Source organism: Rhinolophus sinicus, linkage group LG06 (genome assembly GCF_036562045.2).
Source record: "Rhinolophus sinicus isolate RSC01 linkage group LG06, ASM3656204v1, whole genome shotgun sequence".
NCBI lineage: Eukaryota > Metazoa > Chordata > Mammalia > Chiroptera > Rhinolophidae > Rhinolophus > Rhinolophus sinicus.
In genome coordinates, this window is record NC_133756.1 from 129841886 (window position 1) to 129986064 (window position 144179).

At 44.1% G+C, this 144179-nt stretch overlaps 1 protein-coding gene across 4 annotated transcripts; it reads left to right on the forward strand.

The window, feature by feature from the left end:
• The first annotated feature begins 1279 nt into the window (after positions 1 to 1279).
• INSC (INSC spindle orientation adaptor protein) lies at positions 1280 to 119334 on the forward strand. 4 transcript variants are annotated; one of them, XM_074336040.1, is made up of 13 exons: positions 1280 to 1421; positions 31080 to 31180; positions 56314 to 56659; positions 57645 to 57697; positions 58827 to 58950; positions 71128 to 71241; positions 78854 to 78979; positions 94671 to 94875; positions 98934 to 99112; positions 107690 to 107756; positions 111603 to 111758; positions 113238 to 113314; positions 118698 to 119334. In XM_074336040.1, exons 1-13 carry the CDS (start codon positions 1326 to 1328, stop codon positions 118824 to 118826), a joined length of 1773 nt encoding a protein of 590 aa, XP_074192141.1. In that variant the 5' UTR covers positions 1280 to 1325; the 3' UTR covers positions 118827 to 119334. The 4 variants fall into 4 exon arrangements, with proteins under 4 accessions (XP_074192141.1, XP_074192142.1, XP_074192143.1 ...); XM_074336041.1 differs by having other exon boundaries at positions 1282 to 1421; positions 94704 to 94875; positions 118698 to 119333; XM_074336042.1 differs by lacking the exon at positions 1280 to 1421 and adding an exon at positions 3280 to 3406.
• The last annotated feature ends 24845 nt before the right edge of the window (positions 119335 to 144179 follow it).

The window sequence follows — 144179 nt, forward strand, 5'->3', positions numbered from 1 at the left end:
CGTGCTGTGCCTTGCCTTCTGGGTCTTGTCCAGCTTTTTCTGGGCCTGGAGTCCACGCCCTTCTTGGCCAGCCCCTCGACAATGCCCAGAGTCTCCGAGGAGCCCCCTACGTGATCCCTTCAGAAGGGTGCACCTGTGTCTTCTTCATTGACCATGTAGGGTCTGCTGGGCAAATTGGATTTGGAGCTGAGGCTGGGGGTTGACTATTGACCTGGCTGGCTGAATTAGAAATCTGAAATCTTCCCTCCAATTAGATCTGAACGTGTCCTTCCTGAAGTGATGTGTTAAGCTGGGTGGAGGTGGGATCAGATGTTGGGAGGAAAAAAAACACATGAAATCAGGCTAAAGGGGGCCTTTTCCTGGTGCAGCTCTAGACCATTCCTGAGGCGTCTCCTTTGGTAGAACAAACCATCTGTGGTTGTGCCACTGAGTGTCTGTGTGCGTGTATCTCTCTAGCTGTGTGTCTGTTTATCTATGAGGGTTCCCATGCAGAGCTGTGTGGAGTCTCCCTTCATCTCACAAGCTACAAGTCCACTGAGGCAGGTGATTTACACCATTCAACCTCCATTTTCTTTGCCTGTGTAATGGCAATAATTATAACTTCTACGGATGACTATGGTGGTGAAATGAAACAATGCACATAAGCTCCTTAGCACAGTTCCTGATGCTCACGTGTTAGGCTGTTATTACTAGAGGCCTTACACAAGTTACTTAGCCTCTCTTTGCCTCAGTTTCCTCACGCATAAATTGGGTATAATACTGGAACCCAGTGTCGTTGCAAGGATTAGGGACGTTGATATCTGTAAAAGCACTGAGTACAGTGCAATAAATATTAGTGATGATAATGCTTGTTATCTTTCTGTGTATGATGTGTCTGGGTGAGAATGTCTGAGTTTGTGAATGTCTCAGCGCAATTCTCTCTGTTTGTGTGTGTGTGACTGTACATGCGTGTGTATGTGTGCATCTGTGTTTATGCGGCCAGCCACGCCTCCTGTCTCTGGGTGCAGTTTGCTGTTGGCCCAAGCCTGGACTCCCTGAGCCAGCCAGGGCCAGCGCTGGGGATGGAATTTCCATTAAGAATTAAGCAGGACAGCACTGTGAATCCAGGCAGGCCATGAGGAGGGGTCGAGGGGGATGATGCTCCAACTCGGAGCTCCCTCGAGTGGCCTCAGTTCTGGACTACATCGGAGAAGGCCTCTGCCACCTTTGCCTTGAGTTGCAGGCCTTGCTGGGGCCATGGCCCAGAAGGATGGGCAAGGGGAGAGGAGTTGCCCCTATGGGCCTCGGTAGGGACATTTGGAGTTGCTGCAGCCACGACTGGAGCCATGCGGCGGCCTCCCGAGAATGGAGAGGCGGCCAGCGAGGGTATAAGCGGTTGGGGCCTGTGGGGCCGACAGGAGCCGAGGAGGCTGGGCTGTGCAGTACGTATCTGGGAAAGTGGATGTGTGTGTATGTGTGTGTGCTTATGTATTGGGGAATGCAGGGGGGGACATTCACACCAAGTGTCCTAAGGGAACGTCTAGCAAACCAAGTCTGTTCCTCTCTTGCTATGAAAACCAGGCACAGAATTTTGTCCTGGAAATAAAAGATCTCTGAGGCTTTTTGTGAGTATTTATCCTGTGTATGATCTAAGCCTTATTCCATTTCTAGCATACTAAAAAAATATCTTAGCTTTCTAGGTACTTTTACATTCCTGATCTCATCTCATACTTTCAACAACCCATGAGCTAGACAGAGACTATTATGATTGCCAATGTAAATATGGGAAAACTGAGTCCCAGAGAGGTTAAGTGATTTGTCCAAGGACACACAGCTAGAAAGAGGAAGCAAAGTCAGGTCTCTTTGAGGACAAACTCCAGACTATTTTTATTACATTACCTGGCCTACCAGAATTGGACTCAGAGAAAAGATTCTGCAAACTTTGCCCATTTGAGGAAGGCTGTGCTCCAGTGCTAATGCCCAGCCATGTGGGTTTCTAGGGCCCAAATGCTGTCCCTGGGCCCTGAGACAGCCTTTGCTGAGACAGGAACTGAAGCTCCTCTTAAGGGACTGGGGAGTAGAATCAGGCTGTCCCTGGATGGATGGAGTACACGCTGGCTTCTCTGAGGGGAATGACTTGGGCACCTACAGAGCCTGCGGTCCCCAGAGAGGTGAGGCAGTTGAGTTAATGTTGGGAGCTGTATTGTGTCCAGGCCCAGGGAGCAGCAGTCATTTTTAGCCAAGGCCTGAAACAGGGAACAGGAATATTAGCCTCAGGAAAGAGAAGGCTGAGATTGGACCTTGGAGTGGTCATTGTGTCATGGAGATGGAGCTGGCCTCTCTGTCCTTGAACGTGTACTACGAGCATATTGACATAATTTGCACACAAGGGATGCAGGTTAGATGCTAAGGAGAACTTCCTGCCAATTAGAGGGTTCAAACTTGGGAACAGGGCCCAAGGGAGGCTAAGGGCTGCCTGTCCTATGTGATCCCCAAGAGTGAGTAGAGGCCCTCCAGCCTCTCCTCCTTCCCCACCTCCCATTCATGGCAGGGAGGAGGGAGTTTGATGGAATGATCTTGAAGCTTCCTTCCAGTTCAAAAATGTACGGACCATTCCTGAGCTTTTGGGTAGAACTTAGGCTTCTGCTCTAGCCTTTGCCATCTGACACAAACTTCCCCAAAGGGGAAGTTTGATGTGCCCCTAGTTTGGAGGTGACTCTCAGCTACCACACTCTGCCATTTTTGACAGGTCTGTGATGTGGAGGTCTGTGAACTTATTTGGGGACTTAGGTTCCAAAGGGAAGCACCTGTGGTGAATAAACCAAGTCGCATTCCAGGCATTTGGGGGCTGCTCAAAGTTTGGCGGCTCTCTCCACTGAACATGTGAACCGCACCCAAACCCCTCCTTGTTTTGTTTCAGCTCCAAGGGAAACGATCACAGCGCATTCCCTTCTCCTCTCCAGATGTTGGCATGCGGGGCGCATGTGGGCATCCCGCTGGGACTGCTCTGAGACTCCCGGGTGCTTACCCGCGGTGACTCGCGCCCAGCCAGGGGTGAGGCAGGTCTCTAATTAGACTTGACCGCGTCCCCATTCCAGTACTCCCTACAGAGTGCGACGTTTCCACTGCCGGGGGGCACCAAAATAGCTTCTCGGCGGGGCTGAGACTCCAGGCAGCAGAGGCTGACGCGGGACAGAGGCTTGGCAGGGAGCGCGCTGTTGTTGAAGGTCCTGCAGCGGCCCGGGAGCGGGCGGGCGGGGGCAGAGCGGGGCGGGGGCACGGGGCAGCAGGCGGACCCTCGGGCTGGGCCGTCCCAAGTTCAGCCACTTGCGCACGGCCTCTGGAGCCCCAGCTGCGCCCTGCCACCTCTGGCCGCTGCCTGCCACCTCTCTAGCCTGCCACCCTCTAGCCCACCCGCTTCCTCAGAGTAAGTAGACTCTGCTGGCTGGATTCAGGGGCCGGTGCTGGACTTGCCAGCCTGCCGGGGAATAGAGCATGTTTGGGGCGATTTGGATAGGAGATGTAAGTGTGTCAGTGTGAATGCCAGGGCCAATGTATTAGCATGTGGAACTTTCTAGCATGTGTCAAAGGGTGTGAGTGAGGGTAGGGGAATGTGTCAATGTGTGTAGGGACTAAGGTGTAGGTAGGCGTGGAGTGTTCCTATAGACGGCATGTGTGTCTTTGTGGCCTGGACAGCTCTGTGTGGACCTTGTCTTGTCCCTTGTAAGTACACTCGTGTGGAGTAGGAAGGCTCCATGTGGGCTGAGTGCATGTGTAGATGGATAGATGCGTGTGAGTGAGCCGATGAGGGCAGAAACTGGGGCATAAGGAGTGTTATCTGAACTCAGACTTTGAGGGTGACCTGACTTGTCCCCAGCTGGGGTGTCTTCTCTGTAGGTCATGCGACTTTGGTTTCTCAGGACTGTAAACAGGGCAGGAGCTCTGAACCTTTGCCTAACGCTGGAGTGAACGGGGCTCTGAGTGACTCCAGCTGGCTGGCCAGGGTGGGGAGACAGTTTGGGGGGACCTCGCTGTCACATCAGAAGAGGCAGGAGGACCATGAGAAGGACGAGCAGACCACACACCCACAGACACTCACAGGGCACCCATACCCACACATTCACAGCTGCTCATGTGTATACATATTCTTGCCCACACAAGCCAGTCTCGAATGCATTTCCTCACATACTTTTCAACATGCACACCTGTGGACAATGACATGTATGCAACAGGCACCTACATGTATAAAATATGCATATGCGCAAACACGCATACCTGGCTTGACCCACTCTCAGCCTCCAGCCCCCATTTTAGGTCCCCTTTAGCCCACATATGGCACCTTGGATAAAGTGTCCAAAACTGTCTTTGGTAGGGAATATCTTGCATCAGAGGTTTTGGCTGAGGGGTCAGGGTAGAGGGTGATACAGTGCCTTCGAGGTGTCCCATTTGATCTGAAACAGAGGCTCATGGACCCTGCGGCCTTAGTGTCTGGGCCTTAGAGGCATCTTATGCCTCTTGCAAGTGAAAAGGCCAGGCTGAGGCAGAGCTCACACCTGTGATTTGCCCAAGCCTCTAGCTTATGCTCTGGATTTCCTCTGCAGCAGAAAAGCAGCGGGCCTTCTGTGAGCGGGCCCTCACAGTCGTGTGACAGGGAGGAGCAGTGAGTTGTACTGGGCCGATTCCTTCTCTTCTTTGGTTTTAATCAATCCTATTTTGAGTCTCCCATCTGTAGGCAAAGCTGGAAGAGATGGCCTTTGCTTGCTCCTCTACCCTCTCCCAGTGGTTACCTCTTTTCTTGACAGAATGTTGTTGTCCCTGACTCCCTTCCCCTGGGGACTACTAGGGACACTCTAAATAGTGCTTGGAAGAGTAGGTGCCCCAAAATATCAGCTGGTGGTGGTTGTTATTATTATTATTATTACTTCTAAATCTCTCCCATCCTGGTTATTCTCCTCTGGACAGGCTTTAATAAGGTGCCCAGACTCAATGTGCTCCTTCAGTTGGGAAGTTAGGAAGATACTTATTCTTCCTCGGTGTTTATGGTTTGGTCTGAGGGGTGCCTGAGCTGCCACCCCACCACCTCCCTAATGCAGCGGAGCAGATGGGCTTTAGCCATTTTCTGAGGGGCTGGGGGCCGGGATCTACCTTCCCCTGGCCTAGTCCCCGGCCTGATTCTTGGGGACAGTTAAATAAGAACAGGCAGTGGTCACCCTGGCAGCCTTCTTGCAGAGCAAAGGAGGCAGGGGAAGGAAATCTGCATGCCTTCTGTAATCTTGTCTTTTGTGGGGACCCCCAGCCACCTTAGGATTCAAGAAAGGCTCTGGAAAACTGGAGGAGTCATGATTACTCAGTCCCATTTTTTTTTAATCAATCAAATGTATATACTTGCCAATCAGAATTTCACAGCAACAATGAAGAATCATAGAGCATCAAGGGCAGCCCCACTAAGTTAACATAGTTCCAGTTTAAAGAAGAGAAATCAGACAACAGAAGAATGATAAAAGAATAATCACCATTTATTGAATCTTTAATATATGCTTTTTTTCATTTACTTTTCACAACTTTGTTATGTTAATAGCCCCCGCCCCAGCACATTTTTTTGTTTCTGACAAGGAAATTGTGGCTTAGAGTGCTCAAGGGATTTCTATAAGTCTGTGTGACTCCTGAGCATTTTACATAATCTTTGTGTTTCCCTTTTTACTCTGGCTGCTAGGAAGCTCTCAGTCTATCATATTACTCCATTCTAGTAACTATGTTAATTAGAACGCTGACTTTGACTTTTTTGATTTCTGCTTTAACAGCTTTATAGTGTACACATCTATAACTGTAAACTCCCACATCTTTTGTAGAAAGAGATCAGAATAAGTGAATGAGCAACCAACAATTGAGCATTCTATTGGTCTCTGAGGATGAGAACTATATTGCATGGATTTTTTGGGGGACATCTCCAATTTCAAATATTTTATCTGGTTTTCAAACTATATGTCTCAATTTTGGCATCTGTATCTTTGGACTCTGATTTGTGACCATGTCTTGGGCTTTTCTTTCTAGCGGCTCTGGGAGATAATGCCCATCTCTGTGCTGGCTGAGACAATGGGGATTGTTGAGAATGAATCAGGCCATTGATAAATGCCCCCTGCTCTGAGTTCTTCAGCTGCCAACTCTTCCCTCTCTCAAAAGCGTGAGTGTCTGGGTGTCTGAAGGAGTTTGACCCTTGCCTTAAGCCTGGCCCTTGCCCCATGGCCACCCCTTCCGCATGTGACCCCGCCTAGGCCCAGGGCTCTGCTGGGAGGTCTGTGTCTTTTGGACTTTAGCTCTGCCTCCGCCAGCCTGGACCACGTGGTCTCTGATCAGGGATGGCCCTTCTGGAGCAGAAGCTTAGGACAGGAAGTGGGGGCTTTGGAATGTGGAGGAACACACGAGGGGGCTTGTTTGCCCCATGCCCAGATCAGAAAGGCCATAGGCTAGTCCTCTCCTTTCTCCTTCCTGATGAGGGGGTCTCAAGTCTGCCAAGTGAGTCCTTTGTCTCCTCTTACCTGCAAGAGATGTGGGCTACCAGGGGCATCTGAATGTAGGGCAGGACTCTAGCCACACTGCACAGTTGGTGAAACTTCTAATTCACTCCAAGACGGCCTTACCCTGCCCAAGGCTAGTCCTGTTTGGAAAGGGGAGCAGTGGGGGCCAATGCTTGGCTCTAAAGAGTACTTAGAAGGACTCTGATGGTGGCATGGTGTTATGATCCTGCTCCTCAGTATGCAGTAGGTCACCCCATGCTGCTGGCTGTTGCCCATGACCAAGATCAGTCCTTCCAGTGTGTTTGGTTACAAAGTGAGAAGGAGGATTCATGGGCCTGAGGCCCCAGGAAAAGCCTGGCATTGAGTGATGTGCTGGTGGGTTGGTGCAGGTGAGGGCTTTGTTCTTTCCCAGGTGAATATGATCTCAAAAAAGGTAAAACTAAGACTTGATCACATCTCTGCTGAGGATTCTGGTTGTTCCTTGGACTTGAAGTTCAACCAAGTAAAAACAAGTTTAAAATCCAACGAGAGCATATTGTGTAGGACTGTCAGAACTTCTGTGGGGCAAGGCTTACTAACAGTTACTCACATTTATTTGGTATCTGTTATGGCCAATCTTTTTGTTAGGTTCTTTGCACCCTTTGTTTCATAAAACCTCTGGAACAACCCTGCGAGTCAGGTACTGCTTTTAAAGACAGAGAACCTGAAGCACACAAGGTTGAATGATTTGCTCGAGGTCAGAGCCAGCAACGATTCCCTCCCAGGTCTGATGCCAGAGTCTATCGTAAATGTCCACTGATCAATTCCCCAGTTCAAAGGCTTTGAAAACAGGAGAATTCACCGCTTTGTGCCTCCTGGGTAAGGGCTAGGAGCCCAGCTTCTCTGACCCCAGGACCTGGCGTACTGGGTTAGGGCTAAGAGCCCGGCTTCTCTGGCCCCAGGACCTGAGCGTTATCAGCATCATTGGCCTTTCTAGCCTGAGGCAGAGACTGCTGCTCTGTGGGAAGCAGGGGTGGGGTGGGGAAGGCCTCCTAGGCCAGGTAGGGATCCCCCCTGCCCCCTTGGGGTGGGTAGCACTGGGCTTCTGTGGCTTCACTTCTCCCCTGGAACAATGTCTGTCCTGGGAATGGAGCCTTCATCCAGACTCTGTGATCCAGCCAGCCTGGTCTCCCCTCCTTCGGCTCTAGGGTCCCCTCAGTGCCAAGCCCTGGGGGAGTCCTGGATCCTCTGAGGAAGTCTCTGGGCAGGCCAGACCCCATTTGGCGTTGATGCAGTGTCTGTAAGAGTCAGCAATTTGGCTGGGTAATTGTGTATAGTGTTCTCTTTCTGCTGGAGACATGGAGGTTTTGTCTTACAACCCAAATATCCTGGGTTTGGAAACCATATGAAATGAAGCCTGTGGTCTAGGGGTGTGGGCTGCGTTGTGGGCCTGTGTGTGGTACTGGTTTAAAAGACACCGATGAGGGACACGATAATTGACTCAGGCCTTCTCATGGAGGATCAGAACTGGCCTACATATGGCAATGGACGGAGAAAAGAACATGGGCTTTGCAGTCAGATCTGACTTGGAACCTCAGTTTCCTTGTCTGCAAAATGGGGTTCCTTATAATGCAATGGTGATGATAGAACCAGCACGTTTATTCGAAGTGTAGTGTCTGGCATACAATAGGCCAACCACAAGTGGCATATCCTTCCTTCTTGTCCTATCTACCTTCTGGGCTGATTGGCAAAAGGTCTGGATTCCAGTTCTAGCTCAGCCTCGGGGTACATGGTTATCTTACCCTCTCTGGGCCTCACTTTCCTTGTGTGTAAAATAAGGGAAGAACTAATTTCCCTCACTCTTCTGTACTTTTTGAGGATAATGAAAAAGACTCAAGTCAGGGGCTCTCTTGGAAGATGTAGAAAGTTCAGAGACTATTATTCAATTATTCATGCCACCAATATTAATTGAGGTCCTGTGATATGCCAGGCCCCCTGCAAAGCACAGGCATACAGGTGAGTAAGGAACATCCCTGTCCTCAAGCAGAAATCAGATCATGTGGAAGGCAGGCTTGTAAACAAAGAGTGACAGGCCTGTCTGAGGGGCTGGATTATGGCAGGTACTGCATGTATTGGTGCATCAGAAGAGGAAGTGTCATCTCCAACTGGGACGATCAGAGAGGCCTTCCCAGAAGTGAAAATTCTTGGTCTGGATCTTGAAAGATAGCAGGAAGTTTCCAGGAGGATAAAAGAAGGTCATTGTAGGTTGAGAGAGCTGTACGTGCTGCTAAGGCACAGAAGCGTTGCCTAACGTGGTACGCTTGAGGGACCTTGAGCAGTTAGTCTGACTGGAGCGTGTAGTGTGAGTGGTCAGTAGTGATGAGAAACGACGGATGGGGGACATGACAAAGAGCTATTGGTGGATGTCAGGCCTTGAGGGCTGTGCTGACGTGTTTGGACTTTTATCGTGATAGTTCTGGGCAGGCACTGAGGTATTTTAAGCAGGAGAGGGTCACATGGTTAGATGTGGACTCATTCATTCAACAAACAGGAAAACAAACAATTTTTATGTCACTTTTAATTTTGATATCATATCAAATTAATGAAAATTCACGACTGGTAAAAAAAAAAAATCCCTCTTTATCCATATTCCTTAATTGTTTATAAGACACTCATTTACTTCATTGCATTCATTGATTTTTTTTCTCCAATAATATAAAAATACATTGTTTTTATTACGTATATTTTAATTGTCTGTATAATTTATATTTTATTGTTCATTTATTGTTATAGTTACTGTTTTATTATGTTTGTATATATAAATTCATATAAAATAGTCACATTTCTGATCAATTTAAGAGTAAGTTAGTGATGTAATGCCTCTTCACCCCTAAACACTGCAATGTATACTTCCTTAAAAGTGAATATTCTTACCACAGTACAATTCTGCCCAGTAATGTCTTTATAGCTCCCGTCTCCCTCACCCCATTCAGGACCCAATCTACATATTGCATTTAGTTGTCATGTCTCTTCAGTCCTTTAATCCAGAGCAATTCCTCTGCTTTAGGTTTCATGACCTTTATGTTTTTGAATAGTACCAGCCAGGTATTAGGTTTAGAATCCCACAATTTGGCTTTATCTGATGGTTCTGCGTGATTAGATTCAAGCTATGCCTTTTGAGCAGAAATACCACTGAAGGGAGGCTATCACATCAGCAAGCACAGGATGTGGGAATTGTCCCCGTGTGGGTGACAGACGTCTTCCTCACTTGCTGAAGGTGATGTTCACCAGTTTCTCCACTGTGAAATTGCTATTTTTCCATTTCTAATCAATAAGTAATTTGTGGAATGATACCTTATGTAAAGTTCCTCATCAAACTTTCACTCACTAATTTTATCATCATTGATACTTTAAATCCATCATTTCTTCTATATTTATTAGCTGGCATTCTACTGTAAGAAAGATCTTTTCTTTCTTTTTTCTCTCTCTTTTTGCCTTCTTCCCTCCTTCCCTTCCCTTCCCTTTTCCATTATGAACTCATGGATTCTTAGTTTATTCAATGGGTTATAATCAATTAGTACATTTTATTTTAATGTTCAATTGTTCCAGATTTGTAAACTGACTCCTGTTTTTTCTGACTTGTCTCCATGATTCTCTGGGCATTTGCTTACGCTCTGCTGTAGCAAGATGTTCCAGTCTCACTTCATTCTTTTCTTGCTCCAGACCTGGAATTAGCCATTTCTCCAAGGAGCCCTGGATCCTTTTAGTGGAGAATGGTACTTAGAAACTGAGATCTGGGCTACATGTGCTCCTTGCTTTTGGTGTGTCATTGCTTATATGCCCTCTTAGTAAACAAAGCTGGACATATATGTATATATTCGTATTTATTTCTAGAATAAAACATAACGAATTATTATGTTTTTATAACATACAAACCCCAAGTGACTGAAATAGAGAGTAATGGGGTCAGGGTACTTTAGATTGGGTGGTCAAGGAGGGCCTTTTTGAAGAGGCAATATTTAGAAAGATCTACAGTGTAGAATGGATGGATTGGACGGAGAGAGAGCCTGGAGATTGTTTTAATTATCCAAGATATAATTACAAGGACCTGAATTAAGACAGGATGGAGAGGAGGTAGAATCAGGTGACTGAATGCAGAAAATCTGGGAGACAATGGAGTCAAAAGGACTCTCAAAGGGCTCTCAAACTCAGCATGTCCAAATCAGAATTTCTGCATTCTTCCTTGGCACTGTCCTATTCATATGTGGCCCTTTCAGGTGTTTTGTTTTTCACTGACTGGCTCCTTCATCTATGCAGTTACACAAGTGAGAGAGAGCTGACAACCATCCTCAACACCTCTCTTGCTCAAAGCCCATGTCCAATCCATCACTAAGTCTGGTTGATGTTCTCTTGTAAATCTCTCTCAAATTCACCACCATCTCCACCAGCATCACTCTAGTTCAAGGCACCATTTGCGTCTTCCTGGGGTACCACAGGAGCCTCTTAACTGGCCCATCTGTATCCATACTGGTTCCCTCCAATCTATTCTCCACAGAACTGCCAGCGTGCATTTCAAAACACCACCTAATTGATCATGTGATTTCTCGCCTTAAAAATACTTCAGTTGCTTCTTACTGACCTTAAGATAAAGACCAACTTTTTAATAAGTCCGGCAAGGTCTTGTTTGAGCCCTGCTGCCATCTCCTACTTCCCCAGCCTAGCTCTCCCCTGGCTCTCTCCTCTTGCACATTAGCCCTGTCTCCGTCCCTCGGGCTTGTCAGGCTCCCTCCTGCGCCAGGCTCTTGCATCTGCTGTCTCTTTGCCTGTAGCACTCGTCCTCCATGTCTTCGCCTATAGAATTCCTATTTATCTCTCAGTTCAAAGCTCAACTGTCACATCCATAACCTCCATGATTAGGTCAGATCGTGTTTTAGAAGGCTTTAATACACCACATACCTCCTTCAAGGTTTTAGCATAGCTGCAATTTTACATTTATTCATAATTATTATGTGATAATTAGTTCTTGTTTTTCCTATTTGATGATTAACTCAAGGAGGGCTGGGACCATATCTGGTTTTGCTCATTACTTTATCCTAGCAGGTAGCATATTACTGATACATGCCACAAATACTTGTAGGATGAATGAATGAATGAATGAATGAAGTTTTATCAGCTAAGCAACAAGATAGATGGTGGTAACTTTCAGTAGAATAAAAATTTTAAAGAAGTAGTAGATTTGGAGAGGAAGATAATAATTCATTTTAGGAAACGCTGCATTTGACTTGCCTGTAGGCTACATGTCCCCAAGGATTTTATCATCTTCTAGGCAAACAAATTAGATGGTCATTCAGGAGCTTTGGGGGAACTAGTGATAGGTGACATCTAATTCCTGGGTGATTCTAAGTAGCTCCCTGGAGGAGATAGCAAAGTTACATGGCATCCCTGAGCTGTGGCTTCTTTATTTACTGCCCTGTCTGGTTCGTGGATACAGGAGATCACAGGGGCCTTCAGGTGGTCCTGCCTTGGCTCCTTCACTGCTTGTATGAAGGGTCTTTACAAACCCTTATGAAGGCTCTTTGGATCTTGAGAGTTACTTACATGATTCATATCGCTCAGGAGTTTCAAACCACCTTCCCACCTCTCCTCCACCCCACCCAACCTTCATCACTAGATGAAGGCCTAAAAGAGAATTCAGAGAGAAAACCTTACTGAGCTCAGAAAGCCATCCTTGCAAAGATGCTATGAGCACTGGACAGAAAGTCCATTCTGTCACTCGGGCTCACTCACTCTTGCATTCCTCACTCACTCATTCAACTATCTATTTTGCTTTCACTCAGTCACTTATCACCCATCCATCTAACACCCACCTGTCCATCTACAAACAGCAATTTACAGTGGACATATAGCAGGACTCAAGGTATCTTTCCTTCATCCTTCTTTCATATGGTCCTCACAGCCCAGAAGCCCAGGTGAGGAGACTATGGGGTGGGGAGGTGTCGCTGTGCTGGTTGAGTGCTGGGCCTTGTGTGATGGCAGGGTGTTAGCAGGAGGACAGGGAGACCGGCTCTGCCATACTGATTACTCCTCTTATCTCACCTTCTGCCTTTCTAGCATCCCATCCCTCTTTCCGTGGTGATGAGAGCTTAGGAATTAGGCTTCTTGATCAGATAGATAGAAGGTGGTCGCTGGGCTCTGCAGAGGTGCTTGTGGCTGAGGCCTGAAGGGGAAAGAGAAACACAGCTCTCTATGAGCCCTACTATGGAAAAGAGGATGTTTTCATTTTCCTCGTTTTCTCCCAGGATTGCATTTTTAATCCTGTGGAATTTGCAGAGAGGCTGGGGGTAGGGCAGGAAGAGTAGAGTTTAAAAATGTGGCATTTAGAAACCAGGCGGCAGACTAATCCTGACCCCACTCCTCCAGAAGGTTTGTCATTTACATAAAGCCCCCCAGCATGTGTGCTGTCCATCTGCCACGGCATGGGACAGGGCTGGCACTGAGCAGACAAAGGACAATGGCAGACACATCAGATAAGAGCATCTTGGAGAAATGCCCGAAGGTGCTAAGGATCTAAATTACAGGCTCATCCACTTGTTCCCTCCCTCCCTCATACATCCAACCACTATCTGCTTAGCACCTACTCTGCACCACGCATTGTCCTAGGCACTGCAGATACAACAGTGAGCAAAACATGTACCCTTGTAGAATTTGCTTTCTGGTATGGGAAGACAGCCAGTAAATACATTGATCAACAGTATGGTACTGAGTGCTATGGAGAAATATAAAGAATGGTGAGGGAGTTCCAAGAGTGGGAGAAGGGTTGTACCAGGTCAGGAGGTTCTCTCTGATATAGAGGTATTTAAACAGAAGTCAGGAGGAAGTGAAAGGACAGGCTATGTGGATATTTGGGGAAAGAGCAGTCAAATAGGGGAATAAAGGCAAAAGCTTTGAGGAGGTTTGAGGAAGAGTATGAGGGTCAATATGGCTGCAATGCAACGAGAGTCCAAGGAGTTGAGGTCAATGCAGTAATGGGGACCAGATCATGAGGGCTCTTATAGGTTATTGGGAGAATTTGGCTTTTAATTTGAGTAATGTGAGTGGAAACTGGAAGGTTCTACTTAATGTAGTTTCTTTTTTGCTTAAGCATTTGCATAACTATTAGTGCTTGGAAGTTAATTTAAAAAAATGCACAATTTATAAATACAGAAGAAAGAGCAACTTACCAAACTTAACCTAAAAGGACTCCTGAAAGTTTTCCTAAGCCTGTATATAGATTTCATTTCTGCCTTTCCTGTAAGTTGATCCAACTATCTGGAAGAAAATGACTAAAACTGTTTGCATCTTTGTATGTATTTATTACTGGATGTGATAAAGCTTATTTTCATGGACAAAATGCTCTGGCGGCTATGAAGATAATAGATTGTTGAGGGGAAGGGGAGAAAGATAAGTGAGGAACCTATTATAGTCATGTAGGTGAGAGGTGGTAGTGATAGACCCAGGTTCACTTATTTATTCATTTATCCATCCATTTCACTTTTTATTCTACCTATGTGTGTACAACACTGCCCATGGAGGATGCCATTTACCATTATTCATCCATTCTTCTGTCCTTCAGTAATCTGTCCAGTTATCATCAGTGCTTTGCAACAAGTCTTTATCTGCTACATGTAGAGCGTTATGCCAGATGCCGGTTGCTAGGGGCACATTCTTCTGGGACTTTGGCCCTAGCAGGGTAGATGAGATGCACTCACAGGGGATCACCAGTCAGTTATAAAACCCAGCAGACCCTGGCAAGCCCAAGATGAATGGTGTCAGCACCTCAGGATTCCAGCTGCCCTGTGGTCTGGGGGTCAGAGTAAACGTGCAAGAAGGGGCCACATTTAAGATGAATCTTGATGGGTGGGGACAGCAAGTCAGTCCTGAAGAAGAGCAGGGAACTTGTCTTGAAGCTTGAACCAAAGGGACATATTTGGCAGTACAGATTGCTAATGCCAAAAGAGGTGGGGTGGGCTGGAAACTGGGTCTAAAGAGTGAGGAGCGCCGGGCTAAGGACGTCAGACCTGTGTTGAGAGACACTGGGAGACATAATTGATTTTCAACATGTTACAATGAAAGCTGTGTTTTAAGAGGCAGAAACTAACATTAACATTAGGAGGGCTAGGCTGGGGATTGGGAGGCCAGCAAGAAGACAATTGCCTGTGTAAGCTCCTTGGCCTTACGGCCAACATCAGCCCTGAGGTTGGGGCAACTATTGGGGTCGCCCCCAGATGAACAGTGGGCAGGGATGCAATGATGTGGGAGCGCTAATAGCTAACTCAAGCAGCAGGTGACATGAAAGGCTGTCACTTCAACAAGTCCCAGATGTCTTCTGTAACTCGAAGCCGTCTTTGAGCAAAGAACACAGAGCAGCCTGGGTACTGGGCAGAGCAGAAAAAGAGTCAGAGCTGGCCTCTGGCCATGAATGACTGTTTTAGAAGCTTCTGGGGAGGGGGTCATTGGATTGTAGGAACATTAGGTTCAAAGTAGGAGCTCATCTAATCCAGCGTCTCCTCTTACGGAGGGGAGATTGGAAGCCCGGAAAAGGGCATAAATTGTCCAAGCCCATAGAGAGCACTTGTGGCAGAGAAAGGTCAAGCCCCTCATTTGCACTCATGCTGGAGGAATTACTATAATATGTTTTATTTAATTATGCATTTATGTATCTCTTTCAATGGCAGAGGATGTTCTAAGAAAAACATTGTTTTATTCATCTACTTCTCTATCATCTAGCTGGGGTCTGATGCAGAGCAGACGCCCTCTTGACCCAGACCAAGGCTGATGTTAGATTGGTCTCTGAGGGGACCGAGGTGGAGCAGACAGAGCTGCTTGTGGATGGGGGTAGAGCTGGCTCGGATCCCTCGTGCACTTCCATGGCCTGGCCTGTGACTATTTCTATCTCAATTATACTCACAGACCTTGGCAAAGGCTTAGTAGGGGCCATGAATGTGAGTGAGTAAAGGGGAATGCTGCCAGGAAGGGGCCTGCTGAGAGGGAGAGGACACGGGCGTGGCTGAGGGGCTGGCGTGTCCTCTGCCTGAGGCCACTGCAAGCTAGTCGTTGCCCAGCTCGAGAGAGAAGAGCAGCAGCCCACAGGGTGTTTCACAGCCTCCACTGGGCACCTGGCATGCGTATTAGGGTTTAAGTCTAGTGCCTGGTCAGACCTTTGCCTGGGCCCTCAGGCACTTTACAAAACCCCCTTATTTACTCCCCTGCTGTTCCAAGGAGCTGACGGCTGTTTCTTTAAGGATAAGTCCTGTTCTCTTCCCACACAGTTTGCAATGGTCTATGACTTAACAGCAGGATTTCAGATGGAATTGTCCTTTGACACGACTCCATCCCCTCCATCCCCGCAGTCAGGATCCTAGTGGGGAGGGCTGAGCTGGAGACAGTTTCCTGAACAGTCAGAGGGATTTGCAACTCCTGCCAGCTCAGGCCCCCTGGGTCTGCATCAGGGCTGGATGGGTAATTGGTTCTTAAGCTCTTCATCAACACGTTCTGTTTGTCTTGTGCGTTGGACTTGGCAGAGGGATTTCCACATGGAGGAGAGTGAGCAAAGCAAACTGAACATATAGACAGGAAAATAAGTGCCCCCAAGTCAGCATCCCTCAGTGAATGCCCTGGGGAAGGCAGTGGTGTTTTCCAAAGTAGCATTATGGACTAGGCCAGGTTTTGGACAGAACCTGAGCGAGAGCAAAGGAAGAACTTGGGTTCTAGTCTGGGTTTAGCCACACATTTGCTCTGTGACTTGGGCAAGTCATTTGCCCTCTCGGGGCTTCAGTTTCCTTTGTCATAAACTACAGGTTTGGAAAAGACAATTCATGAGGACCTGGGCTCCTATAACATTCCGGGTTTCTTGCTTACATTATGCCAACAGGAATTTTGGTTAAGACCTTAACTTCCAGATTTCTATCTTGGCTAGGGCTCATTTTTCACTTTGATTGAAATTCCACCTTTATAGATTCATTTCTTTGTTTTTTTGTGTGTGTGTGTGTTTTTTTTTAGGAGATTCTTATTTCCACAGACCACGTTGCCTAACAAAAATCCCTCTTATTTTTATGACCTCATATAGGAATACGAAGCAGTGTCATCTCCATTATTATATTTCAGTCTTTATAACAACTGTGTCAGGTCCTCAAAGATGTATTATCTCTACTTTGCATACGAACCATCTTTGCATCCAAGGGACAAGTTTCACTTGATCATTCGAACTGAATTCAAAGGAGCACATTAAAAGGATGATATACCAGATCTTTTTAGTTAACCTTCCCTTTCTCATTTTCAGAGACTTTTCATCTGCTTATGCTGGAGATGGGCTGGACTTCTCTGTCTGCAGAAGGGAACTCTTAGAGCACCTCTCTGCTGTTTCTCTCTAGCTCAGACCAACTAGATCTTTGCTTTGGGGCAACAGGGAGCCTGAGGGGCAGGAACACGTGGGCAAGAAGGAGCTTTCCCCTCATATACGAAGCAGGGACAACAGTGGGCATCACCTCCCCCTTCACCCAATGCACTTTCTGCTTCTGGTTTGAGGTGTGTGTGTGTGCTCTGTCTCTGTCTCCCTCAGTTTCCCCACCCCTGTCTTTAATCAAGTATCCCCATTTCCTTTGGTCTATTTTGGAGCTCGCTATTCAATTCTCTAAGTTTATTCCAGCATCACTATCATACTGTATTTACTATTTGAAAATAAGACTTATTATCTAGCAGAAAAGGCCCCCTCATTTCTTTTTCTTTTTCAGAAATATTCTTGGTCGTACATTTCAGATTCATCTCATCAAAGTCTAGGGAAAAAATCTCATGGGGATTTGATTGGGATTGCATTGAATCTATAGATCACTTTGTGTGAATTGACATTTTCCTTTCTAAATAAATGAAATACCTCTTCATTTATTTTGGCCTTTTGAAATATCTTTTCATAATATTTCATAATTTTCTCAATAAAGGACTTGTGCATTTTAAGATTCATTTTTATATACCTAATATATTGTCACTGCTCTTGTGAATGTCTTCTTTCTAAATTTCACTTTATATTTTTGTTCTGGTATCTAGGATTATACAGTACTTGACTTTTGTATATTCATTCCTAGCCAACTCTCTAAGCCCTTTTATGAATTACAATAATTTATTTGTAAATACTTTTGGGTTTTTTACATTGACAGTGAGGGTGACTTGCTAGTTCATGCTACATTTTTATAAGAATTAGGGAAAGAAGCCATTTGCGGGGAGACGGAGACCCATGGAGACTTGGCTTACCGGCTTACCAAGTGGGCTGCAGGTCTGTGTCTGCTGGACTCAGCCCTGTGGAGGGCGTGGGGCTGGGTGGGCACAGCTGAGGCCCATTTCAGCCTCCACACACTTCCTGGGCTGTGCGCTGCTCTGCATAGACAGATGTGGCAGCCCTGTGGACTGTCACATCAACTGCAAATAATGACAGTTTTGTTTCTTTCCACTCTTATACATTGTCTTTCCTTCTACACTAGATAAGATCTATAACACAATAATGAATAGAAGTTGGTGGGAGCTAGGCATTTTAATTTTATTTCTGATCTCACAGGAAATGCTTTCAACATGTCATCATTATGTATGTCCTTTCTGGTTTTTTTTTTTTTTTTTTGAAATGCTATTTAGTCAGTTTAAGGAAGGTCTCTTGTATTTATAGTTTGCTAAAAGGTTTTGTTATGAATGGCTGTTGAATTTTGTAAAATTATTTTTTTTCATCTATTGAGATGATCATAAGTTTTTTCTTCTTTTGCCTATTAATGCGGTGAGTTTCATTAATCTGTTATCTAATGTTAAAACAGTCATGTATTTTGAGGCTAAACCCAATGTATGATGTATTATCTTTTTCATTTAAAGCTGGATTCTGTTTACTAACATTTTGTTTAGTGTGAGAGTGGCCTATACATTTCCTTTCTTGTGTTCCAGTTTAGTTTCAGTATCAAAATTATGTCAGTCTCAAAAATGAATTGAAGTGGTTTTCTCTTATTCTTTGGAAGAGTTTGGGTAAGTTTATCTTTCCTTTGAATGATAGAAATTCACCTGTGAATCTCTGCATGGTATTTTCCTCATGGGAAGATTTTTAAAGTATTGATTAATTTATTTACTGGTTATAGATCTATTTCTTCTTGAGTCAATTCTGGCAAATTGTCTTTTTCTAGGAATTTATCTAGTTTATTTATGATTTCAGTGCAATTGCAATCTTTTATCTCTGCTGCTTCTGTAGTAATAAACTCCCTCTTATTGCTAATATTGATTATTTATGTTTCCTTTCTTTTATTTTTCTGATCTTACCAGAAGCTTGTCTGTTTTATTTGTGTTTTCAAAAACTAACTTTTACTTTATTGATTATTTTGTTTATGTTTACATTTTGTTTTGTGCTTTTATTGTGCTTTGCTTAATGTTTGCTACTGTGTTGATATTTTTCTTCTGCTATTTTCTTTGGAATTATTCTCCTCTTCTTTTTAACATTTCTTATGTTGTTAGAAGTTAGACATTTTTCTAATTTTCAGATTTTCTCATTTAAAACTGTAATTTTTGCTCTTAATTCTATTTATCTGTATACTATATGATTTTTATATGTGTATTTTCATAATTATTCAGGTTTGTTTTCTAATTTCTGTTATAATTTCTTCTTTGACCAATTATTTTTATGTTTAAAATGTCCAATTGTATGGGGATATTTATATTGGGGTAGAAACTGCAATCCGTAGGAAACCAATCATTTGAAATTTGCTGAGGCTTGCTTTAAGATCTAGACACTAGTCATTAAAAAAATGATTCATGAATCCTTGTAAAGGATGTGTATTCTCGATAAGTTGATGCAGTGTTCTATTCATAAACATTAAATCTAACTTAATTATGCCATAAAAATCGCCTATATTTTTACTGATAATTTTTTGGCTTGACCTATTAATTAATGACAGAATTGTGTTGGAATATCCATCTGTGATTCCATACTTGTTCATTTCTCCTTGAAATTTTTTATCAGTTTTTACTCTGTATGATTTAAGACAGTATTATTGTCATTAGGTGCATCCTCATTATTAAATCTTCTTGATGGGCTGAACTTTTAATTTTTATGTAGTGAATCTCTTTATAATGCTTATTGTCTCAAAGTTTGTTTTGTATTATATGAATACATTAGCATCAGAATTCTTTAGGTAAATATTTACATGGTATATCTTTTTTAACCTTTAAGTTGTTTGGGGTCTTTTGTTTTAGGGATATTTCTTGTAGCCAGGACACTTTCTCTCTCTCTTTCTCTCTTGTTTTCTCCTGTATTCCCCCCACCCCTTAATGCATTGCATTATAATCTTTGCTTACAAGTGGCTAGTTTAGTTCATCTCTCCTCATTGTGATTGCTGTTATACATTGATTCTCCCTCCTACACATTTCTGTCTTCTTTTGTTTTTCTTTCTTTATTGCCCATTTATTTTCCCTCCTCTACATGTTTGAAGAGTAATGTCTATTTCTTTCTCTATGTATATCATTTTAGTTGGTTACCCTAGATATTACAGCATTAATAATAACCTAATGAAGCTAAAATTAATTTGCATCTCTATTTCCTCCTCTCAAAATAAAAGCACCTTAGAACACTTTACCTTTCTTTAGTCATTCCCTGCTGAGTTTACTTACAATATTTTAGATGCTTTTTCCTTATCCCACAAATGAGGTATTCTGATTGTTTCTTGTAGTCCAAGTTTGTTTGAATTTACTCATATAGTTACATGTAAGTTTGCTCATCATTCTTTCTTATATCTCAAACCTTTCATCTGGTGTTACATTTTTTCTGCTTGAAGTAAATCTTTTAGAATTTCCTTTAGTGTGGGATTTTTACTTCTTTGAAGATACACTTATTTGTTCCTTATTCTTCACAGAGAGTTTCTCTGGGTATAGAATTTTAGGACAATTGTTATCTGTAATTAAATCTTTTCTTATTGTCTGCTGACTTTCATCATTGGTATTAAGTGGTCACCTGTTGATCTGCTTTCTCTCTTTGGTGTTCTTTAGTCTGGTGAATTGTCTAAGGTGTGTTTCTTTTGTATTTTTCCAGCTTAGGATTCGTTGGGATTCTGGATTTGAAAGTTATTTTGTCTTTCAAAAATTCTAGGAAAATTTTCAGTCACTATTTCTTTGAATATCACTTTTTTTAACCTATTTTTATCTCTTATCTCTCTTTGAAAATCTGATTAGATACTTGTTAGACTACTTTATTCTCTATTCTTGAGCTTTAGTTTCTCTCATATTTTCTCTCTTTTGTCTCTCAGGGCTGCATTTTGGATAATTTCTTTTGTTCTATCTTTTAATACACCAGTCTATTCTTTAGCTGTGATTAATTTGTCCAATGAGTTTTTCATTTTAATTATTACGTTCTTAATTTATAGAATTTAATTTGGTTCATTCTCAAATCTGCTTGGCTATATTTCATAGACTTTGTTCCTTGAAAATGTTTCCAAGATTCTCTTTTATTTCTTGAAACTAAAGTCTTTAATTGAGTTTTTATTCCTCCTCACAGATAATGTGTGTTTAGGTCACAAACCTATGTGAAGGTCATATTGTGATCATTAATTCTTAAGAGAGATTTTAGTTCCTTTTACTCAGCACCAAAGCTGGGACAGACAACTTTTCTCGTACTTATTGTGTAAAATATTTATTTCTAATTTATCCTTATACTGAAATTCTGGCCCCGATTTTAATCTCTCCCTAGTCCCCGGCTTTGTCCCTAGACTTCACTGTCCCATACACACATGAAGCAGAAGCTTAGGTAATACAACATTCAGCAGATGTTCTCCGGGCAAAACTTTCTTCAACTCGTGCTTATTATATCCTTGGTTCCCGCTTTTGCTTTTCTTTTGGGCTCTCCTCATGTCATTTGGACCAGCTCAGTGGTGCATTTAAAGACATTAAGAACATCTTTATCAATCCTTTAAAATGCTTATTATGGAAAACTATTTTCAAATAATGGTCTACCATATTGCTGAACATAGAATTTCTGGGGAACCTTTTCCTGTAAGAAGAATCCATTGTTAAGTAAAAAACAGGTGCTAAAAATAGTGGCATGGTATGGAGTTCCTTAAACAGAGGGTATAGTTTTTATCCTCACTCAACTGACGAGCTGTATACCTTAGCAAATTATTGACTCTCTCTAAATCTTTATTTCAACCTCTCTCAAATGGGGATAATAATAGTAGTAATTATTTTGGACTTTTTGAGCTATGGATTAATTTATTTATGTGAAGAATATAGAAGCGTGCTTGGCACATAGTGCCCAATGCCACATTTCATTGAACTTAAGATGTCATAGGTTGTAAGATGTTCTGTTACTTCATAAAAAAGAAAATATGCTTCCAATTAAACTATGAAACAATGCCAAGATGCCATTGACTGAAACATACATCTCAATTTCAGATGTTAAAAAGTGAAAAAAAAAAGCATCTTAGAACCACCTGATTGTAGTAAATTTTAGCTGTTATTATAAATGATACATATGAGCTGAGGAAGCATTGGTGGAAAAACAGAATCTTAGTCTCAGAACTGATAGGACTTTAAATGTTTGTAGGTATTTGTTTCATCTCACCCTCACCTCATCCACTTCTGGACCCCGACTGTATAGTCTTTATCCTCACTCAACTTAACTAGCTCTGTACCTTAGCAAATTATTGAATCTCTCTAGAGCTTCGTAGTATAGTACAGTGTGAGAACTAGACTCAGTTTCTAGAGGGTTAACTGTCAGTAGACAAACACAAGACTGAAGAAGTAGAGAAAAGGATCTTATGTTTATTAAGAGACTTCAGTGTCTAGCATACCTATAGGTGCCTTAAATACAGCATTTACTTTAAGTTTTACAATTAATCAGGTTAAGTAAGATTAGTTGCAGTAACAAACAACCCCCCAGTTCGTGGCTTAGCACATTATATTCATTTCTTGCTTGCCCCACAGACTGCGGTGGCTTAGGTGGCTCTATTCCAAACTGTGATTTAGGACTCATCTTCTTCCACCTATTGGCCTTGCCGTATTGGGGCTTTCTGATTTCTCTGGCATCATTCAGTAGGTGGAGAGGGGAAGAGAGAGGGACCAGGGAGAAAGCATACCTTCTATTACAATATAATTTAAAGTTGTTTAAGACCTCACAGTTTTATTTATTCCTTGGTAACTGTTTGGAAGGAGGAATTACTATAGGTTAGGGTGGTTGGAGAAGGCCTCCCAGATGAGGTGAGGTTAGACTGAGTCCTAAAACACTGGTATTACCTGGAGATAGAAAAAGAGAATCGAGGAGATTTCAGCCTGGATGTGCTGGGGTGCCATGACCAATGCACAGAATTATGGAAGAGAACAATGTTTTTGGAGAACCATGGAACACTCTGTTGGGGAATGACTATAATTTATTGCACTCCTAATTTATTGTACTGGACACCATGCAATGCGCTGTTTGGATGCTACTCTGATGGCATACTAATCATTAATAAGACAGTATTCTGTGAAAGGGCTGCTTTTTCATGTTTGACCTGTTCTGTGCCCCCCTGAATTAACTCAAATGGTTAAATGTTGACCAGATGGTCCATGAACCCCAACATAAAAGATTATTTATCTAAGGATGTGATGACAATGACAGTAGGATTTGTTGAGATTGATGATGTTGTGTTCACACTCTGGGTTGTTTCATTGACATACAGTGACCCTAGAGGGGGTTCTGGTTCTCTGTCTTTGGTTCCTTTTCATTAATGAACTGGTGAGAACCCTTCGTCATTGTGGCTGAAGCAAGGTTCTGGTTTGGTCTGGATTCCCCTTTGAATGTCCCATACTCCTTAGGTCATACAGAGTATGAGTAGGATGTTAATTATTTCTTCAGGGCCAACGTTACTAACCACAGAAAATATCTTAGTGTTGCTGTTTGTGCTTATTCAAAGCATAGTCTTTATGTACTAGCTCTTTATCAAATCTCTTCTATGGAAGGTTTTTATTCTTCCCAATATATTTAATGTATTCTGCTTTTAAATCCCTGTTAGTGGGAAGCAGCTCTTTGGGCCTGAGGTCTGTGTAGGAAATGGATCTTTCATTGGGCACAAAGATTGATATCATAAGACTTCCTGTGTAGCACCATTAAATAGCCCCCTGGGTCAAAACAGCTTATTGTATTGTTATTGCACTTGGTCTTATAAGTATCATGCAAGATACATGAGCTTATTGATTTTAACAACAACCCTGAGAAGAGATCCTTTTCCCATTTTACAGATGAAGATGCTAAAGGTCAGAGAGGTTCAGGAAGAGGCAGAACTGGGATGGGAACCCCAAGCCTGAACTTTGGATGTCCATGCAATCATCATGTTGCTTTCCAAATGTTATTGAGCAAACTCCAGTTTGCGGGATTTGGGAAGGAAATCAAATCAGAGACGAAGGTTGGATTATTGTGGTTGTTGAGGAAGCACTATCATCTGCTCATGGCTTTAGAAATAAGAGAAAATTATACTTGTGAAACTACAAAACATTGTACAGTTCTCTCTCCTGCGTCCGCTTTCCCAAGGGTATGTAGACTCCCTCAACCTGGGTCCTCATGATGACCCAGAGAGGGAAATAGCTTGCCCAGTATGATCTCTGACTGTGATTTATGAAACAGGATATATCCAAATTTTCACCACGTTGGAGCTATTCAATTTTCTCTAATGGCCCTTATCTGAGAATTATGTCTATTCATGGCAGCCACAACCAGTAAGTCATTAGCTTAAAGTATACTTATTGTTAATTTTAGCACCCTGGGACCGGGGCCCAGGGAGAGAGGGCTCTCACTTTTGCAAATCAGAGCTGAGGAGCATTGGAGCAGTTGGCTAACATTCACATCAGGAAAAGTTGGAAAGTAAAATGGGATGATTAAACAGTTAAAAGAGTAAAATGCAGTTGACTAGCTGGACATAGTTCAGGAGGTGGCAGAATGGCCTCCGTCTGGCTGCCTCCTTATTGCTAGGCTCTGTCCTCACCAGAAGAGAAATGGAACCAATCTTTATATGGAACACCCCTCTGTGCCAGGTACTTCATTTATGTAATCTCACTGATCCATACAGAGTGCCCTATGGAAGGCATCATTATTTCCATTTTATCCTTTATCAATCCTTTAAACTTCCTCTTGAACCTGAGCGGGGCTGAGGTCTGGGTGGGCCCCTCTACCTTATGCACAGTCCTTCTGGGCTGTCCAACCCTGTTCTTCAGGGCCTGAGGGGACAAGGGCCAGCTTTGTGAGCCTTGAGGTCTGCTCTGCCTACTTGCTGGGAACTGTCGCCTGGCAGCTGTGAGGGGCCATTGGGGCTTCCTCCAGGGAGCCAGAGCTCTCTATATTTCATGAGGCTCAGTTCATTCAGCAGGGCCGGGTGACAGCTTGCTTGGGTTCTTGCACCTCCCCTGGGAATGAGCGTTCTTAAAGTATCTGATTGCTGCACGATGCTGGCCACCACAGCTAGCAATACTGAAATATCGCTGATGACTGTTGCCACCCTCCTACAGGTCAAACACAGGCCCAAAGTGGGCACGAGGAGCCAGGCTCATTGTTGTTACTTCCCAAAGCTCATTGAAACCCTCCTTTCCATCCCCAGCGCCCCACCTCTCCAGCTACAGGTTTTCGTGGTCCCCCTGGGAGCTTGCTTCTTTCTCTTAAATGAACCCTTGCTGCTGGTCTCACTCCCTCAAGGGCATCCACTCCACTGGTCACTATGGGAGCTGAAGTTCCCCTCTGATAACTTCACTGCCCTGTTCAAACACTGTCAACGGCTTCCTACCACCCACAGCACAGAGCCAAAAACCAATTCCTTTTATATGCAGGGTCATAAAGGCACCTTCTCTCCATCCCCCTGGGAGATATCTGGGTCCCTGAATACCTGCTGCATTTTCTGGTCTCCTTGCCGTGGCTCACACTGCTATCCTGGCACTTAATGTCCTTGTCCCATCTTTACGTGGCAGAATCCCACCTTGCATTTAAGACCGAGTTCAGGTGTCCGCTCCTCTAAGAAGTCTCTCCTACTCTCCCAGCAGGTAGTGCTACTCCTTTTTCTGCAATCCCATGCCAAGGGATAGTTCCCTCTGAACTCCACCACCGGCCCAGCATGCTCCAGCCTTTTAGGAACACTTCCGTGCTCATGATTCTGTTCTTTTCATGTGCTCTTCCCTTTGCCTGCATTCTCTTCCTTCCAGCCCCTTCTCCTTCCTCTATTTCCACATTCCTTCCAATGCCAGCTTTGGGGTCATGTCTTGAAAAACTTTCCCTGACCCCTTCTTCCCATGTTCCCTTCTCACCTAGTACTGCTTGGAAGCCCTCTGGACCTCATAGAGCATCCCCTTGGTTACCTGTTATTGCAGTTTTCATACAGCATTGGGATTGGCTGTTGGCCCATCTGTCTGTCTCTCTGGAAAACCTAATGAGCACAGAGCTGGGGGTAGGACGGAGGCTGCCCAGCTGGGTATAAGCAGACAGTGAGGACTACAGGAACTCAGGAGGGACAGGCAGCTGTGTCTCAATGAACGTGAAGGTGCAGAGCCCCTTCCAGGCAGCATGTATGTGAGTTGTTGCATAAGGCCCTCACACAATCGTCTCCCTGAGCACTCATAACACCTGATGAAATAGGTGCCTTTGTCCCCCATGACCAGTGAGGACGCTGAGGTTCCTTCAACAAGAACCTACCCAGTCAGTCAGCAAGTGTTGATTGATCTGATGGTTCAGGCACTGTGTCAGCAAGGAGGGATGGGGGATATAGCAGTAAGCAGGACAGACCTCTAGTCCCTGACCCGGTGACACTCAGGGGATAAAGACGTTAAGCTACTAATTTTCCAGTTAATTGTTTAATTACAATTGTGATCAATTCTATGGGAGGAGAAATAAAGAGGGGGTAGGGGATCATATAATGAGGGACTTGACTAACTCCCCAGGTCTCATTCCTCTCCTAACACCCTCACCCCCACCGCCAAGCTGCCTCCTCCTGTCTAGCGCTTTGGTGAGAGCTTAACTGCTTTCCACAATATTTACTGTCCTGCCCCTGTTGACAGTCCTAATGGATTCTGCAGATTAAACAATCCTAGCCCTGCCTTCAGCTCTACTCGGATTGGCCCATTAGACAACGGCAGAAACCGCCCTTGCTCCTGGTTCTAATTGAATAATTTACTGTAAATAGCCTCCATTTCCTCCAGAGCCCAGGCTGGCTTGTTAGCCAAATGGAGGTGAGCAAGGGTTGCCTCTAATGGGATGCAAGAGAGAAATGAGCTGTCCAAATGAGCGGCTGTCCCAGCAGGCATTGAATTAAATCAGAGACACTTAGGGCTTCAAGTTTTTCTTGTAAACTAGCCCCTCCTCGTGGGGGAGGCACAGCCAAGAGCCCTGCAGAACCAAAGCTGCAGGTTCTATTGTGGGATTGCCAATGAATTAGGAAGGCCCTTGGGGTGGCGGGGACGTGATGGAGTTTCCTGTTTCTCACTCCTACGTGTGTCCTTCTCATCTTTCATGGGCAAGGTAGAATCTCTGCCCTGAGACATGTGTCTCAACTCCTTCTGTGAGGAAGGACATGACCTCTTTAAGGCTACTACCACGTGTCAAGCATATGATATATTATCTATTAGGCACTTTTGTGCGTCATCTCATTTTAATCCTTATGAAGTTCCTGGGAGGCAGGTATAATTGAGGAAAGCACATTTATGGGGGTTGATGATTTTCCCAAGGCCGCGTACTAATGAACCACAGAGTCAGGATTTGAATCCAGATCTGTCAGACTTCAAAATTTAAATTTCTTTTGCAACACCAGTGAGGACAGATTGCGTGGGGCCAAGGAAATACCTTGAATCCATTCTTGGCTTCCGGACATGCTGTGTAGCTTTGGAGGGGTTCTACTCTGAGTCTCTGCTTCATAGGATGAGACCAGCTTAGGGCAGTGGGAGGGGATGGCTGCAAGGGCAGCAGGCCATGGGGGCTCCCCGGAGGGCTGCATGATTGAAACAGGTTTCTCTATAAAGCTAATGACACCTTAGGCTTTAGCTGGGACTGTGGTGTCCCCTTCCCTGATCCTTTTAGAGCACATAACTCTGTCCAGATAACTTTCACCAAAGGAACCAACAAACGAGGAACAGAAGGGATGTCCTCACTGTCTGTGCCCTTCTTTCTCCCACCATTTGGGTGCAGTTTTTGTGATTTGTTTCATTTTTCTGAGGATTTGTCTTCTGTCCTCTGGCTGTGTCACTGAGGGCTGGCCTTAGATGAAGCTGAAGGACTCACAGTCTGGGAGGTGGGAGCAGTGGGAGGTGCTGGTAAGAACGCCGAGGGCTCGGCGGCTGTCTGTGAAGGGTGGCAACTGGGTGTTGCCACCATAATGTGGAGTCAGGCTGCCTGTTAGCAAATGCTGGGCATGTGTCACTTGTTTATTGCTCTCGTCATCTTCATCTGCTCCAGCACCTCCCCTCCAATCATAAAACTTGGATACTAGTCCTGTCCCCTGCTAGTGGTGTGATGTTGGGCTACGGGCATATTTCTCTGCATTTCAGAGGTCTCATCTGTAGCAAGGGGATGATGATAGTATTAAATGAGCTAATGCTACACGAAGGATGCAGCACAGGGCTGGGCACTCAATAAATATTAGCTACTATTATTAGGGGCACTTTATGAACATCAGCGGGGTTAAACTCTTGATCTTCCCGCTCTCATCTTACTGATATTCTCTCTTACCTGTTTCTCATTCCCAGTGAATATGAGTTCTCATCCAAGAGCTAATCCGATTCACAATTCCAGCTTTGGCTATGATTTGAGCAAGATGTGATTTCAGACATAGAGGAGTCTTGTCCCATTGGGGAAAAGAGGCAGGCGTAAGTAATACGTGTACAGTCTGTGAATAGGAGAGTAAGTCATATATGGCCCAGATGTCCCCAAAAGGCCTCTCCAGTCTCTGGGGACACATGTGATCCCATGAAGCAAGTTTTCGTCAGCTGGCAGCCTCCACTGGCATAACCGCTGGGAAGCTATGGATGAAATGGATGGACAAGGACAACTCACGAGGTTGTGTTAACAAAATCAAGACATATTAGGTTTATTGCATTTCGCTCAGCTAAGAGCCCTGTGGTTGTTAACGAAGAAGAAATAGGTTGTTTGGGCAGGACTTGTTCCTACTGTGCTCTAGCTGGCTTCTTGTGCTTACTGCTCCTATCCAAGGGGCTCACAGATGGGTATTAGGAATCTGTTCTAAACTGTCGTGGTCATCAAGTTGTGTTTCTGGAATCTACCCCTTCAAAATTCAGATCTGCTTGCATCCAGGCGTCTGCTCACGACAGCTCTCCCTTTCTGTGTGGGTCCCTCAGCTACGACTCAATCAGTTCCAGAGGTTCCTCTAATATTCTAGGGTACGCTTCATCTTGTCACAGGGTCCTAACGGGTTCACACTTTAAAGGACCTTGGACTTCCTTCTTCTCTCTGTCTCCTCACCTACCTTAAGCGTTCAGTTTTTCTCTTCTCCCTTTTCCTCTCTGTGATAAAGACGGAGGTAAAATAAGATCTGCTTGTTTACTGCTCTCTGATCACATCATAGCGTTCACTCAGAGAAGTTAGTCAAATATATTACAAAGAGAACAGATACCTCATTTTGTTATTTCTAGCTTTTTCTTTTGTGCCATACTTTTCAGGCTGCTGACTCACTGGGTTCCCAAAATATACTTTCTCAATAATGGTAATAATGAGAGAAATAACAATGCTACGACTTCTGACGCATGCTGTCATTGTGATCGGTGTTTCATACGCCTTATCTTATTTTCTGCATCTCCTTTATCTGATCGCGGGGCACATACAGCAGACTCTGAGGACATAATAATAATAATAACAGCTTTTATTTATTTAGCTCTCATCCTGGCCTGACACTTCCATATTCCTTATCTCATGTCATTGTTACAAAGTTCTGTAAAGTAGTTATTAGTCTCAGTTACAGATGAAAAGTTAAGGTGCAACATAAAGGTATTAAAAATTCATTCCACTTATCTTTTCAACAGGCACATAGAGTGCTTGCTAAGTGTCCGGCTCTTCACTCAGTGCCAGGAACACAAGTGGTTCTTGCCCTCAAGGGACTCACAGTCTAGAGGGGCCCACAGACAATGAAAGTGGCAATGAGTCTCTGGTATTATCTAAAGCCATAGTTTATTCTGGGCTCCTGCCTCCCCATACTTTTCAGATTGACGCATTAATTTTTCATTCCAAGCATCATAAGGGGTACTTTATGTCCAGCCACATCACTATTAATTAAAGTCCTCCTACGTTCTTTTCTCATAAGGGTCACTTGTAATCACAGAGTAAGAGTTTAATTTTATTAGGCTTATCTCATCCTGCTCTGCTGTATCTTTCCACAAGTTCATACTGGTGTTTTCTCTGAATGTCTTGAAATCTGCTGTCCTCAAGCTCAGAGCATGCCAGGTGACAGCCAACCCTGTCTTTTATTACTTTACCCAGGCAATGGTGACAGAATCTCTATTTTCCTCAGGGAGGGCTTCTTTATTGGCTTGAAGAAGGAGTTGGCCTAGAGAAATGGGGAAGGGGCAAGACAGGCAGGAGGAGACAAACAGGTGGGCTGCTGGTTTTGTGGAGGAGGAAGGATGCTATTGTCTTGATCCAACCCGTGAAACACAGGCAAGCCAGGTCGGTCCTCAGTGCTGGGATTGGAGCCCCTGCAACCTGGTTCTCCTTTACCAGTGAGGCTGCTTTTGTCTGTGCAGAACCCAAATCCTCACGTTAACAACAAGAACTTCATTATCTTACATAATAGGAAGCCAACAGGTGGGCCCCTCCGTGGTTGGTTGATTCAGTGGTTCAGTGATCAAGGACCCAGTTTTCTTTTCTCCAGCTCGTTCCTTGCCTGATTGCAAGATCGTTTCTAGCAGTAATGAAGTGATGAGTGTCCTTGTTCAGGTCCAATGGGAGACATACTGTCTCACCTTGTGGCTCACAGGAGAAACCACATTTTTTCTGGAAGCAATTCTGTCATGGCTCATTGGTACGAATTGAGTCACCTGCCTATTCCTGAACTAATTACTGGCAGTTTGGGTGAATTTACATCATTTGAAGTGGAATGGCTTTGGGGAAGCAACCACCATGTCCATGACAGAGTCACATTCTCCAAGCTTAATCAAAGTGAACAACCCAGGGCTGCAATGGTATATAGGGACGGAACTAGCAGGTAGAGTAGCCAGATTTAGCAAACAATGTAGGATGTTCCGTAAAATGTGAATTTCAGATAAACCATAGACACTTTTTAAGTATACATTTTTCCCATGTCATATTTGCTGGTCTGTGTGTTCCAATATTGGTTACAAAGCAAAAAGGGTCAGGCAAATATTTGATAATGGGAGATAAAAGATTGTACAGTTTGTAGTGGACGAGGGACTTAGAACCGAGATCACAGCTGAGTCCTGCATCACTTGTGTGAGTACAGTGGGATGTAAACTGGTCCAAAAAGCAGAGAAGGGCGAGGGGGTCTTTCCTCCGCACCTGCCTCGTGGCCAGGACCCAGGAGAGAAAGTGAATGTGCCTGCTTTCTCTGGGCCCTCCCTCATTGGTCCCATCCTGCCCTCTCTTTCCAGGGCCCCGACCGCTGTGGGCAGGCTTTGCTACAGATTGGGATCAACATGATGGCGCTGCCTGGAGGTCGCCACCTGGATGCCATCCCCCTGCCTGGTCAGCGGTAAGTCACACAGCTGTCCCTCAGGGCCAGACCTGTGAATCAGGCACATCCTACCTCCCAAGGAGCTGCAGTCTAAGATCCAGGCAGACAATGAAGACAATGATCGAGTGGGGTGTGCTGCTAAGATAGGGGACCCCAGAGGAGCTTCCTGATTCCTCCTAGGCCAGGAAGTTGGGGTCACTGGAGAAGGAGGGCACTTGGGGTTAGTGAATTTTCCCTTTGAGCCTCTTGGGTCAGTCTACGCTTAGGTGTCTTCTCTTTCCCCCAGGGAGGGAGCTGAGCACAGAGAGGATCCTTGGGAAATACTTGTTGCCCTGAGTTGGGCAGTAGGGGGCTGGAAGGGTAAGGAAAGGATACACTGAGCGGAAGGTGAAGGGCAGATGATGAGATAAGAAAAAGGAGAGACTTGGGGGCCCCAGAGTCTCCTTTACGCAGCTGAAAGGTATGGAGACCTGGCTGGTCCTGGAAGTCAGAACAAGAACCAAAGGTAAAAGTACCAGGGCACCAAATCTCTGGTGACCAAACGTCCTCATTTACCCAGGACTGTCCTGATTTTGGCATTGAAAGTTCTGTATCCTTGGAAACTCCTCCATCCTGGGCAAACTGGGGAGGTGGCCATACTAATGCAGGTTTGTTCTTCGGAGGAACTTTGCAACCTGAGTGCTCAGGGCTTCTGCCTAGGCTTTTTTTTTTTTTTTTCCCCCAACACATTATAATGGGGCAACAGAATCCAAGTAGCCTTTTTGCAAGACTGTTAAGCCTTTGTTGCTTTGTTTTGTTTTATATATTACATGTATTACTGACAGCTTACTTTTGCTCTATCCTTAACTTTCCACCTGAATTACAGGGGATTTCTACTTATTATATCATTTCTTTTTATATTGTGTGTTTGGTTTTTGATTACTTTTTTTTTTAAAAAAATTGAATATGTGTTGCTTTCAAAATCAGAAAAAAATTATTAAATATTTGCTAAAAGTCTACTAGAACTAGGTTAACGTCTATGAGGGCATCAATCTCTTCCCCCCAAAGTCATCGTTACGAAAAAGAGTTAAGGGTATGAAACCTGCTCGTGCGTATTACTGAGGGCTGAGAACACTGTTAGAAATATAGAGTTTCCTGTGCAGCCTGAAGCTGAGAATAAGGGGTCCTATCTGGGCCCAAACATCTTCCCACGAGTGTGTCTAAGGTAGAGCTGAGAGGTTGTGAGAGGCACACCTGTCAGGACCCATGTGAGTTCTCAGAGTCGGGAACTTGGCTTGGAATGGCTGATGGCCTTTTAGGAGGTGAGCATCCTCAGCTTTGACATGCCTGCCTGCCTTCGAAGCCAGGCTCTCCCTCTCACTAGCTGTGTGACCTTGTGCACGTTCTCCAACCCCATCAGCTGCTTGGTTCCCTCATGTACAAAATGGGGGTGATAATGGTACCTACTTCATAATGTTGATGTACGGATTAAATGAGTCAATATGTGCAAAGTGTCTGTCATGCAGTGAGAGCTGCACAGGGGGAGCTATTGTTTATCAAGTTCCCCTGTGACTCTTCATGTAGGTGACCCTAGCGAATTCGTCTAGGAATCCCTCCTCCGACCTCTCTTGGCAAGTGGCTTCACTGAGAAAATAAGAAATCACAGACAGACGCGCACAGCAACCTAATATTTTAAACCAGGAGAAAGTGGAACTGGTTCAGATAAAGTGAGATCGTAGTCTTCCCAGCTCCTGTCCCAACCAGGCCGTAAGTCGGTACCTATGTAGCTACATGGGCAGTGGCAGCTCCGGCAATTGTGTGTTGGGACATCTCCACAGAACCTCATGGGTCCTGGGACGGCCAGATCAGATTCTGTGCTGAGGGTGGGGAAGCTGTCATCACAGGGCTGTTTAAGACTGGTTAGGAGCTGGGACTGCCTCAACTTGATTCTTGGTTCTGTTACTTATTAGCTGTATCTTTGGGCTTTTGTTTCTTTAGCTATCCAGTGGGGATATGTATACTTACGTCACTGGGTTGTTGTGAGAATTTAAGGTGATGTGTATACAACACCTGCCTGCACACAGGAAATGCTGCATCAATGTTAAGGTCTTCTTCAGGGGAAGAGTAGGTCCCAGAGTAGAAACTATGGGGCTAAGGTAGATCAGATCCTGGCACCCTTTCAACCTCTGGGAAACACCTCTCTCTCTCTCTCTCTCTCTCTTTCTCTCTCTCTCTCTCTCTCTCTCGCCCATTCCCAACTTCCTCAGAAGTTAGGATAAAAGAAAATTAAATTACACAAAAATGATTTAGAAATTAGATTTCAGTTATCCATGGTCATCCAAGGTCTGAAAATATTAAATGGAAAATTCCAGAAATAAACAATTCATAAGTTTTAAATTGTGTGCTGTTCTGAGTCTCATGATTAAATCTTATGCCGCCTTGCTCTGTCTCGCCTGGGACATGAGTCATCCTTTTGTCCAGAACTTCCACGCTGTAGACACTACCTGCCCATTAGTCACTTAGTAGCCGCCTCCGTTATCAGATTGACTGTCACAGTGCTTGTGTACAAGTAACTTTTGTGTTATTTAATAAGGGCCCCAAAGCACAAGAGTGGTTATGCTGGCAATTCCAATATGCCAAAGAGAAGCCTGTAAAGTGCTTGTTATATATTGTTAGAAGGTCAACAGTAGCCTAACGCTGTCACAATGCCTACGTCATTCACCTCACTTCATCTCATCACATAGACATTTTATCATCTCACAGCATCACAAAAAGAAGGGTGAATACAGTGCAATAAGGTATTTCCAGGGTGATATTTCACATGACTTTTATTACAGTATATTGCTATGATTGTCCTAATTTATTATTAATCACTTACGGTGCCTAATTTAGAAATTAAACTTTATCATAAGCCTGTATGTATAGGGAAAAAACATAGTTATGTCTAGGGTTTGGTGCTATCCGTGGTTTCAGGCATCCACAGGGAGTCTTGGAATGTATCCCTGCAGATAAGGGGAAACTACTATGGTTTTCTTTGAAGGTAGGATAGGGTTTCTAATTGATATTATGCAGCAAATACCTTGAGAGGAAAACCCTGAACTAACATGACTCCAGGAGTTCTGGCTGGCCACAAATACTGCAGCCTGAGAAAATGTTTGTTTAGAATTGTCTTCATCCTTCCATTTCTTATAGGGCAGAGTGAGCTGCAAACAGAAGGGGGTATTTCCTTTCATATATTCACAGCCTAGCATTGCAGGCCCTCCCCAGAACATTGGAGGAATACAACCCTGTGCCTACCTATTAATCGTCTGTGTTCTGGGGCCAGTGCATGGGCCACATCCACACATAAGGCTCATGTGTATTTACAGGATGTCAGTGGGATTAATTTATCCAATCTGATGATGTATTACAGGCAGACAATAGCAGCCACCTCTTCTTCCCCCTTGTTCCAAGCTGCAGAGGCTTCTCTCATGGGGAATAACACCATGGTTATTGTCCCCAGATAAATAATTAATGCTGGATAATTGACTTCTTTCTGTCGTATTCCACTGAAACTCAATTTCACTCTGTAGTGCCATTGTTCACATCAATGTACAAAACAAATAAATACTGTCAAGTTGTGTGGGATCATCCAACAGCCTGGGTGAATCAGATGGGTTAGGCATTTGGCATCTGAGACCCTGAGGAGTAAATAGCACCCAAAGGTTTTCTAGGTGCAGGCTCCTGGGCGAGAGTAGTGGTGGGGGAGAAACAGGGTCCCAGGCCAGGGCTTGAGATCCCACGCTGAACTGGCCTGGGCATTAGGACAGGGTGTGATAGGGCTCTCAATTCTGATTGCATCTGAATTTTCTGGGAAATTTTCATATTTAAAACTAATAAAATAAGCCGAAGTACAAAACCCTACTCTTGGAAACTTTAATGTGGGCCTAAGTGGTTGAAAGCTTATAGGCCTTGGATTGGACTTGGGCTCCAATTCCATCTCCACTTCCTACCAGCCATGTGCTCTTGGCTGCTCCTTTGCCTCGCTGAGCACCAGTTTTATTTTCTGTAACAGGGAGGCAGTGATCATTGCTTTAAAGGGTTATGTAAGTGCTGAAATTCAGAAAGCAAGGTCTAGGGCCCAGGGTACTGGGCAGTGCACAATCCACACTTTACCAGGCCATCCCGGTGACAGTAACCAACCCTCTCTCCATCTTGCAGTTGTGGAAACACTTGCAAGCTCAGCTCCAAATACCTCCCTGGGTTCAAGGATTTATTGGCTTGAGTGAAAAGGGCAGGAGATCAGCCCTCTGGAGAGCAGGAGGCTGGGACTGCTATGCCCCTGGCTGATCTTTGTTTTCGTCTTGGGCCTCTGGGCTCCCATCTTTGCATCCAGCGCATCGATCCTCCTGTTGGCTCTGGGCATGGAGGTGCTGGTGCTCTAGCCGAGACATGGTGGTCAGCCGTGGTGGTCAGCATGTAGCACCTATCTGCATGCTCTCTCTGCCATCACACAGAGCTCTCATTTTTCTGCGGGGGCCCTGATGGACCAATCCTGTCCTTTAACTATGGTATCTCTATGTATAGGTTCCTACTGGGTGGGTTTCAGTCCAGTCTGAGGGGCATACAGTGCTGTTCCAGATGTCCCCTCCCTCCCTCTCTCTTTCCCTCCCACCCTTTCCTTTCTTTTTCCTTCCTTCCTTCCTTCCTTCCTTCCTTCCTTCCTTCCTTCCTTCCTTCCTTCCTTCCTTCCTTCCTTCCTTCCTTCCTTCCTTCCTTCCTTCCACTACTTTTCTGAACCACAGATCATGCTGGTGCACCTTGATATTTTCTCTCTGGGTTCCGGCCAGTGAGGGTAGGGATACTGATTAAAGGACTGGCCTTTCCTAACCTCCATAACAAAGTTGGCTCACTCTTGCTATAGCTGAGTGCTTTTACACACACAGAAGCTTATTTAGTCCTCAGGTGGCCCATATGTGTACTTAATATCTCTAGTTTGCAAATGAGGGGGTCACAGGTTGGATTCTCTGGGAAACAGCCTTTGGGATGGAGTTTAGAGTTCAAGTTGGTTATTAGGGAGTGCCTTTGTGGTCAACACCTGTGGAAGGGAGGAAGGAAGCAGGCCTGGGCCGAGAGAGAAGGTGAGCTGCAATGCAGACTGGATGACCTCATGGCAGCTTTGGAATCAGAGTTGTTGTTCATTGGCCAGTGGCCAGGGCCTTCATACCCCACCTTGATTTGTCATTGGAGTGGGCTCTAGGCTGGGCATGACATGAGGTGAGGTGGCCCTGAGACAGTATCTGGAGGGCCTGACAGCTGGAAGCTGTTAGCTAATGATACTCCCAACAGCTGAAGGCAACAAGTCCTTCCTTAAAAGGGAACTTGAGCGGCACATACAGTGCTCATCCCAGGAGGAAACTGAGCCTGGAGGAGGTTAAGGGACTTGCCAAGGACGGACCTGATAAGGAGCAGAGGTCTGCACACATTCCCAGCTGCTGCCTGAGCCCGAGTGCTGGCCAGGACTCTATCCAGTCGGTCTTTTCCACAATATTCTTGGGGGCATGACTCCAACAAATCATCCACTCATTTATTCAAGTAGTCATTTATTCATTAGCTTTCAACAAATGTGTATTGAGTGCAGATCATGTACGATGTATGTTACCTAAGGATACTTTGATGAATAAATTGGGCACGTTCCCTTCCCTCGCCAGCTTATTTCTTGACCTGATCAGGCCTGGATCTGTAGCAAGTATACAACTTGGGTCTTTCATTTGGGGCCTCTCACTGTGAGTGAATCATATGGTCACATGGTTTCTGTTCAGCCTGGAGTCTGAGATGAGCCCGGGCTGAGTGTAGCTGCCGGTAGTGGCAGGCGGCCCCTGGCCTGACGGTGAGGAGGCATCCAGCTTTCTTTCCTAAGCCAGCAGGGACTGTCGCAGGCTAGCCTGTCTCCAAGTGGATAATGGTTTGCATGTGTGCACCCTTGGTGTGTGGCTGTTTTTCTGCTGCTGGGCTGATGTCTGTGCCAGTGGTGAAATGTGCAGGCTGTAATTGTCAATGGGATAATTGGATATTTTCCTCTTGTTTAAACCAAAAGGAAGATCAGTCAAAGTTAGAATCAAATTCCCTCCCTTCTCCCATCTCCCAAGAGAAATCCACAGAAACACAGGGTGTGACCTTGTGAAGACAGAGGGACAATGATTTAACAAGTTATTTTTAAGAACAGGGATTGGGTTTAAATTCTCATACAGTGTTGGGACCTGGGGTCATAGAAGCATAGAATGTTGTTAGTGGATGTTTCCTCAGAGGTCATCTGTGTCACCCTGTCATGATAAGATGGGGAAACGGAGGCCTAGAGAAGTGACTAGAGCTGTCAAAATGCTTTTCAGGGCCCCTCTCACCCATTGTGGAGTCCTGCCTTCTCTGGGCCATGTTTCTTAAGCCCCTTCTTCCACCCAGCCTCCAATAAGCCCTAGAAGCTCTGTGTCCTGGCCCCAGGGGAATTCTCATTAGCAGTGATCTGTAATAGATATCAATTTCATTCATTCACTCATTCATTCGCATAAGATTTACTTTGGACTAAGAACTTACTTTGGGCCAGGTGCTGGGTAGTACAATAGTCATTTATGTAAATATCATCTTTCCTGCTCAATGATAAATGTCCTGAGGGCCAAATTCATTTGATTCATCTTTGGACTCCTGTGACTAGAAAGCACACAGTGGGAGCTCAACAAGTGGTGTTGGATGAAGAAATGTTTCATAAATGTCTGACGAATGAGTGAATGACAAATGGCTGAGGACTCTCAGGTGACTGTGAGAAATTAAATATCTGGGATTTTGTTCCTTTCTCCAAAACGCTGTTTCCAGCAAGCTATTCTCATTCTTTTTGGTAGAAAACTGCTGCTTGGAGGGAAAGGATAAGCTAGAGTTTTGTCTTCATTAATTTAAATACTCTTTCTGAGTGGAAGCCAAAGATTTAATTGGTTGATGGAGTCAGAGAGCTGGAGAGACATTTTTTTTTTCTCATCTAAAGCACAGTAATTCAGAAACATTTTGAGTCTTTGTTTTTAAATTCACCGGAAAAAAAAGTCTGCAATTTCATCATTGGAGAACAGAGTTCAGTGAGGAGCAGGGACTAGGAGCCAAAGGCCAGCCTTCCTTCCTTCCTTCCTTCCTTCCTTCCTTCCTTCCTTCCTTCCTTCCTTCCTTCTCTTTCCTTCCCAGCCTTGGCTGTGCACTAGCCTGCTATGTGTTGTTGGATATTTTTTTCCCGTTTCTGAGCTTTAGTTTCTTCATATGAGGACTAGGAGGAGAAAAGTTTCCCCAGGAACCTTGCAGCTCTAATATCCTAGGTATCTGTGAGTGAGTCTTGGATAGTCGGTTCTTCTTTCTGGTGAAAATATCCCATTTCAGTGCCTCAGGGCTGGGAAAGCAATCCCACTGACCAAAGCAAAGTCTTCTCATTCCTGCCTATGACATGCACAGAGGTCTAGTGTTTGCCTTGCCGCTGGGATGGAAATTGCAACACATACTAGCTTGAGAGCCCCTTCCAGCATCCGAGGCCATGCCCTGTTCAGGTTTTATGGAAGCCCCTTGCTATATCCAGGAGAAGTGTTCTATCGGGAGCATAAGGTGCCCTGCTTTGATGGACTAGAATACAGACCAATCCATAAAACTCAGCCTTCCAACATGCGTCATGATTTGAAGTCCTTTCTTTTGACTTCATCTCTACCCCACTGACTATACTTAGCAACTTGCCATTTTCTCAACAGTTTCATGCTTTCACTCCTTTGCACGTGTTCTTTCCTCTATCTGAAAGCCTCTGTTTCTTCTGCTGGAGAACTTGAAGGCATCCTTTCAGTGGTGGCCTGCAGAGCTTTCTCAGATTGCTTAACTTGGGCTAAGCCTCCTTTTTCTGTGCCCCCACAGTTCTTTCTACTTACCTCCAAATGACGTATGAAGCACACACAGTGAGCTATAATTGCTTATTTACAATCACTCATCTATTCATTCAGTAAATGTTTATCGAATGCCTATAATATGCCTGGTGCTGGGCCAGGTGGATGGAATATGTCACTACATTAGAACGCCCTGCCCTCTTAGAGATCATATCCTCCCCACATCCCCTCGGTATTCCCAGCACCTAGCCCAGTACCTGACACATTGGGGCATCCAGTAAAGTTTAGGGGCCAATTCTAAGTGTTTTTAGTATAGTAAAGTGTTTCTTGACAGCGAACTCTCCACTTCACATAGCAGGTGGAATAGGGTAAGGCAGAGATATCCAAATTCTGAACTTTGAAGGAATAAAGTTCATCCTAAGGGAAAAGAGATTAAAATGAGCCAACAAGAGTGTAGACATAGATTTCCACAGACTATTGACCCCCCATGTTTTCAGAAACACTGGCTGCCAGGCCAGCAGGATCAGTTGGGGATGAGGAATTGGTCTAAGCAGCTAGGGGCCGGGACATGGGTCTGCTGGGCTGGAAAACTTACTTCTCTTTGGCATCTGAAGGGTCAGGCATAGGTACCCTCCCCCAGTGATGGGCTTTGATGAAACAAGGGGGCAATCTAGGAGCAGAAGCAGAGGCAGGGCAAGGCCAGTGAGGGAGTGGGGAGCCCCCTTTGCAGCTGGAGTCCTGAGAGGGGTCACTTCCCACCCTGTTTGTGTGGTCTTCCTGGCTTCCCTGCTCTGACAGTACTTCTGGTACAAACTCGTCAGATGTCTGTGGTGATGGGGCCAGTGGGTCAGCAGTTCTGTTTTGACTTTAAACAACATATAACCAGTTCTCTCCCAGAAAGAAATGAGGCCAGGGTTTGAACGATGACTAGACATGCCGCAGTCTACATGAACATAAGGACAGAGGAGAAAGAACCCTGACGGTGGATTGAGGGTTTGAATATCAGCTGAAGTGCTGAGGACATCAAAGAGCCTGGCGTACTGGTCAGGAGCAAGGCTCTGGTCTCAGACTGCCTAGATTCTTCTTTTCACTTATCCACTGAGTGTCCTTGGCCAAGTAACTTAACCTACTAAATCTCAGTTATGTGAGCCTCATGGAATTACATTGAAGGTTAAGTCAGCAGTTAAGATTGACTCAAGCCCTTAACACAGTGCCTAGAATGTAATAAGCACTAAATAATTTTAGCTTTATTATCACTATTAGTAGTGAGGTTTTGGACAAGTTATGTAATGCCTATAAGCCTCAGTTTCTACAACTGTAAAATGGGTTGGTAATCTCTAACCATCAAACCACTACAACGGCTGATGGACAGAGCGCTTGGTACACAGAGGTGCTCTATTGTTGATAACCCTCCTTGCTTCCTGCGTGGGCAGTTAATTCCTTCTGACTTTAGAAATATTTTAGGAAGGCCGTTGTTTCATACTGCAATTCTTTGGTCTGAGACTATGCTACTCCCTTCTCCTACACCAACTCCACCCTAGATAATTCCAGCTTTAAAAAAAATCATCCAACCAGTAGCCTGGTAGGAGATGATTGTGGTTACATCTGGCTTTGTGTTTGGAATCTGCCAGACTCCAGAAAGCCCGGATTTTGTGGTTTGGTCACCTCCTTCCAGATGTCCAGGAAAGCTGCCATCAGAGAGGAAGGAATGGGGTTACTTGGGGAGTAGGTATCTGCTTCTCATAGGGGCTCTGCTGAGAACTGGCAGGGCTCCTGTGAGCCCTGCTCACTGTCTGGGATATCCTTCCTGCTCGCCAGGCATGGGGGCAGTCTTTACAGCGTCAGGCTCAGATTCCAGTTCACTGTGGAGACAGAGGAAATCCAACTCTGGTCCTGGCCCCTGACCCCTTCAGCTCCTTGGCTGCAGACCATACCGGCTCCTGACTCTCGTGGTTTTCTACCCTGAAGGGAATGTGATTCACTGCCAGTCCGTCTGCTTTGACCCCAATTTTCAATTCCCTTCCTCCGTGTGAGTAATCAGACCGGTCGTCTGTACTTGTAAAGGAAATATTTCATGTGTAATGGGATGGCAGCTTGAAGTTCACGGCTAAGGATGGTTGAACCACTGGGAGTTGCGAGGTGCAGGGGCAGCAGACAGCCCCCACCACACAGCAAGAGCCGTCCTGCTTCACAATCAGAAAATCCAATAGAAGAGGTGGAGCCCAGAGAACCAGAGAGCTAATGACAGAGAGTCAGGCAAGCTATGCAATTATGGGATGCTAGCGCCAACACAGGCCAAACCTTAATGAGCCACAGTCCATAGACTCCAAAATTGAGAAGAGCAGCTCATTATGTGGCGGCAGCGTGACCATAGCTGGCTTGTGGCGGGGGCACGCGGGGTTCACCAGGCCTTGTTCCCTCCCTGAGAAAGCTTGGGACCTATTTATTGAACCTCTCTAAGGGGCCTGGCCCCTACTTCTGCTATGGCCTTGTGTACCCTACTTGTCACAGTGCCTCACCCTGAAACCAAGCAAAACGAAAACTAACTCCTCCCTCGATGGGTTTCCTATCTCAGCCAGGGCAGCGCCCATCACCCAGACCAGAAATCCAGGGGTCAGCTTGATCTCTTCCTCTCCTTCTCTCTCATCTCCTTTCAGCTCCCTCCCAGGTCACTGCGTCTTCCTACCCTGCATCACTGCCTTAGTTCAGGCTTCTGTCCTCTCTTTGTTTTATAACCATCACCTTCCAACAGGTCACCCTCCTATCTAGCATTTAACCCTGCCCTGGTTCATTTTCTAGTAACTCTCTGCACAGTTATGTGACTTCTTGGCTCTGAAATATTTTCAGGATTAAATTCAAATTTCTGATCATGTCAGGTTGTTTGATCCACGGTCCCTGTCACTCTCTTTAGGCCCCTCCCTGGCCACGCCCTCCTAGGCTCTCAATGCTTGAGTCCAATGAAACTTCTTGTCATATTACTATTTTTAGGCCTCAAGGCCTTTTCACGTTCATGTGGAAGTCCTTTTGCCCTTGTCATTCGGGCCAGTTCCTCTCCTCTAAGAACCAGGGCAAATGTCATTTCCTTTGTGTACATATTCCCAGGCAAAGTCAGGCCCCCCCCATCTCCTGTGAGCCTAGACTCTCCTGCTCACAGCTACTTGATGGCTGTGCGGTGTTCAGTTGATAAGAACAAGGACTCTGCGCTCTAGAGATTGGGTTCGAGTCATGGCTCCACCGCTTACTCACCAGGCGACCTCTCCCAACAGAAATCTCATCTATAAATGAGGATAACAATAGTCTCTCTCACAGGGTTGTCAGGAACACTAAAGGCGATAATATAGAGAGGGGGCTTAGAACACTGCTTGGCTCATTGCTGGAACGCAACACATTAGCAACTGTTATAATTATCACCAGATTGGAATCCTGGTGCTTTCTTCCCTCTTCGGGGTCTTGGCTGAGCTCTGGGATTTTCTTCTAGTTAGCTCTGTCCTCAGTGACTAGAACAGGCTGACAAGCAGGTACGCAGAAAACACGGGGACAGGGCTCCAGGCCTGGCCCCACAACCCACTGGCTGTGGGACTTGGTGGCCAGGCAACCCCTCCAGGCCTCTGGGCTGGGCCCCCTTTCAGAGGGCAGCCCAGCAGTGGAGCCCAGCATGTAGGAATCTGTCCCCAGAATCTCTCCACAACTGGGGATAGATAACCCTTAGTCAGAGCCTGAGGCTTGAGGGGTAGAGCAAGGGTGTGGTGAGGTACAGGGATCCCAGGGGCTCGGGCTGGAGGCTGATGCAGAGTCTGTGCCGTCTCTCCGATGGGGCAGCTCATCTCTTGGCAACCCTCTAGTGGCGACTTCTGTACTCTCACCTGCATTTTTCCAGAACCCCACAGAGGTACCAGGTTGGTAACTGACATAGTAGATCTGGGAATTCTCCTAAGTGTTCCACTTTGGCAAGTGAAAAAACTCTCCTCCAAGTAAGGAGGAGAACAGAACAGGGAACACAAAGCTAAACACTTTTTCGTCTACACGTCAGATCCCATGTGTAGCCATGAATGTTTAGGACAAGCGAAAGCTGAGTTCGTGCCTGTGAGGAGACATTTGTAATTCTACCTGACAGCACTAACATGTTGTTTGGACAGAGCACAGCCTTTTATAAAGCAGTTTGAAGTGGCGTCAAGAACATGGGGTCTAGAGTGTGATGGGCTGAGTTCAAAGCCAAACTTTGCCACTTACAAGCTCGGTGATCTCAGATACTTCACTCAACCTCTCTAAGGTTTTGCTTCCTCATCTGCAGAAATAAAATAATAAGAGGACCCTCCTCACAGGTCATTGTGAGAACCAAATGAGGTAACACACGCAAAGCTGACCCCGTGGTGTTTGGCACAGGGCCCAGCCTTAGTAAGTGTTACCAATAATGATTATGGATTTTTATCCCCCTCGAACCTCACAACACCCCAACGAGTCAGACAGTGTAACAGTACAGGTGATTGTTATTCCCATGTAGTACTTAGTTCAGTTCCATAAATACACACTGAGCATCTTCAGTGTATCAGGTCCAGTGCGAGGGGTGGCAGGTAGGAGGACCCGCAGACCCCAGCCCTGCTCTGCTTATAGTCTAGTGGATGAAGCAGGTAGTGATCAAGTGGTTAAACATTTGAGACGGGTGTCATGATGTGGGAAACACGGGACAGGAGCTCATCTAGGAGTTAGAGAAACTCCTTCCGAAGAAACATTATGGCTGAGATTTCAAAGAGGCATAGGCGTCAGCAAGGTGAGGAGGAGATGGGGAGAGAGGGGTCAGCAAGTGCAAAGTCCGGGAGGCTGGAAATCACAGCAGGACTGAAAGAGCTCAGTGTGGCTGGGGCAGTGGTCGGAAATTGAAGGAGCCCAAGTCAGGGACTGCGGCTCAGAGAGGACAAGTATCCTGTGCAAGGAGGCACAGTTATTAAGGGGTACAGTGGGAGGAGGACACAGATGGCGCTTCCTCAACAGGTGTCCTTGCTGTTAATATCATCATGCTGGTTCCCATACGTATATTGGCAATGCATAGACACACGCGTGTTCTTTTTAGAGGTTAAAAATGAGTCGTTCTTGAGCTAATAAAGGCCCCGAAATGTTAACAGTGCCCCCACTCTCTCTGAGGGCATCTAAAATGTCAGCATGTGACAGTTAAGAAGATGAGCTCTGAGTCAGAGAGAGGAGGCAGTTGTCAAATGCACACGCTGGCTCATTGGACTGGAAACAGTTACCTGGAGCCAAATTCATGTTCCTTGGCTTTTTGAAACAAATAACAACACGCTCTATTAGGGATCTGGACAGACTAAGGAGGGGACGAGGGCTTTGGAGTTAGGCAAACCTGGATCAAAGTCTAGGTTCTGCCATTGACTAACTATAGGAACCTATCTGAGCCTCAGTTTTTCCTCTTCTGTAAAATGGGGATAATAAACAGTGTTGCTGTGAACACAAGATAGATATTGCATATGAAAGCATTTGTTATGGCACACAGAAGGTACTCAATAAAGTTTTCTTTATAGCATGCTTGGAAATATGCTAGATATTTTTTAATTGATTTTTTAGAGTGGTCAAACCTCTTCCCTATGTTCAAATCCTCCTACAGATTGACGGAATGCCACACCCTGGATAAATGGATGGGGCAAAGTGACTGTAGTTCCTTGATCCATGCCCCTTCACACATTACTCCCAGTTATTAGCTCTGAGGTGTGTGGTGGACCCCATTCCCGCCCCCCAGCATTCCTGGGACATCTGAAATGTAGAAATGTAGGATCAACTCTCTTACAATGTCACACTGAATAGTTTAATAGAAATGTTATGGAACATATATCAATGTGGGTAGGACAAATAATGAAAAAGGGGTAACAAACGCATTTTTTTCTAGCGCTACAGCTTGGAGCAGAGGGTCAGTGTAGGAGATGGCAAAGAACAATGGATCACAGAAGGAAAGAGGTCAACCCCAGTGCATTTTGCAGAGTCCATTGAAGGGGAGAAAGCCTCTTTCCTGTTTCCGGTATTGCACAGACGGGTCCGCTGCTTGTTAGGAACAGGATGACTGTGAACTGTCCAACATCACAACTGTGAAGGCTTTACACTCACAGTGTGAACTCGGAGCAGTTATGGATGGAGAGCTGGAGAGAGAGTTGTCTGCCCCTGACACAAAAGCCTGGGCACACAGAAAGGCCTGTGCTGATACAGCTCAGCATGGGACTCAGAAGTGGGTAGGAAGCAGGGCAAAGGAAACACCGAAAGATTTGAACAAGGTCAGAGAAGGAACATTTTCTTTAGTCATAACTGACTGAGGCTTCACCAGTGCCTTAGTAAGGAGGGCTTGGAAGTTAATACCCTAACCGCACTGTAAATTATTTATGGCTTGTTGCATAAATAATTATGCGTACATTAACTGTTTAATAAACAGTTTATAATTCACTGCATAGCAGAGGTTAAGGCATTCTAAATGAACCTACGTGTTGTTTTTATAAAGCCCTTAGTGAGAGAGACTTCCAGGTGGGGTTGTAGAGAGGGGCAGGGGGGAGGGAAACCCAGCTGACTTCTGGGTAAGCTTCCTCAGATAACTCAAGAGGAATTCTCCTGTTTATTTAGCGTGAAACCCTGAGTGCTTGCAACGGTTTCCAAGGCCTGATATGATCTAGCCCGAGTCCCTTCTCTGAGTGCACTTCCTCCTAAGCTTTCCCTGGCTCCTTCCATTCCAGCCCACTTATCTCCACACTGTTTCTTGAGCAAAGCAGACACTCCCTCACCTTTGCACTGTCTGTTTGTTCTACCTGGAATGCTCAGTACCCATATTTCATCATGGTTGATTCTCGCACCTCCGTGAAGTTTTTGCTCAACTCTGATGTTCTCAAAGAGTCTCACTCTGACCACTTTTTAAAAATGGCAGTGACCTCCCTGCCTCCCACACAATCTTGTCCCTATTTATTCTGACTCTATTTTTTAATAGAAATGATTGGCTTTTAACATACTATATATTTTTACATTTATTATATTTATTACTGCCTGTTTTATGTTGCTGTCATGTACCCTCAGGGGCAGGAATGTTTTCTTTTTTGCTTCCTAATGTATCCCAAGCAGCTAGAACAGTTCCTGGCACATAGTAGAAACTAAGAAAATATTTATTGAATGAATGAATGTATGGATGAATGAATATTCAGGGATGGACTTGCGAGAGTATGTAGGCTGTGCACTCTGCATGGATACTGGGAGGGCCTGGAAGGTTTTGGAATGCAGTTTTTTGGGGGGGCCTCGTTTATGAGAGGAACGTCCGGGATGTCTTCAAAAGAAGAGACAGTAGCTCATTAGACTCAACATGTCTCGAAGTGAACCCATCTTCCTGTCTTCCAAACTTGTTTCTCCTATTCATTCAGCTGCTCAAGTTAAAATTCTGGGTCACATCTTTGACTATTCCCAGTCTTTCATCCTCCATATGAATCAGTATCCGAGTCCTGTTGATTTTATCTTTTTCACTCTTCTCTAACATCATTGCAAACATCACGAACCTTTAGACAGAGTCAGGGTTCAGGACAGCTGTTCCAAGTTCTACCATCTTTTGTTTTTGTGTAGGGTTCAAAAACACGGTGCTCCGCTTTCCGAGAGCTCCTGGCTTTGCTTCTGCGCCTCACATTGACTGCAACCTCCTTTGTGTCTGTTGCCCCTGTACTGCTCAATTCTGGTTCTACTTCCAGAAGTTTCTTCACCGGGTGGCATGTTGTTGTAGAAGAGATTCCTGTTGGATCAGCTTTGGAAGTTCATCGTAGATGCCGTGCACTCACCTGATATGGGAGAGGACCCCCCCCTTCCCTGCCTTCTAGTTTCAGTTACTATTCTCAACTTGTCCTGCTGTGCTTTGCAATCAATACCCAGTGGCTACTTCGGGGTTTTCCTCTCTTCCATGCATCAGATGCCCTCTTACTGCTGCCGTCTTCTCCCACTCATATAGATGATACCAAGCAGGTCTTGCCGCTGTAGGTGGCTTGTCCCCACCTCCTTGTCTTTTGAGGTTTGTGGGAATATTCTACCATCCAGTTTTGTTGTAACTATTATCCATGGAGTTTTGGTTTTGTTATCTAATTGCTCGGTCAGTTATGCGGGTATTTAGAGAGATTGAAAAACTATGCTCCCACCACTGCCATCTCCCTAGAATTTTTCTTATTTCTCTTACTTTTAAGTAACTAAGTTCTGATAATACAACTTCCTTAATTAAGCTCTAATGATAACGAACATATATAACATAGCTTGTCAGGGATTATTCTAAGCAATATCATATATGTTAACTATTATTAGGCACTACACACACTGCACACACACACACACACACACACACACACACACACACACACACATGCACACACGTAAGAGAAATGGTGACTGTTACAGCCTGAAATGTTTACTAGAGTCCAGACAGCTTGGCTTGACCCAGATGCAAAGGCAGCCATGTTGGGTGGACCTGGCAGGACCTGGCAACTAGAGTAATATCCAGTGTAAGGTTGCTAAAGGAAGAAAGGATGATGGACTCATTCAATGCCACCTTGTGATTGGCTGAGCTAATCTTTTTTGGGGGACTGTACATGAGTTGATCTGTGGGGACTCCTGGAAGTGCTTGAGACTTATGGAGCATAATGTTGGAATGAGAGTGAGGTTGGGTTATATTTGTTTATGTCTGTCTCTTCCCTCAGACCATGTTAGCTTCCTAAGGGCAGGTGGAACTCACTAGCACAAGGCCTGGCACATGATCAGGATCAAACGTGTGTCATTGAATCAGGCTGACCAGGGATTGCCTAAGAGATACTGCTTTATGTTTTAAATTGTGTAAAGCTGGTTGAGAATATTTTATGTTTGTTACTGGTGTCATATGGGGACAGACACTTCCCCTAGGAGCTCAGATCTCCCTTTAGCCATTTCCCCAGAGCTTGAGTAGATATCCCCACATCTCACCAGAAAACCACTTACCTGTAAGTGCTGAGAATTGGGACGATGGGTGTCAAGGGTCCAAGCTCTATCTAACCAGGGCATTGCTTTAGTGGAATACAGGAATGTTGGCAAAATGACTTCTATGGACGGTCTCTCTGGTTCTACTGATACCTGCTCCAAGTATTTCTATTTAAAAAAACACACAAAATAATGTGTTATCATGTCTTTTGGCCAACTCTCAATCTTTTATCACAGTGCAGGGAACTTACCTATACTTTTCCTGACATAACCAAAGAGAATCTGCATCTCCTGAGATGTAGTCCCAGAATGGAAGAGGAGGTGAGTTCAGTGGGTTCCTGTGTGCCAGGCTAGGACACTCTTGCTTACCTCGAGTAACACCCTGCAAGTTCACAAAACACTTTCAGCTGGCGTGGCAAGGCTTGCAATCCATGTTACCCAGGCAGTCTCTGGTTTCCTTGATTCAATTAAATATTTATTGATACCTACTATGTGTCAGACCCTGTGCTGAGTGCTGGTGACGCTGAGATAAATCAGAAAGTGCCTGCCTTTGAGGACATCTCAGTCTGGTGGAGGAGAGAGACAGGTGGAGAAACTATAGTATGGTGGGTGGGTACACAGTCTTTGGAATCAGGCTGCTTGCAGGGAGTTCTGGCTCTCTTAAGTCGTGTAAGTCGTTTGCACCTCTGCATTTTCATCTGTAAAATGGAGAGAATAAGAGTGTGCACTTAATCAGGTAATTGTGAGAATAAAATAATGCATGATAAGTGCATAGCCCTTGGGGCACTGTAAGAGTCCACTAAATATTATTATTGACATTTTTTGTCTACTTGCCCTTTTCCTGTGACTCCACAACTGCTTTTCATCCTGGTCTCTATTTTTTTTTATTTTTATCTAAACACAATTATATTATTATCTTAATGATTTAGTTGTAATGGCAACTTGGTTGCAAAGCATGCTGGGAGAAGTCAGGATGGGTAGGAGACACATACATGCTTTGAACAGCCAATCCATCTTGCCCTCCACTTGCTGATGGGTCGGAAGCCCCTGGTGTCTTCCTTTGCCTTGGCCAGAGCCGCCCTTGTACCTAAGTGGGATGCTCCTCCTTGACAGGAGCTGGGGACTAGCTTCTGAGTGGGGTTAAGAGCAGGCAGGGATCCATGGCTTGACTTCATCTGCTCGGTTTATTCTTCTCAGTGTGCTTGGCTGCTGCTTGGGGAAAAGAAGGAGGTATTTGTTTAAGCAAGCTCTAGAAATAGAAGTTTATTTTAAGCTCATTCTTAAAGAAAACCATATTCTTCTTTCCCCACAGGCGCCTCTGTCCATTCTCATTTCTGAGGCTGTCACCCAGGAAGGAGCTCCTGCCCCTGGACAGCGGGGAGTGGGTGTGGCCTGAAAGCTGTAATTACATCTCTGGGACCCAGGATCCTGGTCCACCCTCCACTGAGGAGCTTTAGGCAGAGTCAGGGGCTCACAGCTTCCCTTCATCTTCCTGTTGCTCATAAGCAGCCCCAAAGTTCTTGCTTGGGAAAAGGGTCCTTCCTGCCCCCCACTTCCCCACCCCCATTAAGGTGACTTCATCTTGCTCTCTGTTCCTCTATTTTTTTTTTTTTTTTTGAGGGGTGAGCAGAATGGGAAGCACAGAGATTAAGAATAGACTCAAGTCAGAGAGACCAGGATTTTAATCTCAGTGCTGCTACTTTCTACCCAATCATCTGTAAAATGAGGATAACAACAAGACCTAACTCAGACAATTGTTCTGAGGGGTAAATCAACTAATTCATGTGAGGCTCTAAGCACAGTGCTCAGCATGTGGAACATGCTCAGTAAATGCCACGATTATTGTCACGGGTGCTAACGTGTTGCACACGGGGAAGGGCAGCCAAGAGAACGAATATTTTTGAGCATTTCCTTTGTGCCATGCAATGTCCTAGGCCCTTTACATTTTCACCATTTAATTTAATTCTTTCATCCACCTGGTATAGAAGGTTCTATTAGTATCTCTGTTTTACAAGTGGAGAAAGTGAGGCTCAGAGAGGTTAAGGAACTTCCTTAAAAGACTAACGTCTATTGTCAAACATCAGGATACTGGTTGTCCTGGTTGGGGAGTGACCAGAAGAGGGCACAGGGAGACTTCCGGGAGGCTGGAACTATTTTGTGTATCTGGCTCCTGGATCCATGGGGTGTGTTGACCTTATGAAAATTCATCAAGCTGCAACTCGGTATTACGATTTGTTCACTTTTATGTACATATGTTATTTCAATAAAAATTTCAGAAACAGGAAAAAATAAATAGCGGCAACAGGAGCAGCCTGCCTCTGAGCCGCAGAGCCAGCTCTTCTCCCCCCGCAGGCTGACGTGAAGCCTTGGCCTGTGCAGCTCCTCTTATGCTCAAGACCCTTACACAATAGACTCTTCTGTCCCTAGGAAGCTCTGGTTCAAGGCCTGTTCAGGCAATTAAGGCGGGAGCCAGATCATCATGACCAGTCTGAGGGCCTGACTCTGCCAGAGGGAGGCCACCCTGAGGTCGCCATGCATAGAAGGCGTGGGCCCAAAAGTCTGGCTTTGGATTCAGCCATTGGTGGTCTCAAGGGCAGATAATGGGACCTACTGGAAGACAAAGCCATCTCGGCTTGCCATGTTTCTTGCCCCCGAGAGAGCAACCCCCTTTTTTTCCACTTCTAGGTTTTGGATGAAGCTTTCACTCCTGGCTCCTTAGTCAGGTTCCACCTACCCACCCACTGGGGCTTGGATTCTCTAGGTTTCCCTTCCATGGGGCACATGACAAAGCCTGAGAGACAGCTAGTTTCCGCTTATTGAGTGCTTGTGGTTGGGGAAGAAGCAAGGGAAGTGAGATTCTTTCTGAGGGGTGGGGTAGAAAACCCTTATGCCTGTCATCTGGACACCACCTCCCTCACAAACCCCTGTGTTTGTTAAAGGCACTTTTTAATTTTAAACTAATTTTAGAATTACAGAAAATTGCAAAGATAGTCCAGTGTTCTCATACACCCCACACCCAGTTCCCTCCATTGTTCAGGTCTTACATGAGCCAGGTACATTTGTCACAACTAAGGAAGAAAGCCCTGGCCTAGTACTATTAACTAAATGCCAGACTTTATTCAGATTCTGCTAGTTTTTCCATGAATGTTGTTTTTCTCTTTGGGAATTTCATCCTGGATGTCCTATTACACTTAGCTATCATGTCCCCTTCGTCTCTGGTCTATGACAGTGTCTCAGGCTGCCCTGAGGTTTTGGTGACCCTGCAGGTTTTGAAGAGTACTGCTCAGGTATTTTGTAAGTGTCTCAATTTGGGTCTCTGATGTCTTTCCCATGGTGAGATTGAGGGTATATGTTTTGGGGAAGAATGCCACAGAAGTGAAGTGTCCTTCTCATCACGTCATATCAGGGGTATATGCTGTCAACATGGCTTATCAAGTGGTGGGGTTCGCTTTGATTACTTGGTTAAGGTGGTGTTTGCCTTAAGGTTCCTTCACTGCAAAGTTACTTTTTTCTCCCCTTTACTCTTTTCTTTGGAATTGAGTCGTTAAGTGCAGCCCATGCTCACGCCTCATCCCATCTCTTTTTAATCATCGAGTGTATCCGACGCAAGACCTGTAAACACTCCCACACATCTGAGTATTTGCGCAGGTAGAGATACACAAACTCACACTCAGACACCCAGACTCAGGCATACAGATAATACAGACAGACACCCAAATGAGTTCATAACCACAAACACACAGTCAGAGGCACAAATACTCAGATACTGGAGAAATCAATAGTTTTGTCATCCCATTTCTCTTACCAGCAGAGCGATAAATCAATTAGGATTTTAATTAACGAAGTATCTGAAATCCCATTTTCTTTCTAATTTGTAACGATCTTAAAGAGTGAGAACTGACATGCCTCCAGGCAAGTTGGGGGTGGAGGGAGTGACATAAATGTGAGTTCTTGGTCGACTCAGGCCTCGGGTCTTTCTCCCTTTTTCTCCCTTCCTGACACTTTCATGGTCCTTTCCCATCCAGGTCAGAAGTAAGGGGGCATGACTATCTCCTGCCTGAAGGTCCTAGAGCTCTTCCACAGGGTGACATGCTGAAAACCCAGCCCAGCACCACAGGATTACTTGTGCCAGGTGCTGTGATCTAGTAGTCTTTCCATCCCACCAGCCTTCACCTCTGTCACCCTGCCCTGCCACCCTTTGATAGTGTCTCAGAACTTTCGGTGTAAATGCCCAACCCCGACTTGGGCATTCAAATCTTCTCAAGATCAGGGTCCTGGGCGTCTTTCCTGCTTTCCCTCTCACTGCTCTCTCTTTTCCAGAATGCATAACTCCAGATCAACTGACCTACTCATTGTCCCATTGTCTGCCCCACCTTGGAATATGCTTCCACTGTCTTCATGTGTGAAGCCACCTTCTCCAAGCACCTTTCCCTGATCTCCAGCTGGTAGGGACAGCTCCCTTCTTTGAATTCCCAGAAAACCTTTTCTCTAAGCGATGGCACTGACTCAACTCTGCTCAGTTATTTGTGTACTTGTAGTTTAGAAAAGGTTCTTTTCATTACAAGCCATAGAAAGTAACTTTTGGACTGACTCTGCAGTCCCTAATTGAAGTTGCCATCACATTCATGAAGTAACTCTAGTTTCTGTAACTCTTGGTTCTAAGTTTCACAGTTTGGGGAGAGGGAATTGGATCAGTGCAGCTTGGTTCAGGAGCCCACCCGTGGATCAACCGCCAACTATGGCTGGGGGGCATTTTCACAGCACAGACACCAGTGGCGGATTACTTCTATGTTTGGGAGGAGAGACCTTTCCCAAAGAGAATGGAAAAGCTGAAGCCCAGGTTGCCGCACCAGGAGGGAGCTAAATGTAACTTGTCTTTGCTATTGACAGAAGAAGGAGGATGCTCCGAAGCCAAAAGCAACAGATGTCCACTGCAAAGTGTTTGTGGAGTGCATGAGTCAGTGAGCGAGTGACTGGTGCGTTTGCTGCCTGTTAAAAGCCGCTAGATCAGTTTGCCTCCCAGTTCTCTGTCTCTAGAACATGATGATCATATGGTTTTCCATCTTCTATGTCCCCTTTCCGATCGCGTTCATCTTGGGGCACTCTCTGGGCGGCCTGAGTGGTGGAGGCATATGGGGTCTTCTGCAGAGGTACAGCATCCAACACCTGCTCATTCACTGGTGTGCGTTTACTGAGTAGCTGGTATGTATATGTCGGGCACTGGCAATTAACCAGATGTCATATATATATATATATATATATATATATATATATATATATATTCAATATTATTCTACTTCAGCTTCAGGTGTACAGTGCAGTGGTCAGGCATCTACACCGTCTATGATGTGATCCCCCTGATAAGTCCAGAACCCATCTGACAATTTAAAATGAGTGGATCAGAGAAGGCTCACAGAAAGAGACATGTGAGCCAAGATTTGAAGGACTTGAGAGGCAAGCCGTGTGGCTATCTGGGGGCAAAGTGTGTGAGGGAGAGAAAACAGCAAGTGCAAAGGCTCTGGGGCAGAAGTGTCCTTGAGACGTGTGAGGAGTAGCAAGGATGTCAGAGTCAGCCAGGCCGCGAGAGGGACGGAGGACATGAGGTGAGAGCAGTGGAGGGTGGGGGCAGATCCTGGGAGGCTGTGTAGCCCAAGGTGAGGACTCGGCCTTCATTCCGAGTCAGGACCGCGCACACAGGGCGCCGATGAGGCCAGCTAGGTGCGGCAAATGTATCAGGTAGAACCAAAATGGTAAAAGTTTGCTCCAATCACCATGGTTACATCATGTCTTCATAGTTACTGTTGTTTAATGAGAAGGAGCTGAACTTTCTGAACGATGCAACTGTTGGACTATTGGGCTTTAAAATCTAATTTTAAACCACAAAGCTTATAATGTATAACCAGGGAAATTGTACATGTGGTTTCTTATAGAAAATTGCCTTTTACGTTAGTAAAAACAAAAACAGACCAATGCCCTTTCTCCCTCTCCCTTCATGAAAATAGCTATTACATTTTGTAAATAAATTGAATGTATATGTGCATATATAGAGAGAATGAATATACATACACACAAATATATATACACACAAATATATATATATGAGACAGAGAGACACAGAGAGAGAGAGTTACCTGAAACACTAGCACCCTGCTACTCATTCTATCTTTATGAACTCATATTTAACTTTACATAAGTGGGGTTGTATCACATGTACTCTTTGATTGTAGACAATTTCTATTCTTCTACATCTTATTATCACTCTCTCAATCCTCCATTCTATGGCATGAACCCCCAGGAGTAGAATTACAATTAATAACTATTGCCACATTGGCTTCCCAAAACAGCAATGCTCCCCATCCCCCCAAAACGTAGGATATATATATATTTACTCCCCTGTGTGAGTCCTCAGTGCCCCCTGCACCACTGTCCCCTGCGTAAGTAAAAATTCCTGAGGCTTGAATAGGGGTGCTTCTAAAATTTGGCCCCAGCCTCCCTTCCCACACCTTTCCCTTTTCCATCTCTCCCCAGCTCTTAGCACCCTTGCCATAAACACTTGCTACAGTCCAGGCACACTCAAGCTCCCTATTTCCCAAACGTACCACTCTCTTTTACAATCCCCTGGCCTTACACAGACAGTTCTCTCAGGTGGGGATCCCCTTTCTTTCTTCTCTACCTGGCAAGCTCCTACTCACCCTGCAAGACCTGGCTCTAATGTTACTTTTTCTGAAAAGCCTCAGCCAGAGCTCATCAGCTGCTCCCCAGAACCCCTATACCCCCTCGTGCATCCTCCTTTGGGGCACTAACATTCTATTGTAATTGGTGTGTTTGTTTGAACTCACGGGATGTAAAGAATAGCAAGGGGGATATAGTCAATGGTATTGTAACAGCTATACACGCTGTCAGAGGGGCAGTAGGTTGGGGGGAGATCATCACATTGTGAGGGGTGTGAAGGTCTAACTAGTACGTTGTTTTGTACACCTGCAACGAATAAAAAAAATAAATTGCTATGCCTACTCCCCCTTCCATTCCAGCACTCTCCTGATCCTTTCTTATTCTCTTGCCCTTCATAGCATTTACCACCTCCTCCAACATAGTACATGCATTGCATACTTATTTTGAAAATTAGTTTGAAATTTGACTGTCCTCTCATGTGAATGTACCCTTCGCAAGGGAGATGATTTTTATCTACTTGTTTGCTGTTATAGCCCAGGGCTTAGAACAATACTTGGCACATAGTAGGCCCCACGTACATATCTGTAGAATGAGTGAATGAGCAGTCCAGGTGGAGAATAGCTGGAGGCAGGCAGAATTAGCAAGAGAAATAGTGCTTACAGGACTGCTGTAAGCCAAAGACAAAGGGCCTTGAGCCCAGCCTTAATGTTTACCTGTGCATGTCTTCTGTTGTAATCGTCAAATGATGTTGAAATCTGTTATTTTTAAGTTTGTCGCTACTTTGTCTTGATTCTTCAGGCAGATCAGAAGCTCCGTGAGAGTGGAGGCTTGGCGTGTTCATCTCCACTTTTCCCGCAGTGCCTGGCATTTACGTGATATTAAAGATGAGGCACTCAACAAATGTTCAGTGTTTCATTAGCGATGATATCACTGAACTCTATTTGACTACATGGATTTTAGAGTAAACTTTATTTGGTAAAGATCTTGGGGATTGAATCTATATTCTTCTGCTGTTGGACTAAATAGTTAATTTTGTTCCATTACAAAATGCTCGTGATAGGAAATTTGGAAATTAGAAAAAAGTTGAAAAAATTTTAAAAAGCCTTTAGATTCACCACCCATAAAAGAATCATTAGCATTATAATCTGTCCTTTAAATATTTTTTTCCAGGTAGAGCTCTTTAACATAATTATAATAATTGTGTTTACATTTTTGCACACTGCTTTCCCCACTTTATAAATGCACACTTTTTTCTTTGCTATAAACTTTTGGAAAGCATTATTTTGAATAAGGGCACACTACATAGCCAAGTAGCTGTACCATAGCTTACTTAACATAACCAATGTTTACGCTATTTCCAGTTTCCTCTTATTATAAAGATCATGTGCTACTCTGCAGACAATGCCTGTTGTTTGTCTGGACATCTGCCCCCAAAACTTCTGTGCCTCAGTCTTATTCTTTGTAAGAAAATAATGAGAACTAAGAGGATTAAGGTAAGTGAACGTAAGAAACAGCAATGAAGATAGAGTAGGTGTTCAGTTAACTCAGTTGGCTTGGAATTGAAACCAACTGATTGAAGATAGAGTAGGTGTTCAGTTGGCTCAGTTGGCTTGGCCTTGGCCACTGAGGAGTGTTGCTGGCCTTCCTGGCACTGTTCCCTGGCTACAGGCTGCACCTGATGCAGGTGGACTCAGTCCAGCGCTGGATGGAAGACCTGAAGCTCATGACCGAGTGCGAGTGCATGTGTGTCCTGCAGGCAAAGCCCATCAGCCTAGAGGAAGATGCCCAAGGTGACCTCATCCTGGCGGGGGGTCCTGGCCCTGGAGACCCCCTGCAGCTGCTGCTTAAGCGGGGCTGGGTCATCAGCACCGAGCTGCGTAGGATCGGGCAGAAGCTGGCCCAGGACCGCTGGGCACGTGTCCATAGCATGAGCGTGCGTCTGACGTGCCATGCCCGCTCCATGGTCAGTGAGTACAGTGCTGTCAGCAGGAGCTCCTCACAAGAGATGGGCCAGGTCAGTTGTCCTGGGATGGGTGTCGGTGGAATGGGGATGCCTTCTAGAAGAGTGGGTCTGAATTGTGTGGCATTTGAACTCTTCCTGCCCCAGGGACCACCTTCCTCTTCCAATAAAGCTGAGGAGACAGTAAGGACCTTTATTGAGCATGCACTCTGGGCTAGGGATTATGCTAGGCCTTTTTACGCACATCTCATTTAACCTGCACAGTCTCTGAAGCAGACATAACCACTATGAGAGGCTGGGTAATGATGAAGTATACCCACTTTCATGCCAGACTGCCTAGGTTCAAATGTCAGCTCTGCTGTGTGACCTTGGCAAGTTACTCAACTTCTCTGTGCCCCAGTTTCATAATCCTTATGACTATAATCATATTTATTTCCTAGATCTGTTGTGAGGGCTGAGTTATTATATATAAAACATTAAAAACAATTGATTTAAAATATTAGCTAGTACTATTGTCCTTACTTTATAGATGAGGAAACAGAAATTCAGAGAGCTTAAGTAACTTGCCCAAAGTTATGCAGTGAATGGTGTAGCATCATTCAACTTAAGCCCTTTTGATTCTAAAGCTCATGACTTTGAATCTTCTCCAAGCCTAAGTGAACCATTGAAAATCCCCATTATCATTTCTTTCCTTTGGCATTTCCTTTCCACCTTAATGCTTCACAGTTTTCCCTGCTCCGCTTTGCAGACAGTAAACTTCTATTCGTGCTTTGAAGCCCAGTTCAAATGCCCCTTCCTCTCTGAAGCTTCCCAGATTCCCCGGCATACCTAGCGGCTCAGTTTTCGTTTTCTTGAACTCCCAAAGCAGCTGGTGATGATTTCTTTTGCCACTCATATCATACTGTGTTATAGTTTACGTGCTTGTTTCTCAAATCAGATGATTTGATTCTTTGTCTTTATGCCCGAGAGGGCCCAGTGCTGCAACTGGTCCTCAACTGATGCTTATTGAATTGAATAAAATTGATCTATTTTTCTACAGATTGAGAAGCTGCTAATGGAGAAGTGCTCAGAGCTCTCAGCAGTCACAGAGAGGTAAATCTGGATGATGGGTAAATCTGTACAGTCCTCAGGCAGGGGAATGTGTGGCATCCTCTCTCAGAGGGAGAGTGGGAGTGGGGGGTGCTGGAGGTGTCCTGGGAGTTTCTTTTTGCTGAATTTTATCAGCAACCTTGAAAGATTCCCTTGGGCTTTTTGGCCCCATTTTCAGGCCCTAGGGAGACTTTAAGAGGCAGAGGAGAGGCCTGGTGGGCATAGGAAGAAAGGATTCTTGAGAGTCGGTAACAAGGAAAAGGTTTCCCACAGCTTTGGGAAGCCGCCTGGTCCCCAAAGTCAAGGCGAGGTGAAAGCAGACACTCACACCTTTACACTCACATACACATAGACAGGATTTCAAAGACACTCACTTGCTTATACGCAGATTTATCAACACACACTCGCACAGTCACAGAAATACTCTCATGCCTTCTCTGTATCTCACACACATACACATACATCCTTTGCACTCAGACATATACACACACTCAACCTCATATGTACGCACGCCCAGTTATATGCTGACACTCTCCCTCATCCTTTTCAGCCCCCATGTCCTGGAAGAAAAATGTGGAACCTGGCATCCTTAGGGCCCCCATCAGGACTTTGGCTTTGCAGCGTGGAGCATTCTCAGGCTATAGGGCTAAATGGGAGCATGATCCCCAGCTGTTTCTCCTGTCTGAGAAAAAACCCTCCAAGTTCCTTTCTGAACACTGTAGGCAGCCATTCCTTAGCAGGCACTGCCATATACCTTTGCAGTGAGCACCTGGCACTCAGTACCTGCCCTCTGCTGCTCCTACCCCCCCATTCCCAGGCCCCCGCTACCACGATAACAGGTTCTCCCAGGGGGAGACCCAGAGGTAGGCTTTGGCTGCTTTCCAATGGCCTTTCTTCCTGGTGACATGAACTGTTAGCTCCCACCTCAGGCCAGCGCTTATCTGAATAGTAGGAGGCCAACTGTGAGCCAGCTAAGGAACACCCCCTCTCTGACTCCCGCGGAGTTGATGCCTTTTCCCAGGCCACTCGCACCACCACTAGGCCTGCAGCAGGCCCAGATCTGGGCCCTGCAGTGCTCTGGGCTGACCACCTGCCCCGTCCAGTGGCCCACCCCTTCATGTCTTTTCCCTAGGTGCCTCCAGGTCGAAAATGAGCACATCCTGAAGTCGATGAAGGCCTGTGTGAGTGAGACCCTGAGCACGCTGGGCCAGCACTTTGGCCAGCTGCTGGAGCTGGCCCTGACTCGGGAGGTGCAGGTCAGTGCAGGCGGGCTGTGGAGAGGGGGCGGGGCGGGAGAACTGGGCCAGGCTGGGGGAAACTCTGAAGTGGCCTTTTATGGGGGACATCCTCCTCAGACCCCCGAGTGAACTCCAGCACCTGAGCGACAGGATTGTCTGAGCAGAGCAGAGGCTTCCCGAGCTGTTAGCCCAGCTCTGCATTTCCCACACGTGAAACCTGGAGCCCAGAGAGAGAAGACACTTATCCAAGGTCACACCGCAAGGCGGTGGCAGAGCCTGACATCTCTCAATGGCTCTGTCAGTATTGTCCCACTTGTATCTTCTCTATTGAATTACTGCCACAGTGCACACACTGGAATTTTAGCATCCCGCAGGAGTTAGGTATCTGCACGGAACAAGCTGATTCTGCAATACTGGCAATAGGGAAGAATCTAGAAAGTTTTATAGTTTAGTCCCTGCCCCTAGGCAGGCTCCTGCTTGATGTCAGAGCGTGATTCTGGAAGACCTGCTTTCAAACTGTGGCTCACCACAGGACCTTGGTCCCCTTCCTCAACCTCTTAGCCTCATTTCCTTCATCTATAAAGTGCAAACCTTCCCCAGAAAGAAAGTGAGAGGACTAAGCAAACAACATATGGAAAGCGCTTAGCACAAAGTTCCGGACAAATACGTGTTATTTCTCTCTCTTGCCTTTTCCTATTTTAAAAGCCTTCCAGAAAAGCAGATTCCATAAGGTTTTCATTATGAAAGGTATTTACATGTTATTTATAGTTACAGAAATATTGTGTTACATATTTGCCATTCTTTTCCCACCACCAAATAAAAGCCTTCCACAAATAACAAATCCCTTTTGCATTTTGGCTTTTCTCCAAACTCAGCCTCTCTCCGGAGGCCAGACTTTGCTTCCTCTCTCTCCCGTGTGTCTGGTTCATGTCGCACAGGCATAGGTCTCTCTGACCTGGCTCGCCTGCAGGACGATGCCATCTCACCCTCCCAATCCAGACCTATTCTCTCTGTTTTGAGAGTCTGGGACAAGGAAAAGGAAGGGCCAGGGCTGGGGTGCTGGGGCCCCGTACTCAGTGCTGATGAGTAAATGCTGACAGTCCCACGTAGGGGTAGGCAGTGTGCTTCAAGCTGGGGCCAGTGTCCCAGACTGAACCATCAAGTTCCAGAGGGATTCACTGGGACGTGGGGGCCAAAAACGGGTGAAGAAGTCAAGAGAGTGATGAGTGAGGAAGTGGGTGGCGGGGTGGTGTGGCGCCTGGATGAGTTTTTGAGCAGGGGAACAGGTCCCTGTTGATGATTTTTAGGCCATGTTTGTGCCCTTTTGCCTGGAAGTATTTGGTTCAATTAAAAGAGCTGAAATGGAAGAGTTGTGTTGGAATGCAAAAAGAAGCCAGCTGGATTTGGAAGTAGCTGGCAGCTCTTTTATCTGGGGAGCAAAGGGTGTCTTTTTGATGCTCAAGGTCACAGAATCCAGGGAAAAGCTCCCTGGGTTTCCAAGAGCCTCTTTGGCCTTTTGGATGATGTATCTAATTTCTTCTAAAAGGTCTTTGCCTGTTTATAGTATTTCTTGTCTAAACTGTAGCTTCCATAGACAGGGATTTGGGGGTGTTTTTTTCATGGATATATGTCTAGTGACTAGAACAGTACCTGGCATACAACAGGCACTCAATAAATATTTACTAATGAATAAACATCGAGCAGTATATTCCAAATTTATATAGTCACAGATCTTTATTCTTAAAGAGCACCCATTCAGTTATTCTGGGATGCTGGTGCTTCAGAAAATGCAATTTGGGAAACTTTTTGTCCCTCCACTAGGGAGGCAGGTAAGCTTTGAGAAGAGAAACAGTGCTCTTCCCACTCGCCCACACCCTATCCCCACCCCCCAAAATAATTGTGGAGCGGTGCTTACAACAAGGGCAGTGATAACCGACCACTCCTCTGCACTGGTTGGGTCCATTCCGGAATGTTGTGTCCAGTTCCAGAACTCAGATATGTCACTGGCAATGATTGTGCTCAGAGAAGGTTCTGAGGAGGGTGGGGAAGGGCCAAAGCTCAAGGTGTGTGTGGAATGGGTGGAGGAGCAGGGGATTGTTCCTCACAGGATGGACACTTGGCTACCTCCAAAGTTCTGTGCTCTGGGACCTCAAAGAGAAGAAAGATCTTGGGCCAGGGGAGCAAATCTAAGGACATTCCATGTAAAACGGAGTTTGGGGAGCAATAAGGCTGCCCTGCAGTGGAAGGGGACGGCTTAGGAACTCCCCGTCACTGAGATAGGCAGGTCATGTCTGGGAGGCCATCAGCAGTAGATGGAGGTTGGACTGAGTGACTTGCAAGGGTTCTTCCAGTCTTGATAGTACACAGTTCTAGGAATGTGCACATTGTAGGGTAGTGGACTGAGCATGGAGTTGGAGGCATATCAGGGTTCAAATCCTGACTGTGCTACTTACTGAATATGCAGAATTGGGCAAGTTACTTAATTTCCCTGACCCTCACTTTTCTCATGTCTACAGTAGGTTGTTAGGATTAAATGAGACAACACATAAGTCATTGGTGGCCCTCTTCTGATTGCGTCAACTGCTTTATTCACTAGAAACCAGCAACAAGCTTTGCTAAAAGAACTCCTAATCACCTAATTCATTGTTTATTAAGATAATTTAACTCCTTGGTAGATATGGAAACATTTAAGGCTTAAATGTTAGGAGCCACCAAAGGAAAATTAAATAGCTTTGATAATTAGTCTATCTGGGAATAAAGGATTAGCCATTTAGGAAGTGAAGGGAGAAGATGACTTATAAAACCTGATTTACTTGAAGACGACTTCTAGGGGACTCTCCATTGACTCTCACCTCTCCCTGTGAATCCTTGACTCAGCTTCATGTGACTAGATGTTATATTCATTCATCCTTTCATCCCGTCCATTAGTTTTTATTTTAGTTTAAAATAGCACCTTTCTTCTAATAAAACTGATTGGGGAATATGTCTTTGGCTCTGTGGCTCAGTGAGCTTGTTAAAACTTTATCTCACAGCTAAATGTCCCCTCCCTGTCTCAGGCAGAGCTAGACAACCTCAGGTCTCACCTGAGAGACAAGCACCGATCCTGTGACAAAGTTCAGACCAGAGGGACACTTCCTAAGAGGAGAAGGGCAGGCACCCAGCTGAACATACTCAGTTCCTTCTTCCAAACTCACTAACTCATCCCTACCTTCTCAGCAAGGTGACATGGAGGGGTAGGGAGTGAAGCCGTAAGAGGTGTGGTTGCTGACAACCCTACCTAGGAGAACAGAAAGAGTGGGGACCAAGTGTTACCCCTTAATAATTCACAGCTTTTTTTCAGTTAACTTATTTGCCTTATCCATTAGGCTATGGTCAGGCAGGAGTGTAGCTAGGCCCCTTGGAGGAAGAGGTCAGCTGCCTGTGGGGCAATCCTTTCCCATCGTCAGGAAGTCATTTCCCCAAATGACAACTCCTACTGCTTTGTGGATCCTTCCGGAATCACAGTGGGCAATTTAGACTTTGCTCCCAGCAGGCTCGGAAACGACTCATTATATTACATTCATTAAATTAACGCTAAGGATGCTTTGTAACTAAAGCTCAAAATTTGCTGTCCTGATTTATTTCCCACTCTCAGCTTTTGCTCAGCTGTGTTGTCCAATATAGGTAATTAGAGGCTGCAGTATGATTAAATGGCAACACAAAGATAATCCAAACATACTTGCCAGATGAGAACTATAAAGATGTCCAAAATTTTAATATAGTCTCCTACCTCATGTTAAAGTTGCCTGGGAGGAAATAAAGTGAAAGAAAAACAAAAGAAAACAACAACAACAAAAATGGAATCCCTTTACCTTAGGAGTAATTCAGGGACTCCAGGCAACGTCTTATCCCAGGACTTCATCCTTATTGCCAAGGGCCTTACAGATAGACACTCATGTGTAGCTGGGAGGAATAGGGTGGTGGCAGCTGCAGCAGCATGTCACAGTTTATTTCCGTTGTCCACAGTTCACAGTTCACAAGGATTTGTGAACATACATTCACTGGGGGATGTATGTACAACGTTTACCATAAATGGGAGAAAAATGTCTCCTTTCTCATAGAGGGCATTCGACAAGTTTTCATTTTCCTGCAAAGTTAGGCATTTGTAACTCGTCCACAAGGACTTGCTTGTTGTGTATTCTGCCCCATCCAGCACTGTCAACATTTCTTAATTTCTAGCTCCCCTCTAAATGCTGTGTCTCTGCCACCCCAGGCTGCTCTGATTTGGGCTCCTTGAAGTGACTTAGGATCTTCAAAACACTTCAAATGCACAGCATTCTCCAGGTTTCCAAAGACGTCCCAGGAGAAGTGCATATAGTTTTAAGGAAACTAATTTCCAGATCTTCAATTTTCATTTTTTTTCCTAAAATGATCATCCCAATATTACATAGAGTTTTTTAATAGCCCTTCTATTACTTTTCAAAAGAAAGGCATACTCATCACTCATCTCAAATCTTACATTACATTGCCAGCCTGTGCAAAAAGAGAGTGGGGAGATCAAGCAAGGAAGAACCCTTCATTCATGAGCCACAAAACCTTAGGCCTCCATGAACTGTTTTACACATATTTCTGTGGAGAAAGGCACTAGAAATGTGTATTTTGTGCAGTGTGGGGATTTTCTGAATTCAGATGGTAGTGTGTGTGTGTGTGTGTGTGTGTGTGTGTGTGTGTGTGTGTGTTGGAGGGTGGTTATAAAAGTTTCCAATTTATCTTATCCCTCCAGTCTCCACTTATTCTCAAATCATGCATGGCTCTTAAGGGACATTCTCTTCGAATAAAGCAAAGAGAGCCCTGGTAAGACACATTGAACCCTAAAACTGGCTTTTTTGTGGCACATAATTAAATGCAAGCAATTTCTTTCAGCTATATTTCATATTCAACTCTATGTCATTAGCCATGAAGAAGAGTATCTTTGAAGAGCCCCAAATTCTAAAGGTTAATGAAACTGACTCTGATTTTATTTTCATTTTTTAAAAATTTTTCTTAAAATTTAGCTAACATACAATATTATATTAATTTCAGGTGTGTACTGTAGTTAGTCAACATTTATATACCTAAAGAAGTGGTCACCATGATAAGTCCAGCAACCGTTTGACACTGTACCACACTATCACAATATTATTGACTATATTCTCCATGCTGTACGTTACATCCCCATGACTTACTTGTTTTATACCTGGAAGTTTAAACCTCTTATTCCCCTTTACCTCCCCCCCTTTTACTTTTTCAATTACAGTTGACATTCAATATTATTTTATACTAATTTGAGGTGTACAGCATAGTGGTTAGACATTTACATAATTTAAGAAGTGATCTCCCTGACCAGTCTTGTACTCACCTTGGCACTATACATAGTTATTACCATATTATTGACTATATTTCCTGTAGATACCGAGAGCATTTTGATGGCTGCCAGATGAAAGTGGGAGTTAGAGGAGTGAGTGAAAAACGGGGGAGGCATTAAGAAATACAAATTGGTTGTTACACAGTAGTCATGGGGATGCAGGGTATAGCATAAGGAATACATTCAATAATATTGTAATAACCATGTATGGCGTCATGTGGGTACTAGATTTATTGGAGTGATAGATAGGAGGGGGGTTGGGGGCAAGGTGAAAAAGGTGAAGAATTTGAAAAGTACAAATTAGTAGTTACAAAATAGTCATGCAGATACTAACTCTTAAATGTAACTGGAATAATTTTGAGAATGACCAAATTTTTAAAGATATGTTGGATACAAATTTTATATGATGTTTTTCAGATTTGGTGCAGATTATTTAAGAAAGCAGTTAAAGCCTATTTTCTCAAAACATATTATGAAATATTTACAGTAATTTGTACTTCCTGTTAACAAAAGATAAAATTCATTGCTAGCAGCTGGACTAATTACATTTAAACAGTAAATACCCTTTTCCTTTTTTAAATACATGGGGAAGTTTAATTATGAGAGCTACTAAATATAATAGAATGATTCTGATTTTTTCTTCTCAGATATTATTTAATTATTCCCTAAAATGAACACCAGAGTTCAATACATACATACACACCTATTTATTGAAGGAATACAATGCCTGTTCATCATATTTCTAGATTTTCAATTAATTTACAATGTTAGCTACATGTTACTTTGCATTATTAAAAAATTAGTAAATTGTTTTATCTCGGCTTTATAGCATATACAAATAAATCAAATTTTACTTTAGGTCTACATTATTTTAGTATTGACAGTTTTTAGCATTTTCCCTTAGAGGATGATTTCCATTAATTATTTGTCAGTGTTTTCTAGCATTTCTTGAAACACATATGAAAACATTTTTTAATTAAAAATGAAGTCAGGTCTTTATTGACAGAAAGTTAAATTGACTTGACTGATTGGCTTGACTAAAAGAATTGTCTTTGCCAATTAGTTCGGAGAGTGGGTATTTTCCACAAATTAAATAGCAAAAGCTATAGCTTCAAGGTTTTGGTAAAACATATTTGAATCACACAAAAATATTTGATTTAAAAACAGTATTGGCAATGAAATTAATAATATTTTGATTTTCCTAATTCTTTCTGAATAATTTGGGTAACCCAAGGTGCTATAAGGAAAGAGTAGTGGGTATAATTAATAGTTATTTGATAAGCGCTGGTAAAGTGCTTTTGGAATTCTTCCCAGAAACTGAGATAGTGAATGAATGACTTTAATGATTGGGTAACAAATGCTTTTGCAAGTCAAATAGTTTCCAATTCTTTGCTTTTACCAATGTAGAAGAGTACCAATTTAGAGGAGTTATCAGCTGGCAGATCATTAAAAATAGTGTTTGAAGACAGATCATTATGTGATTACATAACTCAGAATGTACTCAAAGGGTTGAACAACTTGGCTATACAAGTTGGCTCTATAACTCTCATTCCTCTCTATAGATTTATGGGGACAAGATTTTTCAGGGTTTACACCTAAAAATATAGCACTAAGTCAATAGTCAGTCATGGATATGTGTATGAATTAGAAAGCCTTAAAAGAATAAAAGGCCTATTCATCTCACTAAGAGACCTATTTATAATAACATTTTAATTTTTCTTATTTATTATTATTTATTAAACTTATAATCTGTGTTGTTTTGACCAGTTGTATTCATAACAATTGTAATAGTAACTCAACCAAGAAGAGCGATTATTTTTAAACACTTAGAGCCTTATAGTCAGAGGAAATAAAATAAAGTTTCAAATTTTAATACTAAGTATGATTTAAGCGTGGTCAACAAAACACTTTAAAACTTAAATGTGTTCCATTAAGATAAAATTCTGAGGGAGAATTGGAATGAGAATATAAATTTAAGGGTGAAAAGAAAAGATGGGTAGTGTTCCAATGTTAAAGAAAGAGACTATTCATGTATTTTTAAATGGTTGATGATGGTATCAAGTTGTTTTGGTACTTAGATTTTGTCGAATACATCTGAAAGAATGATGCAGTGGTTATAGTTTATATCAATATTTACAATCTGCTGGAAATTACATGTTTTCCAACTTTGTTTTTTAAACTTACAATGAAAAATTTTACCTGTCAAATTAAAAATGTGCAAGGGGTTGTATATTTTTAAAAATTCTTTTAGGGCTTAACGAGAAAAAAAAATTGACGTGAATACACAGGCACTCCAGTTCCATGTCATGATGGCTATTTCCTTTTCCTTTGCTGGAGAATTGCTTAGGCCTTGAGACCCCAGTCTTGTAGGGGGGTTTTCCTTGTGATACTCCTGAAGGCTGGCCCTGAGTGAGGACAGGTCCCTCTGTCATGTGCTTTTTAGAACACTGTGTTTCCATATCTTTTGAATATTTCAGCCTTGAGTAGAATTTTTTTTTCGCTACATCTTTTTTTTTTTTGCAGCAATAAACTCTGCCTCCAGCGTTCTCTTTCCCCTATTCCTTTCAGGGAGACTCAGGAGAGTTTCTAACAGTTTATCCTGCATCTCATGTGGGTGTCTTTCCTTTGCTAACTTATGGAATGAATACTGGTTGCTGGATCTGATCGGCTTTCCCACTTTGCTTTTGCTTTCTTTTCTGGCATGTTCTTTTGTTTTTTCCAAAAAAATTCTTCTAGATTTTGGGATTTGCCTTATTGAGAGAAAGGAAATCACTTAAGGTCTGGGTCTGCCCCAAACCTCCAGTTCTAAGAGGTCTTATCCGCATTTGCTTCTCTAAATTGGATATTCCCACCCAGGAGATAGTCTCCCATCACACCAATAGCTAACCCAAGCCTGGAGTGAGTTATTATTTCGTTTACATCCTCTTGAGTATGTGCAATCTTTCTGTGCCTTTCCTTGGAGTCCTAATTCATGCATTTCTCTAACAAGTTCTCTTAGGACATGGGCACTGCTATATCCACATTTTCAAAACACTTCCTCTGGAAATGTATCTAGTAATCCTTTGTATATTTCTTGCTGATCTCTATAGCCTTTTCCCATGTTCCAGAACTCTACTCATGATAACAAACAACCCCAACAACACTTATTTTTATTGTATGTCATAATTTTAAGGATCAAGAATTTGGGGAGGGCTTGGCTTAGTGATTCTTCTGTTCCACGTGGCATCAGCGGCGGTCACTTGGTGGTATTCAGCAGGCAGATGGTGTGGAGAGTCTTAGAGAGCTTTCATTATATGTGTGATGGCTTGGCGGGAATGACTGGAAAGCTGGTCTCCGCGGAGCATTCATCAGGAATCCTACGCATGGCTTCTACAGCGCGGCAGTCTCAGAATTACCCAACTTCTTCCATGGTACCTCAGGACTCCAAAAAGAATATGCCGAAGGAGGCTTAGTAGCAGCCTCAAGTCTTAGACGTCTTACAACATCACTTTTGCTAAGTGCTGGCTTCTGTTGGTCACTGAGACCAGTCCAGATTCAAAAGGAGGGAAATTAGAACCCACCTTTCTTTGAGAGGAATAGCAAACAATTTGTGACCATCTTTAATCTACCACACCCTGTCGAATCTGCCCACCCACACGTGTGTAATCCTTTTACATAGCTGGGCTGCCCTAACTATGTCTAACTATGGATTCTGTATCTGAAGCTTCAGGAAGAAGCTTTACCATATTTTCCTGGCTCCTTCTGAGGAACTAATTCCAGGCTGCTGTTTGAGAGTTTACCTCTCTTAATAAATTTCACCGGGCTGCAGTCATTCTTTCTGATTGAGAAATACTTAAAAATCTATCCTCCTTTTCTAATACCTTATTTAGAGCAGTTAAATTGCATGCATCTCCTTAGCCCTTTCTTATCCCTTTCTCCTGGTTTTCAATATCTCATTTTTGTGTTTCATGTCTGCATAGTCTATCTTTAAGAAACTATATCTGTCATTCAGCCTAACCAGTCTATTTTCCTTTATTTTGTTTCCATTTTATCCACACTCTTCTCGTGATATAGGGTTGAAGCACATTTTTGAAACTGCTCCAATTCCTCATTGATTTCCTGGGAAAAAAAACTGATTTTAGAGACTTAGTTTGAAGCTGACACCAAGATCAAATTCCATAAGAAGTGCCTGTGAGGAAAAAGAGGAAGTAGGAGCAGGTCTGACAACTGAGAAAGAAAAGGTGGAAGAAATGAGTAGAAAGGACAGAATTTGCGAGTCAGTCATCGGTGAGGGGTCTGCCCTGTCCCAGAGTCCTGGGCCTGCACTCGTGCCCCTCCTGTGCTCAGTCCCAGCTGGGAGTGGCACAGGGGAAGTGTGGCCTTGGCAAGAACATAGTGTTGGATCTAGAGGGGCAGCCTGCAGTTGAGGCTCTCAGTCAACTCTGCCTCCGGCAGCAGCAGCCCTGGCCACCAGAGGGCAGAGTGTTGTCCATGTGAATGGCAGCCAGGATGGAAAACCACTCTCTAATCTGGCGAAAGCTAATGAGGCTGGATAGCTTCCTTGCCCTGATCTTTGCATCTCCACTAGTCCAGCTGAGGTCCTGCCAACACTGAAGGAGATGAATTGACTGACCTTTGAAAACAGGAAGTTGGATTCACAGGGTTAAGGTCTGATTCCACCGTGTACCACCTGTGTGATGACCTTGATCAGATTTCTGTGTCTCGGTTTCCTTAATTGTATCATGAAGGTTGGACAAGACTTCTGTGGGTCCTTCCAGCTCTGACATCTTAGGATACGTAGGGCCTTGATGATGTCAGATGAGACTCTGATCTCATATCTTTCCAAATTTATACCTGTGAAAAAGGATGCTTACCACTTTTCATTGTCAGAGAGCTAATTCACTGAGACATATCTGGGGCATAATTACAGTATATATGCATATAGACATTGAAAGAAATTATTCTGAGACATAAATTGTCTAACACTAGCAGGTGATTGCAAAAGACATTGGGTTTGGATTGTTTAATGCAATGCTAATTTGCTTCAAGTGCAAACACTAATCAGGAACATTAGGTAATTATCATTTAGGTACAGGACCCCAATATATGAAATCTGCATTTTCATGTGGGCCTTAGTATCACTTAGGTAACTGCTTACGGTAACGGTGGGGAAGGATTCTAAGAAATACGTTCATTATAGAGATTTGTAGTGACAAATCTTGATTATTAATTTTACCTTTTGTTGAATATCTTATAAGAGGCATCTATCAAATCTTAGGAACAATTTTTATATTTAAGTAGTTTGATTAAATACACACTTAATCTTAGTGTGAAGAATCCTATGAGTTTGAAGAAAAAAAGGAGAGCCATTTCTTGAGCCTCAAACCCCCTTAGTTTTCCTCATTTTACAAATGGGGAAACTGAGGCCCAGGGAGTTTATCTCAATTGCCCCAAATCACAAAATAATAACTGCTAACAATTTTATTTTGCTTCTCAGTGCCGGGTACATTTAGAAGTCCTTTATATATATTGACGACCTTAGTAGATAAGTACAACCACCATAAGAGATAGACACTGTGATTTCCACCATTTTGCATATGAGGAAACTGAGGTATAGAAGGGTTAAGTTACTTGCTCTAGGGCACATAGACAGAAGTGGCAGAGCCAAGATTTGAACCCAGGCAATTTGGCTCCAGAGCCCATCCTTTCAACCATATACACACCTTCCTCTTTAACATAGTATGTTAAAAAAAGGCAAGCTGGAACTAGAACTCAGATCTCCTCATTTTCTTTTAAGGGCCTTTTCCATAACATCAGAGTTAATTAAAAACAAATCCATTTAATATTTCAAAATAAACTTGGCAATTGGAATTGCGGAAGTGGCTTGTCTGAGCCCCCATCTCTGGAGGTCTTACTTTTTTGCACGAGGCCCCTAAAAGCAATCTCCCCAACCTCCATCTCCACACCTCTCAAAAGAAACTAGCATTAATTAGCAGATAGGAATTTATAATCAATGAATCATATGCTTTAAAGCAAATGGCTGATTATGAAGTGGTTTCAAGATATGTGAAAAGCTTTTTCTCAGAAATAAGCTAAACTCTTTTAGGAATAACGCTGTTATCATATTGATAAAATTTCCATTTGCTTTTCTTCTCTGGGCCTTTCTGGGTCCTATGTGTGGTCATTCCCAGACTCTCACCACTAGCCTTAGATTCCTCAGCCTTGATCATTGTGGCATTCCTCGTTTAGTTTACCCACTCTTTGACAGGACTCCAATGTTATATTTTGGCCTGGCTAGACACCCACTGCTAATGCCCTCCTGGCGAACAGTAAACTACTACAGCGTAGCGTGCTTCTCTTGACTCAACCACTGAACTCACGACCCAGCTGGAGTTCCCCATTGGCTAATAGCCATCTAAAAGCAAATTCTTCGGTCATAGCCATAGCAACTCATTGGTTTTCAACTTGGAGGTTTGCTTACTTCACTGATGGTTTCTGTTCTCATTAGTTGCCAGTAGCACATTGAAACTGTACTTGCTGAGACCATCAATGTTGAGAACTGATTTTCTGATCCACTGGAGCAGGGCACATTTTCCATCCATGCCCCAAGGGTTTGAAATGATCCCATATTTCTGAAATGTAGCTCAGACCCATGCTGACTCATCTTTCCCAAAGTTAGCAACTCATCACTGCCATCGTGGAGCAGAGGATGGGGAAGGATTATAGATTCTAGGGGGCACTTAAGAGCAGGGACCCACTGGTATTTTGTTAAGAAAGATGGGCAGAGGGTAAATGGGGGTGAATAACCATCAAATTTTGCTCTCTTTTGTTAGGCACTAGTGAGAAAAATCGATGCCTCTGACAATATCTATACCACGGAATCCACCACAGGCAACCTGTTCAGCCTGACCCAGGAGGGGGCTCCCTTGTGTCGCATCATAGCCAAGGTAAGTTTCATGTTTGGGGGCCAAAATCACAGGCTGGAGGAGAGTAAGAGGCAGCTACTTTGGTGGGAACAGCTGGCTCAGGAAGTTGTCCTGGCTCAGGAAGTTGTCCTGGCTCTAGCATTTGCTTGTTGTGTGACCTTGGAAGAGTCAGCTCCCCTCCCTGGACCTTGGCATCTCCATCTTTAATAGTGATTAGCCCTGCTGATTCATTCCCTACTTGATGTCTCAGTACCCTCAGACTCTCTATCATCTTTCTTCATGTAAGATTTCTGTGATAAACATCAACCCTCCTTCCTCATCTCCACATACCCCACCAAACCCAAACTGAGCATAACCTCCAACTCAAACACTTGGCTGAATCCCCAAAATGCTTGCAGCCACTCTAACACTACATAAGGGAAAGACACAATTTAAAAGGACAGTGGTTTTCATCAATTACAATGGGAGTTATACTTCATTAGATTTATGGTCAATTTGCCCCTGCACCTGAGGTCCAAACATTTAGAGAAAATATAGGCAATTTGTAGCCCTAGGACCTCATGAGGGTCTGTTTCAGTTTTACTTTTTTACTTGAGAAATGAAATCACCACTGGGGATAGAAACAGTGGTGTAATTGCAAGCAAAGTTACATCTTTCGGTAAACTTAAGATACCAGTCACAGGAAGATGCTCCAACTTGGTGCTTCCCATTCCTGACTCTGCACCACAATCCAAAACTTAGGGAGGTTTTGGAAAACACAGATACTTTTGCCTCATCCAGGATTTACTGAGGTCCTGATCTGAGACCTGGGACTCTACATTTTAACAAGCTCTACGGGTGATTCTGAGGCAGGGCCAGACTCTCAGAATCACTGATCTAAGCCCTTAGGGAAATCTGGAAGAATAGGGTACATGCTTATTAACGCTGGTCAGAGGAGAAGTAAATTGTACAAAACAGCAATAGCTGACATTTGAGTATTGCTGTCCACTGTGATTTTAATGCTTTACATACATTATCTCTTTTAAATCACAAAATCCTCCTATGAGGTAGGTACCATGTTGTTCCTGTCTTTAGTTGAAGAAATGGTTTAAGGGACTTGTTCAGGGTCCCACAAATGATAAAGAGTGGAGTCAGAATTAGAACCCAAGTCTCTTTAATTTACAGTTCATGATCCTAAAGCCCACAGTGGTGACTTCCGGTTCAATCCTTGGCTCTTCAGGTTCTTGGGCCAAAGTGTGACTCAGAAGTTCTCAATCCTGTTTTCATATTAGACTCAGTGAACTTTAAAAAGGTTCTGATTCAGATTTAATGGGTCTGGAATGTGGCCTGGGGTAAATATTTTAGCATCCCGTGTGATTCTAATATACTTCTTGCGTTGGGGACCACTAGCTCTTAAAGAGTAATCAGGTGTAATTTAACTTAGAAAGCTTGTGAAGTTGTTGGGCCAAAGGGGACGGAGAGGGTAGCATCAGCTCTGTCCTCTCCAAGGAGTCTGTGACTCAATCACTCAGCTAGGTTAAGAGTATTGTCTCTGAAGAGGTCTGTCTCAGCGCTGTGGGGACAGACGGCCGCTCCAGTCTGGTGCTGGAATTGACTCAACGTCAGCTTCATGATTCACTTCAAACAGAAAGTAGCTGACGCTCATCTGGAACGAGGACTATTTTCTCCTTTCAAAATGAGTTGCAAATATTGGCTGGGTTTGGGCACCAGGTGTGGATCTGAGGCGTGGAAGGGGCAAGGGACTCTTCTGAATGGCAGCGCGGGGCCTGAAGTGTTTTTATGTTTTGGAAAGAACTGGCCTTAAACGTTTCCTGGGGAAGAAACTTTGCTGAAGCTCTTTTTCTGTTCCAAGGCCTGGGCATGCCAAGCTCTGCCTCCGTGTGTTGTAGACAGCCCTTCCTGCCTGCTTGCATTTGTGCTCTATTTCCAGAAAAGCAGAGAGGGGCCTAAGCCAAAGATGATGCTGGTCTCCTCTGGGGACCACGACTTACCACTGGTTAAATATTGACCCCAAACATTTCCAGTGGTAAGGTCGAAAGGCCTGGGCCGGGACCCCCTCTTCAGCTATTTAACTATCCTCTACCCCAACACCACCACTGGGCTCTCAAGAAACATGACCAGTAGTTGTTTAAAGATTTGGAGGTTCCTTTGAGTGTGGACATGGGCTACACCCCACCAGAATCTGCCCAAGGGAGTACACGTGTCTCACGGACTATTAACAATATGAAGAATGACTATTTATTGGTGGCTTTCAATGTGCCAGGCCCTGTGTTGGGCATTATCCACACAGTTATCATATCTTCTCTACATGTACCCATCTGAGATGGCTACCGGTGACCCTATTTTACAGAAAAGGATGCCAGGACTCCTAGTGGTTGAATACCTTGAGCAGCTAACACTTGAAACCACCTTTGTCCAACTCTGGAGTCAATGCTTTTTCCATTTTACCAGCTCAATTTGGCTACAAACATAGAATACCTCCCTTTCCAGGCAAAGCTCCTGCTTAAACGATCCTGTCTCCCTCTTAAACAGGATTTCCTCTTTCTCTGCTCCTGGTGCACCACGCAATGGTTGGCTTGCGCACTTCACGCCTGAGGCTGGTGAAGGCTGGCAGTGAGGGGTATTGGCAGGTGTAGGGAAGAAATAGGAGAACCTGAGATCTCTAAAGCTAGAAGTGTTCAGCTTTGATGATGACGGTGGTGGTAGTAGCTGTCGTAGTAGAAATAAGAAATAAACACTTATATACAGCACTTAATTATGTGCCAGACAATATTCTAAGGGCTTTCTATGTAACCCATCTACACCTCGTAACAATCCTCTGTGGTAGGTAGTATGTATCTGCCCGCATCATAGAGGTGGGGGAGCTGAGACGGTGAGAGGGTCACACAGCTAGTAAGTGACCGAGCTGGAATTTGAACCTGGCGATTGGGCAGCAAAGGCTGTGCTCTCGGTTACCATTTTGAACTGCCTCTCAGCAGCACGTCTTCCTCGTCCTGCCTTTCTTTTCCTTCTTCCTTTTCCTCCCCGTACCCACTTCCCACCTTCAGTGCCCTTCATGATTTGCTGAGTCCTTTCTGTATGTCAAGCACTGGGTTAAACTTTCCATTCGTTAGCTGATGCTCCCGATAACCTTAGGCTAGTTATAATTATAATTCCTATTTTTAAGATGAAGAAATAGCGGCTCAGAAACAAAGTCATACACATTCAGTGCAGAGCTGGGATTTTAATTAGACCTGCTGACTCCAGAATCTTAATCTCAACCTTCTCATGTCTTTAGTTCTTGGGAGAGAGTAGACAGAAGGTTAAAGCAGAGAGAAGATTGAGTGACGACTCCCCTCTTTCTAGCCTGGAAGATGGTGAGACTAGTTTCCAGCAGAATCACTGTGTTTGGGTTTCCAGTCTTGGCAGTGACTCAGGGGCTGGGCGTCCCTGGCATGCCCTGTAAAGCATCCTCACTGTGGATGCTCAGGATATGTGCCCAATAGAGTGACCGATGTGGGCATTCTCCCCAGTGTTCTTTCCCACCCACCTCTTTGGGGCCCAGTGTGGTCTGTCTTTGGGTCTTCCATCCATCTGAGCTGCCTCCATGAGACGATTTGACAACCTGTCTGAGGTCTGTCATCTCAGCCTCTTGGGTTCCTCTGCAGGCCGAGGAGTAAACCCAGTCTTCCCTATGTATGGTGATGGTAGCAAACCCATCCCTTCCTGAGTACAAAGCATAGAACACTCCCTTGTGTTTTGTGGAAATGACCCCACACTCCAGTTCCTCTGTGATTTCCCCCACCACTGGTCCACACACCCCACAGAGGTCTAGTCCAGCTTTATGACAGCTTATCCCAAGTCTATCTGAATAATGCATACCATATACAGTTGGGCTCTGAGCCTGGAGCTTTCTATAAAATTAAACAAGCTCCAACCAACAGTGCGATTCTGCTAGCGCAGGCGATTCCTGGCTCTACGCTAAGATGAGTGCTGCCCTTGGGTCCTCGATGGGGGCTTCTGGGGAGTCCGTGCCACTAATCCATCTCACTTCCTCACTGCCTCATTTCTACTCTCCCTCTCACATATTCCAGCCCCTGAGGCACCTTTTATGAGGGTATGAGACACTCTTTTAACTGGGAAGCCTTCCATAGCCTGACCCTCACCCGGATGTCCAGAACTGTGGGCTTTCATATACATGAACTCAATTACTCCCCTGAAGGCTCAGTCATGTAACTGTCATGGCCCCATTTTTGGCCGAAGTTAACCAGCAGAAGAGCCAGGATTTGAACGAGAATCCCCTCAGTTTGGGTTAGGAATTCCCCCCACCGCTTTCCTCTCCCAGTAACTAAAAATGCTAAGAAGGCCATTTTTCACCAGTTTGGGAAACGATGTAATGAGAATTCTACACAAATGGGTGCAGAGGCTTAAATATAGTTATGCTGGGCTCAGTGCTTCCTGAGCCAAAGGAAAGCTGCCACATTGATCCTGGCTTTTGGCCTGCATTCTTTGGCACCATTTCTTAGTTGTTGCTTCCAGATATAAACTCTATCTATCTATCATCTATTTATCTATTTATCTATCTATCTATCTATCTTTTTATCATTTATCTATGATAGCTATCTTTTATCTATGATATCTATCAATCTATCCTTGTACATATAGAAATAATATGCAATGTACATGATTAAATATAAATAGAGACATATATAAATATGCACACGTATGTAAAAACATATATATTTACATCAGGAGAGAAGTCATTAATGACCAGCTGGGCTAGCTGGGGAGATTCCCGTTTCTTTTCTTCTCACTTTGAAGAGAAATTTGATTTTACTTGCTCTCTGAGTAAGGTCTTTATGTGGAACCCTCATTAGATGTCCCAGGAACTGTGGGAAAGTAAAAAGGCAGGGGTGAAGGACTGTGGAGCAAGGACTCAGAGGCTAAGTACCTTGTCCCGTCTAGAGCATGTTTTATTGGAGTGATGGTGGCCATTTAAAATCAGAGTGCTTCCCTTTCATGAACCTACAGCCCCCCTCAGATTATGTTAGAAGTGCTTGTTCTGTACCCCTTTAACCCTGCACCCCTCCTCCATTTTGCTGCACTTTTACCCAGATTTCTTCCTGCTTTTAAATTGTCTGCCTTCCCATGACTCACTGCCTGTCAGACCACATGTTCAGCACGGACAGGAGCTGGGCCGCATTGCCCAGTGCCCAGCATCGCGTCTGGCACATAATTCACCATTAATATGTTTTGGCTGCGTGAATGAATTTACCGGCCCTAAGATAGGCCCCTTTGTCATCAAATGAAGTACCCCAAAATGAAGTAGGGATATACTACCCTGTTACCCTGAAAATAAGGCCTAGCTGTACAATCAGCTCTAATGCATCTTTTGGAGCAAAAATTAATATAAGGCCCAGTTTTATATTATATTACGTAAGACACAGTCTTATAGTAAAATAAGACCAGATCTTATATTTATTTTTGCTCCAAAAGACGCATTAGAGCTGATTGTCCAGCTAGGTCTTATTTTCAGGGAAAGATGGTAGTTAGGGATCACTCTTAGCTGACTATAAAATTTAGGAAATTATGAACTTTCCCAGAATTGGACACTTTCATCTTGGTCCCTGCAGTGATAAACAGTATAATTCTAAGGATGAAAAGTGTCCCTGAGCCTCCCTTTGTGGGGTGCTGAGGAAGGAACCATCTGGGATGTCTAACTTACTTCCATGAGCCTGTGCTGGGCCATAGTGGTTATTGCTTCCTCTTCCAGTTGCTTATTCATTATCCTTGCAATCACAGCTGCACCCCCAGAGCACGGAACAGTGCCTGGGTGTGTCGTAGGTGCTCAGAATACTTTTTTGATGAAAGAGGTCTCAAAAATCTGATGGGGGGTGGTCAGAACCCACCTTCTTCTTATAACATTTTCTCAGTTGGGGAACAGACTGCAATGGGCTGAGTTAGAAGCAGGAGGTCAAAGGTGAGTATCTCTCAGGACCAAGTTCAGATCACTTGCTCACACATTCTTTACTGCTGCCACCACATTCAGCCCTCAGGGAAGGGAGAGGGGAAACAGGACAAAGCCCAATGTGGGGTATGCAGCTTCTCTTGCTCTGGATGCCCACGGTGGTGTGGCCACCGGTTTCCCAGTTGAGTTACCTTTGTGATCTGTTGGCTGTCTCACTTTGCTCTCAGAGCTAAGATGGCTCCAGCGATTTTTTATAGAACAAATATGACCAGTTAGGATGAGCGCCTCGCTCCCAGATTCTTCCCAGAAGTCCTTGCAGACTGCTCGTGGGAAGTGCCCACAAGATAAAGGTGTTTCCATGAACAGCTCTCACAAAAGGAGAAGTACACGCTTACACTCAAGAGCCAGGCTGATCCTAAAGGAATTTTTGGTTTTGTTTTGTTTTCTGTTCTTTTGTTTGTTTGTTTTACCAACGGGAGTAGAGGAGTGAAAACAAGGATGGTGTTGATTTGGGGTGAATTATTTCACCCATCTGGGCTTCAGCTTTTTCCATGACAAAATGGGAATAAATTGTAATATTGATATAAATAAAACTCCTTTTTTGGTGTGTGTGCCTGCCATAGTTGTTGGGAGGATCTGAGAAGGAATGGGAGGTTGCTGGCAGAGCAGGAACCAGCACTGGGCATCGAGGCTTTGGTTTCCTCCGCCTGCTTCAGACTTGTTTCTAAAACCTATTTCAGATGATGCGGGCTTGCTCCATGGCAGGCTGCTGAGAGGGGATTGCCAGGTGTCTGGGAGCAATAGAGTGGAGTTGAGCCTGGTCCCAGCAAACACGTCTGCCCTGGCACTGCAACCCCAGAGTTTTTGGGGACTCCCACTTCCAGTTTGCACTATCATCCAGTTGGGTGACATCATTTCTGGAGCTAGCATTTCACGGCAGCATGCGTGTAAACATGGGAGTGTGTGTGTGTGTGTGTGTGTGTGTGTGTGTAGGAACTGTAGGGAAGGAAAAAAATCCTGGTTTTCTGTTATGGTCCTAGATTCTCTGGCTGGTGCCCTGCAAATTGGGCTAACAAAAGACAGATTAACAAGAGAAAAACAAACAGAAGTGTATTAGTCTGTGCACTGCACTTTCACATGGGAGCACTCAGAGACCAATAACTCAGAATTGGTTAGAACTTGGGCTTATATAGAATCTTAGCAGAGGAACACTACATTTTTAGTGAAGTAACAAGACAGAGGGAAAGGACCTTGAGTCTTTGGGGCAGCAAATCGTAGTAAGGCAAATATATGGGAAACTAATAGTAGGTAAAGGCTGGTAATAGTGAAGTTTGTTATGTAGATATCCTCTGATGCCATCTCCAAGCTGATAAGGGTCTAAAGTTGTCTCTGGTGATTAAATTTTGTCCTTCCTAGCAGAGATGAGAGGGGGCACAATTTTGTAAGTTGACGTTCTGCTTTTGGGCAAACAGGACAGAGGAGATCTTTTCTCATATCTGCTTTTTCTCAATTGCCTCCAGCCCAAAATAATCCTTATGCTAAAGTGGCATATTTTAGGGCGCCATATTCTGCCATCCTATAGACCTAACAGCATACCTGCTGAATGAGGGATGTCATTTATTTTTGAGTCAGCCCTAAGGAAAGGTCACACAGTGAGGTCATGTGACATTTTTTTTTCCTTGGCAGGAGGGTGGCGTCGTAGCACTCTTCAAGGTCTGCCGGCAGGACAGTTTCCGGTGTCTGTACCCCCAGGCGCTGCGCACACTGGCCTCCATCTGCTGTGTGGAAGAGGGTGTCCACCAGCTGGAGAAGGTGAGAGTGCAGCTGGCTGGCTGGGTGGGGCCTGAGGTCCCTGAGCCAGGTGAGTAGGTGGGGAAAAGGCCTACTGGTGGCCACCTGGGCCTCTTCCTGGAGCAAGTCCCTCCTTTCCCTGGGCATCATTTGGATGGAACTGCTGGGATCCTGACTGTGGGAGTCGATGAAGATGTGAGGGAGACGGGACCTGAGGAACTCAGCCAGGAAAGGCCGAGCCCAAAGGGGCACTCAGCGCTTCCTGGGTGGCATGAGCAAGAGTGGGTGGAACAGAGCAGGTGGCAGGAAGTCAGGTGGGGAGTGGTGTTGAGCTTCAGGACAGTTGGTTCTTCACTCATGGCAGGACCCCAGGAGGAGGTGGAGGATCCAGCTCCTCAGGGGACAGAATGGCAAGAGCAAGGTGGGTGGTAGGTGCCTTGGCAAGCAGATGGGGCTCCACTGAGACTAGAGACTAGAGAGCTTGGGAAAGGGAAAGTGAAGCCTAAGTCCAAGCCTATGTCGGGTCAACAAGGCGCAAGGGTGGGCAGGGTTACAGGGAAGGTGGTGATCTGATAGGTCCAGGTGCCTCACCTCCAGGCCAATCCAAGGCAATGTGACTAATTGCAGCCACTGCCCTCCTCACTAACCCCAAGCTGTAGGGCTGAGGCAGCTCCTCTACCGGGACCTGAGCCTGCAGATGGGTCCTCAGGGACATTAGCCAGGAGGGTTGGGGAGGCTAGAGCCGACATTTGTGGCAAGTTCCAAGGAAAGATGCTGAAAATGTTTATGGAAGCGAGGTAGAAAGGCCTAGTGTGTCCTGGTGACAGTTGTGGTGCTTGTAGGGTTGGGGGGTAGATACCTTGAGTCTGTTCCTGTGACTGGTCTAAATGGGGATGGGGCAAGCAAACTGCTTCCCTTCCTCTGCAGTGTGTCCCATAATCTGGTCCCGGCTACCCAGAAAACCTGTGCCCGACCCCAGCTTCTTCATTTTGGTCTGGATTCCTAGACAGATGGTCATCTTACTTTCCATCCTGCTTCTTTCCAAATCTACTCAGGTTACTGCACAGGGTCACAGGATCATGGGCTCAGAGATGCTCTTAAACTGAGGAAGGAAGAATCTGCTCATTTTACAGATGAGAAGGCTGTGGCTCAGAATGGTGAAGTAATTTGTCTGAGGTCACACAGCAAGACGATGGAGGAGGAGTGGCAGCCATCTGCTCAGATTGCCCTCTTCCCACAGGGTCAGAAGCCTTTGTATGTGTGTGCTCACTTAGACGGCAAAATGGAGGAGGGGGGCCGCGGTGAAATAGAGTCTCCCTGAAGTAAATGTATCAAGCATCTCCAGCTCATGTGTGGAATATTCTCGCTTTTTTCTTCTTCTTCTTCTTTTTTTTCAAAATAAAATCTTTTTCCTTGGATAGTGGAAAAATAGCCAAACGGGGTTGTTTCTCATCTTCTTTCATGCTGGTTGACAGGAAGAATGACACGAGAAAATAGAAGGGACTGTAGTCACCAGTCCTCCCAAAGCAGTGGATTTCTTGGCTGTAGAGTTTGCAGAGCAGCAGGAAATTTTCAGCCTGGAGCAGAACAACAGCAGGGCTCTTTTGTTTAGAGCTGAAAACCTGTACAGCAAGGCTGGAGGCAATTGTGTTGTTGTTGTTGTTGTTGTTGTTCTATCTTTCTGATGCTACTCCAAAGGCAGAATATGTCCTTACCAGGCCAGATGGGTCACCTGGCCTGGGAGTCAGACCCTGCCCTGCGGAGCAACAGGACAAAGGGAATGCTCCCCGTCTGAGGGCTTGCCAAGTGCACATGCAGGTACACACACACACACACACACACACACACACACACACACACACACACACACCTTCATTAAGTCTCCAGAAGCTTGTGAGGTGAACACTATTCATAGCTTCATCTTCAAGACAAGGAAACTGAGTCTCAGCCATTTTAAGTGACCTGCCTGAAAGTTTTGGAGCCAGAATTTGGACCCATGGCCTGAGTTTAATGCCCATTTTATCTCACTGCCTTGCCAGTTTGATACTTCCAGAAAGCACTGAAAAAGGCCCTATAACTAAACCCTTGCTGCTGATGGCAAATGTGCTAATCCCTACCCCTAACTGGCACAGGAGAAGGTAGCCGTATCTGGCTATTCCCCCCTCCAAGTCAGATTGCTTTCCATATACAGACAACTCTCATGCCTGGCACAGAGACATTAATATTTCAGGAGTGTCACCGAGTGGGAGTTGCCTGAGAAGAGCCCCCTTGTGGTCAGAACCAGCAACTACATTGCACAGCAGCTGTATAGCTTGCAAAGTGGCACCACGTTCTCATTTCATTTGATGCTTGCCTCGAATATGCAAGCATCCCAACTATACATTATAAAGAAACGAAGGTCTAGAGAGGTGAAATGACTTGTTGCACAGAATCACACAGCTGGTAATTCATTCATTCAGCAAATATTTATTGACTATCTGCTGTTTTCCAGGCACTGTTTTTTAGGTGCTTGGAGTATAGCTGTAAACAAAGCAGACAAAACCCGTTGTCCTCATGGAGCTCACATTCTAGTGCAGGGGGTGGCAAGTGATGGCCTGTGGGCCAAAGTCAGCCTGCTGCCTGTTTTGATATATATGGTCCATGAACTAAGAATTTTAAAAAAAATTTTTAGATGGAAAAAAAATCAGAAGAAGAATAATATTTGTGTCACATGAAAATGATATGAAATTAAAATTTTTGATCCATAAAGTTTTATTGGAATACAGTCGTTGCCTGTGTCTGCTTTCACACAACAACAGAACTGAATAATTGCCAAAGACCATGTAGGCTGCAAAGTAAAAAATATTTACTATGTGGCCTTCTACAGAAATGTTTATTGACCTCTGTTCTATCAGGTAATAAGGTTATGATGACAATGATGAAAAGGACAATAACTAACATATCAAATACTTGCTTTGGGCAAGTCAAGTACTTCGCAAAGCCCCTCCTTTCATTGTGTCATTTAATCGTTTATTATCCCCACTGCTTATAGAATGAAGCCAGACTCAGAGAACTGAAGCAATTTGCTCAAGAGCACACAGCTAATAAACATCCTAGCAGTAATTTAATTCCAGCTCTGCGGAGACAGAGCCTGCCTGGGCTGTGAACCATTAGGTGGACCCAGGACTCAAATCCGATATTGTGAGGCCACCCTCTTCTCCTCCACATAACACTGCTTCCAAAGATGTGAGAGGTTCTAGAGACACCCAGACAGGGGCTGGGTGTCCCCCTGCCCTCTTTTGCTGCCCGCTCCTTGATCCTGCCCACACCTGCCCCACTCCATGACCTGAGCTGCTAAGCAATGGCCTCAGAAGCTCTGATGAGGTCTGCCATTGTCAGCGTTTGGGTGGAAGGTGAAGTCCAGGGACAGACTGGATGATAGAAACTGTAGCAGCACAGGTGTGGTGAAGGCAGGGTAGGGGAGTGCAGCGCCCAGGGGGATCTCTCTAGCTGCCCACTCACCAGGCACAGTTCCTGCCCTAATTGGATAATGTCAAAGTCCCAGCCTTCCCCTGATTTATTGGCCTGGCCTCCTTGCTGAAGCTCGCTTCATTAATTGGCAGTGAGAAATAGTGCTGGATTTGGTGAAATTCATCTCTGTCATGTGGCTCCCCCCCACTTCCCCCTGACCTTGAAAAGGTTCATTAAATCAAGCATAGACCCCAGGAGTAGAGATGTGGGTCTACTCAGGTCACCAGACACCCCCATCCATCTCCCGCCCTGCTGCATGATGCCTGAGCTCTGTTGGACTTGAGGCATTTGTGTGGTCATAGATTCAGTCATGATTTCATTCATTCACATCAAGTCACTTATTCATCTGCTTCTTCATTCCTTCTGTCATCTGGTCACTTTCAGCTCACTCACTTACTCGCTCACTCACCCAGTCCATCATCATTTAATCACCCAGTCCATCATGCTACTAATTCATTCTTTCATCACATGTTTGTTGTGAAGCAGCCTGGCACAGTGGGGAAACCATGGTCTTTGAGAGCCAGGTTCTCCTGGGTTGGAAACCTATGTATTTGGATGCATTACTCTGGGCAAGTTAGTTAACTTCCCAGAGGTGCGGTTTCCTCATCAGTCAAATGGGCATGATGGAATCTACCTCTAGGATTGTCAGAGAAGAAGAGCTGTGCAGTCACGTAGTGTCTGGCACACAGTAGGCACCGAACAAATAGTAGCTAATGTGATTGCTGCACACATGATGCCAATCGCTGGTGTTGTAAAAGTCACTGGCTTTGAAAAGATTGCAGTGTGGTGGAGAAGGGAGCATGTTGGCGTGCCAGCAGGAAGGGCTCACTAGCAGGGTCAAAGATGCTGCCCGGTACAGTATGGAAAAGTCGGGTGGGGCTGGAGCACGAGTCCTCATAATTTTTCCATTTTACAGATGAGGAAATTGAGGTTGGGGTTGGAAGCACCAGCGGCCAGGATGGGATTGGAGGGGGTAGGGACTAGGGCAGGACTGGGGACTCTGGTCCAGGTGGGAGGCTGGGGATCTGAAGGGCAGGAGCCTACAGGTCTAGGGCCATAAGGGTGGGGCAGGATCTCAAAGCCCAATGTACAGACAGCCTCAGATGACCTCCAAGAGAGTTCTAGTAATTGCCTCTTCCAGCCTTGAGGCCAGAGACAATCTTGCTTTCAACAGAGTTTCCTTTTATTCCCATTCCCCTCCCTCTTGTTTTATTTTTTTTCAAATAAGGAGTTCTCCCTGGGCTGGAGCCAAGGGGAGAGTTTAATGAAAATCAATGGAGACATTAAAGAAGAGCAGAGGACAGGGAAGGAGGGCTCAATTTCAAGGATGAGGAGAAAATCATCAGTGGTGAGGGCTGAGAAAACTGCTGTCTGTCTGTGCAGCTCCCTCACCTCACCCCTGTTTCCTGGGGCAGCTTCCTGGGATCACTTGCCCTGACATCTGAAGGACCAGGTTGGAGGTAGGGAGGCCTGGACCCCGCTATTGAAATCTCAGAGATCCTGGGTAGGAGGGAGATGGGTGCGGGGGTGATGCAGAGGCTCTGATGCTCCAGCTGCTGTTTTATAGGACTTTCACTCCATTGCCTGCTCTCTGTAGGGTTGCAGATGGTCAGAAATAGATAATATTTTCCAAAAAAAGAAAAGTTAACCGGTGTTTTCTATCTTTTGATAATTTGATTCACATAATCATTTTGCAAGGAAGGCAGGGAGAGACGGTCACACCCATTTTACAGAAGGGGAAGTTGAGGCTGGAAGGCATAAAGACACTGAGAGAGGCAGGGCTGGGTTGAGAACCCTGTGCTTTTGCTCCTAGGCATAGGTTTAGTTTTCTACACTCTGCCCCCTGCCGCCGCCAGCTCCTCAGCTGAAAGAGGCATAGTATGCAGACCCCAGGGCAAGGCAGCTACTTCATCTTGATTCAGTCAGTTCTAATATGTAAGTGAGGCTAGGCAGGGAGAGAGAAGTGCTGGATGCCAGGCAAGAAATCTGCTTAATTTGACGTGCAGCCCCTTCTTTTCCTAGGCGTAGCTCCTAGGTAGGGGGAGAAAAAGAATGTTTCTGAAAGGAGATCCCAGGTGCTTCCCCACCCCTCTTTGGCACTCAACCCACCTAGGCTTATCAGCTTCCCCCACCCCTCACACCCCCAGGCACAGGCCTTTAGCTGTCCTGGGAATGGACTAGGACTGCACAGGGAACCCCAGGCTGCCAGGTTAGCCATCCGTGCTGAAGGATAGGCAGCCTGGAGTGGGGACTGCCACTATCACTTTCCCCAGCCCAGCAGGGGGGACATTCTAAAACGCGAGTGTGGCTCATTCACTTCCCCATTGCCAAGCCTCATCCATCTGCCTTGAGAGAAAGGTGGGGGGCTTGAAGGAGGCTAGGATGTGAAGAGGGGAGAACAAAATTAGGCACAATGCCCTGCCTCCCCAATTTCTCCCCGCGAGGATTTACGCTGAGATAACCGGCCAGTATTGTCCAGACTGAAGGAAGGCCCTACTGGCTCTGGGGCTGCATCCTATGCGCAAGTTGCAAGCTGAGTTTGGAGAAAGCACGAGGCTGCCCAGTAAGTAGCCTAAGTGCAGCCTCAGGCAAGGCTCGGGGGCTCGTGCACTGTGCAACAGCGGCCTCTGGCGGACAGAAGCGGCAGCGGCAGCCCTGCTAAGGTGCTCGGGGCAGTCTTTTGGAGCTGGCAGGCTGGTGGGCTCTGGCGGGCCAGGATCCAGTAGTAGGGGCCAGTATGTCCTGTATGTGTGTGTTGCGGGGAGGGGTTGCAAATTCAAGGCAACGGGATTCTTCCTACTGAGCCAGCCTCTTCCAGGCAGAGGATGTCATATATTTTATAATCCAATAGGTCTCCCATTTCTGGACTTCCCCAGCAAGTCTGTCCTGTGCCTTGCGGGAACAGAACCCTTCCTAAGCCCCCTACTTTTCACTGGAAAATATCCAAACTCCTCAGCTTGGCACTGAAGGTGCCCTCTGAACAAGCTGCCTCCAGCACATTGCCCTTTTGGTAAGCAGGTCTGGGAGCCATGCCTAGCTAGCTTCATTCACTACTCGCTATGTGTTGACCTTGTACCTTTATTAAGTCCCAGTCTCATAATATGTCAAGTGGAATGATAAACCATGACAGGAAGAGGGAAGGGTAATGAGAAAGAGGAAGAGACTTAGAGAGGAATGAGAGAAGGAGGGGAGATGGGAAAACACACAGAGATAATGAACACACACTTTCATTCTCCTTTGGGCTGCTTCAAAAGTACAAGGAAGTCCTGTGCAGCTTTGTGGTAGCTGGATACGCAGTGCCCTGGTTTTGACCTGCTTGGGTGTATAGTGATTTCTCATGATGGTTTTCATTTTCATTTTCCCGATGAGTAATGATGTTGAGCATTTTTTCTTATTCTTATTGACTATTTGGTTATTATCTTCTTTTGTGAAATGTCTGTCTGAGACTTTTGCCTGTTTAAAAAAATTGAGTTGTCTTTTTCTTATTGAATTATAAACTTTAAAAAATATATTCTGCATATGAGTCTTTTGTCAGATATATGTATTGAGAATATATATTTTCTTCCAGTGGTTTGCTTTTTCATTCTCTTAATGGTGTCTTTGATGAATAGAAATTTTTAACTTTGATAAAGCCCAATTTATTGATCTTTTCCTTTGAAGCTAGCGCTTCTTGTGTTCATTTAAGAAATGTTTGTTTTTCCCCGAAGCATGAAGATAGCCTCCTGTATTTTCTTCTAGGAACTTTATTGTTTTACCATTCACATTGAAGTCTATGATCTATTTAAATTAAAAATTAAAAATGGTGTTCAAGGTTGAGTATTTTCCATATGATATTGACATCCAATTGAACCAGCACCATTTATCAAAACAACCATCTTTTCACCACTGTATTAAAGTGGTAACTTTGTTCTAAGTGAAGTGATGACACATGTATGGGTCTGTTTCTGGGTGTTTTCTGTTCCATTAGTGTTTTTGTCTAACCTTGTGCCAATATGGCACTGTCTGAGTCCCTGTGGGCTATAATAATTTTTGATATTAGTTGCATAAATCCTGTAGTTTTGCTCTTTTTTATTATTATCTTGGTAATTCTAAGGTGTTTTTTTTTTTGCATCTCCATGTACATTTTAGAATAATCTTGTTAATTTCCACTAAAACACCTGCTGAGATTTTAATGGTGTTTTCCCTAAATTGATAAATATTTTGGATAATTGACATCTTAAACAATATGGGGTGTTCCAATCAATAAATGTATACTTCTCCACTTGTATAGACTGTCTTTAATTTCTCTCAGCAATGTTTTGAATTTTCAGTGTTGACATCTTACATATTTATTTTAGAATTATCTCTAGGTATGTTTTTATGTTAATGTAAGTGTTATTTTTAATTTTTATTTTCTAATTTTTGCTAATCATAGAAAATACAATGTTGAATATTGTACCTAATGACCTTGCTAAGGTCACTTATTAATTTTAATGGTGCATAGACTTTATTGGATTTTATATAGATTTGGAATGTGTACAGATGTATGTGATTATGAGATCTGTAAATTATGACAGTTTTGCATCCTCTTTCCAATCATTATACTTTTATTTTCTTTTTCTTGTCTTATTGCATTGGCTAGGGCCACTGCAAAATGTTAAATAGGAGTGGTGAAAATGGAGATCTGTCTTGTTACTGATTTCAAGGGGACTGCTCTTAATATTTTATTAATTATTTCATTATTAAGTGTGATATCACTATCATTTTAAGGATTAGACAACTGAGACTCAGTATGTAACTTGTTCATGTCACCAAGTTAGCAAATAGCACAGCTGAGTTGTGAACCCAGGGTTTTCTCACTCCTAAGATTGTGTAACTTCCACTATATCACAGGTACCTCTAGAAGAGTGGTGCTTAACCCAGGATCTCCATTAGAATTACTTGAGGAATCTTTAAAAATACTGATGCCAAGATTCTACCCCAGACAAATTAAATCAGAATTTAATTTGGTGGTGAAGGCCAGGCATTAGTGTTTTAAAACTTTCCCAAATGATTGTAATCATCTGAGAACGAGGCTAAGAACCACTGACCTAGAAGTACTTTTGGTACAATTCAGATCTCAGTTGTGTCCAGTAGTGCTTTGCTGAAAACTTGATATTTTTATATCAGCAAATGCCTAATTATCCTAATCCAAAGGGAAAATGAACTTGTTCTTAGTGACCTTTTGATGTCTACTCATATACTCCTCTCCTCCCACCCCCAAATACCTTTACGGCATCTGTTTGAGACTCAGCCTTAGGGAAAATAATCTGCTTGACAGGGAACTTATTTTCTATTTATAGGCTTCAGTGATTCAATCATTGATTTCTCTTCACCTCACCAACTTGCCTGGTAAATAACTTATTATATAATCTCTTTCATCCATCGTTTTATTCCCTATTGCATATTAATATTTGTATTTATCCATTTTGGCACTCAACTTTTAATCAAAGATTCTTGTTTGAAATAGCAAAAGAGATTGAGCAGGCTCTAGGATATATTAGTTTCGGAGGAGGATAACATTATTCATCTGAAAGCTTGTTTTACTTTCTGTGGCTTTTATTGAGCTGTCAGCGCTACCACTACTCCTTAAACCAATACCTCATTTTATAAAGCGATCCTTTGACCCCCTATACTATTCACAGACTTTGTCCTCTGAACCTTGCCCTGATCTGGTTTACATCTCACATTTAGGTCCTGCTTCTGGCCCACAGGTTCATTTATTCCACCCAAACCTTTGCCCTGTCCCTTGGCTGACACTTGTCTTTTTGTTTCCTTGGGCATGACCCTTGCTTCCCTCTCAGACTATGATAGAATTTTCCATCTGACTGTTCCCTGGGCAAATAGATTCATCCTGCCTGGACCCGTGAGCAGGATTCCAACTGCTTTGTGGTTTCCACTTCTTTTTTTTTCTGCAGAATTTAGGTGTCTATGTGGACAAAAAGGTGAAAGAGGTAAATTGAGGGTCTTTAGGTCATGCTCCCTCCCCTGTGGCTGTCATTACTGCATTTGCATGATTCTGTTTAACTGTTACAACCCAGCAACCAATTCCTCTGTCTTTCCCTAAATGCTAAACATGCAAAATGAACTGGAAAATAGCAGACCAGCATCAGTGACATATGATGGCCCTTTGTATACTAGTTGTGTCCCTTAGATATTTGCATAAAAGCCACCACTGATGCTTTTCCAATAATCAGTAGGAGAACATTGCACATAAATCTCATATGATGTTAACTGTATACCTTGGGTTCCTCAGCTGCGTGGGTTCCATACTCTTCCCACTCCTCAGGGAGAATCTCAGCGTTCACCAGGTTTAGACATGTTCTGTATCTGGACTCTGGGTACATCGGTCCTGCTGCCCAGGTGATGACCAGGCCAGACCATCCTCATCACCACTTTCATGCCCTCCCACGAGGGACGCTTGGCCTCAGGCCCAGGCCCATCCTGCTCCATGTAAAAGCTAATTACCTATAAGTGCTTCCAGCAGCAATTTCTTTAGGGATGTGAAAGTGCTTTGATTAGATTGTTCTCTTGGCATCATTAAGTTTATGACTGTGGATGGGAAGTGGGTGGTTTGGGGATGGAGGTGTTCCAGAAATGGGACCAGAGTCTGAGGAAGCTGGCCTCAGGCTGGGTTACTCCCGGGCCCTCTCTAGGAGCTGAGCTGAGCAGCCCCCAGTGACCTGGCCCACTCACCACCTTCTCCCTTCATTGCCTTTCCCAAAGGCCCACAGAAGGGGCACAAGCCAGGAGAGGGAGGACGAGGATGGGAGTCTTGGCCTGGCGTTAACTTCTCTGTGACTTAGGTAATCTCTTCCCCTCCCTTGGCCCGTTTCCTCATCATTCAGCCCACACTTCACAACTTAATTGCCGTGTGTCAGGCCTTAGCTGGATGCCAGAGACAGAGAAGATTCAGTATAGGGGCTGCCCTGAGCAGCTCAAATCTAGTGCAGGGATGGGCATGCAAACTGATGAGGATCGCCCAACACCCCCATTCTAGTTGTGGTCAGACCAGAGTGGTGTGACAGCGGGGAGGACAGAGACCCTCTGTAGAGGGGAGGCAGGTGTGTGTTCCTAGGGGAGTGGCTTCTCACCTGGGTCTGAGAGGGGAGTGAGGAGGGAAAGACAGGGAAGATGACCCCTTCAGGTTTAAGTGAACTGGGTTTGAGATGCCCGTGGAATATCCAGGAAAATTAGTTTTGGAATTAAGCACCAAGAGCTCCAGTAGCAGTTTGAAATGTGGTTGTGACTCTCAGGAAAGAAGGTCAGGGCTGGAGGGCCAGTTGTGAGGGTCATCACAACTTGTCACTGAGGCCACTTGGGTTTGGGTGCTACTGACTGAGATGTGCAAAGTGGGCTGACAGAAAACCTAGCGTAAGACACCTTCGATGGATGTGCAGGAGGAGAGGCTAAAAGAGAAAATGATAATTAGTAGTTAGCTAGGAAGGAGACAAGACTCAAAAGTGGGGTATCATGGAGTCCCAGGAAGGAAAGAGAGCCAAGATGGAGAGAGTGCTCAGAAGGGGAAGGCATTACAGGGAGGCCAAGTAAGAGAGGGCCTGTGAGACAGGGCTCTGCACCAGACAAGGTCCCAAATCCTTTGAAGCATGTGATGTCTCTTATTCTCTCTTTCTCTCTCACTTTTTGTTTCTCTACGTGTCTGTCTGTCTTTGTTTCTCCATTTTTTATTTCTTCCTGATTCGTCTCTGTGTCAGTGCCTAATTCAGTGCCTATCACAAGGTAAGTGCTCTGTTAATGTCTGTTGAGTGACAAAGAGATGCAGGGATAGGACTATTTTTCTCTCTGTTTCCTTCCTAAGGGAATGTGATTATTCCTCTTCTTGGTCCTGGTCAGGAATTAAAACAGGATTCACTCCCCTTTTAAAAGTTCTAGTTCTGGGCTGCATGATCCGAGGATGCCCAAACAAGGGGGTAAACTTGTGGGCGCCAAGCCAAAGGGACAAGGTTCTCAGTGGGTTGTCAGTTCTAGAAAGACAGGTAGGACACAGGGCCCTAGGTCTAGAGGAAGTGACTGCAGCCACCAGATGGGGATGAGGTGGAATGATGGCGCCACCGTGTGGCAGGCATTGTACATATATTATCTCTCAGTTACCTTCCAGTACCCCGAGGTTTGTATTTTTATCCCCATTTTATAGATAGAAGCTCAGAGTAGGTACAAAAATTGTCCAGCTAGTAAGATACAGAAACAGGATTCAGACCCAGGTAGAAGTGACTCCAGATCCTGTGCATGTTCTGACGCTACAGGAATTGGTTCAGGCACTGGGAGCCCAGAGCCCGTTGGTGTGGGGCCCTCTGGGTCGCCCACTGTGATGAGCTGGCTGGGTCGGAGCTGCTGAGATGGGGATGGATACAGCGATCAACTTGGGCTGGTGGCAGCTTGCTGGCAACAGACTAAGTGACAGGTCAGTAGCATCAGAGCCAAAGACCCGGGAAATTGGCCCACATGACAATCCACCAAGTAGAAAAATGAGCAAAATGCATGTACAGGCACTTTACAGAAGAGGAAATCCAAATGCCAAAACAAAACTAAACTAAACTAAAACTACAGCAAAGCAAAGCAAAACAAAAACATATGAAAAGACTCTTAGCGTCACTGTAGTAAGTGGAGACACGCAGATCACAGTAAAAACTTCACACACCCACCAAAATGGCAAACATTTAAAATCTGACAGCACTAGATGTTGGCAAGAATCTGGAGTTAAGCGAGTTAATACATTGCTGGTGGGAATATAGATTGCTGCAGCTGTTCTGCAAAGCAATTTGGCAACACCAGTAAAATTAGAGATGTGCAGAGTCTGTGAGCTGGTAATTCCACTCCTAGATTGAGACCTCCGAGAGAAACTGGCACGTGTGCACCAGAAGACATTGAGAAGAATATTTATAGCAGCATTGTACATTATAGGAAAAACTGGGAAACGACGCAAATGTCCACCGACAGGAGAATGCGTAAATGAATTCTTGATTCAATTGCCATTGATTTATACAATGAAATACCACACAGCAGTGAAAATAAATGGACCTCAGCCACATGCAACAACAGGAAAGAGTTTCCCAAGCATAATGCTGACTGAGGAAAAAATAGCAAATTTCTATATACAGTATGATTCCCATTTACGTCAAAGTCAAAACCTTGTTAAAACTCAACAATATACACATGCAATAAATCTCGAAAGAAAACAAGGTAATAAGAAGCACACAATTCTGGGGAGTGGCCCATCCAGCAGGGAAAAGCTGAGATAAGAGATCAAGAATGGTGTAAAGGGGGCTTTCTGCTGTTATTTTATTCTTAATATTAGACTTTCTGGATATTAGGTATATACATATACAAACACCAGTGTTCATTTTATTATTTTTAATCCCTTATACATTTGCTATGTATAGTCTCTTTTGAAGGATGATATATTTTATAATTAAAAAATTACAAAAAGCGATCTGAAGCATATGAAACAAACTAGGAGGAAAGTGAGAGAGTGGGTAGTTTCACAGACAGGACACCACAGATCCTGTCCTCTGGGAAACCTAAGGGCCGAGAAGAGATCAGAATCCACCTGAGGCCAGGGTCAGGATGACTTTCCCAGGGTCAGGAATATGTGGAATCCATGTTGCTGAGCTGGCTGTTTCTCCAGAGCTGCCCTTCTCTGTATGAATTTTGACCATGATACCCCCTCTACCTGCAGTGCCATCCCTCTACCTTCACTTGTCTAAGATGGGTCCTCAAGTCTTCGGTCAAGTTTTACTCCCTTGCATTTATTCCCCACTTACAGAAAGCTAATTCTGTGCCAGGCTTGGAGCAGCCATGAGTGAACAAGCTGTGGTCCCCAGGCTTGCGGAGTTCCCTGGGGAACCAGGGAGATGGACAGAAAAGGGAGCAGAGGATCACATTACAGTGGGACTTCTCCAAATCGCTGTTGCATGAAGTCCGCTTCGGACCTTGTGAAAAGGCAGATTTCAGGCCTCGCAAGAGTCTGGTTGAATTGGTCTGGGCGGGACCCAGGAGTGTGATTTCAAGACATCATCAGTTGGTCCACAGAACCCCCACCCTTTGGAGAAGCAGGGCCCATGAGTGTGATGACAAATGTTACGATGATAGTGCGGTGCTTGGGCATGAGCTCCAAGGAGGGCCTTCTCCCCCAGCTGGGGTGTGGCTGTTAAGTCAGGGCAGCTTCCAGGAGGCCTTCCCCTGGAACGTCCTCATTGGAAGTCACCTTGTATAATGCTATTTGTGGATGAGTCGCCTGCCCACTGCCCCTCTGCTCCATCACAAGGCCCGGCAAACAGTATGTGCTCAGGAAACTTGTGCTCATGGCGTTGCTGACCAGCATTCTGAGCTGGGGAGCAGGCCTGGCATCCAGGCCTTGGGTGGCACTAGGCCCTTGGGGACCATCAGCTCCTGGCTCTCTCTAGTGTGTTCAGAATGGCTCATCTCCAAGCAGTATCGGGGAGTAGATTTGGGTCTGACAGGCGTTCCCAACTGAGTCGGGGATTTAACTCCACCTGCATCCAAGGGAGACTGGCTGATTGCCGTATTTTCCCCTACAGACCCTGTAGCTTCTTAGCTGCAGATTTGAATGGTGCTGGAAGGAGGAAAGGGACGAAGGCCAACTCAGCCTAAGAGGTTTCTTTTGTTGGCAATAATAGGGCTTTTCCCATGTCTAGGCCCAGAGCAGACCCCTTTCCTTCCCTGAGCTCAAGTGAGGCCACACTCTAAAGGCCTGTTAGTCAAACACCTGGCATGAATCCAGTCCTGCCAGGGGCTGCCTGGCTGCTGTTTATTCTCTTTTATTAAGCACATCCAGGTGAGTTTTATTGAGGACAGTTCCCCAGGCTCCTGTTTCCACATTTGTCTCTTTTGAGTCTGAGATTGCCAAAGACTTTCACAGCTAATGGACCTTACAGCTCCCGAGAGCCATTTAAGGGAGGCTCAGAACTCAGTGGTGGTAATTAGTCAAACAAAACGCAGACCTCTGGAGACCCATTGGAGCTGAATGACAGGAAGTGAGGGTGTAGGTCCAGGAGCCACAGGCCTATGGCATTGTGGGGAGCATCTCCTCACCTCACCTCTCCCTGGTTCTGCCCCTGCGTCATGCCTAGCTCCCACTTCTAACAGGGGAAGGATCTTGGTGGTTGGCGGCAGGTTTCTTCAGGCAGGCTGGTGTCCTGGGGTGTCTGAGGGGCTGCAGTAGCTCTGCTGAGCTTATCTTGACAAGTTACTGCCCCCCCTTTCTCCAAAAAAATCTTATCTACTGACCCTTGATGGAGGCAGAGGTGTGAGCTCGGGTACTTCTCAGAAGGCAGTGTAATGTCCTGTTCAAAACTATGAGCTTTGAAACTAGGCCATTTGGGTTCAAATCCCAAACCAACTACTTTTAAAGTTTATGATCTGGGGCAAGTTAAAGAACATTTCTGTGTCTCAGTTTCTTCATCTGTAAAATGGGAATAATAATATTGCTGGCCACAGAGGGTTATTGCAAGGATCAAATGGTATACTAACATATACACTGCCCTTAGAGTGGTAGCTGGCACATATTAAGCACTCAGTATGCAGAAGCTATTGTGCCAAGAGCAGGTCTGACTTGGGCAGAACTGGGAACCTGAAGTCTTTATCTGGCATTCATGTCCCACTGTGCCAGGTTTGTTTTTCTCTGGTTGGGCAGAGAGAGCAAGGCCTCCAGGGAAGCAGCCCTCTTTCTTTGGGGGACAATGGTGGAAGAAGATGGGGAAGGAAAGACGTTGAATTCAGCTTGCTGCCAACGCAAGGAAGGGAGGAGGGAGTTAACATTTGTCAAGCATCTCTTCTGGGTCTCACATCACACGCTTCATCTCTGTATGCGCCCAACGCCCTGTGGGTGGATGAGGACAGAGTCTCCGAGAGGCTGAGTGACTAATACCAAGTCCTACAATGAGTGTAAGAGGGGGCCAGGATGGGAGCTCGGGATGTGAGAGTTCTAAGTGACTAATTTTTCTACTTCAGTTCGCTGTGGTGGACAACCAGGGCCTCGCCCCTGGATGCGTGGCTTGATGCCCGCTATCTAAGAAGCTCATAGGAGGTCACCAATCTCTGCTGGAGCCAAAGCAGAGGCCCCCAGTGTACTGAGGCTCTAGGGCTGGCCCAAGTTGGGGCCCTTGATTCTCTGTCTCATTCCTATCCTGTGGTCCTCTCCCAGGATGCACAGAATGTGCCCTCTCTCCATCTGCAGGTGGATGGTGTTCTGTGCTTGGCCGACATCCTGACGGACGACAGCCATTCAGAAGCTACACGGGCTGAAGCTGCGGCCGTGGTTGCTCAGGTCACCTCCCCACACCTGCCCTTCACTCAGCATCTCAGCAGCTTCCTGGAGAGCATGGAGGAGATCGTGACAGCTCTCGTCAGTGAGTCACCCTGGGTGGGTGGGGACCGCTGAGTGAGGGAGGCTTATCACAGTTGTCTTCGGGAAGGGACAGGAAGATCACATTGTACCGCACATATCTCTTGCACAGATGATCGCACTTGCTGAAATCCCACCCTTAAGTATCCGAGCCAGGCTTTAAAGAACTCTGTTTTCAAGTTTTCTACTTAAATGCACACAGCCTTCCCAGAAGCTCCTAGAATTGAGGTCAGATTGGGATTCACTGGCCTTTCATATTGGAGACCAGGACAAGCCCCAGGGAGGAGTAGGACCTCAAAATTTGAAGATCAGGTACCTAGCCAGAGAGGCTCTGATGGGCTTTGTTCCTGAATTCTCAGTCTATTGTACCCAATGGATGTGGCAGCAATGACTGGGGGCAATGGCTTCTCAGAGAGCACCAGTTCACCCCAACCTGCTACCTTGAATCCTATCTTTGGTCCCGAGTCATGGGCTCTTGAAAGTACTGACTCTTCTAGGTTCCCCTATTCAGACATATGTACTCCTGGCAGGAGAATCATGGCCCAATATCTAGGCTATTCCTTCAGCTTTCCTTTGCAAACCTGCAGACACTAGAAGAACTCATCAGGATAACAATCCTCAGGGAGCTTGTTTTGCAAACCACGTCCTTTCTTTTATAAGTGCTGGTGTTGATCTGTTTCTGCTTCTATCCCTATCTCTGTCACTGTCTCTGGATCCACACCTTACTGAAACTGAAGGGAAATTTAATTTGTCAGAAAATTTAGGGTTAGCCCCAGGGTTGGGAATATCTGGAACAGCCAAAGTTTAGGGGCAGCACAGAACACGGGACTTGGAGTCAGAACCCTCGGGTTTGCATTTTTGCTTTTTCACTCATCCATTCCCCAAATAGCTACTGGCCAGCAGCCCTGTGCAGGCACTGTGTGAAGTTCTGCCACTCACTTGCCATGTCACATTGGGAAGCTCTTTCCACAATTTTCTTAACATATAAAACAAGGGGTTGGGACCTGTTTCTCTCCAGCATCCTTCTAGCTCTAGAATGTGAAGATCTGTAATTACTTTGCACAGAGGAGGCATCAGTTACGTTGATGTTATGGCTGTTTCTAGTCACTGTAGCAGTGGCACCCAGAGGCCAGGCTGGGAGAAATCAGTTCGCCATCATCCATGTTTATTCAAAATTGAGAACCACACAGAAGCCAATGGATGAAAGTCTTGGCTGGAGGAAATGCAAGAGATCATGAAGTTCAATGCCCAGACTATAGGAGAAGAAACCTGGGCCCAGAGAGTTGGAGGGACCTTTTCAAAGCCACGTCACAGTGTGAGGATTCACTTCTGCTGGCAGCCTCACACTCAGTCATTGACTGGAGTCAGGCAGGAAACATACATGAGCTGAAGGGGCCAAGTGGAAGAAGAAAATGAGAAAGTTTGAGTCCTGTATTAAATTGAAAATCGTGTGTAATGATTAAGGGGAGAAATCACTGATAAACCCCAGTCAATCGTTGCCATGTAGAAAAGTCTGATTTTTTTTAAAGATAAGACAAAAATTTTAAGTTTTATAGAAAATCTCCCACTTTATACATGATGGCAAATAAAAAAATCAAAACATGAATAGTCCAAATAACCTTTCACTATTGCCATATGTCCATTCCTACTTCTTTGCCTGAGCTGGATTTCTCCCTGGAGAAAACGAGTCTCCCTATTTATTTCACTCCGATGAAGATGCATTGTGGAGTCTGCTTGGAGAGTCAGCAGATGGTATATATCTTCTGGGCAGGACGCCAGGGCTCTGTTCTTTGGTGGGAAATAGCCCTCCAATTTCTTGCCATTCCCTGGAATCATTTATAAATGAGTCACTGGACTCCTCAACTTAATCTTCCTAACACATCTCAGGTGACTCAGGCTATAAATGTGCACCAAATAAATGTGTCCCCAAATTAAAAGGCACTTAGATAGTTGTGTTAATTGCTGTGTCGGCAGCAATGGTGACTACATAAGAATGAAGGTCGGTGTTCAGACCTAAAAGAAATCTTGTAGCAAAGTGGGCCAATGAGTCCTGTGGTCTTACGCTAAACTCTGGATGTAGGGAGGTGGCCCAGAAGGGGTTGGATGTCCCCAGTTGTCCCCCCTCCCCCCCAAATCAGATGATATTGGAAAAGGGGAATCATAGTATTCTTAATTGCTTGACTAATTTGTTGTCCCAGCCCTGGGGGGTTAGATCAATATTCTGAGTTGTTTAGTGGTCACATAAGGGTTTTGGGGAGCAGGGCTGCCCAGAGGCAGACATTACCCTCCTGATTGAAACCTAAATACACAGGAGCATCACTGGGAATGAATCAAAGAGGCTTAGAGACAAGAGGCAGCCAGGAGTACAGAAAGAATGGGGACTTGGAGTCAGGCAGACCTGGATTTGATTCTATGCCCCAACAATTAACAAAACTCAGTTCCACAATTTGGGGGCAATTACAATATTTGAATCCTCAGTTTTTCATCTATAAAGTTGTGATTAAAAAAGTGGGTTGTTGTGAGAATGGAATGACTTAATGAAGTAAAAAATGTACAACAGTACTTTGCACAAGTAAATGCCAGATAAATGGTAACTGCTGCTGCTATTAACTTCTTTGAGTCTCAGCTTATACATCTGTCAATGGAGGCAACCATTTTCTACTTTAAGCGTGCTCAGCATTTATTGGCACAGTTCAAGGCACACTGCAGGGGGTTCAACTAATGTTAGTTTCTGTCTCTTTATAGGTAGGGACAAGTAAATACATTCATTGGCAGGTGCCAAGAAGTGCCACATCAAAAAGCTCTGTCTTCAAAATTTCCTTTCTCTCCTGGGGTCATTTTACTGAAGTTTAGTTTCTCTTCCTGCGTTTTCCAGAGGTGTTATCAGTAGGAGAGGGTCTGGACCCAGGAAGCACTTTGATTGTCGGGCAAGTTGGAGTTGAGGGTCAGAAGTTGGATCCACTGGGATGGGTTGTAGCACCATGGACAGAGCCCTTTCATGCCTCCTCCTGAGGCAATAGTCCTTCTAGGTCAAGTGGAGCCCATGAGGGAATGTGTTAGGTGATGGAGGGATACAGGGATTCGGGTCGTCCTTTCCTCCTTAAAGACCTCACACAATGACAGATGGTAAGTGCGGAAATCTGTCTAGGTCTGGGTTATGGCCACTAGGATCAGAAAGAGCCTGACATTCAGGGGCTTGTTGTTGGACCCTTATCCTGGGACCAAAAGGAAATACTAAAGCTCTGCTGATGGCACCTGGAGAAGTAGAGTCTTTCCCCCACACCCACACTAACAAAGTTTATTTTTCATCAAGCTGTTTTCTAAAAGTGGTTGTGTAAAGCTGAGTAGTGTATCTTCTCAGAGCATGGTGGGGGCACCCACCTGGGAAGAGGCAGAGTCTTTATGTTTCAATGTCAGCCTCTTTGTTAAGCAATTTTAGCAACAGTCTAGTATACATTCCTGGAGACACAAATGGATTAAAAGCCCTTTCCTGCCTCAGGGCCTTTGTATGTGCTGTTCCTTTGGCCTAGAACATGGTCTTCTCCAAATATTGTCATGATTGCCCCATTTTTCCCTTAAGGTCTCAGCTGCCTCATTGTTAGGGAAGCCTTCCTTATACACTCCATCGGGCTTCTGATTATTCTCTGTCTCATTTATTTTCTCCCTCACATTTATCAGAATTTGCAATTATTTATATTAATTTCTTCAAAGCTTATCTTCTCTTGCCCACTACTGGGATGTAAGCTTAACAGGGGCAAAGACCTGATCTTTGTTCACCATGCCATCCCAAGATGTCAGGGTGCCTGACACATAGTGTACACTGAGCAGATACTTGTTGGGTGAAGGAGTGAATGGGAGTCACACACCAAGATTCAAATCCCAACTCTGCTACTTATGCAGACAGGCACATTTCTCTTTACTGACTACTTACCTCATCTGTAAAATGGGTAGTATAAACATCTGCCCAGATTTTTTTCCCAGAGTCATTGTGACAACCAAATGAGATAACTGATGTGAAAGCACTTTTCGGTGAAGCTATTTTTTTTCCTCTTTACCATCCAGAACTGTGCCAAGAGGCCTCATCTGGGGAAGTCTTCCTGCTGGCCTCTGCGGCCCTTGCCAACATCACCTTCTTTGACACAATGGCCTGCGAGATGCTCCTGCAGCTGAATGCCATCCGCGTCCTCCTGGAAGCCTGCAGTGACAAGCAGAGAGTGGACACGCCTTATACCCGGGACCAGGTGAGGAGCTGAGGAGGGACCAAGCACAGGGCCCGTAACTGTGAAGACAGAGCTCAGGAGGCCAGGGCAGGTCCTGGCTGTGCCTGGTTAGTCCTGTTAGTGGCCTTCTGTAGCAAAGTAAAGGGAAATGCTTTCAACATACCTATTGCCTTTTGTGCATCTTCCTGAGCTCACTCTCTCTCCGCTTTCCCCATCCCGGGCCTTTCTCTAGCTCTATTCACACCTGTGTATCCCAGGAGGCAGAGACATGATGGGAAGGTCCCTGAACCTCCTCTGACAGTCTGTGCCCCACTCTGGTTGGGGTCTGTCTGACATGCTACCCTGCAGTGAGTTTCTTCCCTTCTCTGCCTCCATAAAAACCGAGGGCTGGAGCACAGGTTTGATCTGGGGCCTCATCCTCTCTATCCATCTCCATATTTTTGTATCTTGGAGCTCCATGTAAAGTTTTGTTGGGGAAAAAGGATTTTACTGCTAAACGTGTTTGAAGACATTGAGTGAGGGAGTTTTAAAGGGCCTTTGAGTTCTGAGGTTATGGCATTCTGTCCTGCTCCACATTTAGCCTCCCATTTCCTCACCAAAGGGTGGGGGTGGTAGATCAGGCAGGTTTTGGGTCTCTGTAAGTCCCACCAGGTGCCTGAGCTCTAAGTTAGAGGATCCCGAACCTCTAACCCAGCTCCTCCCTCTCTACCTCTTAGCCTCCAATCCCTGCCTGTTTCTTTCAGCCTCATCACCTAGGAAAGCTGCCACAGCTTCACATTCCAGCTCCTACCCCAACTCCTGGAAAGCCTTCCCTGACAGCTGTAGCTCTCTGGGTTTGTCTCCTTTTCTTGGAGGCCACACCTCACAATGCAGCGTTCACTTTTCTAATGATATTTATTCCTTCCTATTTCTTTTATGTCAGTTTTTTTTTTTTCCTCTCTGAGGATATGGCCCAGGTTTATACTTCACCAGGATTTCTGAAGACCTGGCTAGACCTGGCGCTGACTTCCAGGATAAAGGTCTCTAAATGCCTGTTTAGGGCATAAAAGGGAAGAAGCAAGATGGTACTTCATCAGTTCTTTCTTATCCTTAACATCACTGGCCATAGAAAGTCCCATTCAGAGAGAATTTTCTAGTCCATAATCATGTGTTCTAATATGGTTCTAATAATACTCTGAGGCTGGTAATATTTGCTCCACTTAAGAGATAAGAGTATTGAGGCTCAAGAGGATGTACCCAAAATCATAAGGTTGTCAAGTTGCTATCCAGCATTCAAATCCTGGCCCGACTTAGACTTTGGTCTTTGACTCTCCTTTGCTGCCATCTTTGAAAATGAAGTGAAGGTAACTGAGGCTGTGGGGTCAGAGAGACTGAGCGCTGGTCCTGCCCAGGCCATTTAGTCATTGAGTGACTTTGGGCAAATCACAGTCTCTTTGGTGTTGGTGTTCTCATCTATTAACTGGGACACAAATGTCTACCTTGCAGGATTATTGTGAGAATGAGTGAGGTGATATGCGTAAAGGACCTGATACAATGCTTGGTTCCTACTAAGTCCTTAATAAATGATGAATATTCCTTTTTAAACTTGATGCTCTAAGGAAGAGTATGAATAGTGAATTACACAAAGTCCTCAGCTTGGCCTTCCAAGCCATGCATAATATTGTTCCTGACTTGCTTTGTAGTCTAATCTCTCACTTCTAAGAGTTGGGCAAGCTCCCCATGAAGACAAGGTATGACAGTACAGACGGATAACAAGTGATGGCTCAGCCATTGGCCCACTTGGTGTCTGAGGGGAACACGTCCAACGTCTATTGCAGTCACAGCCCTTGGCTATGGGGAGTGGCTATGGGGGCCCTCCAGGCCCACCTTGCTCCCACCCTCTCTTCTTCAGCTGGACACCTCCAGTTGCTGGGTCTTATGGACCTGACATGATTTTAGGTCCCTTCACCTTCAAGTTTCTCTCCCGTGACCAACTCTGGTCATTTCACAGAAGATCCAGTAGTGAAACAGAAAGAACGGGAATTTGGGGGTCAGATGACCTGGGTTCAAAGCTTCTCCTCTATTCATAATCATGTAACTTTGGACAATTCACTCCAAACCTCACTTTTCTCATCGGTGAATGGAGTTGAGTAATACATACTTCACAAAGTTGAGGTAAGAGTGAAGTCAATGAATGAGTATAAATTCTTGGTACGGTTCCTGGCACAAAGAAACTATTAAATAAATGGAAACCTCTGTCAATGCTGTTATTACTACTGGCATTGGAATGTGTGGCACACAGACCTGAATGGGGAACCTCTGGAGTGGAACTTTCTTATCTGTTAAATGGGCATGGTCTCTTCCAGCTCAGACATCTTCTATATTCTATGTACAGAGATACTTTTTTCATCACGACGAGTGACTGGGCTCTTTTGAAACCTTGCTGATTCCTAGGAAGGAGGGGGCTCGAGGTGGGGAGAAAATGTGGTCAAGTTCTAGGCAGATGGCAACTCTTTCTGAATCTGGAATCAGGAGTTTTCCTGCCTCACTCCCCAACCACCCTGTGCCCCTAACCCCATCTTTCCCACCCCTCTTCTTCCCCCTTCCCCCTACCCTAAAAGTCTGAGCCAGGCACATCTCCCACCGTCCTCAGGATGGCTTCACCTTCTGCCCTGATTCAGAGCAACCACTTAGCTAGTGAGAGAGTACCCATTAAAGAAACAAATGGCTCTTTCCTGTGGCAGAGGGAGAATTAAGGTGATCAGAGAGCTCTCTGTAATGAAGACAAAGAAGATGAATTAGACTCTGAAGTGCTCACCACCCCCTGAAACACTTAGGAGATTAAATGCCCGTAAAGCTTCCAGTAATGCATCTGCCAATGACGCCAATGCTGTGTGGAGCCTCTTGGTCTTGGATCTATACTTGGTCCATCTCTGTTTGGATATCTCAGTGAGAACCTCTCCATCATCTCAGCAAGCTGAGTCCACTTAATTTTTCCAGCAGAAGCCTCGATGGCCTGTCCTGTACTCACCCCCGGGGTGTGAATGGGGGTGCAGGCAGTATTGGGCCTGGGCTCGCTCTCGCCCCTCTGCTAATCTGGGGAGCTGATATGATCGAGCACCGAACTCCCTGCTAACAAGCCATCTGTGTGGCCTGTATTTTCATCCCCCGGAGGTATTTTTTAGGGGTCGTGCTACCTAGGGAATCCAGCTACAGGTGTGGCATGGGGCAGTGAGAAAGGGACTGCCTCATGCTGGCTCACCTCTGCCCTGCCTGTCAAGCAGTGGGAACCTAGGGTGAAAGGGACTCTGTTACCTTGTCTAACCCACAACAGACTTTTACTGAGCATGACATTTTTGCGGACTTCAGAAATTTATTGCTTTCATAGAGGTAGAAGATACTAGTATACACTTCCCATGAAAACACATCATCTGCTTCGCATTTTAGAATGTCCAGATTTTGTAGCATTTCTGAGACCTCACTGTGAATACCATTTTAGGAGTCCTTTTATCAGAAATGTCAGTTACTAGGGGCTATAATTTTGACTCACATTGCAAAAGCCCTCTATAGTTTATAAAGTCCTATCATATACATATGACCTATATGACATAGGGGAATAGCACAGGTTTTGCATTTGGGCAGACGTGAGTTCAAATCCTAGATCTGCCATTTTCTAGCTGTGTGACTTTAGACAAATCACTTAACCACTCCAAGCCACAATTTCCTCATCTGTGTACTGGGGATAATAATATTTTCTCCCTCCTTGTGTCATGATGATGATCAGATGGCATAATGCTCATAAAGTAGTTAGAAGCAAAGTGGATACTCAAACATGAACAGGGCAGAAGTTGCGGCTAGAACCAGGGGTTGGTTGGGATGGGTCTGAGACAGGAAATGTCAGCTTTGGGACAGGAAGGTGGGGCCAGGAACTGTAGTTAACGTGGTGGTGAGCATAGTGTGCTATGCGTCAACGTGTGGTGTGTATTGTTTTTCATTCTGTGTGTGGGGATATGCAAGTTGTGTCTGTGTGTGGGGGGCTGTGATATAGACTATCAGTTACTAAAAGTAGTAGACACATTTATTTGTATATGAATCCATATGCATACATATCTTTCTGGAGAGGCTCAGAGAAAACCGGGATTATAACACCCAGTCCCTATGTGGCGCAGAAATCTCTCCCTACAAAGCTAAGGGAGAACAAGCACAGAGAACATGGTCTGGGATTTATACGCTTTCTAAACTGTGAGGCTCACAACCTCACTGCAATCCCCAGCAACAGTGCTCTGGCCTAGGTTACCAACAGCGTGGGATCTACATCCAAGGAAGTTTTGTGGCCTTCGTGGCTCTCTCTCCTAAGCCCAAATCTCTGCCCTTCAGTCTTGTCTCTTTGGTAGTGAGGAGGGAAAGCTGGGCCCATCAGTGAGAAGACCTGAGTACCAGAAAGTAAAAGCCATGGGTTTGTCTCAGGGCCGAAGCAGGGGCCCTCCTGGTCTCCACTCCTGCCCAGCTCTCTCAGCACCTGCTGCCCCCTCACCCCTCACCTGCCTAACGGAGGGAGAGAGAGGCTCACCGAGAGAGGAAGGGAAGGAAAGGGCTGGACCTTCTCCTGGACCCTCTTGCCTGACCGGCCTTAGCGAAGGAAGTGTGTTCAAAGAGACCACACCCTTCCTTCACACCAATGTCCTTTTCTTGATTCTTTCTGCTCTTTGGTGGAGAAAGTGATGTGGAGGGAAGATGGCAGGACAGAGAGGAGAACTGGGCTTCCCCTAGAGAGTGAAAGGGATTTTACTGGCTGGTTTCAGGGCTGTGATTGACATGGTCGCTACAGTTTTAAAAGTATTAACACAGTGATACTAGGAATCTAAATATTCCATCTGGTAATTAAAAAGTAATTCTAATTACAGTCATGTGAACCGTTGGACTTTTTGTCCTAATTACTGCACAGCATAAAAGTAATTAATCATAACTTGTCACTAAATAGATGTCAGATTTTCTGTGTTGTAAGTTCTATTAGATCAGGGCTAATAGATCGATGTGGGTTTCCTAAGTAATTCTCACTTGTGTTGTTATGTGGTATGGTCTTTAGTGTTAGTTTACACATAGCACATGAAAGGGCCAGAGGAAGAGTCAGCATGTGCTCACAGGCAGAGATTGTGAAGGATATGGGACAAGCCTGGTCCATGTCTTAGGATCCATTGTGGACAAGTGTTCCCGTGTCTTAGGATCCATTGTGGCCCTGTGCGCTGGGCCAGCCCAGGGTCGACCTTTTCCTCTGCACATGTGCTGACATCAAAAGGCTTTGCCAACCTCTTTCTTACCACACAGGGCCATATCTTCTTGAACCACTGACACGGGGGGCTCCCCTGCTGTTCTGGTTCAACTTGCTATTTGCCTCAATGTTCCTAAGGTGGTCAGAGTTTGCGATGCCAAAGGGAAACTGGTTTCAAAATGCCACAGAAGGCAGTGAGCTCAGTTGGTCGGGTTCTTTGCTGAGAAGGGTTCCTCCTGCTCTGTGAGCTTGCCTTCCTTGGGGAATGATTTCACATGGACAGCACATGTGGAAACGCTGGGTATTGCATTGGTTAGTCCTCCTTGACACAGCCTTTCAAGGTTTGGGTGCTTTCAGACTCTCTTACCCTCAGGCAAGTTATACTCATTTTATTTGACAAATATTGTGGGTGCTTGACAAAACATTAACTCATTTAATGCTCGCAACAGACTTATGGGTTATCTCATATTGATGTCCTGTGGTAGGTCAAATAATGCACCCACCCCCAAAGATGTCCACGTCCTAGTCCTCCAAACCAGTGAATATGTCATCTTACCTGGCCAAAGGGATTTTGTGGATATGATTAAGTTAAGGGTCTTGATATAGACAGATTATCCTGGATTGTCCATGGGTCCAGTGTAACCACAAAGCTTCTTCTAAGGAGGCAGGAGGCTCGGCGTCAGAGACTGAGATGTGATTGAGGACGCTGAGATCAGAGTGAGGTGGTGCCAAGAGCCGAGGAATGCAAGCAGCCTCTAGAAACTGGAAAATACAGGGATGCGGATTCTTCTCTAGAGCCTCCAGGAAGAATGCAGCTCTGTCAACCCCTTGAGTTTTGCTCCAGAAGCCCCGTTTAGGACTTCTCACCTCCAGAACTGCAAGATAGAAGTGTGTTGTTTTCAGCCACTAAGTTTGTGGTGATTGGTTCAAGTAGCAATAGAAATCTAATGCACCTTCATTAACCAAGGCACAGAAAGGTTAAGTAATGTGGCCAAGATCACATAGAAAATAAATGATTGAGCCAAGACTTCGAACTAGGCTGGCTGATCCATGCCCTTAGCCCCTGCAACACACTGCCTCTCACCTCGGGCTTTTCTCGAAGCCGATACCCCCTCGATTCACCAAATAACTGCAGAGGGAACAGTGCCTTTTCACTCAGGAGGAATGGGACTTAACTGAAAATCATCAGACAGGATCAAATTAGCCTGGGCCAGAGGAGAACTGTCTGCCTAGCCCCCTGTATGCTTCCCCCTGATAGCATTGCTATCTTTTATCCAATGAGGTAAACCAATTGTCCCTAAAATCCTAGCCCTGGGCTTAAGTGCAAGAAGAAACTCTTTCTCTAAGTCATGGGGCATACAAGGGTGTTTCAAAAGGGGGACTCCAAGCAGGGCATAATTGGCATTTATTCAAATCGTGCTTAATTGAATGCTTCATCTGCAACTCAGAAAACCACATGGGGTACAGGCTCTGTAAAGAGGAAGTAATTTTCATTAACAGGATCTAAATTAGTTTGACACAAAGACCTACCTGTGCCTGTACCACAGCTAATAATTGCCGTGTAATAAACCTGATGCTTTAGACAAAGCTTTCTTTTTCCTTTTTCATGTTGTCCTTCCTTCCTCCCCTTCTCTCATCCTTTCCCTTTGGATCCGTATGTCAAACAAGTGTCTTTTCAGAAAGGCCAGACTGGTGATGTTTGGGTCGTCACAGTCACTGTGTGATGGGAGCAGAGGTCGTGCTCCCTGCTACTGCTAACAGCCTGCAGGAAGCCAAATGAGCTGTAATCTGACACGGACTTGGCCTTCTGTCTCTTTTCTCATAAGACTGTGCACTCTGTGCCTCCTGGGGAACCTTCCATTTTTTAACTGCATCATCAATCCATAGTTTCCCTCTAACTCCTTCCCCTCAGCCCTCACACACTCATAATCTTAAAAGGGGTGGGGGAGGCTCGCAAGGACTAATCCTCCTTTAGTCCCATTATCTTTCTAAAATGCAAATAGGAGCTTGTCATTCCCTTCATAAAACATCTGGTGAGGCAGCCTTGCCTTTGGGGATGAAGCTTTTGGGGTATTCTCCTGTCCTTCCCCTGTCAATGCACCCCAGACATGCTTACCCAGCGAGGCCCCTGCCTAGGTCTGAGCTGGAAGGGCATGACACACACAGATGCCACAGAAGCCTATGATGCAGGTCCCTTTTCAACATGTGTTTAGTGGGGGACGGGGGAGATAGAGATTCTATTAATATGGCAGTCTTTCTGTTTAAAAGATTTGTTACAGGCATTCATTATCCAGAGTAATGTGCCAATATTGAACCAATTAAAATCTAGCTAATACTCTTTCTTAGTAAACATCACATTCCTATCCAGTAATTATCTAGTTTCAGAATTTAAGCTCCCTGAACTGCCCTCAGGAGACTGTCAGCTGCCACCTCAGAGGTGGAGACATGGCCTCCAGTTATATTGTGCTACAATATAAGAAACCTTGAAGAAACCTTGAAGAGAGATAGGTCTGCACCAATGAGGGGTGCTTTTCATTTTATTTTTTAATTTATATGATTTACCAGGTGAGAGTGCTGTTTCACCCATTCACGGAAGTGGGTGAATTTTCATTTTGCTGGTTATGTCAGGGATACTGTCATGGGTAATATCTGAGTTAACAGGTACCAAGTTTCCAACATTTTCCAGTGGTGTCTTGGCAGCCAGTACAGTTTAGGGTCTGCAGAAGGTCCCTTGATGGTCCATTCCTTAATCCAGTTTTGTGCCATGAGTTCTCTCTGCAACCTTGACTAGGCCAAGGGGTGAGGATGGGGTGGGCTGTTGGTTGCCCAGCCTGTGAGGTTGTAACCCAGGCTCCCTGTCCACCTGCTGTCAGCATCCCTTTACTGCAGGCAGAGCCCGTTGGTGATAACCAACAAGCAAGGCTTGGAGGCCACAGTCTTGTAACATGCAGCTGGGCGTGAGCTTTGTCCTCGGATTCCATAAAGTCCCTGATGCTTGGGCTGTAATGCTGCCCTTCCGTCTGCATTTCAGGTTCTGGGGCCAGAGGGACCCTTCTGAAAGATGACAGGGTCCCCAACTTTACTCATGTGACACTGTTCTCTCCAGTGGAATCCTGGGGTCCATCCCAGGGCCACGTGCTGATGAATGGGCATCAAGTCACTGGGAAAACACAGCTGGGTGGCAGGAGCCCATGCGGATGAAAGAAAATACCATGGAAGGATGGACCAAGGGGACAGGAAGGAGTCACAGGCTAAAGAAAAGCTCTGTAGTCCCCGGCTCAGCTCTCTGTAGCTATCGCCTTGTGGCTCAGGCGTGCCCACTTTCTTAGCTTCTCAATTCTCTTTTCCAGATTGTGACCATCTTGGCAAACATGTCGGTCCTAGAGCAGTGCGCCTCTGACATCATTCAGGAGAACGGTGTGTATTTACAGCAGTGTGCATGTGGCATGGATTATGTGGCTATACGGGACCCTGCGCCTTTGTGTTTGTGTGAAGGCCTGTGGGAGACACATACATCTGTACATGTGGGTCTCCACAAAGGCATGAGCATACATATCCACATGCTTATATGTGCAACTGGGCCAGTATGTAAATGCTTGCTTGCCTTCATGGGGCTTTGATTCTACTGGGAGACAGACAGTGAATGAAAAGATAGTAAAGGTCAGAGGGTGATCGTGTTTGCAGAAAATAAAGCAGGGAGGGGGGTAAGGTAGCCCCAAGGTAGAGAGGTGGCAGTTGCTATTTTCACTAGGGTGGTGAAGAGAAGACGGAGATTTCATTATGATTCAAAATGTAAAACTCTGTTCCTACAATAGGATGAATTCCAACTTTAAATCATTTCTGTCCTGTTGGATTTGGTTTCCGTAGAAAGCTGAAGTGCCTGAGAAGTGAGCGATCAGGTCAGGGCAAGCTGGATCCCTCGACCCCTCACCTGAGAGCATCTTTCCCACTTGCTCCCCTGCTCCTAACTTGTGCACTAAGGTCCAGGTTTTGTTGACCTGAAGCTGGTCTAAGCCGTCCCAGCTGGAGGACAGGCCAGCCACCCTGCAGCAGGGAACAGAGAGGCGAGGGCTCCCTGTGACTGGAAAATAAGGGAGCAATTAGCAACCGGTTGGAAACCAGAGATACTAATGAGAATGAGTGAGCTGGGAGCCCAGGCCAGCTGCCTCAGCTCTTGTTAAACCCTCTTCTGCCAGGTTGCCCTGCTGTTTTAACAAATATTCACATTTTCCATCCCCCATTGCTCTATTACTAATTGAAAGACACCATTTTGTGTTAATTCCATGTGATTGAGCTAATAATGAAAAACTTTCCTGAGCCAGCTGAGGCTGGGAGTCTGGGAGGTGTCATTTTGTGGCCTGTTACTTCAGCGCTCAGAGCCTTAAGTTCAAGTGGTCAGCGAAGTGGGTCCCCCAAGGCCTATGGATTTAGGATTGGAATATCTAGCGTCTGTAGAGGGTTATATGGTTTGCAGTGTGCTATTGACAGACTTATTCAGTCAACAGTTGTTGGGACCAACTATGTGCCTGACATTGTGCTAAACAAACGAACAAACAGAGAAATAAATCCTTGCCTTTGTCCTAGAGGATCTCACAGTCTAGACGGAGAGCCCAACTTGACAAAAGTGATAACATGACAAAAGTATGACATCTATAATAAAATAATGCAGGAGAGGGAGAATGGCACAGAGGTTGAGACTGTGAAAACTGAAAACAGACTGTCTGGGCTTGAGTCCTGCTGATTACTAGCTATGTGACCTCTGTTTTTGCATCTGCAAAATGGGAACAATAGTAATACCTACGTCTTAGAGATGATGTGAGGATTCATAGAAAGATTGTTAAAAGTGTGTCTAGCACAGAATGAGCACTGTGCTAAGTGTATCTACTCTTTCAGGAAACAGTGATAGCCTCACATGGCTCAACTGAAGAGAGGTTGATGAAGAGACAATTTAGCAAAGTGGGGCAGGACTTGAGGGATTAGCAGTGGTGGTGACAAAGCCAGGGGCCTCCTGAGCTGGACAGGGCAAGCCCTATCACTCAGTCTGGGCTTTGAAAGGCTGTCCTTTCACCAGAAAGCATGAGACTGATGTGCCTTGCCCTGCACCTTGGTGATTTTTTTTCTCTGTCTTGCCTTGAATTGTGTGTGCATGTTGGTAATGAGGTGTGGTTGAAGGGGGCCATACTGGGCCCCAATTTCATCGCATCACATCTTTTTTTAGACAAGACTTATAAAGTATATATGTAAAGAAAACTTTGTCTTTAAACATCTGTAAGACTTCACATGAGTGCATTCACATTCATTCATTTGCTAGTCATTCAACAAATGTTTGCACTAATCACTATTCTGGATACTTGAGGCATATGCTTGCAGGAAATGGACAAAACGCCTTGCCCTGTGGAGCTTACCTGCTAGTATATGAGAAACTATTCTTTTTCAGACTCCAGGTGCAAAGCTGGGGTTGGGAAAATGGCTTCTTTATGGGAACATTAACCAGGATGAGTTAGTAACATATCTTTAAGTTTGTGGTACTTCCTAAATTTGTCATTTTCGTTCCGCCTTTTCATGTTCCCAGAGGCCATAATATGCATATCACAGGACATGAACAGCAATGACCCTGTCTTAGGGACATTGTGGACTAGGGAGCCTGAAGACCATGTTCCATTCAGTGGCCAGGGAGAAGATTTGGGAGAGAAGCACCTTGCCCCAAGGTTAGAGTGTGTGATGGCAGAGTTAATAGAGACTAAGAAAGGCAGGGCCAGCAGAGTCCTTTGAGCTTGTGTGGGGAGAAATGGAGCACTTACGAAGCTCACCAGAGAGAGAAATGGTCCCTTCCCAGGACTGAATAGCCGTAGGGTCCATAACTAAGTAACTCAGACCCAGTGCACGGGAATCTAGAAGAGCTGGAAATTGTATCTGGTTCAAGCAAGATTCAGAGTCATTTGTCTCGGGTACTGTACTGGAACTGACTCCTGTGTGAACTTGGGACATCACATCCTCTCTCCAGACCTCAGGTTCTCCTCTGAGAAATGAGGGAGGGAGCGGCTGGGCTAGAAGAACTCTTAAGGACCCTTCCAGCTCTATGTCCTAGTTAGAGGTTGCCAACTTAGATGCCTAAAGGACCTAGACAAGGAATTTAAATGGATGATGTAATCTCAACAAGGGCTGGATCAATCTCATTTTAAAAAGTAAGCTTATAATAAACTTTAGCAAATTGTTGTCATGCAGATATGTGGGCCCAGTGTTGTCAGAATTGGTTAGATTTTTATGGAAATCTCCCAATTTTCATATTAGCAAAAAAATTAATAAAATTTTTTAGACACTCTGTGGAGCAACGAAACAAAGCAAAATATATCTGTGAGCCATGTCTGGTTTAAGTTCCAAACTGGCAAGTGCCACTGGGTACAGGAAAAGGGGCTGGGCCTGGGGCGGTTAGGGAATACTTCCCATAGAAGATGGACTTTTACTACCTGAAGGATGGGAACTACTTAGATGGAGAGTGAGAGGGAAAATGACATCTCCTGCAGAAAGAATTAGATGGGCAAAGGCTTGAGGTGGCAATGAAAGTGGGTGTGGGTTTGCCAGACAATCAACACAGATGGGATCTCAGGGGAGGGTGGGGAGGCTTCTCAACAGACCAAATCCAGGCCTAAATCTCTCAATCCAACTCTTGCAGCCTCCTCTACTGCTTTCACCTACCCTACAACATTTGATCCATTTCTTATCCAGCTTAGGTTTGGGTCACCTTCCCCCAGGGGGACCCATCACTTCTGGACCTGACTCAGATGCAGCCAGCATCAGAGGTAAAGAGGTGATGGAGAGAAACCAGATTATCTGGGTTCTGATACTAGCTCCCCAACTCCTAACCGCATGACCCTGGAAAAGGTACTTCACATCTCTCTGGGCCTCAGAGTGAATCATAGTAGCACCTAGTTCATAAGGCTACTGGGAGGTTTTAGGGAATCGCGCACTTACTGTGCATTTAGCAGTGCCAGGCACATAGTAAAAGCTCCGTAATAGAACTGAAAAATAAAAAGGGATGTCCTGCATATGTCCCTTCCAAGTATCGTGACTTGGTGTATGGAATTAGAGACACCCCCCAGGGCAGGAGAAGAAAATGTGGCTTTGTCTAGCTTCCTTCCTGTGGTTGAGGTCCCCTGTCACGCTGACAGCCTTTGTTTGAGCCTACAGCCATCCATCCTGCTGACCCCAAGGGGAAGTTTCCCCACTTGGGCAACTACCAACTATTCCTGTTTTTCCACCCAGGGGTCCAGCTTATCATGGGCATGCTGTCTGAGAAGCCAAGGTCTGGGACCCCTGCTGAGGTGGCGGCCTGCGAGCGAGTCCAGCAGAAGGCGGCAGTGACCTTGGCCCGTCTCAGCCGAGACCCAGATGTGGCACGGGAGGCCGTGCGGCTGAGCTGTAAGGGGTGCTGGCTGTGGCGGGAGTGGAGTGGGGGGCAGAGGGATGGAAACAGCCCTGATGCCATGGTGGTGACAGAGGACTTAGAGCAAGGGCTAACTGGCGTGAGCCCTTCTCTCTGGGTGTTAGGACAGAGGTGCAGGGTGCAGCCCCTAGTCTCATTTAAACCTGGGGCTGAAGCAAGAGAGTGGAAGGGCTGAGAGAGGTTTACGTTGGCCAGAACGGTGACTCACCTGCAGACTTCCTGTTCATTATGACCCCATTCTTTCATTCATTTCCTCATTCATTCACTCATTCATCCTTTCGCTTATTCATTCATTAATGCATTCATTATTTCATTTATTCACTATTAACTCATTTATGAATTCACTCATGAAATCACTCACTCATTTAGTCAGTCACTTATTTACCCAGCAAATGTTTTCAGGTCACCCATTTCATGCTAGCCTCTGTTCCGAGTGCGAGGCACATGACACTAACTATATCATTGTCCTGACCCCAGGGCTCTCAGCCCTCATGAGGTGGCAGATATGCAAAGAAACATTTGCACTTGAATATCATGCAGCAATACTCAAAGCCTGTCCTTTGAGTGCACAGAGGAAGTAGCCACCGTTTATCTAGGTGAGTCAAAGAATATTTTAGCAAGGAGGTGAGTTTTCAGCTGTGGTTTGTGACGTTATTCTGGTGTGAAGGCTGAGCAAGGGCGCTTCAGGTAGAGGCATGAGAATAGGCCTGGCAGTGCCACCTATCATCCAGGTACAAGGACAGCAAGAGGTGACCCTGGGGCAGCAGAGGGTTCCAGCTTCATAAAGACTTTATCAGGAATAAACACACAAAAGGGGTCTGCACACCTTTTATTACTGTCTTATAATGAGTTGTGGGTGTTTTGAGGTTTTTTTGAGTTTGAAAAGGTCAATTTCCATTCAAAAGCAAAGTCGTTTGTTTAACTTTCCTCTGTAAAGGCCTAGGCAACATTAACCTATGCAATCTGTAGTTTTCTGTAGTTTTAGCTGCAATGTATTTTCTGACTGATAGTCAATTGGAAAGAAAGAAAAGGTCCTGGGCAGTTCCACTGATAAGGATGTAAGCATTAAACATAGCTCTGGTAAAATCGGACACCTGCACAGAAATATCTCTTTCTCAGAGACCTGCGCTACCTTTGGGTGTAGTTTTGACTGAATTCAGTCCTGGCCAGTATTCTGGCTCTTAGAGGTTTGATTCAGATGCTGCAGCTCATCCTGGCCCTGACCAGCGTCTGTTCACACCTGAGGGAGCAGGAGGTTTTCACCACAAACTCCTCCAGCTGGGTTCAGCCCCTTCCCCGGCCTGTTGGCGGGCTGACAGAGTTCCTGAGCGTCACCTGCCTCCCCAGGGCTCCATGCGGAGAGCTGTGTGAGAGAGAGGGGGAGCCCCTCTGGCTTAGGCCTGGCCTGGTTGGTCCCCAGCCAAGGCTTGAGGTTCCCTGTGTGTCTCACGCAGGTATGTCCCGCCTCATTGAGCTCTGCCGATCGCCCTCCGAGAGGAACAGCAGTGATGCCGTGCTCGTGGCCTGCCTGGTGAGTTCCCAGTCTTCCCCCTGATTTCTCCCTGGGCTTTGAGATTGCAGGCCAGGGGCCAGGAGAGCTGGCTACGCCACGCTTGGCTTGGGTAAGCCATGAAATTTCTCTGGGCTTCAACTTTTCTAGATAAAATGGTAATAAGAGTAATACTTGTTTCACTTAATTCATAAAGTTGTGAAGAAAATACATGAGATCATATATGTGAAAGATGGGGCACTGGGGAATCTTTACCACCATACTTAATGACCATGAACCTTTGAGATTCTAGGAAATCCGAACAGCGACCCAGACCAGAGTGGCTGGTGGGGGGAATGTTGGGTGGTGTTAGTGACGTCATGGTGCTGGCAGCACGTGGCAGCGAGGGTGGGGATGTCTCCTGCCTGTTCCAACCTGTACATAGTGAGAAAACTCTCCCTTCCTCCTGGGACAGAGGCCCTCTCCTGGTAGCTTCCAGCCTTGCAGCTCCCTCCTCCTTTGTGGAATAGGACGGAGGCAAAAGGACAGGACAGGGAGTATTGTTCAGTCAACTGCCAGGATCTTCACCCTGATCCAAGCAAGTGAATCCTGGGAGGTCCCCAACTTCTCCTCGATGCTTGGGTCACTCATTACTTCATGCTGTCGCACCGGATGGGGAATGCACACGTCTCTGTACTACTCCCCGTGGGGCTGTAACGGATCCCAAAGCAGAGCAGCTTCCAGTTGGAAGCCATTGTATAAACAGACCATTTCATTGTCAGAAGGCAGTGCCAGACCCTTGACTGGTCCTCAAAGGACACCAGGGAGAAGTGATGGATCTGGAGGGTCCTCCAAGCTGTTTCACAGTAAAGCCCTCTCCTTACCTGTCTTTTTAAAACTGAGCTCATCTCATTTCTGGGAGCTCCTGAGGAGCATTGCATGGTGATAAAAAGAGCAGGGCATTACAGCCAGACACACCTGGCTTGGTTTTGCCATTAATAAACTGCGTGACATTAGGTAGGTTGCTAAGTGCTATAAATTTTATTTAATAAATATTTATTGAGTGATTCTATATACCACGCACTCTTCTAGGCTACAGGGATATTGCCGTGTGGGGGGTGGGACAAAAATCTCTGCTCTCATGGGGCTTTTATTCTGGTACATGCAGAACAACCTTAGCCTTTCCTGGGCCTCTGGTGATCTGATGAAGCTTATGACCCCCTTCTCAGAATAATGTTTTAAATGCATACAATACAATACATAGAATTAAAAAGGAAACCAATCCCATTAAAATAATTATTAGCGTATTTAAACATGTGATATACTAATATATGTACTTTTAAATGAATGCATTAAATAAGAGCTAGCAGTGGGCCTAATAAGTTATTGTACTCTTGACTAGCAATGAGCGTCAATGATATTTGAAGGTAGCAGTAATAACTTATGGGATATAAAGCTATGTGATTTCTACTTGGGAACAAGTCACGGGGATTGCTGAGCCTTCGTGGTTTGTTGTTACAGTCATAACAGAAGGAAAGGCTAAGTTTCAGTTAGAGGTTACTGAATGTAAAGATGCAATTGTTTTCATCCCTGTGCACAGAACTTCTTAATTCTGTCTGGCCTAGTGAGTCAAATGGAGAGAGCTCAATACCTGGCAAACACATAATAACTGGTTCCAACCACCATCATCTTCAAAACTGAGGTGCCAGGAAGTGCCTACCACGGACTAGGTCCCGAGGAAATGTTGGGAAACAATATAGCTGCATTGGAAAGGGGGCTTGTTATAATTCCTTTTTCAGTTTTATTATTAGTTTGAAGAAGAGCATACTTCAATTTCTCCTTGTGGAAGAGTTGTTGGATACTGGAGAGAGCCCCTTACCCCCAATCTACCCTGCATGTGGCTGCGGGCTCATTTTCCTCACGATAGTTTACAACCATGACACGTCCCTAACCAAACCTTCCATGGCTCCCCCTTATCTGCGGCCTGTTGTCCACATGTTCAGCCCGTCACGTTGGGCTCCGACCCACCTCTGAGGGCGAGAGGCCTCCCGCAGGCCCCATCCTGCTCAGCTAGGCCAGAGTGCTGGGAGCCACCAGACACTGTGCCTTGGCACTTGTCTCAAGCAGCTGTCCCTTCTACAGCTCTGCCAGCACCCCTTCAAGGTTCAGATCAAAATCCATCTCCTCCATGAAGCTTCCCAGGAGCTCTCTGTGCTGAAAGACGGGGAGCACACAGTAGGCCCCTGGGCCCGCCTGCGTGGACTTTGTTTATCCCTAGTAGGAAGCGGGTTGTGTTAGGCAGCGTTCCGGGTGTTCTAGGCGAGGCTCTTGGAATTCAAGCACAGGCCTGCCTGACGCTGCAGGTCTTGGCTTTTGACCAGACCTACTTTCTGCCCCCTTGTCTTGAGGCCCTGGTCTTGCTACCTTGGCTCATGGGGGGATTTATATTTTCCCCCACAGCCTGGAACCTTGTGAGGGTCAGGGCCTTTTTCCAGCTCTTTGTATCCCCATAGGACCTAGGGTTGGTGACTGTTTCTAGCCTGAGGGACTTATAGACTTGTCTCCCCCCACCCAGCCCCCAGTATTGGTAGGTGTTCATGGTTTGGCTCTCAGAAGGGGCCCCACATTTGAGTGCAGCCCCCTGGCTGGGGAGATAGAGGCCACTTGGAGCCTCGCCTGGTGGAGGGAGTGGAGGCTACCTCTCCTGCCTGTTTCCAAGGCCTTCTTCCCAGCGTCAAGGCTCTCTTCAGGTGAAGAGAGGACATTTTAATTATCATTCCCCACATCTGGGTAAGTGGCAGCACAGATTGCCTCCCGCAAACAGAATTGATTTTTCCTTAATGAAGCTGCTGTCAATGGTCTGCTGGGCTTGTTTAATACTTGGGTGTTTTCAGACTGTCTGGGAATGAGATCCTGGGATGATTGGCTGTTAACCCTTTGAGGAAAGCAGAGGTTGAGAGAAAGGCTTCAGAAGGCTGGAGGGTCCTTTGAGCCCATGGATGTTGAGGAGGGGGGTCCTCCAGAAAGTTTGGGTTCATGTCCTGCAGACTTTCTGGGGACCCTGGGGAGGTGAGGGTGTCTATTTGCCTTTCTGTGTTTTCAAGTCTGTTTCTAATTCTCGCTCTCTCTCTTTCATTTTGTTTTTGTTTTTCTCTCCTTCTAGAGGTTGCCTCTTCTCTTAGGAGTTTCTCTCTCTCCTTTCCTTTTTTCCCCTTTCTTTTTATCTCTCTCTCTCTCTCTCTCTCCCTCTCCCTCTCTCCCCCTTCCTCCTGTCCTGCCTCCTCACCTCTTCCTCCCTCTCTCCTATGATTCTCCTGTCCCCAGTGTGCCCTCTCTTTTTCTTTGTCACCATCTCTCTCTCCTTCAATCTCCCTTTCATGCCTAGTCTAATTTTTTCACCAGTTCACCTTTGTCTCTCTCTTTTAATATTTCTTTCTTATTTTGTTTTTCTGTTGTCTCTTTTTCTCTGCCTCTCTGCTATTTTCTTCTTCTACCTCATTTTCTCTCTTCCTGAGTCTGTTTTCTATTTCCTTGTCTTTCTCCCTTCCTTCCTCTTCCTTTATTTTGACCCCTGATGATGTAAAATACATCCATGGCCTCACATCCTCATCAGGTGAAGACTCCTGGCTCCTCTTTACAGTGACAACCCAAGGGCAATGGCATTGTTTATCCCAGTTGGATCAAGAGGAATCAGAAAGTGCTATGAAGTCAGCTTCTTTAGCCCTAGGCAAAATCATACCCCAGGAGAGGCAGGGCACACGAGTTAGAGACAGTCTCCTGGAGTCTCCTTCCTGCCACTAGTTTCTCAGACCCTGCCCATGTGCAGCGATGCATATCCCTTCTCCTCCATCCAGCATGGACATGGCAGTGCCTATTAGCCCAACTCCCAACTTAAGCCATCCTCTCTGTTTGCCAACTTGGCAATTTCCCAGCGATAGGTTACCTCTCATATCTAGGTAATGAGCTCTATGCCTGCCTTGTACTCAATATAACCTAGTGTCTTGGCTTGCGGCTTCCTGCCTGTGTGTATAGGCCCTGGAGTTAAACTGCTTTGTGATTTTGAGAAGGCCGCTTTCCCTCTCTGAGCCTTAGTTTCCTTATTTTCAAATTAGAGATTGTGATACTTTGCCGTATGTTGTAAGGATTAAATGAAATGTTATGTTGGCATTCCTCCTTCTTTGCTTCTTCTGCCATTTCAGATATTACTCCCCCCCCCTTTGTTTCCCAGGGGAAGGGCATGCTTAAGCTCCTACCTTGTTTCCTGATGTGTACAGTCTGCAGAAGAGGGAAGTAATTAATATTCATTGAGCACTTAGTATGCATTGCCTGAGCTAACTGGTAAAGAGGTGCATAACTCACATTTGCAGTTTTAGGTCATTCTAGCAGTAGGACTCAATTTTAAAGCACTTTGTTTGTTTTGCAAATATTTTTTGAGGTCTGTGCCAACCCCTGTCCTACCTGCTGTAGATACAGAGAAAAATAAAAGAGTCTCTACCCTTGAGGAGCTCAGAGTCGAATGCAGGAGATAAGCACCTAAAAACCAGTTACTGTCAAGTGTGAGAGGATTGAGGTCAAGCCAGGGGCTGTGAGTGCACGGAGGAGGGAGGGACTGTTGCTGCTTCAAGGAATCCGGGAAGACTTCACAGAGGAGGTGACAATGAGCCAAGCCTTGCAGGATGAATGTGACTGCCGGCAAGAAAAGAGTGGGGAGGAACTTCATGTCATAGAGAAGAGTTTGGCAAAGCACATGGGCGTAAAATGAGATTGCATACTCAGGAGTGAAATGCTCCATGTATGGAGACCTGGGCAGTGATTTCATTCTGCCTGCACTGCTTTTTCCTGTTCATCCCCATCTTGGTGGTAGAATCTCCATCTTCTTCAATTGTATGACTTTCCTTCATCTCTCCTCCCTCCTTCCCATCTCATAGTGCTTTCCGCAGAACCTTGCTGAATGTATGGATAAATGAATAGTCCTTGCTGTTCTCAGGTTCCTCCAGGGACCTGGAAGCAGGAATATCATTCTACTGATGCTCTGGCAGTTACCGTCTTTAGGATGAACAAATCTTAAATATGTCACTAAGTTGACCAGATCTTTAAAATGACAGATCTTAAAAAAAACTAAGTTCCCAGGATGACTGAAAAACCAAGATGGCAAGACCATTATTAAGATCATGAAGACTTTCAGATGACCCCCCGTCATGGTGACCAAAGTACAAATGCAACCAGGTGCCCAAGTCTTAAGGTTACTCTGGTGACCAGGTAATCCAAAGGACCAGGTCACTAAGGTGGCAAGGTGATGATCTGCTCAAATTGCTTGGCAAAGGAGCCACTTCCTGAAATGCACCTCTCCAGGCAGTTGAAGGAAATACACGCACCTAAGCAGGGCCCAGTCTGACCCGCGTCGTCTCTTCTGTTTTCTCCCTAGGCTGCTCTGCGCAGATTGGCTGGGGTCTGCCCTGAAGGCCTGCAGGACTCTGACTTCCGGCAGCTGGTCCAGCCCCGGCTGGTGGACTCTTTCTTACTCTGCAGCAACATGGAGGAGAGTTTTGTGTAGCTAGTGAAGGAGAGGAAAGGCATTTGGCCCCGGCATTTGGCCCCATTCTCATGCCCCCTCTGAGTACATACCTGTGAACACACCTGACGACGCACCAGCCCCCTCACCTCCTTATTTATACTTAATTTATTTTTTACATGAAATGGACAGAGGGCTAAATAGTCTAGCAACATCATTAGGCTATGTTCCTTGGGAGTATTTTTTGTTTTTATTTTTTGACTTCTGTGACTTTTAAGTTGCAGATGTTGAAATGCATAATGCCTAATATGACAGATTGTCATGGGTGATTTCACTTCATATTGATTTCTCTACTCTCACTATATAATCTTGCCTCATTTTTTTTTTTTTTTAACTTGGAAACCAGAGTATTATAACTGCCCAGCAGTTTTTTAAAGTTGGATTTGCTCTTTTCAAAAAGATTTTAAATGAATTTCATAGTTGGACAGAATATACTAGAAGGAAACTTTTATTCTTTAATAAATGCAATCAGACAAAATGTGTCTTGGATTTTCTGATTCAATTATGCCTTAGACTAATTTCTTGCTTCCCAAGGTTTCATGTCACAAAAACTTTCCGACTATTAAAATGCATAGAAAGTTACATGGTTTTCATAGATTCATAAATGGATCCAGTTCTGAGTGACTTAGTGAGAAATCAAGAATATTTCCAAAGTCCCCAGAAACTCAGTTTCCCTTAGCTTCTCTGTTTTTTGTGTAACCTCATGGTGAATAGCTTCCTCAGATGAGGTTTTAGTGAATAATGCCTCTTCAAATGTATACTTGAAAGTAGTGGCATGCTAGAGCTGGCTTATACCAGCTTGCAAGGGACAATTGTGAGGATTTCTTTTCAATTCCACAATCAGTGACCTCATATTCATAGCTTGAAATTGGCAATAGTGGACATATTTACACCACAGGAATTGGTAGATGCTACAAAGAAGAGGTTTCTTTGTTTGTTTTTGTTTGTTTGGAGAGATCGTTTACCAATTACATTGCTTGAAAGTATCACAAGAATCTGTGAATCCTTCTGAAAGGTTTAATATCATCATATTGTGATACCGTTTTATCCAATTCAAGAAAACTGTCTTGAATTCCATTACATCAAGAGGCTGAAAAAGAAAAATCACATGATCATATCAATAGATGAAGAAAAAACAGTTGACAAAATACAATACCCATTCATGATAAAAACTCATTAAACTAGGAATAAAGAGAAATTTCCTCAATTTGATTAGGAATATCCACAGAATACCTACAGCTAACATCATACTTGAAGCTTTCTCGTTAAGAAACTTGAAGTATTCTCAAAAGATCAGGTACAAGGGAAGGATGTCTCCTTTCATCACTCCTTTTCAATATCACACTGGAGAGTCTAGCTGATGAGAATGAATAAATAAAACAGGAAAAGGAGATAAAATATATACAGGTTGGGAAGGAAGACAAAACTGTTTTCTGATGACACAATCATTTGTGTAGAAAATCTGAGAGAATCAACAACCAAACTCCTGGAACTAATTAGCAATTATAGCAAGGTTGCAGGATATAAGGTTAATACACAAAAGTCACTTTTCTACACACCAATAATAAAAAGGAATTTGAAATTAAAAACAATATTGTTTATATTAGCACCCAAAAAATGAAATATTTGGGTGTAAATCTAACGAAATATGTACAAGATCTATGTGAGGAAAACTACAAAACTCTGATAAATGAAATCAAAGAAGTAAATGGACAGATATTTCATATTCATGATAGGAAGACTCAATATTGTCAAGATGTCAGTTCTTCTCAACTTGTTCTATAGAGTCAGTGCAATCCCAATCAAAACCTCAGCATGTTTTTTTTTGTGTGTGTGTGTGGATATCAACAAACTGACTCTAAAGTTTATATGGAGGGACAAAAGATCCCAAAGAGTCAACACAATATTGAAAAAGAACAAAGTTGGAACACTGACACTACCTGACTTCAAGACTTTCTATAAAGGTACAGTAATCAAGACAGTGTGGTATTGGTGAGAGAATAACAAAATAGATAAATGGAACAGAATAGCTATCCCAGAAACAGACCCACATAAGTATAGTTTACTGATCTTTGACAAAGTAACAAATGCAATACAATTGTCTCTTTAAGTGCTGGAAATTCACATGCCAAAAAAACACACACACAAAAAAAACACTCTTTACAAAAATTCACTTAAAATGGATCACAGACCTAAATGTAAAATGCAAAACTACAAAACTCCTAGAAGACAACATAAGAGAAAACCTAGATGACCTTGGTTTAGGTATAATGATGACTCTTTAGATACAACACCATAGGCATAGCCCATGAAAGAAATAACTGATGAGCTGGATTTTATTGAAATTAAAAATGCCTGGTCTGCAAAAGACAATGTCAAGAGAATCAGAAGACAAACCACAGACTGGGAGATACATATTTGCAAAATACACATTCTGGTAAAAGCCTGTTCTCCAAAATATACAAAGAACTCTTAAAACTCAACAAAAGAAAACAAGCAACCCTATTACAAACAACACAAAGATCTTAACAGACACGTCATCAAGGAAGATATACAGCTGGCAAATAAGCATATGAATAGATGCTCCACATCTATGTCGTCAAGGAAATACAAATGAAAACAATGAGATACCACTGCACACCTACTAAAATGGTAAAAATCCAGAACACTGACAACACCAAACACTGGGGAGGATGTGAAACAACCGGAACTCTCATTCATTGCTGGTGGGACTGCAAACAGTTCTCACCACTTGAGAAGAACTTAACATACTCTTATGATATGAGCCAGCATTTGTGCTCCTTGGTATTTAGCTAAAGGAGTTGAACACTTATGTCCACACAAAAACCTGCGCATGGATATTTATAGCAGCTTTACTCATAATTGCCCAAACTTGGAAGCAACTGAGATGTCCTTCAGTAAGAGAATGAATAAATAAATCCAGACAATGAAACGCTATTCAGTGCTAAAAATAAATGAGCTATTAAGCCATGAAAAGAAATGGAATAACCTTAAAAGCACATTACTAAGTGAAAGAAGCCAAACTGGAAAGGCTACGTACTGTATAATTCCAACTATATGACATCTTGGAAAAGGCAAAACTATGGAGACAGTGAAAAAAATCAGTTATTGTCAGGAGTTGGGGTGGGGAGGGATGAACAGGCTGACGACAGAGGATTTTTAGGACAGGGTAATATTCTGCATGATACCATAGACACAGGTCATTATACATTTGTCCAAATCGATACACTGTGTTATACAACAAGAGTGAACCATAACGTAAACTGTGGACTTTGGGTGATTATGATGTGTCAGTATAAGTTTATCAATTGTAACCAATGTACCATTTTGGTGAGGGATGTTGATAATGGGGGAGGCTATACATGTGGGGGAGCAGGAGGAACATAAGGAAGCTCTGTACCTTTCACTCAATTTTGTTGTGAACCTTAAAGAAAGTCTAAATAGTAAAAAAAAAAAAAAAAAAAAGGAAGGGACCATCTAAGACTAAAAGAACTAAGAGTTTATTCAAAGGCATTGGGACACAAATGACACAAGGGAAGCTTCCATTGTAAGATTCTCTTACGACGACAGCGTTCTGCTTTTGGGGGACCTGTAGCTTCCTCACATCGTTGCTCTGGCTATATTAAACTATGGAATAATTACTGTCCCTTTAACAATATCTTTTTGTAACACCCGCAAAATCATAGCATGAAAAGATAGTGTTACACAGAAAGGGAACATTATTAATAAGCAAAAGAAGAAGGGGAAGAAAAGAAAATTGAATACAGAATGGAAAATTCATGCCCAAGACTTGTAGGGTCTTTTTGTTGTTGTTGTTAAATAATGTTATTCAGAAATGTGGAACTTGAAAGAGAGCATATAAAAGAAGAGTAAAAGGGTGACATTAAGCCGTAGAGGGAATTTATAGTTAAAATCTGTGGAAGGTGGGAGAACATCCTGCCCTCCCTCTCTAGGCTATAAGGGTGGGGGAGACAGGATAGGTGGCTCAGCCTCCGCTGATGAGACCCTCATAGCCCCACTCCACCCTCAGTCTTACTGGCTGGACTGTTGACTGTGTGCTTGGCTATATCTGGGAGCAGCGTCTGGATTTCAGGGGGCCGTCCTAGCCAGGCCCCGGGCCGGAGAATCCCACTCTTGGCTCAGAACAGGGAGAAGTGAAGGAGCCCTTCCAGGATCAGAGTTAATGCTGATCCTATTTAGTGACTGCCTATGTGTAGTCATTTACCATGGATTACCTCTTGTTATTCCTACATTGGTGAGTTAGGTGCTATTATTAATATTTCCATTCATACCCTTCATTACAATGGGGAAACAGAGGCGTGGAGAGGTTAAGTAATGTTGCCAAAATCAAATAGTTAATACTGACATGGGGATTGAACCCACATCTCTCCGACTTCAGAGACTAATCAGGGAGAAAGCAGGAAGTTAGCAGCAGACACTTACTAGAAGGTAGCTATGGCTCTGGACCTGTGTAGAACCATCACCACCAGCAAACATATCATGACGGTCTGCTCTGGGCCCAGGAAAGAGAAGTAAAAATGACTAAGTGCTGGGATTACCTGTGAGTGTAGACTGGAGGGCGTTGGGTGAGTTGTCAGTAGGCCAATCCCCTTAGAAAAGCTGAAAAGTGTAATGATGAAAACAGATATGAGCTCTGTGGCCTGTCTTGGTTTGAACCGTGGCTCTGCACTTACTAACTTGGTGACTTTGAGAAAGGTACCTCACCGCTCTGTGCCTCAGCTTCTTCATCTGTCAGATGGGATTAATGATAGTGCCTGAATCATAGAGCTGTGAGGAAAAACTGTGTTAATACATGGAAAAGACTTAGAATAGTGCCCAATGTCAAGTGCACAATACATGTGGCTACAAAGTCCACCAGATCCCTTCAGGTTGCCTAGTCTTTCTTGATGGTGCCGTAAGTGTAGATCTGTAGCGTGTTGAACACAGAGACTTTCCTCCTACAAGGGATGTAGAGACCATCCAGTCCCATCTCTACACCTTGCACTTAGGACTAAAGAGTCTCGCCTAAAATTACATAGTAAATTAATGGACAGCCTGAGACTTGGATCCAAGGAATAACTACTACAACCACAACTGCCATTTTTCTGTGCATCTACTCTGTGCCAGGCACTGTAACATACAGAATTTCACTAAATTTCTAAAATGACCATGTGAAGTTATTATTAATCCCTTTTTACAAATAGGAAAACTGAGGTTCAGAAAGACTCTCCATCTTGCCCGACATCTCAGATATAACTGGTCATGGAGGACAGGGTTTGACACTAAGGCCCACAATCGTTCCGGTTTGGTACACATACATTTTACATGCATATTCTTGTATGCATCAGCTCAACACCATGCTTGAGCTTCGAAATATCACTGTAACACTTTGACAAATTCTGAACTTTGTTTTCATTTGAAAAACATCATTTGCATTTTAATTAAACATTTTTAAGTACTGATACACATCTTTAGTTATTCATTTGTTAAAATTATAGTAATAGATATGAAGATTATTTCAGGGAAAAAGAATAGGAATGAGACAATGAAATATAACTTAAATAATCAAAAGAGAAATCCTGTACAGTCTGGGATCCATACCATGAAAATCTCTATAGTAGTTACTCCTTAGTCTAGTTTCAGAGTAAAGTATCAAAGACAAACCAAAATAAATGCTATATGTTATCAGTTCCATTTTAAAAGTAATGATAGGCTTTGAGAACAATTGCTTTAAAATTTCTGTTTTTTTAAAGAGATTTCTGATTATCTCTTTGTAAAGATTCCATTTATGTCCACAATCTGGTACCATTCTTCCCCATGATTTTTATCTGTGATTTATCATATAGCTTGGGGAGCTATACATGACTGATAGCAGAAATTAGAGGATATTTGTGTGTGTGTGTGTGTGTGAGTCTCAGACTTGAAGCCCTTAAAGAAAACAATAGAGTCCAAATATAAATCAATAGAAAAATCCATAAAGGGCTATTTGCATATTTTCAAATTTTGGCATCACATATACAAACAAAAATTTTATCGGTTTACCTACGTCATTTACACGGCATTTTCTTTCAAGTTCATGCTCTCTCTTCATCCTGAGACTGAATCAGGCACACTGCAGGCTTATTTCACCATCAACCTTGAAAACAGTCACCTCTCACTTTGGTCAGGCTCCTCAGGTTTCTGCCCTCAGGGCAGGCCAGGAGGGCGAGAAGCTTTCAGGGTATTTTTCAGCTCCATTTTTCAGCCTTGGCTACTCCCACTGCTTCCAGCTGTGCTGCGCTTTCTGCTGAATCCACGTGTGCCGTGAGGTAAAAGGTGGCAGGAAGCACATGCTAATTTTTAACTGTCTATGAAAAATTTACTCTTTAGACCTCAAACATGTTAAAATGTAATAATAAACTTATCTATACTTCTACAGTATTTCTAAAGTTAAAAGTTCATCTGGGAAGTTCCATGTAGATGGTTTGTCTTGAGAAATGCTTCACATGACCCATCTGAGGTAATTCCCGGACTCATATTAGGCTGGCATTTTCCTTGCAGAGGTCCTTTGAGAGAATTTCCAAATTTTGAAGAAGACATTTCAAAGGCCCATGGAGCAGGAAAAGGAAGTAAAGATCTTTCCTTAAAATTCACATCCAACCTCATTTCCCGCCTCCAGAAGACAAACCCCATGTGGTTTTCCAGCATTTTCCTCAAGGACCTAGTAGCATTTGGAAGTGAAATGGAGCTCTTCCGTCGGGGTTCTTCAGAGTAACAGAGATGGAGGTACACAAAGGCAGAAGGTGCTCGCAGATGCCAGATGTCACAGCATCAAATAGGAAGAAAGTGGTTCTGGGCAAAGGCAACATCTCTTTTTCTGAGGTTCTTTCTCAAGTAGGCTCGACCAGTAGACGTTTTCACTTTGTTTAAGAACTTGCCCAGGATGACCATTTCCTTGTCTGTTTGCAGGGTGTCATGTGGGGTCCCTGGTCCCGCTCCCCACATAAGAATGTAGGACATGGTGAGGCCAAAAAGGAACACCCACAGAGCCATAGATAGGGGAATCATACCACTATAGTCTCGCTGGCAGCTGAGTTGGAGACACAGGGAGCAGGAGTCACACGATCCGCAACCCGCCGTCTACTTCTCTCTGCCAACCAACCTCACTTGCTAGCTCAGCCACCATCTTGCTAGCCCCCATTTTTCTGCTAGCGTAGCCACAGCAGTCATATTAGTGGCCAGTGGCTCACTGGTTGCAGCTGACGGCCAACTAGCCACAGCTGAGGGCCATGCAATCACAGTTGATGGCCATTTACTACCCGAGTGAGCACCTTTCCATGTGAGGCTGAGAGCCTGGAAACTGCGCTCCTGGCTCTGTGCCCACACTGTCTCTTGGCATCTGAGTTTGATGGTCTGTGGAGTACGTGTTGTGCTGATGGGTCTTCCTCTCCTTCCCATGCTACCACGAGAGCCCACCTCAGCTGTGCTATCTTCTGCCTGTAAGATCAAGACTTCCTTCACGTTGCTGAATCTCAGATTAGCCATGGCTGAAACGCTGAACAAGGGAGATCCCAGATAACAGGTGAGGCTCCTGGCTATGCACTTGTAAGAATGTCTGGAAGCCTTTCTACAGCTGTCAGGTTACTATTTAACTCCCCTTTGCAGAGTTGTCTGCTCACTGTGATGTCTGATGAACAGACAATGGGCTCAATTTCCTGCCCCAAAGATCAGTCCAGGAGAGTCAGGAAGTCAGGTACACACCTCGTCTCCAGCCTCTGCCTTCTGCCTTCCTCCTACAGGCACATCCCACAGGCTGGGGACCTTCAGCTGTCCTCCCACAGCTCTCTCAAACCAAACTTGAACTTTTTAAAAACAAATTTTTTATTGGGGAATATTGGGGAACAGTGTGTTTCTCCAGGGCCCATCAGCTCCAAGTCGTCCTTCAATCTAGTTGTGGAGGGTGCAGCTCAGCTCCAAGCCCAGTCACCATTTTCAACCTGTAGTTGCAGGGGGCGCAGCCCACCATCCCATGAGGGAATTGAACCCGCAACCTTGCAGTTGAGAGCTCGCAACTCTAACCAACTGAGCCATCCAGCCACCCCCAAATTTGAACTTCTAATAGTTATTGATCCATTAAAATATCTTTCATCTCTTTTTTGTTGCTTAGTGATACCACCCGTTAAGTGGCTCTCCTCCAGCTGTCTGAAACTTTCTTAACAAGGGAAACTGCTGAGGCCTGAAATCATAAAATTGCAGGATCACAAAATGCAATTAAAGATCCACATGATCTTGGCAAGGACTGGAGCCAGAGAGCTCATGTAATCCAAGGCTTAGACTCATGTACCTGTTATTATTTACTAACTGGATGACATTTTGAACCTTGTAGATATTGTAAATTTTAGTATAGAAAGGATAGTGGTACATTCATATAGTGAAGTACTATAAATGAAGTAGTATAAATTTGTCCTATTGATACATCTCAATTATATATTGCTGGATAAAAAAGTTGTAAAAGATACATACAGTATAATGCATTTATATAAAAGGTAATATACATAAAATAATATACAGAGGGTGCCAAAAAATGTATACACATTTTAAGAAAGGGGAAAGCTATATTAAAAGTGTAATACTCAATATATACCAGTAACAAAAGATGAATACCAGTCATGTGTATATATATATTTTTGGCACCCCCGATATATGTTTGTAGAAAAATCATATGTGTTAAAAGTGTTAATACATGAGTGGTTCTATGGCTTGAGTTTTGTCCCTCTACCCCAAATTCATATGTTAAAGTCCTAACCACACGCCCCCACCTCAGATGTGACCTTATTTGGAAATAGGGTCTTTGCAGATAGAATTGGTTAAGGTGGGATCATAGTGGAGTAGCGTGGGCCCCAAGTCCAGTATGACTGTCATCCTTATCAAAAGGGGGAATTTGGACACAGAGCTGCACGCAGGGAGAATGCCATGTGACGTAGGAGTGACGCTGCCACAGCCAGGAGCTACCAGGAGCGAGGAGATCGGCCTGGAACAGATCCTTCCCTAGAGCCTTCAGAGGGAGCACGGCCCTGCCCACACGGTGATCTCTGACATTTAGCCTCTAGAACGGTGAGACAATACATTTCTGCTGTTTAATCAGTTTGTGGTACTTTATTATGGCAACCCCAGGAGACCACTACAGGTAGGAAGGATACCCATGATCTTTAAGATAATGTTACCCCCGGGGAGGAAGTGAAGGGAATGGGATTGAGAAGGGATATGTGAGACTTTTATTTCATTAATAATAAAAGAGCTGTAATATGTAAAGTAAAATGTTATTAGCTGTTAAATCTGGGTTGTGAACATATGGTACTTGTATGTTATTCTCTGTACGTTTTTTAATATGTAAAGTATGTCAAAATGAATCACAGAAATATGCAGAGGAGTGTTTCAGCATACGTAAGACCAGCATGTTATGTTGTTTCTGGTTGCCTACTCGAAAGCCAAAATAAACCCAAAGCCCTACCCCATCTTGGGTGATAAAGGGGGAGTCTGCTGGGTCCAAGACTGAAGATGAGGAGAATTAATCCAGATGGGCTATGCAGAGGAAATCAGATAGCATGAACTAGATTTATTTTTAGAAGCAGCTACTTCAGTCACTTGTTGGTCTCTTGCATGTTCTTTATAATTGAGACTGCATCATTCATTTTGCTTGGGGTTGAGATGTAAGGTTAGAATTTTACCAATTAGAGGAATAGATCCTTATGAAAAATTTGTCTCTGAAGCTAAACCTCATACAATACCCTGTTTAGAGATTGCTCTCTAGGGCAGTGGGTGACGTAATTTGATGTGTTATACTCTACCTGGAGAGACTCAAGAATTCATACTGACATCTGCTGGACCCTTTGAATACTTCCTGGTTAGAACCAGAAATTCTAGAGCAGAAGAATTCCCAAAAGGCCACTTGAGGAGCTCTCTGCCCTGGGGCGGGTCTGGCAGCATGCTGAGATATGCAACTTGAAATCAAATTTAAGATCTTTTGCTACTGCACACATTTAGCATAATACATCCACAGCAGAATGAGACAGGACATCTAGGGTGTAATTAACAATCACTATTCTATGACAGTCTCAGCAGCACAAATGCCAATTTGCTCGTCAAATTCCAAAGAGAGAGGAAGGGGCCATGTGGTAACCATACAAAACAAAGCCTTTGTTTTCAGGGCCCAACTCAGCAATTGCTCTGTCCTTGTGAAGCAGAAAGGAAATCTTGCCAGGTTCTGGTCCATTTGGGCTCTAGACGTAAATTCACTGCCCAAACATCTTTCCAGATCAAATTCCAATCCAGCTGGGTTCTGTGGATCTTTGGGGGAGTCAGTAAAGATGTAAATGGAGATCCATGAACCGAGAAAAGGCAATTCAGACAACTCAGACACCAAGTTCCTTTGCTTGTGACCTGCTGGATAAATACCAATTGAAATCTCTAATCATCATTAGGTTTTGTTGTTTTTTAATAAAGATAAGAAGAAAGTAAGTTATTACTTAACACCTGCAGTTTGTTTGACAGGGAAATTTTTTTTTCTAAGAGTGCAATTATCTTTAAAAATAATGAAAATGATTCATTTGTGGTATAAATGTTGAAAGCTACCTCTGTAGATAATAATAAAACTACTTTTTTCTCCTGAGAAAGAAACTATTGATCATGACATAAATAACTAAATTTTTATCTCTCCCATGCTTAACCAATATAGGAACGAGTTGTATGATTTGAGTTGAAATTGGATTTGTAAGAAAATTTCACTTGTATTTGTCTATGGTGGGATAGAAGTCATTTCTCAGAGTCTTTCTGTTTAGCATACAGGATAAGGGAAGGAGATTAGCATTTATTAAGGTGCTAGACACTTTACATACCTCCTTGGATTTCATTCTTAACAGATATTATGCCCATTTTGCAGATGAGAAACTTTTTCTCAAAGAAATTAAATATTTTGCCCCGAATTTCATGACTAGTAATTTCATCTACGTCTAGAGCCCAATGGACCAAATGTGTGCATATCCAGGATAGGGACCTTGATTTGTTTGACTAAAAAGCCCATGCTGTTTTCCTTCTATAATATTGTTTACATTTGATTATAATCGCTGGGTGCAAAAAATTATCAGATTCTAATTAGGACTCTTGTGTACCTAAGCAATTGGAAATCTGTAAAATTCTAACATTCAGACTTGAACCCCTTCTCTGTGCTCCAACCTGGGAGACAATCAGAAGGTGCAAATGGCAGAATGTTCATTGGGTAAAAAGTGAAGGCAACAAAGGTGTAGCTTTAGTTTTATAACCAAGGTGGGCAGGAGGCAGTGGAGAGGAACCTTCCCAGCCCAGACTGACTGGGGAGGCCTGGCCCACACTCCCAAGACCCTGAGTCTGGCTCAGCGTCTATTCTGTCAGATGCCAGAGGCAAGTTTCTAACCTGGTCTGCCCTCCAAGGACACAGGGCTGTGACTATATAAATGTTACCTGGATCCTTGCACCTACCAGGCTCTCAACTAGGTGGTTTAAAAGAACAATAGAATGCAGTTGCAAAACATGCTTATAATAAAATGTGTGATCTAATTTATTCATAAATATTTATTTAGTATCTCTTTTTGATGTCATAGGACAGAATGCAGGTCTATGGGCCATCTAGATCTAGTTATAAATCCTGGCTCAGCCACTTACTATATAATCTAAGGTTATCATTTCATATCTCTGCACTTTGTCTATAAAATGAGAATAACACCAGGTTCACAGGGTTGTTGTTAAGAATCAGAAATAATATATGACATATATCTGCTATAGGCCTTAGTACTTAGAAGGAACAAATCAAAAAGCTAATTATTATTGCTTGTTTTATTTATATATTTAAAAATGGTTATCGTGTTCTATTGGTGCAATAGAACCTGTGATTAGACCCAGGGACAGAAAAATGGAAGAATAGGGACTTTCCCATGCCTTTGAAAAGTGCACATCTAGTATTGGAGCCGGACACAGAAACTCATAAGGGTGACAGGATGAGAGAAGAACAGAGTGCTCTGGGAGCAGCTGGTACAGTTTACTCTTACTTAACTTCACCATAGCTATATGTGTAAAGCTGTAAATAATATTGGGTTTAGAGACCTTGGGGGGCTCGGTGCCTCCACTAATGTACCTCACTAGGGGAAGGCCTGAAGCCGGGAATCACTGGGCCAAAGACAGAAATGAAATTTCATTTTATGTGTGAACTCTGGCCATTGATAGTGGCTTCCTGCATGGCTCTACTTCTGCACGGTGCGAACTCTGAGAAGAGCAGGACAGTAGGTTCTTACTGTAGAGGCAGCATATCGAAGTGGCCGTGAGCTGGGATTCTGGAGCCGGGCTGTTCTGTCACTTGCTTAATCTTAGACCAGTTTCTTAACTTCTTTGTGCTTTAGTGTCTTCAGCTGTAAAATGCTAACAACAGCAATATCTGTGTCATGGAGTTCTTAGGATTAAGCGAGCGAGTTCATTCAGTAAAGGGTTTAGAACAGGAACAAATTTAGCTGTTGTTATCATCATTATTTTCATCATCGTTCACTAGTAATCCTTGCCAGTGGGGAGGCAGGAGAGAGTAGGGGAAGCCATGTCGAGTATTTACCATTTGTTCCTAGGGCAGTGTTTGCTAGTTCTGATCAAAGGTCTCTTCTTCTGCCATATTCTGCGTTTGGGTTTATGGTTTTAGTTTTCAGGTTGTCAGTCCTTTCTGAAACCCACACTAGTCCACGTTCTGTTTTGGCCTCCCTCAGCCAAGTGGTAGTTGATACCCCTTTCCTACGTCAGTATTGATATCTAACAGCAGACTTCTTATTCCTTCTGCAATTGCTTAAAGTGCGGTCTTTAGAGTACAGAAGAACACAGTCTCAACCACAGAAAATTATCACCTTTGTTTGCATCCTTCCAGCCATTTATCACCTAGTTAAGCACGTATTTTGCATTAGATACTTTATTATAAACATCATCTCTGGTATCTGACAGAGATACATTTACAAATGAAGAAATAGAGGCTTAGAGAATTTAAGTGGTAATTCACTTACAGATGGAAGATGGGGGATGTAAATTTTGATATGTTGGGTTCCAAAGTTGTGCTTCTTCCTTCCTTACCACATGCTGCATTGTGGACCTAGTGTTATCAGCACTTGGTTCTAGCACAGGTTAGGATACAGAGCTCTGCAGTGCTCTTCTTAAGGAGTGTTGGGAGAGATGGGAAAGTTGACAGGAAAATGGGGTGGAGCTCTCAGCAAAGAAAAGGGCAATTGAAAAGATCAAGGGCATCCAGGTACTATAGTCTAACCCAGTTCTGTGCCAGTCTGGGAATCAGGCTGGACTGATTTGGGTCAGCAGGATGGGGACGAGGGGCGAGGAAGATTCAGAACTGCAGAGTGGCCCTGGCAGGAGCAGTGGGTGCAGTGGGAACAGTGGGACTGGGCCTCAGGGGAGGGGACAGGCAGGACCAGCAGCATGGAGCACACAAGGAAGCATATTCCAGGTACTGCAATGCAGGACGGGGCTCCCATCTTGCTGAGTCCTAGTGGCCTAGAGCCCCTAGAGAGAGGAAAAAAGAAGGTGGTAGCTTGTCCTCCCCTTGAAGACTTCCTCTTGGAGAAGGGAAGAGCTGGAACTTCCGTTTCTAGCAGTGTGCCAGATGTGAGTTACCCTGATTGGCCCTCACTGAAAACAGTGAATAAATTATAGACAAAATCTTATTCAATGCTCTAATGAACTGGCAGGAGAATAAGAAGCTATGAACCAAGGGAAAGTAGAAACCCAATAGGCAGACTTCTACAGGGAGGGCATTTGCTAAACCAGATGAAAAGGAGCTATGGCTTTTAGAGCCTTGCGTGATACTGCTGAATTAAAACCAAGTCCAGAGCCTGCCTGAAGAAGAGAGTCTAAAGAGAAATCTGCTAGCAAAAAGTTGGGGCTCTAAAGGATTGTATCCTCAGGATAAGAATGAGCTAGAAATAAACCCAAAGCTCCTGAGGAGGCTGAAAGTAAAACTGCCTGTCTTGATTCTTGGTACCAATACAGAAGGAAATTTGTGCCACAGGATGAGTCTCATATGAATTTGCAGCCTGAATTCACGTTATTTGGGTGATTAAAAAAAAAAAATCTCCAGGCTAAGAATTTTGATTAAAGTGGTCCTTTCATCAGATAAAAATACAATTCTCTCTGGAAGAAACAATTTCAAAGACCTCAAAGCATTTCCACAGATAAAGTTCCAAAATATATAAACTCAGAAAGAAAAAAAAAACCACACACACAAAAAAAAATTCCATGTGAGAGAGAAGGAAATAAAGCACTCTGAGAAAGGGCCAGAAGAAAAAAATAGAACGAGACCTATATTGAATATAGATAGCTTAATCATCAAATGTGGAGTATAGATAAGAATATTTAATTTTAAGATAACAGAGAAGATTCACAATATTTGAAAAAAAAACAAGACCATTATAAATGACTAAATGGATTTAAAATAGAGACAATAAAACTTCTAAAAATAATAAAAAATATTGAATTGAGAATTCAATAGATGGTTTTAAAAGCAGATTAGAGGAAGCCGAACAGTAAACCGATAAACTGGAAGACATACCTGAAAAAAGTATATATCTGAGAGTCTCTTATGGGCAGTATGAAAGACAGGTTAAGAAAAACTAGATACAGAGTCAATAGGTTCAATGCATAGTAACTGGCATTCCGAAGAGAAGGAAAGAGAGAATGGTCATATTTAAAGGTGGCAGGGCTCAAAATTTTCTAACACTGATGAAAGACATTACTCCCTCATTCAGAAACTCTAATGATATTCCAGCAGGATAAGTAAAACGAAATCCACATATTTTATATAGACATATAAAAATGGTCAGCACAAAACATCCAAGACAAGTTCTCAAAGGTAGGCAGAGAAAAACATTACTTGAAAAGAAATGATGATTAGCACCACAGCGGGTTTCTCAAGCGCAAAAAGGAAAGCCATAGTGGAACGATACTGTCAATGTACTTAGTATTAGTTTTCTATTGCTGTCATAACAAATGACCACAAATGTAACAGCTTAAAATAACACTAATGCATTATCTCAGTTTTGTGTGTCAGAAGTCCAGGCTGACTCAATAAATGTCTCTGATCTGAGTTTTACCAGGCTGAAACCAAGATGTCCGCCAGCTGGCGTCTTATTGGGAGGCCCTGGGGAAAATCTATTTCCAAGCTCATTGTGGTTGGTATAATTCAGTTCCGTGCAGCTATAGGAATGATGTTCTTGTTTCTTTGCTGGCTGTCAGTTGGGGGTTGCCCTCGGATCCTGGAGGCTTCTCTCTCTCTCTGGCCCTTGTGCATGAATAAGCCCCTGTATCCCAGAACCATCAACAGAACCTCAAATTCTTCTCATGCTTGGAATCGTTCTGTCTTTCCCCTTTGCCACATCGCTCTTCTTCCTTTTCTGCTGCATATCTCTGACTTCAGGTAAACGGTTTTTAAAGGCTCATGTGGTGAAATTGGACTAACCTGGATACTCCAGGATACTCTTCTCCTTTTTAAGGTCAGTAACCTTAATTATATCTGCAAATCCCCTTTTGTCGTATAACGTAACCTATTTACAAGTTCCAGGCAGTGAGACGGGGACATTTTTGGGGAGGGGACATGATTCTGCCTACCACGCACTGAAAGAAAATAACTATTTGGAAATCTTTTTTAAGAATAAAAGGAGAATAATACTTTCAGATAAACAATAACTATGACAATTTATCATCAAACAGCTATCCCTAAAGGAAATTCTAAGCAATATGTTTTAAGAAGAAATGTGATCCTAGAAGGAAGGTCTGAGAGATAAAAGATTAAAAGTAAAGAAAGAGGCAAATATGTGGATACATCTTAATGAACATTGTGTAAAATAATGGTAAGAATGCTTTGTGTATTAAAAATCTAAAGTTAAATTAAAATATCTGTCAACAACAATGTATAAGTTGGGTGTAATGTGTTCTTTAAATGCAAATTGGCTTACCTAAAGGATATGCTTCAGGCAGAAAACATCTGTAGAGTCTCTGTCATCAATCAAATTTTTTCTTGTTTTATCTGTATTAGGTTTTGAAATCAAGGTTATGCTATCCTCTTAATAAAAGTGATCTGTTTCCCTCTGGAATAACTTTTAAGATAAGATTTTGAATAATTAGTAAACCTAATCAATAAGCCCATCTAGTATTTCTTGTGGGAAGACTTTTTAAAGTATCAATTCATTTTATTTAAAGGTTATTGGTCTAGTCACCTTCTTAATTTTTTTCTAGAATCAATTTTGGTAAATGGTATTTTTGGAGGATTTTGTAATTCATATTTCAATTATTTATTGGCATAAAAATTTCAGAATATCTCATTATCTCTCAAATTCTACCAAAATTGAATTACGTCCCATTCTTCATTTCCAGTATTTTTTAGCTTTTATTTGTTTTCATTGGTCAAGCTTGCCAAAAGTTTGTAAATTTTATTAGTTTGTTCAAAGTATGAATTCATGGTTTTGTGTAATCTCTCAACTCAATGTTTATTTTATATTTTATGAAAACAACAACAACAACAACAACAAAACAGACTCATAGAAACAGAGACCAAAGGGATGGTTACCAGAAGGGAAGGGGTGGGAGGATGGGTGAAAAGGTGAAGGAGAATATAGTGAATAATATTGTGATAAGTTTGCACAGTGACAGATGATTACTTGAATAACTGGGGTGATCCCATTGTAAGGTATATAAATGTCAAATCACTATATTGTACACCTGAAACTAATACAACCAATATAAAATTGTACACCAATTACACTTAAAAGTATAAATTCAAAAAACTCCGTATTATTTCTTTAGTATGGTATTTGTAAGGTATGTGCTTTTTCTTTAACTTTCTTTCTTTTTTCTTTAACTTTTATTCTTTCTGTGTCCTTATATTTTAGCAATAGCTTTTTATTTCAGTCAGCATAGTAAAATTTATCTGAAACGTCTAAGCACATTATATCTTTTGTCTAAATAAAATTTTCCAAAAGGCTTGTGGTTCTCTCAGGCTAGAAGTTTTTGCACGTATTCAGGAACAAAGTCCACCAGTCCTGAGACCACAGTGTTTGTCTAAGTACTGACATAATTTTCAGGAAGAGGGGGATGTCCCACCAGAATATAAGGATCACATCTCAAAATGTTTCTTAGATGTGGAGAAAAAGAAGTGAGGATCTACACAAGAGCTAATTTTATCCTTAGAAGGAGATTATTTGTATTTTTGGAGAAGGGAATAAAATAAGTTAAAATTAAGACCTTTCTAGAATGAGATCAAGAACAGAGCAAGTTGTTGCATAGGTTCTAAAATTATTTGTCTATCAAAAAGTGGAGAACATTGTCTCATGGTAAGTATAAGGTATGCCCCTGTGAGTCACAGGAAAAGAGAAATGTCACACATCTACACACTATTAGTGAGGGGATGAGATACTGCAATAGTAACAGAAGTAATAAAAAAGACTTATCAGGACCACTATTCTTCAATGAAACATCATCTGATGTTCTTCAAGGCGTACTTTAATATTTTTAAGGCTATATACAAGCATTTCCAGCACTATACTATTAAGAGTAGAAGAGAGAACTATCACAGTTTTACTATGTGTCACACCGAATCAAGGCCCAAAGCAAGATCTTACCAACTCTCCAACTCTCCATCAAAGAGGTATGCATCCTGAGGGCTCACATCAAAGGAAAACGTTTATGAGGTTGTGTGGATATCTCCATAGGGCCAGGAGAAGATCCGTATAATATGCCTAGATCATTTCTTGGATTTTTTTTTTTAAATGAAGAATAGAAGAGTGAGACTTCACAGGTTTTACATCAATAATACGGGATTTTGGAATGCTGTAGGGTAAATACCACAAAAAGGAATTTTGATCATTCCTCATTAATGCGACTATACCTAGATAAGACCAGATAGAATCTAGAGTAAGAGACATATTTTTTAAGACTCCATTGGAATAAATGAAAGCCCTTGTCCAGCATTTAGTTTGGGTCCATATATTTTAGAACGAAAGTTTGGAGTTGGATCCTGCTTCAATGAGAGATGCAATGGTTATTCACAGGGAATGTGCCAAACAAGGCATGTGGATAACAGTCATCAAGAAAGCATTGATATAGACAAAGGCAGCTGTGATGTCATATACTCCATATGCTCCTTAGGAAGGAGTGAAGGCGTCCTGCATTACCCAGATCCATTCTTGACTCGCATTTAAATTACAAATTGAAGGACTAAGTCACTTTGGTGTTCCTTTTTGGCCAGGGATGGAATTCAATCCGTGGATGACATCATGTAATCTCAAAGAGCCACTTTGTACACTACTCAAGGTTTGAATGTCAGGAACACAGACCAGAACAGAAACTTTTGCAGACACCTTAGGAACTGCACTGACCTTCATAGGCCTCTGTTAGCAATTTTCAGATCACTTATTGTTACATATCTTTAATTAAGGAAAGACTTCCTAGTTATATCTTTCATCTATCAGTGAGGAATAGATCACTAAATTTTATAGGGAGTGAGCTAAGAAATACAAGTAAAACTTTTCTGAAATGGGTGGAAGTAAGGGCTAGAAGAAAGATCAATATATATCCTATATACCTTGGTTGCTATTGCAGACTATATAAAATCCCATGTCCAACTTATAAGTTATCTGAATATACACATCCTGTTGGTATGAGAGTACACTGTTATAGTTGCCAAGCAATGAGATGATCCTGCACACACAGCAAATGGGCAGTTTGAGCATCGCTCATGATGAAGTAGAAAAGGTCCTAGAAAAATCCTATATTTTTCTCCATATAGTCTAGAAGTCCCACTAGTTACATCCAATCCAGTTGGACATTCCCAGTCATTTCATATGATTTTTCAAGTAAGTTTGGAAAAGAAAGATTTCATTTATCAATTGACCTGATTGTTCAGGCTTTATGTGATATTTCAGTCATTGTGTTACTGCATTTCAATTTTTTTAAACTTTTTATTTTTCAATTACAGTTGACATACAATATTATATTAGTTTATTGTGTATAACATAGTGATTAGACATTTATATAACTTACAAAGTGATCATCCCGATAAATCTAGTACCCATTTGACACCATACATAGTTACTACAATATTATTGACTATATTCCCTCTGCTATATTTTACATCCCCATGACTATTTTGTAACTACCAATATCAACTCTGAATCCCTCCCCCTTTTCCACCCATCCTCCAACGCCCCTCCCATCTGGCAACCATCAAAATGTATCTATGAGTTTCTTATTTGTTTGTTTGTTTATTTTTTGTTTAGAGTCCGCATATAAGTGAAATCGTATGGTAGTTGTCTTTCTCTGTCTGACTTATTTCACTTAGCATAATACCCTCTAGATCTATCCATGTTGTAGCAGATGGCAAGATTTCACTTTTTTTTTTTTATGGCTGAGTAATGTTCTATTGTATATATGTACCACTTCTTTATCCATTCATCTATTGATGGACACTTAGGTTGCTTCCATACCTTGGCTTCTGTAAGTAGTGCTGCAATGAACATATGGATGCATATGTCTTTTCGAACTAGTGTTTTGAGTTTCTTCAGATAAATACCCTGAAGTGGAATTACTGGGTCCTGCTCTGTCTGTCATGGCCTTTGTTTTAAGTCTATTTTGTCTAGTATAAGTATTGCTACTTCAGCTTTTTTTGTTGTTGTTTTTTCCTTTTTAATGAAGTATCTTTTTCCATCCCTTTATTTTCAGTATGTGTGTGCCTTTCAATCTGAAGTGAGTCTCTTACAGGCAGCATAGGGAAGGGTCTTATTTTCTTATGCATTCAGCTACCCTATGTCTTTTGATTGGACCATTTAATCCATGTACATTTAAAGTAATTGTCAATAGATATGTAGTTATTGCCATTTTGTTATTCGTATTTTTGAATCCCCCCCCCCCCCCCATTTTCTCCTTAAAGAATCCCTTTAACATTTTTTATAATACTGGTTTGGTGGTGATGAACTCCTTTAGCTTTTTCTTGTCTGGGAAGTTCTTTATCTGTCCTTCAATGCTAAATGATAGCTTTGCTGGGTAGAGTAATTTTAGTTGTAGGTCCTCTCTTTTCATCACTTTGACTATTTCATGCCAATCATTTCTGGGCTGCAAAGTTTCTGTTGAGAAATCAGCTGACAGTCTTATGAGAGCTCCCTTGTGGTAACTTACTGCTATTCTCTTGCTGCTTTTAGGATTCTTTCTGTGTTTTTAACCTTTGCCATTTTACTGATGATGTGTCTTGGTGTTGGCCTGCTTGGGTGCATCTTGTTTGAGACTATCTACACTTCCTGGGTTTGTATGTCTATTTCCTTCACCAGGTTAGGGAAGTTTTCTACCATTATTTTTTCAAATAGGTTTTAAATCCTGTGAGCTCTCTACTTTTTTTGATACCCCTATGGTGCAAATGTTGGTACAGTTGATGTTGTCCCAGAGGCCCTTAAACTGTCCTCATTTTTCAAAATTCTTTTTTCTTTTTGCTGTTCTTATTGGGTGTTTTCTGCTACTTTACCTTCCAAATCACTGGTTTGATCCTCTGCTTCTTCTAATCTACTGTTGACTCTCTCTAATGTAGTCTTCATTTCAGTTATTATATTCTTCATTATTGACTGCTTCTTCTTTATGTTTTCTATCTCCATTTTTATGTTTCCTATCTCTTTGTTGAAGTTCTCACTGAGATCATTGAGTATCCTCATAACCAGTGTTTTGAACTCTGTGTCTGGTAGATTGCTTGTTTCCATTTTGTTTAGTTCTTTTTCTAGTGCTTTGTTCCATTCTTTCATTTGGCACGCATTTCTTTGCTTCCTCATTTTGGCTGTCTCCCTGTGTTCATTTCTATGTATTACATAGAGGTGCTATGTCTCCCAGTATTGGTAGAGTGGCCTTATATAGTAAGTACCCTGTGGGGCTCAGTGGTGCAGTCTCCCTAGTCACCTGGGCTGGGTACTCCAGCGCTGTCCCTTGTGTATGTTGTGTGTGCACTTCTGATTGTAGTTGAGCCTTGATTGCTGTTATTATATCCATGGGATGGATTGCCCCTCAGGCTGATTGGTTGTGAAGACTGGGCATGACTATAGTGAGGAGCTGTTGTTCAAGGGCTGACCCTGCAGAGCAGGATTAGGTTTAGCAGGGCTCTGGTGCCTGCCAAATCTGCCCTTTGGGTATATCATTGTTGGAGGTAGTCAGGTGGTGCTCTGGTGTGATCTGAAGCTGGCCACCAGATGTGTTGGTTCTGAGGCCTTCTGGGAGGGGCTCTGGTTCAGACCAAGGTCAGCCACTGCCTGTGCCCCACCTAGGGTAACTTGATATAAGTTACAAAGTGATCTGCAGATGTTGCCACTTGTACTTGGCTTAGATGTGCCTGGAAGAGGCTAAGCTGTGAACTGAGACTGGCTGCCACTTGTATCAGGTTTGGGGCTGCTTAGCAAGAGGTACAGAGCATGCTGAGGCCAGATGCTGCTTGTTTGGGGTTTGTGGAGCTTTGAGAGATTTTAGGAAATTCTATAGCATGCGCCTAGACAGGCTGATTGTATGAACAAGCCATTGGAAATGGCCTGGGTGGGCTTGCAAGTTGGGCAGGGTGGGGTCTCAGAGAATCATCAGGGCAGTGCAAACAGTGTTAGCCAGGTTGATGGAGACTCAGACATGGCACCCACCTGTTCATGCAGGCTGGGTTGGGGGAAGGCTCAACAAAGGAACAATGGTCTTGACAGCATTTCTGTCTGGGAGAAAACTGTCTCTCCAGCCCTTGCCCTGAATCCAGACAATTCAGTTCTTCCCCATATGTCCCTGGCAACTTTAAGTCTGCTGCTACACCAGTGCTGGAGCTCAGAGCAAGTGAGTCAATCAGGGAGTAAGTTCACGTGTGGACCCTTTGAGAGGAATGCCTGGGACTTCAGCAGCCCCCTGTTTCACTTGCCACAATCTCCACTGGTTTTCACAGCTAGAAGTTATGCAGACTTTTCTTCCTGGCACTGGAACACTGGTGTGGGGCTGGGACCCCTCTCTTCAAGGGGGCCTCCACAGCTGAGATATTCTTCTGTTTTTTAAGTGCCACACATGGGTTTGGGACAAGTCCATTCTACATATCTGCCCCTCTTACCAGTCTAGACATAGTTTCTTCTGTATATTCTTAGTTACAGGTCTTCTGTTCAGCTAGACTTCAGGTGATTCTCATAATGGTTGTTCTGTAGTTTAGTTGTAATTTTGATGTGGTTATAGGAGGAGACAAGCACAGCATTTTCTATTACAACATTTTTGGAATCGTCCTGTAACTTCACCTAACCATTCTGAAAGTGGTCTTGGAAGTTGAAATATATATGATTATATGAACAGCATGTACACTGTACAGTTTTTCTTATAGTTTTAGTTTCTTGGGAAAAAAATGCTATTTGAAAGTAAGAATTACCCTAAATACCTACGTTACTAACTTCAAGTTGGTACAGAAAATTAACATTTGTTAATCATAGAGCAACACAGGGTAACCTGCAATTTTTACATTTTTGCATTCATTTGAAACTGAATTCCTTGTTGTAAAATATCCCAATTAACTAGCAGTCACTGCTTGTGAAACAATGATTCTCTATTCAGTATGTCAACAATTTTGTCTTCAAAGGTATAGATATTTCATCAGTGGTTATTATTATATCAATACATAATACTTTTCCCTTCCAGGTGCTCAAATATTTAGAATACACTTTTAGAATTGGCACTTTGATTAAATCTTTGTCCATTATATATTAAAGTAGCCTATTGAATATTCAATTAGCCACAGTTATGAGATTCCATGGCTGTTTTTTTTTTTTAAACATGTTCTGAGCCTTCATTTGAGGCACTAATGTCTCTTTTTTCTAATCTATAATCAAATGGCCAAGGTCTCCCAGCCATCTTTAGGCACTTACAGTGCAATGCTTTTAGCTTCTCCATTCTCTGGAGGCCTTTTCTTCTTTCTCAGCTGTGATATGGTGCTTCTTATCTTTATCTATAGCTGACTGGAATTCCTGGTGTCTTTTGGATTTTGTTTCTTTTCCTTCAAAACTCTGATGGAAGTTTCTTCATTAGCAGTGGTGAGGAAGACCCTACTGTGAAAAGAAGAGTTTGCAATGGATAAAAGAGATGATTTTTTGAACAGCATCCCACATGACATCTTCTTGTTTTACTTTTTTTGTTGTTTAAATCTTCATTGTTCAACTCCATGAGAGTCAAAGTTTTGCCCATATAGCTAAGAGTTGTGTTTTTTCAGGGATTAAATAAAAGTAATATTTCCAGATCATTGATCAGATTGGCTTTCTAAGCCAACCCCAAACTTGATTCTATGGCAAGTTGCTTATATGACAGTTCACTTTTCACCAGGGAGGTTTTCATTGCAGTTACCCCCTGTGCAGGTACACTCATCTCTCTGTCTCCACAACTATTCCAAATAGAATTAGATTGATCAAGTCAGGGTTACTGTATTGCACAATTCCCAGGGAGTGCTGTTCACACTGTAGCATAGTTAAATGGTGTCCCCTGGGGTGAGCCTACACTGCATCCTTGGGCCACATTGTCCTCAAATCCCCCAGGGCCAAATTGTTGACTATTGGCATTCACAAAATTTTGCAGATCATCATGGTTCTTTTGTATAATTATTCAACCTTGAAGCCTTCTTCAACTGATACCTGATTCTTCCATGTCTTCATAACTCATAGCAAGTTTAACAGCACATCTGTTTATCTCCAACTTCCATTTAAACATCTATCTTAGTTCTTTGGGGCATGTTTTTTCCTTACTGCTTCCATGAAAAAACTTTATAAATCACTCCCAAGACAGATGGTTTGCAAGCTGAGTTTAAAGAGTAACAAAGGCCAGAGGTGCTGAAACTATTCTAGTCCAGGGACAAACATGGAAATGTTGCAATTTATTTCAAGAAATCAGTATAGCATTAATACAAACTGTCCCTGGAGGCTTGAACCCACAGCCTGAGCATAGATACCCCATGTGGGGTAGCACCTCAGTTCCAGAGAGCCCTGCGTAGCAATTTGTGCTCTTGTTGGAGGCACCTCTTAATCAGAGGTGGCTGTTTTTTAAATGATCAGTCTGATAATATTTGTCTTAAAAAAACCCAGTCCACATTTATTGTGACTATTCATTTCTATCACCTTATTTTGTACTTTCTACATATCTTACCTTTTCTTTCTTTTTCTCTTTCTTCTTGCCTTTTGTTGAACTGAGTATTTTTCAGCTTTATTTATTTCTCTTCATTTAGTGGTTGGTTACCTGGAAATGTATCATGCATGTTTAACCTATCAAGGTAAAAAGGTGAAAAATATATTTACCACCCTCCCAAATATTACAAGGACCTTAGAATATTTTAACTGCAATCAATTCTTGCCAGACAATTGTTATTGTTTTTGGTATGTTTATCCTAGTTTGTTTTTTTTTAACCTGTAAGATATTATTATATTGGTTTATATGGTTAAATTTTGTTTAGATCTACCTAGTTACCAGTGTCTGTGCTCATCATTCCTGCTGGCTTCTCAGACATTTCCTCTTAGATAACTTTCTGTAGAGAATGTTTTGCCCATGACTACTAGGAGACATGTAGAAGAATGTATATAGCAGCACTCTATAACATCCCAAACTGGAGACAACCTAAATGTCTGTTCAGCAATATAATGGATCATTAATGTGTTGTATTCCTTCAGTGGAAATCTATAAAACAGTGAAAAATGAATGAACTCCACTGTGCAGAAAATGAATAAATCTTAGTAAAATAATGTTGAGCAAAAGATGTAAAGTCACAAAATACATGCATCCATTTATAAAATGTTTTAAAAATGCATAACTGAATACTGGTTGTTTAAGAATACAATAAGAATACAATAACATATGGTAGAACTACAAAGAAAAACAAAATAATAAATACAAAATTCAGGATGATAGTTACTTCCAAGGGGGAAGGAGAGGGGCTGGCTTCTGAGAAGGGCACACAGGGCTCATAAAATAATGTTGTTTTTCTTAAATTCACTGATGAATACAAAGGTATTTGCCCTATGCTCACATATTGTGGCAGAGACATTCCATCTGTTCCCTCCCAGAGCCAAACCCCTTGAAGTTTGGCAAGGCCATGTGACTGGTTCAAGCCATTGAGCTGTAGGCAGAACATGTGTGTGAGTGTGTGTGTGTGTATGTGTGTGTGTGTGTGTGTGTGAGAGAGAGAGAGAGAGAGAGAGAGAGAGAGAGAGAGAGAGAGAGAGAGAGAGAGATTTCTGGACCAAAGCACGAAAAAGTTGG

What these genes read in the sequence shown, in the direction of transcription:
- INSC (XM_074336040.1), top strand. Translation starts at nt 1,326, where the DNA reads ATGCGGCGGCCTCCCGAGAATGGAGAGGCGGCCAGCGAGGGTATAAGC. An exon ending in CCTCACAAGAGATGGGCCAG is followed by an intron (nt 56,660 to 57,644) that starts GTCAGTTGTCCT and finishes ATTTTTCTACAG; the next exon opens with ATTGAGAAGCTGCTAATGGA. An exon ending in CCGTGCTCGTGGCCTGCCTG is followed by an intron (nt 113,315 to 118,697) that starts GTGAGTTCCCAG and finishes TTTTCTCCCTAG; the next exon opens with GCTGCTCTGCGCAGATTGGC.